Source organism: Lactuca saligna, chromosome 7, assembly GCF_052625555.1.
Source record: "Lactuca saligna cultivar CGN05327 chromosome 7, ASM5262555v1, whole genome shotgun sequence".
In the NCBI taxonomy this organism is placed as follows: Eukaryota; Viridiplantae; Streptophyta; class Magnoliopsida; order Asterales; family Asteraceae; genus Lactuca; species Lactuca saligna.
Window position 1 is genome coordinate 6,592,402 of NC_136423.1, and position 143,759 is coordinate 6,736,160.

General features: G+C 35.3%; 11 protein-coding genes, 2 long non-coding RNA genes, 2 other non-coding genes and 1 pseudogene across 30 annotated transcripts; 10 read left to right on the plus strand and 6 right to left on the minus strand.

The window, feature by feature from the left end:
• Positions 1 to 10,964: 10,964 nt before the first annotated feature.
• On the minus strand, positions 10,965 to 12,469 carry LOC145005659 (uncharacterized). 3 transcript variants are annotated; one of them, XR_013662648.1, is made up of 6 exons: positions 12,221 to 12,468; positions 11,952 to 12,111; positions 11,719 to 11,831; positions 11,492 to 11,640; positions 11,290 to 11,413; positions 10,965 to 11,198 (listed from the first exon to the last, which is right to left on the minus strand). It is a non-coding gene; the product is annotated as an uncharacterized LOC145005659 (long non-coding RNA). The 3 variants fall into 3 exon arrangements; XR_013662647.1 differs by having other exon boundaries at positions 11,492 to 11,654; XR_013662646.1 differs by having other exon boundaries at positions 11,492 to 11,831; positions 12,221 to 12,469.
• Positions 12,470 to 12,747: 278 nt separating this feature from the next.
• On the plus strand, positions 12,748 to 14,901 carry LOC145005233 (cytochrome P450 76T24-like). The gene is made up of 3 exons (XM_078964295.1): positions 12,748 to 13,353; positions 13,438 to 13,872; positions 14,049 to 14,901. The coding sequence occupies exons 1-3, from the start codon at positions 12,781 to 12,783 to the stop codon at positions 14,655 to 14,657; spliced, it is 1,617 nt and encodes a 538-aa protein (XP_078820421.1). The 5' UTR covers positions 12,748 to 12,780; the 3' UTR covers positions 14,658 to 14,901.
• Positions 14,902 to 20,567: 5,666 nt separating this feature from the next.
• On the plus strand, positions 20,568 to 21,251 carry LOC145006627 (secreted RxLR effector protein 161 pseudogene; annotated as a pseudogene).
• A 6,589-nt stretch (positions 21,252 to 27,840) lies between these two features.
• LOC145004935 (BEACH domain-containing protein C2-like) lies at positions 27,841 to 47,924 on the plus strand. Of its 2 annotated transcripts, none has more exons than XM_078963965.1 (32): positions 27,841 to 27,935; positions 28,517 to 30,540; positions 30,625 to 31,409; positions 31,700 to 32,347; positions 32,431 to 32,565; positions 32,640 to 32,744; positions 32,901 to 33,014; positions 33,363 to 33,439; positions 33,549 to 33,630; positions 33,993 to 34,304; positions 35,020 to 35,630; positions 36,129 to 36,213; positions 36,527 to 36,721; positions 37,565 to 38,140; positions 38,749 to 38,892; positions 38,975 to 39,427; positions 40,099 to 40,244; positions 40,390 to 40,459; positions 40,554 to 40,637; positions 41,143 to 41,199; positions 41,270 to 41,338; positions 41,424 to 41,510; positions 41,584 to 41,700; positions 42,548 to 42,697; positions 42,805 to 42,889; positions 42,987 to 43,107; positions 43,560 to 43,656; positions 43,742 to 43,855; positions 44,826 to 45,195; positions 45,942 to 46,735; positions 47,299 to 47,421; positions 47,518 to 47,924. In XM_078963965.1, exons 2-32 carry the CDS (start codon positions 28,563 to 28,565, stop codon positions 47,590 to 47,592), a joined length of 8,859 nt encoding a protein of 2,952 aa, XP_078820091.1. In that variant the 5' UTR covers positions 27,841 to 27,935; positions 28,517 to 28,562; the 3' UTR covers positions 47,593 to 47,924. The 2 variants fall into 2 exon arrangements, with proteins under 2 accessions (XP_078820091.1, XP_078820090.1); XM_078963964.1 differs by having other exon boundaries at positions 27,886 to 28,137.
• Positions 47,925 to 48,882: 958 nt separating this feature from the next.
• On the minus strand, positions 48,883 to 50,951 carry LOC145004936 (Tetratricopeptide repeat (TPR)-like superfamily protein). The gene has a single exon (XM_078963966.1). It carries the CDS (start codon positions 50,873 to 50,875, stop codon positions 49,088 to 49,090), a length of 1,788 nt encoding a protein of 595 aa, XP_078820092.1. The 5' UTR covers positions 50,876 to 50,951; the 3' UTR covers positions 48,883 to 49,087.
• Positions 50,952 to 55,117: 4,166 nt separating this feature from the next.
• LOC145004563 (vacuolar protein sorting-associated protein 53 A-like) lies at positions 55,118 to 62,921 on the plus strand. 2 transcript variants are annotated; one of them, XM_078963497.1, is made up of 25 exons: positions 55,118 to 55,323; positions 55,446 to 55,546; positions 56,112 to 56,206; positions 56,319 to 56,375; positions 56,492 to 56,642; positions 56,735 to 56,805; positions 56,964 to 57,088; positions 57,175 to 57,335; positions 57,421 to 57,562; positions 57,779 to 57,842; positions 57,944 to 58,147; positions 58,258 to 58,287; positions 58,625 to 58,729; positions 58,809 to 58,868; positions 59,009 to 59,086; positions 59,822 to 59,929; positions 60,021 to 60,086; positions 60,210 to 60,287; positions 60,707 to 60,843; positions 60,926 to 61,019; positions 61,101 to 61,178; positions 61,284 to 61,346; positions 62,067 to 62,144; positions 62,226 to 62,321; positions 62,446 to 62,921. In XM_078963497.1, exons 2-25 carry the CDS (start codon positions 55,498 to 55,500, stop codon positions 62,776 to 62,778), a joined length of 2,523 nt encoding a protein of 840 aa, XP_078819623.1. In that variant the 5' UTR covers positions 55,118 to 55,323; positions 55,446 to 55,497; the 3' UTR covers positions 62,779 to 62,921. The 2 variants fall into 2 exon arrangements, with proteins under 2 accessions (XP_078819623.1, XP_078819624.1); XM_078963498.1 differs by having other exon boundaries at positions 62,073 to 62,144.
• A 1,308-nt stretch (positions 62,922 to 64,229) lies between these two features.
• Positions 64,230 to 64,748, plus strand: LOC145003903 (uncharacterized). The gene has a single exon (XM_078962808.1). It carries the CDS (start codon positions 64,272 to 64,274, stop codon positions 64,479 to 64,481), a length of 210 nt encoding a protein of 69 aa, XP_078818934.1. The 5' UTR covers positions 64,230 to 64,271; the 3' UTR covers positions 64,482 to 64,748.
• Positions 64,749 to 66,536: 1,788 nt separating this feature from the next.
• Positions 66,537 to 66,642, minus strand: LOC145007662 (U6 spliceosomal RNA). Its single transcript, XR_013663035.1, has one exon. It is a non-coding gene; the product is annotated as a U6 spliceosomal RNA (small nuclear RNA).
• Positions 66,643 to 67,559: 917 nt separating this feature from the next.
• LOC145003818 (tobamovirus multiplication protein 1-like) lies at positions 67,560 to 72,385 on the plus strand. Its single transcript, XM_078962729.1, has 13 exons — positions 67,560 to 67,911; positions 68,562 to 68,612; positions 69,258 to 69,291; positions 69,462 to 69,548; positions 69,648 to 69,699; positions 69,851 to 70,034; positions 70,155 to 70,250; positions 70,441 to 70,501; positions 70,975 to 71,039; positions 71,397 to 71,471; positions 71,548 to 71,623; positions 71,835 to 72,001; positions 72,156 to 72,385. Exons 1-13 carry the CDS (start codon positions 67,747 to 67,749, stop codon positions 72,177 to 72,179), a joined length of 1,137 nt encoding a protein of 378 aa, XP_078818855.1. The 5' UTR covers positions 67,560 to 67,746; the 3' UTR covers positions 72,180 to 72,385.
• A 1,297-nt stretch (positions 72,386 to 73,682) lies between these two features.
• Positions 73,683 to 77,441, plus strand: LOC145005867 (zinc finger protein-like protein). Its single transcript, XM_078964983.1, has 7 exons — positions 73,683 to 74,095; positions 74,568 to 75,016; positions 75,367 to 75,481; positions 75,617 to 76,261; positions 76,592 to 76,669; positions 76,811 to 76,882; positions 77,000 to 77,441. Exons 1-7 carry the CDS (start codon positions 73,745 to 73,747, stop codon positions 77,234 to 77,236), a joined length of 1,947 nt encoding a protein of 648 aa, XP_078821109.1. The 5' UTR covers positions 73,683 to 73,744; the 3' UTR covers positions 77,237 to 77,441.
• A 3,698-nt stretch (positions 77,442 to 81,139) lies between these two features.
• Positions 81,140 to 89,975, minus strand: LOC145004658 (brefeldin A-inhibited guanine nucleotide-exchange protein 3-like). Its single transcript, XM_078963621.1, has 11 exons — positions 88,539 to 89,975; positions 87,546 to 87,863; positions 86,925 to 87,282; positions 86,406 to 86,828; positions 85,996 to 86,282; positions 85,646 to 85,919; positions 84,361 to 84,860; positions 83,896 to 84,217; positions 82,843 to 83,197; positions 82,074 to 82,753; positions 81,140 to 81,972 (listed from the first exon to the last, which is right to left on the minus strand). The coding sequence occupies exons 1-11, from the start codon at positions 89,765 to 89,767 to the stop codon at positions 81,364 to 81,366; spliced, it is 5,355 nt and encodes a 1,784-aa protein (XP_078819747.1). The 5' UTR covers positions 89,768 to 89,975; the 3' UTR covers positions 81,140 to 81,363.
• A 6,646-nt stretch (positions 89,976 to 96,621) lies between these two features.
• Positions 96,622 to 96,725, minus strand: LOC145007668 (U6 spliceosomal RNA). Its single transcript, XR_013663041.1, has one exon. It is a non-coding gene; the product is annotated as a U6 spliceosomal RNA (small nuclear RNA).
• A 4,733-nt stretch (positions 96,726 to 101,458) lies between these two features.
• Positions 101,459 to 103,133, plus strand: LOC145006452 (Tetratricopeptide repeat (TPR)-like superfamily protein). Its single transcript, XM_078965538.1, has 2 exons — positions 101,459 to 102,121; positions 102,309 to 103,133. Exons 1-2 carry the CDS (start codon positions 101,684 to 101,686, stop codon positions 103,077 to 103,079), a joined length of 1,209 nt encoding a protein of 402 aa, XP_078821664.1. The 5' UTR covers positions 101,459 to 101,683; the 3' UTR covers positions 103,080 to 103,133.
• Positions 103,134 to 106,671: 3,538 nt separating this feature from the next.
• Positions 106,672 to 108,016, plus strand: LOC145006628 (uncharacterized). Its single transcript, XM_078965708.1, has 2 exons — positions 106,672 to 107,368; positions 107,688 to 108,016. The coding sequence occupies exons 1-2, from the start codon at positions 106,672 to 106,674 to the stop codon at positions 108,014 to 108,016; spliced, it is 1,026 nt and encodes a 341-aa protein (XP_078821834.1).
• Positions 108,017 to 120,845: 12,829 nt separating this feature from the next.
• LOC145004383 (serine/threonine-protein kinase WNK8-like) lies at positions 120,846 to 127,131 on the plus strand. Of its 12 annotated transcripts, none has more exons than XM_078963294.1 (14): positions 120,846 to 121,962; positions 122,363 to 122,428; positions 123,120 to 124,005; positions 124,092 to 124,201; positions 124,284 to 124,371; positions 124,603 to 124,789; positions 124,927 to 125,154; positions 125,334 to 125,554; positions 125,624 to 125,781; positions 125,857 to 126,157; positions 126,240 to 126,266; positions 126,347 to 126,482; positions 126,636 to 126,691; positions 126,834 to 127,131. In XM_078963294.1, the coding sequence occupies exons 7-11, from the start codon at positions 124,976 to 124,978 to the stop codon at positions 126,245 to 126,247; spliced, it is 867 nt and encodes a 288-aa protein (XP_078819420.1). In that variant the 5' UTR covers positions 120,846 to 121,962; positions 122,363 to 122,428; positions 123,120 to 124,005; positions 124,092 to 124,201; positions 124,284 to 124,371; positions 124,603 to 124,789; positions 124,927 to 124,975; the 3' UTR covers positions 126,248 to 126,266; positions 126,347 to 126,482; positions 126,636 to 126,691; positions 126,834 to 127,131. The 12 variants fall into 12 exon arrangements, with proteins under 12 accessions (XP_078819420.1, XP_078819414.1, XP_078819418.1 ...); XM_078963288.1 differs by lacking the exon at positions 126,240 to 126,266 and having other exon boundaries at positions 123,120 to 123,519; positions 123,628 to 124,005; XM_078963292.1 differs by lacking the exon at positions 126,240 to 126,266 and having other exon boundaries at positions 123,120 to 123,519; positions 123,803 to 124,005.
• A 9,708-nt stretch (positions 127,132 to 136,839) lies between these two features.
• LOC145006302 (uncharacterized) lies at positions 136,840 to 137,659 on the minus strand. Its single transcript, XR_013662855.1, has 3 exons — positions 137,435 to 137,659; positions 137,206 to 137,305; positions 136,840 to 137,117 (listed from the first exon to the last, which is right to left on the minus strand). It is a non-coding gene; the product is annotated as an uncharacterized LOC145006302 (long non-coding RNA).
• Positions 137,660 to 143,759: the final 6,100 nt, after the last annotated feature.

Genomic DNA, 143,759 nt, shown 5'->3' on the forward strand with positions numbered 1-143,759 from the left:
TATGTTTACTCTCTGGATCTTTGGTGAGCTTCCTGGTTCCATTCTTAATAGTGTTATCTTCATAGATGTATAGGTTTTGGCACATTATGGACTATTTTTTTTTTTTTGTGTCTGGTATGTTAGAAGATATAGAGTTAGCAACTTTATGACTCCTCATGCCCATTGAGTATTATATCTTATAGATCTAGAGCCTTGTGGTAATTTATGAATTGTGATTGGGTTTTAGGTCATATTTCTCCATATCTGACTTAACTTGGGAAAGGACATGAATGAGGCATGCATATCCATAAAGTTTGGATTTTTATGGACCCTTAGGGGACTTAAAAGCATTACAGGGAAGATGGGTTAATGGCTTAATGGATCAAGGACTGAATGGCTTAAGAACGTCATTTCAGTGTCACCATGGTGTGGCAGGTGGCTGCACGACATGGGAACTGAAGGAGAGCCATGATTTATTTTGTCTGATAGCTACCACAATGTGGAGATCGGCTGAGGCCATATTGACTTGTTTGACTTGGATTTTGATTCGGTTTAGACCTGTGAGCCACGACGTGGAGGCCGACCATTATGACTTTGATTTTGACTTTGACCTTGTTGACTTTTGACCAAATTTCTAAATTTTGAAGGTGGATTAAGGGTTCATCTTGTGTGGTTGATTAGGTTGTGTTTAGCACCCGTACTTCTGCTGTGAGAGTTGTTGTTGATTTCGTTTGTGAGGTCAGTCTCCTCACAATACTCGTGGGTTGAAGGCACCAATGTCGGCCCATTGGATTATGTTTGTAGGATGCTAGTTGTCTTTGTAACTCTTGCATGTGTATGTATGTTTTATATGGGCAGGGCCCGATTATGTATGTTTTATATGGGTGTGGCCCGATTATATGGATGGGGCTAGAATGATATGGGAAGGGCCCGAATCATGTTTGTTGGGCGAGACCCGTTCTTGTTTGATATATAGTATTTTGAGGGAACTCACTAAGTTTCGTACTTACTGTTTGTGTTTATATTGTTTTGAGGTATTTCCGGTTCAAAAGGAAAAAGCTTGGAATGATCGTATTGCACACCCGGAGTTTATTTATTCATTACCTTTTGATTTGTTATTGTTGAGGATACATTATCATACTATGACTATCTTTTTATTGGAAACCAATGAATGTTGGTTTTGGGTTAGTCTAAAAATAAAATTTTTACCATGAACTTTTGGGACATTACAATTTAATTTTAAATCAGAAAAATAATAAAATTTTAAAAAATATATAGAAAAAAATTAATAAGGGTAAATCTATCCTTTTAAATATTTTCAAAAATATTTGGACCAAAATATGTTTTAAACTCGATAGTTCGATTTCAAAACCTTTTAGAAAAAATATAATAATTTTCGACAAATCACATGGATCAATTTTTTCAATTTTGTCTTTACTAAGATAAGGTTGTGGTTTAACTTTAATAATAATTGGGCAAATAACAAAAAAAGAAAACATTATATTAGAGGGTGCGGAGCTTTTATGCCTTGTAGCCTCACGATGAAAATTAACTATATATGATTCTAAATTAAGTTCTTGTAAAGTATTACGCTTATAATAGTTAATATCTACCAATATTAGATGATATTTAAGTTGTAGGATATTTCGAAAAATAACCTTAAAAAATTAACGTTTTTGTCTTGAATGTATTAATTTAGAATAACGGTCATGTGGTATCACGAGACCATATTTTGGATAATCGAAGAACACTTTATTTGGATTTCATGTAAAATCTAAAACATTATAAACACAAAGTACCTTATTTGTTTGATGTTCTTGGAGACAATATTTTTTGCAAAGTAACATTAAGTGAAGAAGGAATGTATTTGCATGAACCAAAGCGATAGTTGGGATGTTAGTGAAACCCTTGGAACCCGTCAGGGGAGATGCCAATTGGAACCACACCGGAGACACAACCTTCGTACCCTCATTTTCTTAAGATCACATTAGTTTATCTGAATTTTCACTTCGCACCTCTAATATCATATTAGATTGTGTATTTAAAGAAAAACATGTTTAAAATATCAATAATACATATTTATACATAACATTATGATTTAAATGTAAAAAATGTTTATTTATACATTTTCAAATGGAAATGATAAATAATGATCTTCTATTGGAAACAAATGGAGTGTTAAAACTATATATATATATATATATATATATATATATATAAAGTGAAACTAAGTGTCAAAATTGGAAGAAAAAAAAACTTAGTGTTTTTTGTATGATTTTTTAAATTTTGATAAGTCAATATTAACGCCACATAATTAAATAGTTGAAAGATCTTTATGCTCAAGAAACATTATAAAATGATATTACTAGATAATATATTTTTTTTAAATGTCACACTAACAAGAACTTGATGTTAATATATTATTTATAAGAATTTAATCATTGATAAATATTTATATTTCTAGTATTTAATTGGAAAAATTATAATTTTATGGAAATAATATTTTACTAACATAAAAGGAATTACTATTTATAGGAAATAATAATTATTTATGTGATATGAATTTATAAGTTGTGTACATTTATTTGACACTTTGAGTGATTATCTAGTTACTACATCTAACTAGCTACTTTGAGTGAAAGAAAAATCAAAACCCCACCTCCCTCACCATAATTGTAGGTTGCTTCATGAGGTGAGGAGGTTTACTTGTTTGATTTTTGTTACACTCATGCTTTTTTACAAGAAGTTAGTTACACATTAAATGGAAGAATGGTCTTTCATATGTCCATGTAAGTATATAAAGAATAGGTTAGACAAAAACTAGACTATTTTTTTTCTTACACTTCTTCTCCTATTTTCTCTCATAAATTTGTGGGGTTTCCAAGGCTCCTCCCCTTCCATCTCTTGCAAATTGTTGTGTAGAGTTTGAGTGCTCGTTAGTTGCTTCTCCTTAAGACTTATTTAGTATATGTCTTTAAGGATTAAGAAAAACTAAAATATACAAGAAGGACTAGCATCCAAATCAAGTTGAAGAATTGTTGATGTTTCTAACTAAGGCGGTTTTCTAACTCTACATTCCTCATCAACTTCCAACCTCCCAAGAGGATCAAAGTCTTCAAAGGTTGTAGTTACTTTCTTCTTATGGTTGTATTGTTTTTTTTCCATGCTTTGTAAAATGATCATTGGTGGGTTAAAATGGTTTTAAGTTTATTCACAATTTTAAAGCTTTTGTTGTCATTTCTAGTGTTTTTTAGAAACCGATGTTTGAATAAAACTCAATAATTTGTATCAGAGCCATTTTGCAAACTTGGTTATATTATTAGATTATTTGGTATAATCTTTGTTTTTGTAAAACATTGAAGGTTTTCTTTTTTGTAAGAAAATCCATACATATTTTCTATGACAATTTTAAAATATTTATAATTGTTATTTTTATGACTTGAAGATTACATGCATCTTTTTAATCATAAAATTTGTCTTAGAAAAACAAAGTGTTGTTTTGTGCATAAACTATCCATGGACCTTTTGTGTTGTTGTATGTGTTGATTTATCAAAATGGTTGTAATAATTATTTATTCATATGGTATGTAATAATTAAATAGATAGTTTTCATTTTGTTTATTTTTGTAAATAATAGATTAATTGTTAGAATAGTTTATTTATATAAAATGTAAAAATATGAAGATGAAGACCATTTTGGAGGATCGAGTGTCACCCTATGATTTTATAAAGTTTATAACTTTTATAATTGTGAAGTTTGCTACTTGGAGTTACCAAATCATATGGAGGACAAAACTGAGAGAAGTTGAATATCCGGTCCATTTATGTCCCTTAAGAATGGACTTGATATTTTTTGATGATTCATACAATTGTCACTAGATGTGCCTGGTTTATGCACATATGTTTTGATGTTTTATGATGCTTGCTTTATGTTTATATATTATGTATGTTTGTAAAACTAGATTTTAAAATGCCAGATAATTTTTTAAACATAAAAATAATCACAAGGAGTTCGGTTTTAATTAAATTTATTTTTTAACATAAGATGATAAAAAGGTTTTACTAATAAAATGTGTTTTATCGTATAAAAATATCAAACGGTAACTTCCCGATTAAAATTATATAAGATTAAAATTGAGATTTTAGAGACTTATCAAACTTTAAACCTTATTTTATAAAAGTAAGTTTTATTAAAAGGTTAATAAATGTTTGTTAGCGCTCAAACGTCAAAAGTTAATGTTAGATATTAAATTTAAAATTTGATCACGTCAATAAGATAAAAATGGGTTTTATAAAACAATATTGCTAAAATGTGAATTAAATAAAAGTATACCATGACTTATTGGATACATGTAATAACCAGGATATTAAATGTTTTTTAAACGAGAATTATAAAAACATAAAAGACCCCTTATTAAACTCAAATATGTGTAGTTCAATTTGAATAACACTCACATGTCACTTGTATAAGCTAGTGGGATAAAGGATACCTAACCACTAGTGTTTTCTTTTGATGGATGAGGTGTGTATTAACAATTTCTATGACCAAGTTATAGGCCAGTTACAGTTGTTCCTCAAACTGGATGATTTGATCGGAAATATGTTGTGATAAAGGTTACCTGAACAATAGAAATCTGAGGCATAGATGTGATCAAATATGTCTAGTAAACTTCGTTATTAGCGATCCCATAACACTAGGAATTATACATTAGAATATAATTGATACTTGATATCTACCTTGTTGGATTCAATGAACGAGATAAATGATACCTAACCATTTATTTGTTTTGCAACTTGGATCCTAGACTTTGATAATTAACGGTTTTAGAAACTTAAAGGTTATTAATTATTAAAATTTTAATATTAAAAATACTAAACGAATTCTATTAAAATTTTGTAGATGAAAACAAAATCTGATCTCATAACCATGCATCATCTTTCTCTTGATGATCTACGAGAGTATATTGTAACATCCCAATTTTTGAGTCCAAAAATTTCATTTTTAGTTAAGTGGTTTATAAATTAGTTTATCAAAACATTGCCAAGATCATGTAAATACATAAAACCATAATATCATGTCTCAAAACCAAATCATCTTGAAGTACAAAATAACATAGTACAGTCCCAGAAAACTCTAAGCGGAAATCATGTGTGTGTGATGCGCTGCTACACCGCCAGCTCCTTCCCCTTAGACGAAGAGGTACCTGAAACCAAAACTAAAACTGTAAGCACAAAGCTTAGTGAGTTCCCCCATCATACCACATACCATAGAGTCACATAGCATACATACTACCGGGCAATTCTGGGGCGCCCGTCCTGCCCATGTCAAGCCATTATGGGGTGTTGACCTACCCATGTCAAGCTATTCTGGGATGCTGACCTACCCTCTAGTCTATCTCAACCGAACACTGGGACTATTTCACCCCTACTACTAACACATAATATCATATCATAAACATGATGTCAAACATATCTGGGGTGTCCAACCTACCCATTGGTCCTAACGACCGAATCGGGGACTAGTCCCCTTCTACTGATACTATCTCATATAACCTGGCAACTAGAAAACTAGCATACACACATATCTAGCAGTCTAGCATAGTCACATATCCAACAATAACAGACCAGACAATTATCACAAAGATAACCATCCCAACTAACAATTACTAGTGGACTGGACTTGGTGCCTTAGACCTACTTCTATTGGAAGGTAACTCACATCTATGTCGTGTAGTTTCTGAACTGTCCTCGGTGCGAAGGTCGGCTCTCCTCGACTCCTTAATCCCTACACGACAACCCTCAAGTCATTAAGCAGAACATACAACCCTAACTTGGGTCAATACCAAAACCAGGCAAAGTCAACATTGGTCAAAGTCAACACTCAGTTGACCTGACTCGCTGAGTTGGTCTACCAACTCGTCAAGTCCATACTCCATTAACCCGATCCAACCCCGACTCCACTCGTCGAGTCTAGCCAGAACTCGACGGATTCTCCTTCATTCAAACCATTGGGACCATCTTCATCCGACTCGCCGAGTTCATCCTTGAACTTGGTGAGTTCATCTCCCTCATAAGAATGTGTCCGGTCTACGACTCGCCGAGTTGTATGAGCAACTCGTCGAGTCCATCTTCAAAGATTGGTAGATTGCCTTGGACTCGCCAAATCTGTTCATATACTCATCGAGTCCCGTGATTCCCAGATCCCTTTTCGCATCTAAACACCTATGGGACTTTCCTCCCTAACAACCGGTGCATCCACAGAATGGATTTGGTGGTTCTTACACTCACACTCACTGAGTCCCAATAACAACTCGCCGAGTCCATCCTTGGCCAACACTATTCAGTCGATTTAAATGGGTCTTAACACCCCAAAACCATAGATTTGGCCTCCTAATGTCCATTTTACACGTAAAGTTCCAAACTTGGTACACATGCAAGGGGTCTTTGGCCCAAAAAACCATAAAATATGGCCTCTAAGGTGCATGGAGTGTTCATGGCAGCAAAATGGGCACCTTTGTGCCATAAAACCCCACAATAGACCTGGATCTCAAGCATACACTGACTTCTAACACTTAATCCCGAATACAACCTCTTTAGGGCTTAGAAAGATGAATGAAAAGGCCCACAAATCAAGATCTATAGATAAAGGTTCAACTTCATACCTCCAATAAGTTGTAAATGAGCTCCAAACGCTGGATCTTCTTGTTTCCCCTTGGTCTCACAAGCTCCTTTACTCTTCTCAACCTTCACAACCCACCAAAAAGCACCAAAATGGCCTTAGAACACACAAAAATGGCTAGGGTTTCGATATGATGTCTTCTGGGAGTATAAGGGATGATGGAGGCTGAGATAAGGTGTTTAAATAGGGTGCAAACCCTCAATTTAGGGTTTTACCCAAACAGCACCTACTCGCCGAGTCAATCTTCCGACTTGTCAAGTAGGTCACTTAAATTGTCCGCGGATCTCGACTCTACTCGACGAGTTGGGCCTCCAACTCGTCGAGTCCCAGAGAAAACACAAGAAATGCTTGAATTAACTGCATACCAGGAATCAGGTGTTACATATATAACATCTGATGGAAGAGAGATCATAAATTATACATTCTTAAAGGTCTTATTCCTAAACATCCTGCACTTACCAATAGAACTGAAGATTATGCGTTTTGGAAGCATTCTTATGATGTTGAAGATGTTTTTAACATAATACTAAGAACTGTAATTCTAGACCATGATGTCTTGTTGAATTTAGAATCATAACGTGTTTCGTCAGGTGGAGTGGAAATTCCTAAAATACAGTGATATTTTGTATGAACCAATTCAAATAGAGGAAGAATACAAGGCTGACAAGGGTCACCTTATGTGATCTAATAGGCCATTAGTTTGAGGAAAGAACATCTATAATCCCAAGAAATCTAAGAATATCATAGAGATGGATCTTGTATCTTCTGTAGAGAAACTGGACATTAGAAGAGGAAATTTCTCTTTTATCTGAAAAGAACTGGCCACCTGTCATTCATGTATTTATTAAATAGAGCTTATACTTTTCATTAAACACTCAAGCACTTGGATTTATAGAGATAGAACTTATACTCATTCGTGTATTTATTAGAATATCATAGAGATGGATCTTGTTTCTTCTGTAGAGAAACAAGAAATTGGAAAAGGAAATGCCTCTCTTATATGAAAAGAAATGGTCAGACCTATCATTCATGTATTTATTAGATAGAACTTATACTTTTCATTAAACACTCGAGCACTTGGTACTTAATATTAATATAATATTTGTAAATAACATGCAGATAATTAAGAAGAGTAAGTAGTTGAGCACAAGCAAGTTACTTCACTAGTGGAGTTTATTTAAACTTAGAACATAAAATACTTGTATTGTAAAACAATGTTTGTTTTGGACCAATGTATGTTTTAATTTAGCCTGACTAAATATATATCTCATTTAATTGATTAGATAATTGATTATTTACTTAATTGTTTTTCATAATGATCAACTTCATATTTTGAAATGATTAAATTATGTTTTGAGAATTAGATCTCTTAATAGAATAATAAAGTAAATATCAATGTTTTTTAAATAATAAATTCTATATGCACACACTTTCCACACAAACATGGTTTGAATCAAACTTATCTATGACATTGTTATATTTATTATATAAATAAAATACACATATTTCAACTTCATAAAATAGATTTTTGAAGGCAAATAATTTACTTTATTTCACATATGTGAATCGTATTTGTATATAAAAGTTTACAAATTATATTTTCACTAAACTGTAGGGAAATTAATTATTAAAGAATTGTACATTATGATGCATAACTTCCTTTCTAAATAATGTTTATATTTAGTATAAGATATCTAATTAACTTTATCAAAAACTATAGTCGTTGTAATTATATTTTAAATGTTAAAAGATAATTGTAAAACCTTTGTTGAAGTTTTAAAATATAAAGTTGAGATACAAACCAGTAGAACCATCTATATCCTTAGAGATGATAAAGGATGAAATGAACCTTACTAGATACGGTTTACTTACTAATCGGTGGAAATAATATTTCTCTATCCTTTTGGGATTATGCCTTAATCACTATCACTTATACTGCAAATACAAACACCAACTAATACGTAGATAAAACACTTTGAATGATTTAGTATGGAGGCTTCATTCATATCTTACTTAATGTTTTGAGGATTTGAAGCTTATGTTAGACTAAATTTTCTAAACCCAAATCCATATTTGTAGAATACTCTAAAATATTTTAGATTGTATTGTTAGGCCCTCCAGAGTACTCTCTACGAAGGGCTCTCATTGTCCACCTAGCGCGAACCACAAACACGAACACCACCCCGACCATCCTTTGTTGGTCATTGTCATGGATGATTGTTATTGAGAGGATGATGGACCACAACTAATGGGCTTAATTTAACCTTTAAACTGTAAAAAATGTATTTTTGTTTAAATTAGCTATAAATACAACCACCTACACCATATTTCCAAACCATTCTTCTCTTTATTACTCTATAAAATATCACATATATGGGTTTTTTTGAAAATTTTGATTCAGTTGATGATGGGGAGTTTATCTCGATATTCTTTAATGTTGTGCAACACATAGACGATGAAGAACATACATATGTTATACATATAATAACAGTTGTCAATTGAGACCGCCAAGCCGCACATGAACTTTTGGTACGTGATTATATTGTCGATAATTGTCTTTATAATGATAACACATTCAAACATCATTTTCGTCTTAATAAGGAATTATTTTTACATATTAGTAATGTTTTAGAGGCATGATATGAATATTTATTATAATTAAAAAAAAAAAGAAAAAAGAAAAAAAAAACTAGATGCTAGAGATAGAATGGGCTTTAGTGTTATACAGAAATGTACGACTGCACTTAAATATTTAGGATACGATATAGTCTTTGATGCAACAGACGAGTAATTGAATGTATTTGAGATGACCGTAAATTAGTGTGTAGATCATTTTTATGCATGTGTTTATGAGTTTTTTCATAAAGAATATTTATGCAAACCTATTGAATGTGATATTAGGAGATTGTATTTGGCACATGAAGAGAGACATGGATTTCCAGGAATGATCTTGGGTCGTCCTCCATTTTCAACAATATATGGACCAGAAAGCACCTTATATTTCATTTATGGAGAACGAGCATTCGTACAAACAAGGTTACTACCTTTGTAATGGGATATACTCATATTACTCACCTTTATGAAGGCATACGCGTTACATCGCACTGGAAAAACAAAGATGTTCACAAAAAGACAAGAATCTGTTAGAAATGATATAAAGACGACATCTGGAGTCCTCAATGAGACATGTTATGTAGTGAAATATATTTCATGACTCTAGGATATGGAAAAGTTAAAACATATAATGTATGCATGTATTATAATGCATAATATGATTATTGAACATGAAGGTAGAACGATTTTCACGTACGTCGAGAACGATATAAGTAGCCCGACTCAAGAGTTTATAGTTGGTTCGACTTAATTTTTAGCAAGAGTAATTGAAATTCAAAACACTGAAACGCGTTTCAATCTTCTGGAAGATCTAGGGCGTGTTCGATAAAACTAGATAGTAGCGAGTAGCTGGTAGCGTTTTGTTAAACGCTACATGAAGTAGCTTCTGGATTTTGAGCATTTTGTTTAAACTAAATGCTAGAAGTTTGTAGTGGCAACGAAGCCTTCAGTTCAAAACGGAACGTTTTGTCAAACGTTAGAAGTTAGAAGCTCTCAAACGCTCTTAAACGTTTTATGCCGAACACACCCTTGGCAAAGCATCCGTACCAAAACAACATGAACGAAGAATAGTAATATCTTTGAATTATGTTTTATGGAAACTTTTATTTTATGCAATATTAGGATTATTTTTGAATGTTTGTTATTTTTTTTTCCTATGCTTTTATTAAAATGTAATTGCTTGTTTTTTCTGCCGTTCAAAAAAAAAAAAAAAAGAGTTATTTGGTCTTTTTTTTTTAATTGTAATGTTTTTATTTTAATTGAAAATCTAGCATTTTATTATATTTGTAATTTAATTATAATTAAAAAGATGATGAGTAGTGATGGGTAGTGATGTTTATACGGAACTTTAGTGGTTGTTAGTGATGATTAGGTGACAGTAATAGATTATGCATATATGGTTAGTGATAGATACTCTTGATCACCTTATATATCTTATATATTTCTAGTAATGTAAACTAATGCATTAAAATCATGTTTGTATAAATTATTAGGTTAATACCCGTGGTAACCACGGTTAAAAAAATAAGCATTGTTTATAATTTAAAATCGTAATGACTAATCAACGATTTGTACACCTTCATTAGTTTACAAAGGTAGAAATTTTGTTTGTTATAGTAAGTAGTCAAAACACCCCTCCCACAGCTACACACAAATTAACAGATACAATCACATGCACATCAATTCACACTACTTCAAATAGACCAATATACACTTCCACCTACCGGTGACCAATTTATTGAATTTATAATAGTTTCTTACCCATTAGTAAACATTAATCCAAAAAGAATTTGCAAAATCAGCATCATAATATAATCATCAAACAAAAAGTAGAGCATTAAAAAGATCAGTTTGTGATGCCTTGTGCTTCTTCCACAATCTGAGAAATAAAGTGCCTAGTAGAATCTGAATACTCCAAAAACTACACCTAAAGAAAATATATTTATATATATTTCACTTGTATCCACTGTTAATCAAAATAAGATATCATTTTGGTTATTTAAAAAAAAAACACTCACCTCTTTAGTGATCTCTTCAGATTTATGGTGTAATATTTGTATACTGTAGTGTAGATGCTAATATTTGTTGTGTAGATGCTGCTGAATCATTCTCCATGTTAATCTTTTTATTTATAGCTGCCCCCTAACAAGTTTTAAAAAAGTATATATCTATAATTTATGAACAATATCCAATATGAGAATTTATAAAAATAATACGTACCTCAACAACCAAAAGCTTCTATATTCATTTGCCTTTGTTCCAAACAATGCCTACTATACTCCACTTGTGACGTCACATTATTAACTTTAGAAGTCTCTTCACACTGGAGTTCCTTCTCTTTTTCTATTTGTTGTAGTAAATAGTAATTCCTATAATTGGTCCACTATAAAATGAAAACTTTTATAATTTTTATAAAGATATATACTTTGATAAAGAAACATAAGCACCTCTGGCTTGTTGTTTAAATAGGTTAACTTCAAGTGATTTATCCAAGACCCTATCATTACTATTCTTAACTTTCAAAACCTTCAAATCTTTCTCAACCTGTTTGCCATAGTTTCTGTTCAACAACCAATATAGCTCTTAATTAATAACAATCATGGCTTTTTTTTTTCTTTTTTTGTATTTTTTCCTAACTGAAACATGAAAAACATGTAAAATATAGAAAATGACAGAGAACCTGATCTTGTAATGTCTGCATCTTCTTCAGATATTTGGTCATTTTCTTGCTAGAGGGGCACACAAGTACTTCCAGACTATATTGCAATAGATCATAATTCAAGAACTTTGAAATCCATTTCATACTTCGCAAATCAACACGGTTTGTTGACAATTTTAATCTAATGAAGTAAAAACATTTGTAACTTGTAAACTCTAGAGATTCAAAAGTGGATACTGAAATTAAACAACTAAAGTTTAAAATGAGAAAAGATCTAGCGAGTACAAAACCTGCAGAAGGTGTGATTCCCTTTCTCGTTTTTAAGCATGTCTGATTATTACATAACAAAAACGAATTACAAGCGAATGGACTGCAACTATTGTGAAGAAAGATGGATATGGATTATGAAGCTTTGGAATGAGTGAGTGAGATTGAGCTTTCTTTAAATCTCTTGAATATGAGCATGATTTACGTCCTTATTATTTTTTTGAGATTTCTTTGCTGATTTGATGGGGTGAGGGGTTTTCAAAAAGATATTGAATAGAGATTGATACAGAAGATAGTACACGTACAGAATGACAGTTTGAAGGGTATTTTAGGAATTTGACTTTACAGAATTATGGGCTGTGGAATTGACATATCGCATAAAAGGTACTTTTTTATTAGGAAGAGGATAAACTAAAAAAATAATTGACCTATTTCAAAGAAAGAATTTTATATGAAAATCCAAATTATTTCTATTAACAGTACTACCCATTTTTCAGATATAAGGACAAAATTAGTTGGCATTGTCAACAGGACAACTCCAATAAGATTGAGCATTCCACACCACGTCCACACACATAACCCTATGGACTATCCAATCTTATTTCTCTTACTCTCTAGCCTTTCCCTTTTCACATTCATCTACGCCCTCACCACAACTCCAATAAGATTGAGCATTCCACACCACGTACACACACATAACCCTATGGACTATCCAATCTTATTTCTCTTACTCTCTAGCCTTTCCCTTTTCACATTCATCTACGCCCTCACCATCACCGGCCGCCGCAACTCGCGGCTTCCGCCGGGACCTTACCCTTTTCCGGTCATCGGAAACTTGTTAAAACTCAGCGACAAACCCCACCGCTCTATCGCCACACTCTCAAAACGCTATGGTCCTTTGATGTCTCTTAAGCTCGGAAGCAGAACAACGATAGTTGTTTCATCACCTGATTTGGCCAAAGAGTTCTTTCACACTCATGATATATCCTTCTCTAGCCGGACTATTCCGTACACCGCCAGAATACTGGACCACGATAAGTACTCCATAGTTTGGCTGCCCACTGGAGATGAATGGCGCAGACTACGAAGAATAACCAGAGAGTTATTCTTCTCTGTGCAATGTTTAGATGCTAGTCAACTCCTCCGTGGGGAGAAGGTAAATGTTTTCAATTATGTGTTTGATTTTGAATCTTTTTAATCAAGTATATATTATCAATTTCAATTGATTATGCATGCTTAGGTACAAGAACTTGTTGATCATGTGCATGAATGCTGTAGAAATGAAAAGGCTGTAAACATTGGTGAAGCTTTCTTTACAACAACTCTTAACATTCTCTCCAAATTAATATTCTCTGTGGATTTTGCTGAATATGATACTGAATCATCACAAGAGTTCAAGGAAGCAGTGATGGCGTTATTAAACTTCGGAGGAAGGCCAAATCTAGCTGACTTTTTTCCGATCCTTAAACCGTTTGATCCACAAGGATTTGTAAGACAAGGAAATGTTTATGGTAAAAAGTTGTTGACTATTATTGATAGGATAGTTGACCAACGTTTGCAATCAAGATTAAGTTCATCATCGTTAACAAACAATGATGTTTTGGACTCGTTGCTCAACCTCGTACACAAAGAAGAATCTATGTTTAGTCGAGAAGACATGAGGCATCTGTTCCTTGTAAGTAAATCCTTTTACAACTACAACTTAAGTGTATTTTACTGTATTTTATGTTGATAAAAATAAAGTTTAGTGGTTAGATTGATACATTAAAAGTATCTAGTTAATTTTTATATATTACTATTATATACTGATATTAACTTTTTGAGGATTAATCATCTCATAAGTTGTTGTAGGCTTTGTTTATCGCGGGAACCGATACAACATCGAGTACATTGGAATGGGCAATGACCGAGCTTATCCGTAACCCAGAAAAAATGAATTCGGCTCGTTTAGAAATTACTAAACTCATGCAAAACAAAAAGGAAAATATACAAGAAAAAGATATCTCCCAACTCCCTTACTTACAAGCTGTGATAAAAGAAACTCTTAGACTTCATCCACCGGCCCCTTTTCTTGTCCCACACCAAGCCATAGACACTGTAGAAGTACAAGGTTACATCGTGCCTAAAAATGCACAAATCTTTTGTAATGTTTGGGCTATGGGGCGTAACCCTAACATTTGGCCAGACCCAGAAACGTTCATGCCAAAAAGATTTTTGGAAGTCAAGATTGACTATAAAGGCCAAAATTATGAGTTCATTCCATTTGGTTCGGGCAGGAGGATTTGCCCGGGATTAAATATTGCTCATAGAATGTTGCATATAATGTTGGGGTCTTTGATTCATAAGTTTGATTGGAAACTTGATGGAAATATAAGAGCACAAGATATGGATATGGAGGAGAAGTTTGGACTCACATTGCCAAGAAAAGTACCACTCATGGCCATTCCGATTAAACTTTGATGGTTTTTATATTATTGTATTAATTTGTTGTTTTAGCTCTTATTGTGATCATGGCATTGGTGTGTATATATATATATATATATATATATATATATATATATATATATATATATATATATATATATATATATATATATATATATATATATATATATATATGATTAGCGACCAGTTGGGTCACTTCATAAGTAAATGTATAAAATAAGAAAATGATAACTATTGATGGTTTTATGTTGCTATTTAAGTTTAGTCGCCGATATGAATTATTATTGATTTTTTTTCATGAAAAGCAATATTTGTATTGATGAATACTTGAAAAGCAGATCTGTTCTTCGAGTTAATTTGTTGTAGACACTAAAATAATCAGATCATATTATAATGCTACTTTACCAATCCAATTTAAATGAATAAATCTAGAAAATAATCAAGTTTTCCTTTATAGTAATTATAAGCAAAGTAGAAATTTCAACATGTCCAATTACATGCTATATCCATATCTTACAATCAATAATATATACATATTTCTTCTAATTTTAGTAGTGGGATGCAAAAATAAAAAAGCCTTCTTTTATCTTTGTAAGTAGGCTAACTATCAAATTTAGTAGAGAGCCTATTGTTTAGAAATAAAGTGTTGCTCGTTATTAACCGTATCTTTTATCTAATGTGTTAGAAAATCAGAGTTTTGATTGTTTGGAACATTGAGTGTTGTGATTACATTATTAAATTGAAATATTTCGATGATATTTTCGAAATCCCAATTGGATAAAACTCAGTAGTAATCAAGAATAGAGAATGAAGAAGTATAGTTTTCTTGTATACCAGAGAAAAACGAGAATGACTAATTAATAAGAAAATAACTCTCTTGTCTGAAAACTGTCAAAAACTACCATACGACAGTTTCATAACCATAAAAATTTGTCTCCAAAACCAAATTTATAATTACAGTCAAAACCGGGTTAAAATTCATAAATGCGGGTTTTCGTGCATTTTCTATAAATCGGTATTAACTTAAATAAACCTTCAAAATATCATATTTGCCCAAATCTTTTTTTTATAATATCTTGAATATTTTATAATCATTTTTTATACATTAGAATTATTATAATAATTAAAAAATTTAACCATATTATCCTTACGTCTATGATAATCGAATGTAAACTTCTAAATCGTTGGAATGCCACCCTATTGACTAACAAAAATATTTATCTTCAACCATCTCTATGGAATGTATATTTTGATCGTTTAGTTTTTTTTTTTTTTTATCATGTTGTAGATAACGGATATTTTAGATATTACCATTGATATTTTGATGTTTTAAAAGTGTATATATAATATTTTGATATTTAAGAATGATATATATGATATTTTGATGTTAAAAAATGACATATATGATATTTAGAAATTTTATGAAAGGGTAAATATGATATTTAGAAATTTTATGAAGTATAAATTTGATATTTAGATATTAAGTTGGGTAATATCATATTTTTGATGTTTAAGAATGGCGTATATGAAATTTTTCATAAATTATATATATATATATATATATATATATATATATATATATATATATATATATATATATATATATATATATATGTCATTTGTGATTTTTTTTTTTTCGATTTTATTAAATTTCATATAATACTTAAACGTAATAAATGTATATCTATTTCATTAATGCAATTTTCCTTGTAATTTTAAAATTTCTAAATTGAATTCCATTATTTTAGTTGTTGTTTATTTAAACTAGATTATGATCCGCGTTAAACGCAGTGAAATACATATAAAAACATACAAATATCTACAAAACACTTAAAATGAATTTATTAAATTTTTTAATGCATATATTAAAAAAATATATCATAAAACAAAATAAAACATGACTTGAAGATTAAAACTATAAATAAAGAAAAAAACAAAATATTCAATCTTAAACTAATATAAAATATTAAAATATCTTCACGAAGCATGTGACGAAGGAACGGATCTTCTAAGAAAGGAATGGATTATCAGACAAAGGAATTGATCAAGTGCCAAAGCAATGGATCGTGTATAAGGGGGTTTGGAGCACCTGGAAGGAGTTTGGAGCACTTGGAAGAGGTTCCGAGCACTTAGAAGGGATATGGAGCAACAATGGGTCCTTGTTGCGCCATGTGATGAAGAGATGGGTCAAGATGGATGTTCTTACACATCTTATTCTCCTCTTGTGCCATCCTATTCTACTCTTGCGCCATCTTGTTTTCTTGTTGAGCTATGCATGGCCTTGTTGAGCCATGCATGTGCTTGTTACTCATGGTGATGTTGTTGCTCCAAGATTGATGTTGTGTGCCATACTTGATGCTCTTACGCCATTAAATCCCTGTTACGCCAACTAGGATTGTTGTTGTGCCATGAAGAAGCTATTGTGCCATCATGGACCATCTTGGTACATGATGTGCCATATTGATTCATTTGTTGTGCCATGTTGATCCAAGTATGCCTAGAAGGTGATAATGCTCAAGAATGTTTCGGAAGATGTTGCATGGCAGATTGTGATTAGTTGACACCCTTTATCGACCTATGGGCCACTGGGCTTGGCCCATTAGGGTTTTAGGTTTGATCCCTCAAGTATAAATAAGGATGCATGCTATGTCATTTTGTATCTTGAATTCTAGAGTAATTTGTGAATCTCTGTGTAATTGTACTTGTAACCTTTGTGTTGAGAGCTCTGAAATAAAGAATACTCCCTTCCTGCCCGTGGACGTTGGTCAACTTGACCGAACCACGTAAATATTGTGTCTTGTGTGCTTTTGGTTTTGCTAGTTATCCACTTTACTTCCTAACAAGTGATACCAGAGTTGCAGTTTGTATTCCTGTGATTGAAGACGTCTACCCATAAGTTTGATTTGGAGAAGTTTAATGGCTCAAATGACTTCACTTTGTGGAAGATGAATATGAGGGCTCTTCTAGTTCAACAAGGATGTGCGGCGGCACTAGAAGGAGAGGCAAAACTACCAAAGGACATGGTGACTTATAAGAAGGTGGATATTCTAACGGAGGTACATAGTGTCATTCTATTGAGCTTGACAGATGAAGTACTAAGGGAGGTTATGGATTAAACAACTGCTTTTGGGCTCTGGGATAAACTTTGTGACAAGTACAAGAACAACTCACTAACGAATAGGTTGTATCAGAAGCAAAGGTTGTACACTCTCAGAATGTCTGAAAGTACCCAATTAAAAGTTCATATGGATAACTTCAATCGTATTATCTTAGATCTATAAGGTGTTGATGTGAAGATTGAAGATGAAGATCAAGCGCTCATTCTCTTGTGTTCTCTTCCTAACTCATATGAGAATTTCATTGATACCATGATTTATGGTAGGACATTGATCACTATGAATGATGCGAATAACTCTATGATGTCCAAGGAACTAAAAACAAAAAGTTTCAGGAAGAGAGGAGGTGTCCAGTTCTAGTTTGTTTGTATGGAGAGTGAGGACAGAAGAAAGGAAAGGGGGGAAATAGAAGGAGATCACGTTCAAAATCGAAGTCTAAAGGTTCATCAAACATGAAATGTTATAACTATAAGGAGAAGGGGCACTTCAAGCAAAATTGTCCACAACTGAGGAATGGAAAATCCAAGAGTGAATCAAGCAGCAATAACACTGCTACTGTGGTCCAGGAAAGTTCTGATGAAGGGGACAATGGTGATGTACTGACTGTGTGTGCATCACGTTTTGTTGATGCTTGGGTCTTGGATTCTGGAGCATCCTATCACATGATGTACAAGCGTGACTAGTTCGACTACTTCAAAGAGTGGGATGGAACAGTCAAGATGGATGATGATTGGGTGAGCAGTATCAAAGGTAATGGCATGGTGCAGATCAAGATGCATGATGGCATGGTCATGAAGTTAGATTGTTGGTATATTTCAGAACTTTGGAAGAATCTAATTTCTCTTGGCACATTGGCTAAGAATGGGATGAGGTACGCTAGTGATGGAAACCAGGTCAAAGTGACCAAAGGCTCTTTGGTTATAATGAAAGGGAAAATGGATCGTGGAAGGATCTATATCCTAGAAGGCAGTACGATTATAGGAACGGTGGCTATCTCCTAATCCTTGAATGAAGGTGATGACAAGACAGAGTTGTGGCATCGTAGGTTGGGGGACATGAGTGAGAAGGGCATGTTAGTTCTAAGTAAACAATGACTTCTTGGTGGAGAGGCTACTAGAAAGATAAAGTTTTGTGAAGCTTGTGTCAAGGGAAACGCAAAGTAAAGTTCGGTACTGGTCAACACACAAGCAAGGAAATTCTGGAGTATGTCCACTCAAATATATGGGGTCCTGCAACAGTAGAGTCTCAAGGAGGATGCTCATACTTCATAACGTTCATTGTTGACTATTCAATGAAGGTTTGGTTGTACTTTCTGAAGATGAAGGATGAGGTGTTTTGAAAGTTCAAGGAGTGGAATACCATGGTTGAGAAAAGGAATGGAAAACAATTCAAGATTTTGAGGACTAACAATGGGTTGGAGTTCTACAATGCTCCATTTGATAATTTCTGCAAGGCAGAAGGTATAGTGAGGCATCGTACTATATGGAACACACCACAGTAAAATGGAGTGGCAGGATGTATGAACCAAACACTCGTGCAGCGTGCAAGGTACATGTGGATATTTGCTAACTTATCCAAGCAATTCTGGGAGGAAGCAGTTAACACTACATGTTATCCGGAGAACATATTACCATCAATTGCAATAGACTTGAAGAATCCTCAAGAGGTATGGTCCGGAAAACCAGCTGACTAATATATTTTACGTATATTTGGATGCCCTACATATGCTCATATGAATGATGGTAAACTTGAGTCAAGGGAAATGAAGTGCATATTTCTATGATATATGACAAGAGTAAAAGGTTATTGACTGTGGTGTACAGAAGAAGGAAGAACTCCTAAATTTATCATGAGCAGAGATGTGACCTTTGATGAATCTGCCATAGGTTACCATGGAGGAGGTGAAACAAGTCAAGCAGGGAACAAAGATCAGGGTGCTAGCCAGAAGGTGGAGTTTGCATCTCAAACTCCATACAGGGTTGTGATAAGTGACAAAGAGCAAGGCGGCAGTGAACATCCTGGAGAAAATGAAATCCAAGAGCAACACATGGGATCTTCGTCTAGAGGTGATGATGTCGGGAAAAATGATGGGTCTGAATCTATAGAAAAAAGAAGATCGAAGAGGGTTATTCGACAACCTGACAGATATGTGGGATGTGTGAATTCAGGTGAACTCGACTCCATTGCTTTTACCTTAGCAACTGGAGAAGACATTGACACTGGTGAGCCTCAATCATATAAAGAGGCTGTAGCGAGTAAAAAAGCAAATGGCTGGTTGATTGCCATGAATGAAGAAATGCAATCGTTAGATAAGATTGAAGCATGGGATCTTGTTCCATTACTAAAGGTAGCAAAGCCAATGGGATGCAAGTGGATCTTTAAGAATAAGGAAGGGATACAAGGAGTTGAACCTGCTAGGTTCAAGGAAAGTTTGGTGGCAAAAGGGTTCTCTCAAAAAGAAGGAAGTGATTATCACAAAGTGTTCTCACCGGTCTTGAAGCACAAGACAATTTGGGTTCTTTTGGCCATGGTGAGTGCATTTGACCTGGATATTGAACAGCTTGATGTGAAAACTGCATTTCTTCATGGAAATTTAGAAGATAAGATTTATATGTCCCAATAAAAAGGGTTCCTTGATGCTAAGAAGGACCATGTATGTTTGCTGAAGAAATCCATGTATGGTTTGAAGCAGTCTCCATGACAATGGTATAAGAGATTTGATTCATTCTTGATCTTGAATGGCTACACTCGGAACCAGTTTGATAATTGTACTTACTCAAAGGAATTGTCACCAGATTCCTACATATATATGTTGTTGTATGTTGATGATATGCTCATCGCAGCCAAAGACATGGTTGGAATAAATGACTTGAAGGAAACCCTAAAGAATGAGTTTAAGATGAAGGATTTGGGAGTAGCAAAGAATATACTGGTGATGGAGATACAAAGGGATGGAAAATAAGGGAGGTTGTGTATTTCTCAATAGAAGTACATTGAGAAATTTTTATAATCCTTCAATTGTGGTCAGTCCAAGCCAGTTGGAATTCCTTTGGCGGCTCACTTTAAACTTGGTCCAAGAACTATACCCACTACTAATGAAGAAAGGAAGTACATGAGCAGGGTTCCATACTCTAGTGTTATTGGAAGTATCATGTATGTTATGGTCTATACCATACCTGATTTGGCTCATGTAGTTAGTCTAGTTAGCAGGTTTACGAGTAATCCATGGAAGACTCATTGGGAAGCTGTAAAGTGGATCTTGCGATACTTGAAGGGTTATGGAGCAAATACGAAGAATGACTTGGTGGGATATGCTGACTCTGATTATGGTGGCGACTTGTTGAAGCGTAGGTCGCAGACGTGCTACATATTCACTTTATTCGGAGGTGCCATCAGTTGGAAGTCAACGTTACAAGATACCGTTGCTTTGTCTACAACTGAATCCGAGTACATATCCGTGACAGAAGGAATAAAGGAGGAGATATGGTTGTAAGGGCTTATTCAGAGTCTTGGTTTGAAGGTGGAGAAACTTGTCTTGTATTGTGACAGTCAAAGTGCTTTGAGTCTTGCAAAGAATCATGTATATCATCAGAAGACAAAACACATTGATGTGACAAAGGAGCACTTGAGTTTCATGGAGCATGTGACAAAGTAACAGATCTTCTAAGAGAGGAATGGATCATCAGACAAAGGAACTGATCATGTGCCAAAGGAACGGATCATGTACAGGGGGGTTTGGAGCACCTGGAAGGAATTTGGAGCACTTGGAAGAGGTTTGGAGCCCTTGGAAGCGATATGGAGAAACAAGGGTTCCTTGTTGTGCCACATGATGAAGAGATGGGCCAAAAGGGATGCTCTTGCGCCATCTTGTTTTCTTGTTGAGCCATCCATGGCCTTGTTGATCCATACATGTACCTGTTGCTCACGGTGATGTTGTTTCTCCAAGATTGATGTTGTGTGCCATACTTGATGCTCTTGCGCCATTTAGATTTATGTTACGCCAACTAGAGTTGTTGTTGCTCCATGAAGAAACTATTTCACCATTGTGGATCATCTCGGTACATGATGCGCCATATTGATTCCTTTGATGTGCCATGTTGATCCAAGTATGCCTAGAAGATGATAATGCTCAAGAATGTTCTAGAAGATGTTGCATGGCGGATTGTGATTGGTTGAAATCCTTCATGGGCCTATAGGTGAATGGTTTGGTGGTGTTTTTAGTGATGTAGTGGAAGAAGAAGAACACTTGGATGTTGCTTGGGAGTAGCTTGAGCTTGTAGATCTAGAGTCATCTACATCTTAGCAAGTTATTTGAGGTAAAAAGCTCCCATATTTATGATTCTATGCGCTAGATCTAACTTAGGGTGTTATTTATGCATTTTTCGGTCATTCAAGCTAAAAATGAGTTTATGGTCTACTCTAGAAGTATAGCACTCAGTTCCCGGTACGTATTTAAAATCATGAAATGTTCCAATTTACTCTGAAACTCGGCGAGTTGGAGGCCCAACTCGTCGAGTAGACTCGACTTTGATAGAGGGTTTAAGTGACCTACTCGACGAGTCGAGAGACCGACTCGACGAGTAGGAGGTGTCTGGATAAAACCCTAATATTTAGGGTTTGCACCCTATTTAAACAACTTAACTCGTCCCAAACCAGCCTCGATCACTCTCCCAACTCAAAGAAGCCCTAGATTGAAACCCTAAACCCTTGTTGTGTATTCTTAAGCATTTGGTGACCTTTTGTGTGTATTTGAAGTGGAAGAAGAAGAAGAAGGAAGCTTAGGGATTCTAGGGGAAATCAGTAGATCTAGGAAGTGAGGTGCATTTCCAGTTTGTTTGAGGTAAACATCTCCTACCTTGACTTCTTGCTTGTTAGATCTATTTTAGGGCTTGAATCTTGCCATTTTTGGGGAATTTCCAAGTTACCTTCGGTTTTCGGTCATTATGTAGAGAAATAACTTCGGATATGGAACCTCGGAGGGTTCTCATGGCATAAAGGTACCAACTTTACTGCAATGAGAGCCCCATGCACCTTAGTAGGTTAGATCTATGTTGTGAATGCGTTAAGACCCCTTATGATCGACTGTATAGCTTTGGACATAGAGGGACTCGACAAGTCGTTCTTGGGACTCGGCGAGTCGAGGTGCATTTTCCACCAAATCCTTCTGTTTTTGGACCAGTTGTTAAGATCGAAGGTTTCCCCAGTTGTTTAGGTTCACTAGGAACCTGGAAATCATAGGACTCAGTGAGTGGATGAACAGAATCGACTAGTTCAAGGCGATGTCCTAGCCACATGAAGACGGACTCGACGAATTCAAAAGGAACTCGGCGAGTCATAGACTGAACATCTTCTTATGGATGAAGATGAACTCGGCGAGTCGGTTGAAGATTTTCCGATGTGTCTAGACTCGACGAGTAAGGACGGGATTATGGCATTTTGTGGATATGGGGACTCGACAAGTTGACGGGTTCACTCGGCGAGTCGATTCAACTAGATATTGACTTTGACCAAGGACTTGACTTTGAATTTGACTTGGACTGGGTGACTCTTATAAGGGTTACGAGTATGAGTTGATAACTTAGAAGAGTTGTCGTGTAGGAATTAAGGAGGCGGGGAGAGTCGATTTCCTCACCGAGAACAGTGCAAATACTACACGACTTCGAGGTGAGTTTCCTCCTATTAGGGGTAGATCTACGGCCACAATGTCGGCTGTGACATCCCCAAAATCATGGCTAGAAAAGACCGATTTCATTTATGCTTTTTAAAATAATTTCAGAGTAAATCCTTTTGATTTAAAAGTGTTGCGAAATTTGTTCCCAAAACAAAACATGATAAAATAATATTTATCAAAGCATTTCATCAAGAGATGCATTTTCATTATATAATCAAAACTCGGGGTGTCATGTTCCGATACATACCATAAAGTATAAACGATAACATTACAAGTCATTCAACAAATATATACATATACAGACTTGTAAACAAAACAACTCGATGATTCATCCATCTTACGCCCTTGCGCCACTTCCTGTAATACAAATAAAACCGAGTGGGTCAGGCTTGGGAGCCTGGTGAGCATATAGGGTTTTCAACCCACAATAAAGAAATCATATTTAATTTCACCAACCAACAATAACCCGATTACCCATTCCCGTTATCGTCACTTTACGTCCCTAAAACAACATCTATCTCAAGGGACCTAATCTAGGATTTTCATCGGGATGGACATTACTGCTAAGGGGTTTCCTCAACAATAGATATCCTAAAGGCAACCATGAGGGGGATAGAGTACACCGGTGAACACATCGTTCACAACACCTACAGGTTATGAACCTGCTAGCGTTCCACAAGACTGTCTAGAAGGAGTCTGTGGTCGTTATCCATACTCCACTGAATAACTAGGTCAACAACAACAACATCGAGGCCTCTCATCTGTTTACTACACACCAATTATCTACCCATGTTCTACCCAACATATTAGTAGATAAAAATATACATTTTTATACATAATTTAAAACCTGTATAACATTTTCATTCAATATATATTCCACATAACAGATGAGGCACACCCACATAACACGTATTTCATAGAAAATAAATCAGATCTATGAGATAGAAGCTAAATGAATATACATTCACACATATAACAACAAAATTATACACATAACACGTATTTCGTATAAAATACTTCATAATTATGCGTTAGAAGAAAGTAACTACACACTCACTTGATCAGAAGATGATCGGACAACACTATGGCTTGTAGAAGTAGTAATCCTCAGCAGATCTGGAAGATCTCTAAAAAAATTGAACTTCTCGCGGGCAGAGCTTCGGGTCGGGAATCGCACTTATCGGGATCTCCGGGGCTTCGAAACTTTCTTCGGGGCTCGGGAATATTACCGGGGCTTCGGGGTACTTCTGGTACGCAAATCGAGGTAAAACGGGAGAGAGAAGAAAGAAAAAGAGCAAATGAGTCGGCTGCCCTCGCATCCTATTTATAGGAGGCTGGAGCCTCGCCGTACGCTGGGCGTACGCGTCCGAAGTCATCATGGCGTTCGTCATCCGAAGAACTCGAGTGTGAGGGACGTCACGCTTTGCTGTACGCTGGGCGTACCTCGGATAAGCTCGGTGACTCATCTTCGGATAACACCGGATTTTATAATTAAATTTTAATATTAATTATTTAATAAATTTTGAAAATTCACATCTTCTTCATACGAACTCCGTTTTCGACGTTCTTTATATCCACGCGTAAGTGAGACTACTCTCTACAACTTTCGTTTAGACTCCGTCGGCTAATTTTGACTTTATTTATATTAATTATTTTTAATAGGCCGGGACAGAAAATTTTTGTTATAAATTCATAACTTCTTCATCCGACGTCCGTTCTCGCCTAACTTTTCATCGCTTTGCTACCAACAACGAGATCTTCGATTATCGTTTAGATTGTTTCGGCTAAAAACCGCTCGATCTCAAATCGAGTATTTCGGGTTGCATACTGCTAAGTCGAAACTTCAATAAATCATAACTTCCTCATACGAAGTCAGATTTGGGCGTTCTATATATATTCGGAAACCTCGTTTCAACTACTACAACACTATCCAAAGATATCACGTTTATTTTACACTTAAATTTTAACGCTTCTTTTTATTCTTAATTAATCAAACCACATAATTAAGCAATTAAGCACAAAACATATAATACTCAAACAATACACTTCTATTATTTCAAAACGGGTTACAAAGGTTAACCTAGACTATTATATCAACATTAATGACAGGCCCAGAAACACAGATGTTACATCGGCCCACAAGTGAGAGTGTTGGATAGATGATTGTCTTTGTGATAATTATTTAGGTTGATATGTTATATGCTTACTGTGTTTGATAGGATTAACGTGCTTGATATGATTACTGTGCTTAATGTGTGTTAGCAGTAGTAGGGGTGAAATAGTCCCCGATTATTGGTTGAAAGGTATCGAAGGGGAGGTTAGCTCCCAGCTACCGGTTGAAAGGTACCGAAAGGGAGGTTAGTTCCCAGTTACCGGTTGAAAGATACCAAGGGGGAGTCAAGCTCCCGGCTATGCCTGACGGTTACCGGTTGAAAGATACCGAGGATTATGCATTATTTGGTATGGGTATGATGGGGGAACTCACTAAGCTTCGTGTTTACAATTTTATATTTGGTTTCAGGTACCTCTTCATCTAAGGTGAAGGAGTCGGCGGTGTAGCAGCGCATCACACACATGGTTTCCGCATTGAGTTTCTGGGATTGTACTCTGATTTTCATTACTTCTTATGACATGGTTTTGAGACACGACATTATGTTTTTATAAGTTGATGTAATATTGACAATGTTTTGGTGAATTGTTTTACGAATTACTTAATTAAAAATGAAAAAATTTGGCCTCGAAATTTGGGATGTTACAAGTTGGTATCATAGCCTTGGTTTGAGGGATTCGGACACACCCTCGGGGGTGCCTGGACTCAAACCGAGGGATTAAAAGATTTTTCACAAAGAAAACAGTTTTCTAAAATTTAAGTTAAAGAATTTTGAGAAAGGACAAGGTGTGTGATGCGTGCGACCGATCGAGCTCAAGTAAGTTTTCCCCAAGGTACATATACTTGTTATGTTATGTTATATGATGTATGATTCTGAGAACTGCATGTTAGATTAGGGCTAAGGATATAGGAGGATGCCTTGTATGCCTGATTCTGATAACTATTGCTAGAATAGGGCTAAGGATCTAGGAAGGATGCCTTGAATGCATATTGTATGAGCTTTATGCTATGACTGTTTAGTCAGCGGTAGGATATCCTGATTAGGTTATGCTTGATGTGGTTACTCGATGTACAAATGTTGCTTGCTTTATGCTATAGGGGTCCTGGCTAACTTTAAATAACTACTGAGCGGATATGTAACAGTATTCGCAAGCTAGTTAGGGGAAGGTGGTAGGGACTCATAGTGTAGCTGATGGCGGAGAGTACGTCGGAGGGTGCCCTAGGAAAGCCTAGGATGAGATTAGTGGAAGGGTGTAACGACCCAAAATTCAAGACTAGAAATTTCTTTTAATAAAACATTACTTAAAGCAAAATCATCAATCCAAAACATAAACAGAGTATTAATTTCCAAAACACATGTTCGTTATCAGAGTAAAACATTCCCAGACTGTCAAATCTATGGTGTGTGCCATGCAATCATCCCGAGCTCTTCCCTCCGCTACTGGAAGTACCTGAAACCAAAACTGAAAACCGTAAGCACGAAGCTTAGTTATTTCTTTTGTCAAGGGGTAGATACCGGAGCTGGTTGAATATGTCAAGGCCATTATGATGGAGTATTTTGATGACCGATATGCTACACTTTTTGAGGTTGCTATTGTTGCAGCCACCGCACCTGTTGCTGCCATTAGGGCTTGAAGAGAGAGAGAGAGAGAGAGATTTACAGTATCGGGACTTCGATCGTACGAATCCCCCAACGTTTGATGGGGTCTCGGACCTGATTGTGGCGATGAAATGGCTGTCTGACGTGGAGGGTTGTTTCTTCACGTGTTCTTGTCCAGAAGGCCAAGTGCGCCCTGAACATTCTCAGTTGGGGGCAAGGGATTGGTGGGAAACTAGTGACTAGTTCTTATACTCCTGAGCAGAGGGCCACGGTGACTTGGGAACAGTTCTCGGAGATGTTCCGTGCAAGGTATGTTCCCCTGGTAGAGAGGGAGAGCCTGGCCCAGGAGTACCTGGATCTGAGACAGACGACCCTCATACCTTGATCGTCACCTTAATCGTATTTCTTTCCACCAGAATCACACAACCTGAAACATGTTATGTAAGGTCTTATTCAATGTAGAGACACCGAAGCGGGTGGAGCGGAGCAAGGAGACGATAAAAGACGAGAGAGTCCATTGTTGTATGTTTGAGAGAGGAGAAATAACGATGGGAGGTACTCGAATGATAAAAGGATCAATCAAGACTATGTCCCTGATGGACTAACTAACCCATGAACAATACTAGGTTAGATATTCTTCATAGGGACTTCTTTATATGTATATATTAATAAAAAATGACCCAAATAAACACCCAAGCATAGTACAGGGGCCAAAATACATATTGCAGCCCCAAACACAAACGCAGGCTGGTCGACAATCCTCTAAACTCGGTCGTATTAACATCGCCGGAATCAGGTTATTCTTCCTCCTCTATTTCATCCAGTGTTCTTCCGTATCTCCGTGGAAGTGATATTTTGAAGTAGAAAAACCCTCGAAATATTCACGATTTATACCAATCGTCAGCATTAAAACACTGTATAGATCTACACAGTCATTATTGCTCAACATTGATAGCGATCTCACTGCAAAACACTTGATCAGCTTTTAAGAAAATTAGGTAATTTTTTTGGTTTCTACTCTTCTTTTTTCCAGTAGTCTATGCGAAAATTCGAAGAGACTCATGTGCCAATGTAAATCTCAAATGCGTATTTAGTGCCATGGCTGAAACTTGAAAATGCTTTTTGATATCGTCATTGTTTTTAGTTCATTTGATGGTTTTAAGATGAGAAGTTCTGATTTTCTAAAATGTGTATGAATTAGTGTCTGTATCGCTTTAGATCTCGAATTAGAACATTTATAACTAGTCTTTGGACTTTATTCAGATCACATGTGTGAATTTCACTTGCAAATAACCTGGATTGAAGTGATTACTGGAGTTCGTTATTTGAAATGTCTTTTCGATCCCTGTAAGTGACTGTGATCGACTCTTCTTTCAGGTGACTGATAAGGATTTGTTAATTGACAACTAATAGCCGTAATATTATGGAAGAAGAAGAAGAAAAACCAGAACACGTAGAAATTTCTGGTGGTGATTCACTTCCTGAAGTAGGTGGAGGCAGTGGGGCGGATTTAAGAGTGGAGACATCTGATTCAGAAATCGGCACTGTTAATATAAACATTGCAGATGTTGTGGGAAGGGTTGATTCTGAAAGTGGATATGTAGATGAGGGCATGTTTGAGCAGGTATCATTAGATAAAGAGAAGATTGTTGCGGATCTGGATAATCTAAGGACCTCATCTGGTGGAAACGAGGAGACATCTGGAGTTTCCATTAAAGGGGGAACAATGGAGGATGATTCTTCACTGGCTGTTGTTCAAGTACACCAGGATAGTAATGTCTCAAGCCGTGGATCAGGGGGAAAATCACCTCATCTCTCTGAGCAATCATCTGCTCGAACCAGTTATGATTCCCCTTTATATGCATATGGGGATCATGGGCACTCACCTCCAAAACCTAAACCAAAACCCATGCCAAATGTTTCACCTGAGCTTTTGCATTTGGTGGATTCTGTTATCATGGGGAAGGCAGAAAGCATGGAGAGCTTGAAGAACATAGTAAGCGGTCTAGAAAGCTTTGGGGATGGGGAAGAGGCAGAAAGCATCGCGTTATTAGTGGTTGATTCACTTCTTGCCACAATGGGTGGTGTTGAATCTTTTGAGGAAGATGAGGATAATAACCCACCTAGTGTCATGTTGAACTCCAGGGCTGCTGTGGTATCAGGCGAGCTTATTCCTTGGCTTCCATGGTTATCAGATACTGTCGGTTTCATGTCCCCAAGAACACGTATGGTTCGTGGATTGCTTGCTATTCTGCAAGCTTGTACAAGAAACAGAGCTATGTGTTGTTCATCAGGTTTGCTAGGTGTCCTTTTGCAGTCAGCTGAGAAGATTTTTCTTGATGATTCAAGTAAGCAATTGAAATGGGATGGAACTCCGTTATGTTCCTGTATCCAATACTTAGCTGGACATTCCCTTAGTGTAACGGATCTGAACAAGTGGTTTTCCACAATTACAAGAACAATCAACACTCCGTGGGCAGCTCGATTGATGCTTTGTATGGAGAGGGCTTTGGGCAGCAAAGAGTCAAGGGGTCCAATGTCTTCATTTGAGTTTGATGGTGAAAGCTCTGGTTTACTTGGTCCAGGAGAGAGCCGTTGGCCTTTCCCTAATGGGTATGCATTCGCGACTTGGATTTATATCGAATCATTTGCAGACACTTTAAACACAGCTACTGCTGCTGCAGCCATTGCTGCAGCAGCAGCAGCTAAATCAGGGAAATCATCAGCTGTGTCTGCAGCTGCTGCAGCCAGTGCACTAGCGGGTGAAGGCATGGCACACATGCCTCGGCTTTTCAGTTTCTTATCTGCTGATAATCAGGGAATGGAAGCGTATTTTCATGCTCAGTTTTTGGTGGTTGAAAGTGGTAGTGGGAAGGGTAGGAAGGCCTCTTTACATTTTACCCATGCATTTAAGCCACAATGTTGGTATTTTATTGGTCTTGAGCATACTTCCAAACAAGGGTTACTTGGTAAGGCAGAAAGTGAACTGAGATTGTACATTGATGGAACCTTGTATGAAAGTCGTCCTTTTGAGTTCCCTCGAATCTCTAAGCCACTTGCGTTTTGCTGCATTGGGACAAATCCACCACCAACAATGGCTGGTTTGCAGAGACGAAGGCGTCAATGCCCTTTGTTTGCTGAGATGGGACCCGTGTATATCTTTAAAGAACCAATTGGGCCAGAGAGGATGGGCCAGTTGGCTTCTAGAGGTGGAGATGCACTTCCATCATTTGGTAATGCTGCAGGTTCACCATGGTTATCAACATTTTCTCATGTGCAAAAGGTTTCAGAAGAAAGTGCGCGTTTAGATGCGGACATTGCAGGCTGCCTGCACCTTCTATACCATCCTAGTCTACTAAGTGGTCGTTTCTGTCCTGATGCTTCACCTTCTGGCGCTGCAGGTTTATAAATTTCTTATATTGTAACGATTACTAAGGGCAAAAAGGTAATTTTGGTGCCTGAAAAGATACTTGTTTTTGTTTCAGGAATGCTCAGACGACCTGCTGAAGTGCTTGGGCAAGTACATGTAGCTACAAGGATGAGGCCTGCAGAAGCTTTATGGGCTTTAGCATATGGGGGTCCAATGTCTTTACTTCCATTTGTAGTAAGCAAAGTTGATAATAAAAGTTTGGAGTTACAAAAGGGCGATCTTGCTTTGTCAGTAGCCACAACTGCTCTTGCTGCACCAATATTTAGGATTATGTCACTTGCAATTCAACATCCAGGTAACAATAACGAGTTGTGTCGTACTAAAGGGCCAGAGGTTTTGTCAGTTATCTTAACCTATCTTCTACAAACTTTATCTTCACTTGATTGTTCCAAGCATGGAGTGGGTGATGAGGAAATCGTTGCAGCAATTGTTTCTTTATGCCAATCTCAGAAGAATAATCATGCACTTAAAGTGCAGCTTTTCAGTACGCTTTTACTGGATTTGAAAATCTGGAGTTTATGTAGCTACGGGTTACAGAAGAAGCTTTTGTCTTCTTTAGCTGACATGGCATTCACAGAGGCTTCTGTGATGCGTGATGCAAAAGCTATTCAGACTCTTCTCGATGGATGCAGGAGATGTTATTGGACAATTCGTGAAAAGGATTCTGTAAATACTATATCTATTAATGGAGCCACACGTCCGGTTGGTGAAGTGAATGCTTTAGTTGATGAGCTTTTAGTGCTTATTGAACTTCTTGTGGGGGCCGCTCCTCCTTCAATGGCTGTGGATGATATTCGTTGTCTACTCGGCTTCTTGGTTGATTCTCCACAACCAAATCAGGTAATATGATATTGTACAATACAATTTTAAGAGGATATTACAAAATGGTTCCTGTGTTTTCTATTTTTACCATGCTTAGTCAAAGATTGAATTCTTTTTCAGTTTCAGTCCTTGGAACCTTGAAATAAAGACTAAAATCGATATGAAAATTAGGACCAAAACTGAAAAATGCACCAACTTTGGACTAAACACGGTAAACATCAGAAAGCACATGGACCATTTTTGTATTGCACTCTAATTTTGAAGAGAATAATACCAAGTGAAAAACATTCTGATATTTGTTTTTTTAGGTTGCAAGGGCATTGCACTTGATATACAGGTTGGTAGTACAACCAAAAGTTTCTAGAGCTCAAACATTTGCAGAAGCATTTTTATCATGTGGTGGCATAGAAACACTTCTTGTCCTATTGCAACGGGAAGCAAAAGCTGGAGATTATGATGTACCATTACCAGACCCTTTGGTCAATAATGAAGAATCTAAAGCCAATGGTGGTGATGGTTTGGAAAGTAGCAATAATGATGAGTTGTCATCTAATGAACCTCAGACTCATACCAGTGTCAATACCATTCTCATAGGGTCTAGAATTGAAAGCAAGTCCTCGGTCTCTGAGAGTCAGTTAAAAAAGATTTTAGGTGGTATAAATTTTTCCATCAGTGCTGACAATGCAAGGAACAATGTGTACAATGTTGACAAAAGTGATGGTATTGTCGTTGCAATAATTGGGCTATTTGGTGCTTTAGTTATTTCTGGGCATCTGAAGTCCGGATCTCAAGCTTCTAACGATATGACACGTGGCATGCATCGGTTGCTTGAGGGAGGGGGTAGCATGTTTGAAGATAAAGTTTCACTTCTACGTTATGCTTTGCAAAGGGCTTTTCAGGCAGCGCCTAACAGGCTTATGACTAACAATGCCTACCTGGCTTTATTGGGCGCCTCAGTATGACTTCATATTCAGTATTGTATCTATGAATTTTTTTCCCCTTTTAACAAACTAAAAAAAGAATCATCTTTTTGTACCAGTTAAATGCATCCACAACAGATGAGGGACTAAACTTCTATGACTCGCAACATCGCTTTGAGCACTCACAGCTTCTGTTGGTTCTTTTGACTTCACTACCACATGCACCAAAGTCTTTTCAGTGTCGCGCATTACAGGTACTGCTGTTTCCATTTATACCCTTGTCCCTGAAAAATCTATTTTGTATATTTACTTCTCCTTTTGATTTCAGGATCTTCTGATTTTGGCTTGCAGTCATGCTGAAAATAGAAACAGGCTCACTAAGATGGATGAATGGCCTGAATGGATCTTGGAAATTCTTATTTCCAATTACGAGGTGATGTTATATTAAATATTAACTATCACCACCCGGATTTATTTTTTCTTTCAACTGATACAAGTATAGTAAATATGGAAGTTGTTCCTCTAATAGATTATGCACTTCATTTTTCATTTCATTTTAAATGATATATATGCATGCTTGTTCCTACAGACGTCTGGGAAGAATGCTTCAATGTCTTCAAGCTTCAGAGATGTTGAAGACCTTGTACACAGTTTCCTTGTTATCATGTTAGAGCATTGCATGCGTCAGAAGGATGGATGGAAGGTAGATATCAGTGATATTGATTGTGGTCCATAAGTTTTCTTTTATAAGCTTTCTTTGATACCTTTCTGAATTTACATAAATTTTCTCTTATCCATTCCCAAATTTACATCTTTTCACGTTAACAATTATTACAAGATGTTCATGATGATATTGTTTTTGGTCCATATGTATTCTCCATTTTGTCTTCTCAAGGAGTATTTTTGGTATTTGGCTTTTAGTTAAATATTTTTATTAAATTATGGTCCCTCATTTCCCTTTATTGTCAAAGTTGATTGAAGCATGTGTAGTCTGAACTTTCAAGCACTATCAGTTCATTTATATTGTTTGGTCATACTTCCCTTTTGACAGGATATTGAAGCTACAATTCATTGTGCAGAGTGGCTTTCTATGGTAGGTGGATCTAGCACAGGAGAACAGCGCAAAAGGTATACCATTCCATTCACTACAAACACACACATACACTTTTACATATGACTGACTATATGTAATGCTGCTTCATGTAATTAACTTCTCTAATATTGGTTAATTGAACAGACGTGAGGAATCATTGCCCATCTTTAAAAGAAGGCTCTTATGTGGGTTGTTGGACTTTGCCGCTAGGGAGCTGCAGACTCAGGTTGGAATTCTACATCTTAACATTTAGAGTAAATTACAGACTTGGTCCTTATGCTTTACCCAAAATTGCAAAATTTTGAAGTTGTCCCAATCCCGTCCTTAAGTTTGCATTTCGTTGCGGATATGGTCCCTGACACATATAAAATGACTTCAAAATTTAGACTGAACTTGTGATTTTGTGTAAAGCACAAGGACCATATCCACAATGCAATGCAAGTTAAAGGACCACATTGAGACGATTTCAAAACTTGGACTGAACTTGTGATTTTGAGTAAAACACAGGGACTAAGTTTGTAATTGTCTCTAATATTTATATTTTCCTTCCTCCCTCCCTCATTTTCTACCCTTTTCTTCTTGCTGCAGACTCAAGTGATTGCTGCAGCAGCTGCTGGTGTTGCTGCTTATGGATTACCACCAGAGGTTTCTAAGGCAGAAGCAGAGAATGCTGCTCAACTTTCTGTGGCTTTGGTTGAGAATGCAATTGTGGTGTTAATGCTTGTTGAAGATCATTTACGCCTACAAAGCAAGCTTTTTAGTTTCTCCCTTGTTCAAGGGGGTTCTGGTTCTTCTCTTCCATCTGTGGTTCGTGTTGGTAACAGCACAAATCTCCCCACAATCCCAGAACCACTTGAAGCACGGGCGTCTTCTAATGACTCTAGAACTCTTCCCCTTGATGTACGTTTGCACTTACTTCCATGCTTACCATGCTGATGTGTCATTCCATTTTCGTTAACATGTTACCCCTTAGGCAGTGTTTGGTATGCTGTAAATGTAATCACAGGGGAATGGAATGGAAAAAAACATGTTTGTTTGCCACAAAGGAATGGAATGGAACGGAACATTCCTCACAGAATGTGATTCCTTATCATGAGCTGATTTTCGTTCCATGGGGGAAGGATGTTATTTATTTATTTTTGGAATGGAGTGATATATTAATTAATAATTAATTTTATTTATATATCTTCAATAACAATTATATGTTTTAAAAATTTCAAAACTTCAATTTAATCATTTTTGATAAATATATATACTTTTTTATTATCATTCTATTTTAAGATTTCATGGTATTTAATTTATTTTTTTTTTTAAAATTTTTGTAAACAATTTTTCAAAGTTATAAATAAAGTGACCATTCGATGCATATAGTATATATTTCAAACGACAAGACATGAAATATGTTTATATAGAAAAAATAACATTTTCCTTTATTTATCATTTTACTTCCATGTAGTTTTCAAATTACATATAAGTATATAACAAACATGTTTGTTCCTTACACCCAACCAAACATGATAATGGAGTGTAATATTCCATTCTTTTGTGATTCCATTCCATTATACCAGACAAACCCTTAGTTCTAAATCAGTGTTGTTATTCATATTCTGAAAAGGTGCTTGCGTCTATGGCCGACACCAAGGGGCAAATCTCCGCAACAGTGATGGAACGGCTTACAGCTGCAGCAGCAGCTGAACCCTATGACTCGGTTTCCTGTGCCTTTGTATCATATGGAAGCTGTGCTGTAGACTTAGCAGAAGGTTGGAAATACAGAAGTAGATTATGGTATGGAGTCGGTCTTCCTTCAAAAGCTTCCGACTTTGGTGGTGGTGGCAGTGGGTGGGACGCCTGGAATTCTTCTTTGGAAAAAGATTCAAATGGTAACTGGATTGAACTCCCTTTAATAAATAAGTGTGTTTCCATGCTACAAGCTTTGTTGTTGGATGAGTCTGGACTTGGTGGTGGTCTTGGTATTGGAGGAGGTTCTGGTACAGGGATGGGAGGCATGGCGGCTCTTTATCAGTTGTTGGATAGTGACCAGCCTTTCTTGTGTATGCTTCGGATGATACTTGTTTCCATGAGGGAAGAAGATGATGGTGAAAGTAATATGCTTACAAGGAATCTTAGTGTCGGTGAAGGGTCGTTTGAAGATAATATTGTTCCATCATCATTAGAAAATAGTCCACGGACATCAATGAGGCAGCCCCGCTCTGTATTATTGTGGAGGTATGCCTATTTTATAAAGGGAAAATTGCTGAGCATAGCAACTTACTTTACTATTGCTATATCAATATGGGCTATATAATGTTGTAATTACATTTCTTTACCAATAATAGCAATGTACTTACATTTTGCTGCCAATATGGGTATTATACTTTATTTATTATCCGTAAAAATAATGCAAATATGTTGCTATTACAAGTAAAGAGTTGTAAGTACGTTGCTAATATATGTAAAGAAAATGTAAGTACATTACTTTGATGAGTCACTATTGCTATTATCAGTACAAAATGTAAGTACATTGCCTATATTGGTAAAAAGAGTAAAGTACGTTGCTGTTTTTTGCAACTTGCTCTTTTATAAATCATCTTGATTTAATGAAGCTTCAATAAGTTCAATTTGCTCTTTGCTCAATGATCATTCTAGTTATTCTTTGTGTACATATTTTCGTAAGACATTTGAGGCTTCGATGGGTGAACTAACTTTTTCATTGATGATGAACAGCGTGCTTTCACCCCTCTTGAACATGCCAATTTCCGAGTCCAAGCGACAGAGAGTGTTGGTTGCATCCTCCGTCTTATATTCCGAGGTTTTTTCAAACATATAGAAATTCTTTTAACTTTTTTTTTTTCTCCTAAATGGTTCCTTATACGCACCCCTTCCTGTGAAAACCCCAATCATTGACTTGGCACATTGTTTAAGAAAACGTGTGACTAGTTATCAAATATCTCAAGCACCTTTCGCGAACGAGAAAATAAGAACTTTTAGTGGACCAAAATCAACAGCACCATTTCCTTGTAATGATTGGGGAGGGGTAAATAAGTAATTTTAACTTGGTTTTCATGGGACAGAGGGAGCAATCTTTTATCCTTGTCTTGTTATCTTATGAAATGCATTCGTAGGTGTGGCATGCGGTTAGCAGGGACAGGGTCCCTCTCAGAAAACAGTATCTAGAAGCTATTTTGCCTCCCTTTGTTTCTATTTTAAGGAGATGGCGACCTTATTTAGCTGGAATTCATGAGCTTGTTGCCACCGATGGTTTGAATCCTCTGGCTGTCGATGACCCAGCCTTAGCTGCTGATGCACTGCCTATAGAGGTGAAATTTACTAAATTGGCTGATTATAAACTTTTGTTATTAATACTAGGGGTTTTAAATTCCATGGCTTCATTAAACAATTGCCATATCAACAACATGTAGTTGGTCTCTTGGTTTTCTCTGTTCGATACCTAAATGCAAATTGCAATAAATAGTAACACACTCTCATTTCATTTAATTTGGTCACTGGACTTAAAAAATAGTTTCTGAAACCATCCACTTTTAGATAAATGTTGTAAAAATAACGCAACTCTGCGAAACTGTTATAAATACCGTTGAACTTGTCAGCATGTTACATGGTTCTTTTTCTAAATGATCCAAAATATTCAAGGGTAAATTACAGAAGAATCATTGTATTTTGGGTTCCAGACATTTTTCCAAATCAACCATTTTGATATGATATAACAGGACAAAATTGTTACTTTAGAAATTACCAACAAAATACTGGTGAAAGCTGATATAGCTGCTCAAAATGGTTAGTTTGGAAATATGTTTGAAACTTATATGGTTTGATTGGAAAAAATAAAGTATACCGGTTAAACAGCAAAACTACCCAAGATATATATATATATATATATATATATATATATATATATATATATATATTGTAATTTCCCCAATAACCAATTTGGAAAAGTTTTTTTTTTTTTTTTTGTTTTTTGTTTTGAAAGAGACCAATTTGGAAAAGTTAAGTGGTTTAATCAATAGTTTTCAAAGTCCAATGGCCAAATCAGAAGCAAAGTGAAATCATCTTGTTAATTTTCTTGATAATGAATAAATGTATATTTACTTTGACATCGTCATATTTGCCAAAACTTTTGACACTTGAAGTCATGCAATCAGGGTGCTCTTGCTATGATCTCACCTGGATGGGCTGCTGCTTTTGCATCTCCACCTGCGGCATTGGCTCTAGCAATGATTGCTGCAGGTGCTGGTGGAGGTGAAGCTGCTACTCCTGCAACAGCCGTGCATCATCTAAAACGTGACTCTTCTGTAGTGGATAGGAAGCCAGTTAGACTTCAATCTTTTTCTAGCTTTCGAGAACCAATGGAGGCACCTAACAAGTCATCATCATCATCATCATCATCATCATCATCATCATCTGTAAAAGACAAGGCTGCTGCAAAAGCAGCAGCACTAGCTGCTGCTCGTGATCTTGAACGCAATGCAAAGATTGGTTCTGGAAGAGGTTTGAGTGCTGTTGCAATGGCTACAGCTGCACAAAGACGGAATAGAAGTGATATGGATCGTGTAAAGAGATGGAATGTTTCTGAAGCAATGGGAACTGCTTGGATGGAATGTTTGCCATCTGCTGACAACAAACCAGTTTATAAGAAAGATTTAAATGCTCTTTCGTATAAGTTTATTGCAGTTTTAGTCGGAAGCTTAGCTCTAGCAAGAAACTTGCAACGATCAGAGGTAAAGTTTTCAAAGCACAATATCCGCATAAGAAAACCATTGAAAGTACAATGCCTCAATAAGAAAAAGGTTGTAATAGAAAAAAAAAATGAAACTAATTGATAGTACGTTGCTGTTTTTTGCTTTGAACCCTAAAAAATATGATGCACCCCATTACTTGTAAGAAACATATATATATATATATATATATATATCTATATATATCTATATATATATATATATATATATATATATATATATATATATATATATAGTTGAGCACTGAGCACAATGATCTTTGAAACATACAGCTACCACCAATGTTCTTGGATGAGTACTTCAAAATTGGAACCAAAATAGATTACAACATAAGGCTAAATGCAACAATATTATACTTTCAGTCTTTTTGTTATCAAGGCATTGTATTTTACAAATCTTTAAATTATAGCATTGTACATCATTTTTTTTTTAGGACATCTACCTGATTATAGCAGTGAAAATTGTTTTCTGTTTGGATGACATTGCTATAATTGATTAAAATTTCAAAGTAGGATGTTGTAACAGGAAGAAATGAAAGTAGGATACTATAATGAACAGCTTAGGAATCTAATTTGAATCATATTTTTCAGGTTGATAGACGCACTCAAGTTGATTCCATTGCTAGGCATCGTGCACTCACTGGTATACGTGCTTGGAGGAAACTCATCCATTACTTGATAGAAACAAAATGTCTCTTTGGGCCCATCAGTGAAAATCTTTACAATCCTGAGCGAGTATGTTCATGGCCATGGCCTTAATCATGTTTCTATTTGCTTTCTCATGTAAGTTTCACATATCTAAAACTATATTTTATAGATTTTTTGGAAGCTAGATCACATGGAAAGTTCTACAAGGATGCGGACATGTCTGAGGAGGGATTTTGAGGGATCAGATCATTTTGGTGCTGCTGCAGATTTTGAAGATCATGTGGAACCAAAACATGATAAAGAGAATGTAGTCAGTCCTAAAGCTTCTATTTTGCCTTCAGAAGCTATTTCAATAGAATTAGTCAATGAGGATGATGAACAAGAAGATTTTGGTAATGTGGAGGGAAAGACGGATGATATTCAAACAAGGCAATCTGGGAATGCAGAGCAGCCATTGCAAGTGCCAGACTCTACAGCGTCTCAAGTTGGGAATGATGAAGATTTTGGGAGTTCATCATCAGTTGGCCCTGGTTATATTCCAAGTGAGGATGACGAAAGAGTTATTCTTGAGATTTCAGCATCTATGGTCCGGCCATTAAAGGTTTGGCAAGGAACATTTCAGGTAAGCTTTAATTGTCATTTCACTCATTTGCAAATTGTAATATGCTTCAAGAATATATATGGTACTTCCTTTGGCTCATGCAAATTGCTACACTTACCTTTTCTGTGGTGTCCCATGACAATGACAGTAGTTTCTTAATTTATATTTTATTGAAGGGTATTCTAGCTATTTTCTTGGGACGAAATGGGTATTTTAGTATTTTACGCCTTTCATTCTCAAAATAACTAACTGCAAAACTTTTTAATGTGTAGCAGTAAGTTATGAGCTCTCGACCTTTGGCCTATGACCATAAAGTGGATCATCCAAAAATGGAAAAGTGAACAAGTAGTTAGTATTGGCTTTGAGTAAATTGTTTGTTTCTGTATTTGCCTTTTCAGACAATGATTGAAATTCCTTGCTATTTATAATTAACCATGAAATAAACATATGCTAATTTCATATAGTAAAAAAAGAGAACTTAGGTCTAATTTTCTTTTGGCCAGTCAACATTTTCGTTTTATGGGTCCTATGATATTGTGTTATAAGAGATAACGGATAGAAATGGTATAAACAAACAGAACCTTAGATTGCTGGTTAATATTTAAACTTTTATTCTCAGGCATCTTTTATGCATGTGGTATTCTCTTACTATCTGAACTTTTATAAAACATATGTGTGATGTTTGTTTCCAGATAACAACGAAAAAGATCAACTTTCTTCTTAACAAATCTGAGGGCAATGTCCTTGAGGATGGATTGGATAATAAAACTGAAAGCAAAGTTGAAGATAAGGATCGGAGTTGGTTAATGTCTTCTCTTCATCAAGTATACAGCAGGAGGTCAGATGAACAGCTTATTATTTTCACTTTTATCTAATGATTATTTTAAGATAAAATGATGGTTCATCTGTCGCAATCTTTGTGTTTTATTATAGTACTTCCTTGTTTGATTGTTACTCACCTCACATTTATACCGCTATGGCAGATATCTCCTAAGAAGAAGTGCTCTGGAATTATTTATGGTTGACCGGTCAAATTTCTTCTTTGATTTTGGGGTATTTACGATCACAATTCCATCTCTATATGCTCCTTGGTCAACTATATTGGTGACTTTCTACTTATAAAGTGGTTTAATGTTTCTTGCTTCAGACTATGGAGGGTAGGAGGAGTGCATATCGAGCCATCGTTCAAGCACATCCTTCTCATTTGAACAATATATACTTGGCTACCCAGGTTTTTATGTTTTTTCCTTTCTGTGACTTGGACCATATATGTCAATTTGTTAACCAAATCGAGAAAAATTATATTAGCTTTATGAATCATTAGTCATGAACTGAATCATACATAACGTTTCTAAAAATAAGCATTCTACTAAATTTTAAACAGAATATACTGATGAGGATGATACCGTTGTCTTGTCATATTAATTGCTTACTATGACTTCACAAGATACTTCCTATTTTGGCATTGTACTTTGAGAAATCTACCTGATTATAGCAATGCCATCCAAATACTGAGCAAAATTTCATTGCCAAGCTGGCTAGATTTTTCAAAGTACAAAGTCCTAATAAGAAAGAAATTGAGTACAATGCCTTAATAAGAAAAAAAATTGAAAGTAATAGAAAGAAATGCGAGTAGGATGGTATAATAAGCATATAAATGAAAGTACGTTGCTATTTCTCACCCAAACTTACTTTATTTGAGGACTCATATCACTTTGCTTTAATCTTTTCCTTAGAGACCGGATCAACTTCTCAAAAGGACTCAACTTATGGAACGTTGGGCAAGATGGGAGGTACAATAAAGAATACAATATGTCTTTTGTCCATTTATAAAAATTCAGCTTCTCATTTCAAATTTTGCAGATCAGCAACTTCGAATATCTAATGCAACTCAACACACTGGCTGGGCGTAGTTATAATGACATCACTCAGGTGAAAATAATAAAATAACAAACGTTCCTGGTTATCTATCCAAATGCCTGGACTTCATTTATTATAACTTTTCTTTTTCATGCAGTACCCTGTTTTCCCATGGATTCTTTCGGATTACAAATCAACGCATTTGGATCTTGCAAATCCCTCATCTTACCGAGATCTATCCAAGGTCACAACGCTTTGCTTTTTCTTTTTAAACAGATTTTAGGATGAGATGTTGATTATCGACTTATTTTTTGCAGCCTGTTGGAGCACTAAATGATGATCGGTTGAAAAAGATTCAGGAGAGATACTACAGTTTCAACGATACTGTCATACCCAAGTTCCATTACGGTTCCCATTATTCAAGTGCCGGGACAGTAGGTTTTCTAATCATTTTCTTATTGATTTACGGGATGGTTTATATACGGGGTTAAGTGCATGAAATAGCAATGTACTTTCATTGATTTGTTTATTATGGTATCTACTATCTTATCATTTCTTTCTGTTTCAACATGTACTTTGAAAAGTCTATGCAATGATAGCAATGTCATACGAACACAACAATTTTCACTGCTATACTTGGGCAAGTTTTTTGCGAAATACAGTGCCTTAATAAGACAAAAAAATCCGGAAGTACAATGCTGTAATAGAAGAAATGAAAGTAGGATGCTATGATACATAAATAAAGTTGGTTGCTAGTCCTTATATATATGGAATAAGATGCAGTACTTCAGATATTATCATCACAAATCTTGGCTCTATTCCTTTTGTATCATTTACTTCCATTCTCCATAACGAAGGTCTCCTCGCATCAAGTTAATGGGACCCACAAATACATATTCATTTCTCCTCATGTCATATAATTAAATATGCTATTGAAGGAAAAATATTTTTTCTGCCATTGTAGTCAACAAACATATATATATATATATATATATATATATATATATATATATTTGCCACTAGTCAGTTTGCTAGGATATATATTTTATTTGGTTATCATGCCTCATAGTCCAATCACTTTTTGTTCTTCATTCTTGTTTCTGATAAAATCTCACTTTAAGAGATATTTGACCTTAATGAGCCTTGACTATAACATCATATTGATAAAAGCGTAAACTAGCCAAATTACTCTAGTTTTCCCAGAGTCTTTTTTAATGACATTATGACCCTTTCAGTCGACAGTGTGCAAGTGTAAAACTAAAATTTGCTTCTTTGTGACAGGTCTTGTATTACCTCATGCGAGTGGAGCCATTTACCACTCTCTCAATTCAATTACAAGGTGGAAAGTTTGATCATGCAGACAGAATGTTTTTAGATATTCCTGCTACTTGGAATGGTGTTATGGAGGACATGAGTGACGTGAAAGAATTGGTACAAATACATAACAAAACTACAAAATTGATCTTTTGTTTGTTGTAGAAAAGGTTTTAGCTTCTTAGGTCAAAATGTAGAATAAAACCTGCTTTTCTTTGTCTTAGGTTCCTGAGCTGTTTTACCTTCCAGAGATATTATTAAATGAGAACTCGATTGATTTTGGTACCACACAACTTGGAGATAAGCTAGGTATGGACTATGAGCTTTAATTGATCACTTTTTATTTTTATTTTTTTATTCTTCTGTTTTAAGGGTTGTAATTTGATTCTATTGTTTTACTGTTCAGATTGCGTTAAGCTTCCTCCTTGGGCTGAAAACCCTGTTGATTTTGTGCATAAGCATCGCATGGCTCTTGAGAGTGAGCATGTCTCTGCACATTTACATGAATGGATAGATCTCATATTCGGGTGAGCTCTACTTCATTCATATTCTAATAGTGCTGGGTTTTATTTTGTTTTGATGCTTTGACTCTGTAAAAGGTTTAAGTAAATCAATTTGGATGCTAGTCTAATAGTCTTGTATGCCATATCTTCATTTCTCCTTGCACCATATAAACATGCAAAGAATTTTAAGGTGTTTGGATGTGCGTTACGTAAGAAATTATTGCAACTCAAAAGAAATAAATCATAATCAAATAATCAGCTGATTAAAGCTGGAGATAGGTCATTTTTATGTGGAACTTAACAATTGGTTTCCTTGAGCAATTTGTGTTTTAGATTTCCCAATCTGATTATTTTGACTTTAATAATCAGAATTTTTCCTGAAACATCATAACTGATTATTTAGTTTAAATGCACATCCAAACACCCTGAAAATACTGTAAGACAACATGACATTTACTCAATTTTTTGTATGTCAGGTATAAGCAGCGAGGAAAAGAAGCTATTTCAGCAAACAATGTATTCTTTTACATCACATATGAAGGGACTGTAGATATAGACAAAATCACGGATCCAGTAAGTCTAATTGTTAGTCGATTAATTAAGTTTTTTTTTTTTATATGTTGGTTTTTTTATTTCTTTTATTTTTGATCATGAAAAGGTCCAACAACGCGCTATGCAAGATCAAATTGCTTACTTTGGACAAACCCCGTCACAACTCTTAACTACTCCTCACATAAAAAAGATGCCACTTCCAGATGTTCTTCAAATGCAGGTAAAGTTATTAATGTTGTCACTAATATAATTTCCATGCCCTTTGTATAGTCCCAAGGACATGCATTTATTTATTGCACCCTCCTACTTCTACTTTTTCCTATTACAGTACTGTAGAAAAATCTACAAGATTATTTAATCTCATATATATGCAAAGAAATTTTCAATGCTATAATTTGGTAGAATTTTCAAAAGACAATGCCCTAAAGAGAAAAGTCGAAAGTACAAATCTATAATTAGGTAGATCTTTCAAAGTGCAATGCCATAAAAAAAAGTGAAGTACATTGCTGTAATAGTAAGAAATGAATGTTCAATATTGTACTCTGAAAAATCTACCCGATCTATAGCAATGCCCTGTATATATATATATAAAGCAATTTTCACTGCTATAATTGGGTAAAAATTTGCATAGTACAAAACTACAAATGTACAATGCCCTAATAAGAAAAAAGTTGAAGGGACAATGCTATAATTGTGTAAGTCGCTCATATGCAAAACAATTTTCATTGCTTTAATTGGGTGTATCTTTCAAACTACAATGCCTTAATATATATATATATATATATATATATATATATATATATATATATATATATATATATATATATATATATATATATTCTCTAAAGTAAAATGTTGTATCAGAAGTAAATGGAAGTACATTGCTATAATTGGGTAGAACTTTCAAAGTACAATGCCTTACTAAGAAAAAAATGGACATACAATTCAATGTCATCCATATACAAAGCAATTTTCACTGCTATAATTTGGCAGATCTCTCAAAGTACAATGCTCTAATAAGAAAACAAAAAAGTTGAAAGTAGAATGCTATAATTTGGTAGACCTTTCAAAGTACAGTGCCACAAAAGAAAAAAAAAACGGAAAGTAAAATGCTGTAACAGAAAGAAATGAAAGTAGGATGCTATAATACTCAAACAAAAGAAAGTAAGTTGATATTTCTTGCATTTCAGACCATCTTTCGAAATCCAAAAGAAGTGAAACCATACAAGGTTTCATCCCCAGAGCGATGCAATCTACCTGCTTCTGCTATTCGGGCATTTTCAGATTCTCTTGTGATTGTTGATACGGATGCTCCAGCAGCTCATATAGCACAGCACAGGTGGCAACCAAATACGCCAGATGGGCAAGGAACACCATTCCTATTTCAACATGCCAAGGCTACTGCAAGCTCAAGTGGTGGAAGTTTCATGCGTATGTTTAAAGGACCATCGGTGTCTGGATCAGAGGAGTGGCTATATCCACAGGCTCTTGCGTATGCAGCACCAGGTCTTAGAAGCTCTTCCATTGTCTGCATCACACATGACAATGAAATTATCACAGGTAAACAACTTTTCACTTTGATCACTATATTAAATTTTATTAAGGTCAAACGGTAAGGCTAAAATATAGAAAAGCTTGATTGAAAAATAATCCACATCAGGTACATGTAACGTGAGAACAAATTACAGAAAAACACTTTTACTTTCATCATGTAGTTTTAAGCGGTCAAAAAAGTATGATGGTTTAAATGTTTAGTCACTACCGAAAATAGTTAAGTGGCTAAATCGATACAATGTGAAAGTCCAAGTGCTTTTCTGTATTTTGCCAGATATGTAACAGATTCTTTTGTGGAATCGCTGAAATAAATGCAATATCTCTCTCTTGGAGAAGTTTCAAGTTAGTAATCATTATAAAATATTGACAGCCTCGATTGTATGGATGATTACTTGCTTTTGTCACTGTTATAGGATATTTTCATGATTACTTTAACCTCCTTAAATACAAGTAGGTTGTGCGTGGTTCAGTTAATCTCATTTATATGTGTATTATAGCATCCTACTTTTATTCCTTTCTATTATAGCGTTGTACTTGCAATGTTCTTATCAAAGCATTGTACTTCATTTTTTTTTCTTATTATGACATTATACTTTGAAAAATCTACCCAAAAATTACTTTGCGTTTGGATGACATTTTCAAAGTACAAAGCAGTAATAAAAAGAAATGAAATTACATTGTTGTTTCTTCCGTTTAACCCTTTTATGTAAGAAGTCCAACACCTCACTTTAAGTTTTCTGGATTCCAACCAGGTGGACACGTGGACAACAGTGTGAGACTAATATCATCAGATGCTGCAAAAACCCTAGAAATAGCCCGAGGCCATTCCGCACCCGTAACATGCATGTCTCTCTCACCCGACAGCAACTACCTCGTCACCGGTTCCCGAGACACAATGGTCCTCGTATGGCGGATCCACCAATCCACCGACCCTCAAAAAACCAGCATCTCCGAATCACCACCCACCTCCACCACACCAACTTCTGCTAAATCCACAAACAACAACCTACTTTCATCAGACAAAAACCGCAAACGCCGCATCGAGGGTCCCGTCCAGGTCATCCGGGGGCATTTTGGGGAAGTGGTTTGTTGCTGTGTTGATGCCGATCTTGGAGTCGTTGCTTCGTGTTCTGATTCATCGGATGTTTTGCTTCATTCGGTGAGTCGGGGTCGGTTGCTTAGGAGGCTTGATGGTGTGAAGGCACACATGGTTTGCCTTTCACCAGCTGGCGTTGTGGTGACTTGGAATCGGTTGTCCTGTACTCTCTCGACTCATACGCTTAATGGGAAGATGATTGCTCGAACCTGGATTCCGGGATCATGCACCGTTAGTTGTATGGAGGTTTCTTCTGATGGACAAAGTCTTTTGATTGGGTTGAATTCGTCTTCTGCAAATCATGATGTCAGCAGAATCCAGTCCAAAGGGGAAGAAACTGAAGGTGGTGCTGATGGCGATGGTGATAGTGAATTGAATGAAGATGGTGAAACTGAAAGATTGGAGTTTACATCCCCTTCGGTTTGCTTCCTTAATCTTCATACGCTTAAGGTATTATTAATTTGCAAGTTGTGATTACTGATTTGAATCTGATGAGGTCAAAAAGATTAGGGTTAAATGCAAGAAATAGGAATGTGCTTTTGTTCATTATCTTTATAGCATCATACTTTGAAAAATCTTACCAATTATAGCATTGGCATACCGTAATTGGGTAGATTTTTCAAAGTACAATGCTCTATAAAGAAAAATCCGAAAGTAGAATGCTGTGATAGAAAGAAATAAAAGTAGAATGCTATATATAATAAAAAAACATAAACGCACGTATGTTACTACTGCTTCTTTCACCCAAACCAAAAAACAATATTTGGAGTTGAAAAACAAAACAGGGTGTGAGTCTTTGGAATAAAGAAATGGGTTAAATGCAAAGAATTTTTATTGATTCATTTATTAGGGCATCGTATGATGCTTTTATTACAAACAAACATTATAATCTAAAAGATAAAGCTAAATCTGATTATAGCAAATGTCATCCAATCCAAATAGAAAGCAATTTTCATGGTGGATTTTTCTGTAATAAGAAAATAATTGCTGACAAGCATAAAAAACTGTGGCAGGTATTTCACAGTTTGCAGCTGAAAGAAGGGCAAGATATAACAGCAATTGCAATGAATAAGGACAACACAAATCTCTTGGTTTCAACAGCGGACAAGCAATTGATTGTCTTCACAGATCCTGCTGTAAGTTGACAAGCCTAGCCTTTCTAGAATTCTTATATTGTTAATTTTGATATGGTGACTTACTTTTTGGTTGGTTGGATGATAATTGTATTGTAGTTGAGCTTGAAGGTGGTAGATCAGATGTTGAAGCTTGGTTGGGAGGGTGATGGGCTTAGTCCATTCATGAAATAACCATTTTGCGTATGATGGATCCATTACAACTCTTTGATCCTGCTACTACTACTACTAGTTGAGTAATGAGGTTGAGTCAACACATTATTTTCTTCAATGATTTTCTTTGTGGTGTAACATAAACATATAATAGGTGAGGTGAGATGAGGCGACAAGTTGTTGGTATATAAACTAGAAAACTATACATCTAGATGTACAATAGACTGACTTACACGTTATATTATGTGGTATTTGAGTTTGGTGTTGTAAATTTTGAGGTTGTGCACTTTTTGATGTAAAACTATATGATGGATGATGTTTTGCTATTTGTGAAAGAAAGCTGATTCCTTCCATCTCAATACCTTTTTCATCGCCATTGCAATGCAGCCAGTATAATTGGATATTATTAGAGTTTAGTTTACCTTCCTCTCTTTCTCCTTCGCCGTCTATTGTTTCTCCTCCCACCGCCTACAGCTCGTCCCTAACTCTCAGCAGTTTGATTTTGGTTCTAAGTTTTGTCCTTCCTATTTGTGATTTTGATTGTGATTACATTTGTACTTCTCATTTGTGATTATTATTTCATTTTTAAGCTAGGATTTTAATTTGGTTTAATTTTAAGTTTGGGGATTTCAATTCAATGGTGATGATTGGTGATTGGTGATTGGTGGAGAGTGGCTGGTTCAGGTTGGGGATTCTGAGTGGAAGGGTAGGTGGGCCTCTTTTATTTAAACATTAAAATAAATATAATAAGAAAATGAAAAAAAACAAAAGCAATCTTTGACATTTTACATGTACTTAACAGAGGGTTATTGACAAATAGGAACCAACCGTGAAAGATTTTGCAGCCATACAAAACAACCTTATCATTTTTTGAAAACTTGGACTCAAATTGCAGATAGGTGTAAGCCATAGGGACCAAAACTTTAATTTACTCTTGACAATAACAACTTTAGGTTCGATCCACAAGAGAAAACTGGATTCTAAATCTCAAGTCTCAACACTAGTTTTATAATTATATCCATGGAATATATTAATGATGTATGTAACAAAAAAAAAATACAGGTAGCAAGATAATATGGGTTTTGGACTTTATATTTTTGCCCATAATAGCAATGTGCTTCCATTTTTTTTTATCGATAATAGCAATATACTTTGTAATGATACTTTTACCCACAAATTATATAAGTAGTATCCAAATAGTGATGAGACTTGTTCAACAACTTTTGACTTTTTCAATAACAAGTCAACAAATAGAACAAGAAAAAGACTTATGCTAAAGTCGATCATCAAAAAACAAACCAAAGAAGTCACTTAACATACCAACCAACTGCCCTTGTTATTCTTTTGATGGTTAAAATGCTAAAAGCTACATGAAAAGGTCTTCAACAAATCATGTTTGTATAGTTTTCTCTTCGATCTATAGCATGGAAAAACAACAAAAAAAGGCCTAACTTCAAATACGAATCTTTGTTTCAAGAAAAACAAATATCTTCTTCATAACCACCTACCAAAAACCTCATGTTTCAACACTCACATTTTCAGTCCCTTTTGCCTCTTCTTCCAGTTCTTTAACAGCTCTCACAAGTGATTTAGTAATCCCATTAAGATGTAAACCTTTCGTTTCCATTTCCTCCATTAACTTCTCACCCATTCTCCAATTAGCAGCCTTCAAACAAACAGACTGAATCAACTTACCATACTCATCACTATTAGCCCTAACCCCATAACTCTCCATCTCATTCAACAACTTCACAGCCTTTCCAAACTTCTCAAGCTTACAATACCCACGAATCATTGTATGATATGTGACAGGTGTCAGCTTACAGTGGCTCTTCTTTGCCTCCACCAACATTTTCTCAGCTGCCTCCATTTCACCACCTTTTGCATACCCACTCATGATCACACTGTAAGCAAACACATCAGGCTTTAATCCCCTACCTTCCATTATCCTCATTGTCTTTATAGCTTCTTCCATATTTCCCGATTTAGAAAGCCCATTGATGATAGTATTGAACACTGCATTTCCAGGAGGTGGACCTTCATCAATCATTTTGGACAACAAAGTTTTTGCCCCTTCAAAATCGTTAACTCTACACAGCCCTTGAATCACACAAGAAAACTGTTTGATTGCGTGTTTCTGTTTTTCTCCATTGAAATCATCCAACATCTTTAAAGCTAAGTGGACAGAATCCGAATCTACTTTCTTTCGATCACAGAGAGAAGTGATTAAAAAGTTAACAGATGGTTGAGGTGGGAATTTTTGTTTTTCTTTTGCTGATAAATAAACAGAATGAGCTTCTTTCACCATTCCAGCTTTGCATAAATAAGATATGATACTTCCAAGTTTTCCTGCTTCAGGTAGTTTATCTTCACTGAGCATTCTCTCACAAACTAGACCAACTCTGTCGAAAATGGATCGCCTACAAAGCGCTTCAATGGTGAAATAATATGAATCTGCATTTGTTGGACATGAGAAATCTTCAAACTTGTTGAAAACTTCAAACCCAGCCATTCCTTTACCCAATCTTGAAAACACAGAGATTAGAGAATTAAGCATCTCTGTGGTCAAAACATTGTTTTCTTTGACACCCAGATCCTTAATCAAATCCCACAAACTATAAGCAACCTTCTTTTTGAGCTCTTTGCAAACAGCCTTCACAAGTGCATCGAGAGACCTTGTTGTAACAGAGAACACTTCTCCATTGTTCACTCCAGTAGCCCACTTGAAGAAAGCAATCAAATTCTCCCCATGAATATGTGGAGTTTCTATAACTCTCACCACAAACTCTTCGTTCAGATTCAAATTCATATCATTTAGTTCCGATTCTAAGGACGCAGTAATAACATCAGAATCACCATCTCTGGTTTTAAGAAGAGATAGCACTCTCTGTAATTCATTTATATCAACCTCGTGCGTTTCTTCATTAACTACTTCAATCGATTCCTTATTTTCTGAATCAGAAACATCCATTTCTAACACGCTATTAGCCTCGTTAATACCATCCTTCCACATTTCGCCAAAACTGAAGCTATCATTGTTTTCGTTTTCAGCCCCAATTACATCACCGTTGTTACCGGTACTCACTTCAGCATCCGTAGCTGAATCTGTCGAACTGGAACTAAAGAATCTAATGGCGTTTGACTGTGGAAAAAGATCTTTTGATCTGAAATTCTCCAGGTGGCGATATGATGCTAGGGTTTGAAGGTTGTGTACCTGAGAATGCAATTGTGGAAAATCGGATTTGGAATGCGAGAATCCTCTGATAGATCGAACTCTTCGTGCTATTACTCTAGATCGCCACATTTTTCCTGTGTGTGATGTTTGGAGCAGTATCCAAAAAGGCAAAACCCTCGGCGTGTTTTAGGTTTAGGATTTGGGTGTTTGAATTTGGTGGGTCGGGCCGTTGGAATAAATTGTCATATTTCTTTTTTTTAATAAATTATAGGGAAAAGGTTGCGCTTGTTTTCATTTGGTTATTTTTTTTTTTTGTACTTAGGCCCCGTTTGTTTATCTCTTAATTGTAAAATTAAGAGGTAATATCTTAAAAATTCAGATTCAGATCATTTGTTTACATCTTATTTTTTACCTCTTAAAATTGTAAATGCCTCTTAATTTTTCAGATATTGAACATAGTCTGAATTTTAAAAAAAGAACGCGTTCCTATTTTGCCCTATACCACGAGCGAACAAAACACGCCTCCCACCCTCCTCTTCTCCTCTTCCGTGCGTCTCCTCTTCCGTGCGTCTGCTTCCCTTCACCATCAAATCTCCGATGAAGCCGCCTGAAATGACGCCGCCCACCCCAACGTCGACGCCGCTGCACCGCCGATGCCACCGCACCCGCTCCGTCTCCAACTCGTTTTTTGAGTTTGTGCCCTAAAGCAGGTTCGTTTCTCTTCTTTTGAAAATCGAAAATCAAAATCAAAATGTGTACGTTGCTCTTCTTCTGTTTCTTCCTTCTTTTCCCCCAAGTGACGATGTTCCTCTGGATCCTGATGCACTAGCGCTTGTGTTGGTTCCTAAAGAAGATGGACTTTCAATCGTCGATTAAAGATGATGTGTTGATTTTTCCAAAAAGAAGTAAATATACAAATGGTCATTGCACTGCACATGAGGTTCTTTACATTTTTTGAACTTAAATTTTTTTAATGTCCATGGTCAATTCTGGACCCAATGGTAATCGTGGTCAGCTTTTATCCCGTCTGCCACCGTCGGTTTGCTTGTGCTGCCTTCCATTTAATCAATTGTATACTACGCAGTCAACTTCTTATGAGAGCCGATTTATATGTTTTCTACTCGTTACTGCAGGTTTATCTTTATAGGTATAACGTGAAGAGATAAAGGTACATGAGTTCACTCATTGAACTCTTATGCACACCAACTGTTTGTGAAAAGTTCTATGAGCTTCAATGGATATACTTTTTCACAATGGCTTTATAATCAAATCATAAATGCCCAGTAGTTTCGGTGTGCAGGAAGTAGGTCTTTGGTTCAGAAATTGGGTAAAATACGTATAAGATTGGTGGTGGTGTTTTTTTTTCTCCCATAGATTGAAAGAAGTGGATTTGAAAGAATTTATGTTTAATTTGGTAATATTGTATGATGTTTATGTTTCCATGGATTGAAAGAAGTGAATTTGGAAGAGTTTATGTTTAAATAGGTTATTGTATGATTATTTGTAACCTTTATCAATTATCATTTAGCACAAAACAAAACCATACAAGGGTAAAATAGTCATTTTTATCATTCAGATAACAATTCAGATGTTTAAACCAAACAGCATGTTAAAAATTCAGATCTTAAATATTCAGACCCTCTTATTTGTGTACATCATAACCCTTTTGACCGCCTTTTGATCTGTGATAGTCGGTCAAATGGTTATGATGAACACAAACAACAAATTCGATGGTATATTGAATACAAAAAAAGGATCAAATGAGAACAAACTCAACAGTTGGTTACTCTTTTGAGTCATTTCCCCCGAAAAAGGTAAATGAAATTAAAGTTGCAAAATTATCAAAGATCGTAACCTTCTTTGACCATAACGTATATGAAGAGCGTCTCAGAGGGTAACTTCGTTAAAACATGGTCTATGCTATGCTTACTGCGGTTAACTGTTAACACCTCTTTGCAAAAGGATATAACTGTGTATGAGAGGTATATTTATCAACATAAACGTTTACCTCAAGGCATATTATTAGAGATGTCAACGGGGGCAAACGGGGCGGGGAGTGCATATCCCGCCCCCGCCCCCGAAATTTCCCTGTTCCCCCGCCCCCGGAATGTTCAATGTTCCTACCCCGCCCCCGCCCCCGAAATTTCCCTATGCCCCCGTTCCCCCACCCCCGATTGATTTTGGGCTACTTTTTTTTTGGGTTAAAAGAAGTTGTTATTTAGATTAAAATAAATTATTTTTTAGGTAACAAATAATTTAATAATTATTTATAGTAGAATTTTATATGTTAAAAATAAAAAAGTTATGGCATTTTAAAAAATTATACTAACAACTTAAACACATGTTTTTTGATGAATTTTGAAAGCTCAAAATCATGTTATTTTTTATTATATTTATATAATTAATATATGTAAATATATGTGTAATTTATTAACGGGGTCCCCATGGGGATTTCAGGACGGGATTGCCTACCCCCGCCCCCGCCCCCGAAATTAAAACGGGGGTTAACCTTGCCCCCGCCCCCGTCCCCGCTCCCGATTTAAAAAAAAAAGATCCCCCAAACGGGAGGGGGCCCCTACGGGAACGGGGTCCCACTGGACTTTTTGACATCCCTACATATTATGGTGATGTGTCTGCAAAAGTTGTATGATATTGTACATATTGATGTTGTATCTTATCCCATGAATTTGATCTTAAAGCCAAGTAAACTAAAAAATCACAACACTTTTGATTCCAATCGTTTGTAGAATTGTCTAGAATCCATGATATGATAAATCATTTGACTGGAAATGTAAATGTAGTCATGAAATGCACCTGCTTAGTCAATATTCCCCTAATAAATATTAAAGTGCATTACAGAGTTGTACATGTATAAATAATGTTCTTTCGTGGGTTATATTTTTAAAATAAGCAAGAATATCATAAAGTCATTAATAGCAGCAAGAGATGACGTGAGATCTGCTGTAAATGAGTAAAAGGAAAATGAATCACTAGGGTAACAAACTGTTGCATTTGTTCTCATTTGGTCCCCTTTATGTACTTAATATACCATCGAATTTGTTTGTGTTCACCATAACTCTTTGACCGACTATCACAGGTCAAAAGTCAGTCAAAAGTGCTATGTCGACTACCCAAATCTGCACTCTTTCTCTTCTAATTTTCTCTCATGCTAGATTCAAACCCGCAAATCGACGTTAGTATCCCCTGAAGCACTTTCCCCTTCTTCCCTTCTTTACCCTAAAGCTTTTCTACTTCCCTGTTCACCCGATGAACAAATGGGTGTCACTATAAGATTTTCGTGAAGCTTGGGCACGAATTACCTGCTTCTTCACCACTGACACGATTTATTGCTTGTCGGAATATGCCTTATGTATATTCGATTTTGAATCAATGAAGTAGCTAATGATCTAGAGTAATAGACAAGTGATATACCGAGTGTTCTAGGTTTTTAGATTGTTGATTTCCTAATGCAAATTCTTCATCAATGAGGTGTGATTTCGCTTGATGGGTCCCGTCGTGTGTGATTTTGGTTGATTAACAAATTTGAAACCTACACTAGGAAAAAACTGATTTACCCATTTTTGGGAACGGTCCGGAAATTGATTTGGAAAGGACTTGAGGGAATTAAAAAAAACCAAGATCCATTCCGCGGAGCTATCTCTGAGGAATGAACTCATTCCGCGGAGGTAGCTCCGAGTAATGAATCTTCAGGAAAAAAAAAAAAAAAACACCTCCAATGATTCTTTTATGTAAAGATCTCCAATTAAAAGACCAAATGTTTTCCACCTTACATTAATTCTAAACATGTTCAAGAAAAATTCATACAATCATAATCTTTTCTTAAAAATAATGAGTTCATTCTTCAGAGGTAGTTCCGCGGAATGGATCTTGAGTTTTTTTTTTTTTTTTTTTTTTTTTTTTTTTTTTTTGTTTTTCTGGTTCATTTATTTGCGATGTTGCCATTCCACAGAGCTACCTTCACAGAATCCATGTCTATAACATAAATTCAATTTTTAGTCTCTATATTCTGAAATTCAACCCAAAAAATGTTTATATTATTTTCCCTTTTTTATACCACCTCCTAATTAATCTCTTTAAATGTCAAATCTACTCTTGTGTCCCTTCTTTTGAACCAAAAACGTATATGATACCCAATTTTTAACATATTAAGGAGAAAATTATATAATAATAACATACTTATAGATTTTTTGCATACCTTAGTAAAAACAAACGGAAGTCGTTAATTTGCGTTTTCAATGGTCATGAAGAAGTTGCATAAAACACAAGTACAAGTGTGAAATTCGCATAATTTAACAGTTTAGGGTTCTTTTTGAAACTTAGCCGAGCACCGTCATTATAGGATTCTTGACTGAAGTGAATGAATGCAAGAAATAGTCAAAATCCTCTAAAAAAACCCCAAGTTAACTATCACCGTTACCGGCCACCGGGCGTCACCGTATTCCGCCGTTATTCTACCGTTATCCCCCTCATTCATCAGAGATTCAGAATATTTCGAGGGATTAGCTATACATATTTCCATAGAATTCGATGATCTACGGGCACCCCAGGCGAATTAGGTGATCCGGATCTCTATGTTTGTTATGTCTGGTTGTGCTTGATGTTGCTCACAGTGATTAACACCTGATATGATGATCAATTTAGCTATTTCTTCATTATGGAGTATTTTTGGTTTGATTAGGTATTGGCTATAAGAAGATTTGGAGGAGTGGTGAGCTTTCAGTAGAAAGAGAATGGAGAAGTCGAGTACTTTGGACTACATCAACCAGATGTTCCCTACAGGTCAGTTTATCTCACTTTCTCTGGATTTAAGATCAGATCATAGTGAGATACTGTCTTCTTAAAAGTTCCGACAGCAGAGAACTATTGCTTGTTGCACACCTAACAATTTTGAATTTTGATTGGATGATACTTTCTTATTAGTGCCACTTTCATTTTAGCAAGTAGACAGAAAATTTGATATCAATGATGGATGAACTAGATACTTGCCTACTCGGTGGCATGAATTGCACAGTTGAAGAGTAAAGCTGTTTATATGTCCACATTCAAGAAATGGAATGTCAATTTAGACCTTGAGTGATTGTACTGCATATGTCTAGGAAAGAGTAATCAGTAATGTACTTAAAAATAGTTAAGATTCCTTTAGGAGTTTAGAAATTATAAAAGTTGAATGCTTCATCATTTTGTAGGCACACCTACACCTACAAAGCAATGTCTATCATATAAAACTACTTGATGTCCAATTATACAATAACCCCAAGTTACATATATATGTTGATCTTTATGATGAATCTTCTTTTAGTAAGCTTTTCTCTTAGTTTCACATTATGGAACATCCACTATGCAGAAGCATCTTTATCGGGTGTGGAGCCACTGATGCAAAAAGTACACAATGAGATACGTGTTGTAGATACAGAAATTCTAGCTGCTGTCCGTCAACAGGTGATTATCTTTATAATATTCCCCCTTCAAATGATTGTGTGATTTGGTAATGTAGTCATTCATTGATTTGAGGGTAACTCAGCACTTTATTGATGAATATTGTTATATCCAGAGTAATTCAGGTACAAAGGCAAAGGAGGATTTGGCTGCAGCTACACGTGCTGTTCAGGTCTGTATTGAATCTTGTTGTCAATTATGTCTCTTTTATACTAAAAATCAATAAATATATTTTTTTTCCATGAATCAAACTCATTATGTTGCCTCTATTGCTATCATTAATTGCAGGAACTCATGTATAAAGTCAGAGAAATTAAAACCAAAGCTGAACAAAGTGAAACAATGGTTCAGGAAATATGTCGTGACATCAAAAAGCTGGATTTTGCAAAAAAACACATAACAACTACAATCACCGCCCTCCATCGTCTTAATATGCTTGGTTAGTCTTCTTCTTCTTCTTTTTTTTTGTTCAAAAAATATGTCATGTTTTAAATAATGCATTAATTTTTTTTCCCTATTTTAATTTGACAGTGTCTGCCATCGAACAACTTCAAGTAATGGCTTCAAAACGACAATATAAAGAGGCTTCTGCACAGTTAGAGGTATGTAAGATGTTTTGTATATTGGTAGTTGTTAACAAGTTAATAACAAAAACATGTATTCAATGAAAGTTATAATATCCAAACACATTTAAATTATACAGCTAAGTGAAATTGTTTTCAATGAAGTGTCTTAATATACATGATTTTTCGTGTTTTAGGCTGTCAGCCAGTTATGTAGTCATTTTGATGGCTACAGAGATAACCCAAAGATCACTGAGCTAAGAGATAAGTTCAAGAACATCAAACAAATTCTCAAGTCTCATGTGTATTCTGATTTCTCCAGGTGTGTAAAATTGATGTTATTTTTACAACTTATTTTTATCTTGGCAAGTCTAATTTCCATTTTTACCCTTCTTTCTTTTATCCCAGCTTAGGCACGGGGAAAGAGACAGAGGAAAGCAGTTTGTTGCAGCATTTAACAGATGCTTGTTTAGTTGTTGATGCACTTGAGCCATCAGTGAGAGAAGAGTTAGTGAAGAACTTTTGTGATAGGGAACTTATTTCTTATCAGCAGATATTTGAAGGAGCTGGTTTGTTTCTTATAACTACTTTCCAGATATATATAAAAAAAAAACTTATTTATTTCATTTCTAAAAAGTTGTTGCTTCCTCTCAGAGCTAGCAAAGTTGGATAAAACAGAGAGGAGATATGCTTGGGTGAAACGCCGTTTAAGAACAAATGAAGAGATATGGAAAATCTTTCCAACTTCATGGCATGTTGATTATCTGCTCTGTATCCAGTTCTGTAAATTGACCAGGTTCGTTATATTCCAGTTCCTTTGATAGATTCCATTCCTTTTTAAAAAACATTCTACAAACCAAACGCTCCCTTACTTCCTTATGTTATACTTGATATGAGATTGAAAAACCACCTTGCATGTTTGAGTTTGAAATGATACAAATCCTGGTAAATACTATTACTTTTCTGGATTAAATTCTCTACCCTACTCACGGGGCTAAATTGGTAATCTTAGGTCACAACTTGAGGACATACTTGAAAACCTGAAAGAGAAGCCAGATGTGGGAACACTACTGATGGTAATTTCTGAAGTAGTATTGTTCGACACTTATATTTATTATTATTATTATTATTTTTTATTTTTATTTTTTTTAAATTCGGGACTTATTCATGTGTGTAGGCATTGCAACGGACAATAGAATTTGAGGAAGAGTTGGCAGAGAAATTTGGTGGTAGTGGTAGCACTAGAAATGTAACAAATGACTTTGAGGAAACAGATAAAGATAAAGCAGAAAGTAATAATAGTAATAATAATAATAATAATCAGATTGTACTCGACATTCGTAAGAAGTATGAGAAAAAGCTTGCTGCACATCAGGATGATGTAAGTGATACTGATTGCTTCTTTAAGTTATTCATACTTTATATTTATTTTAAAATTCCTGAAAATCTTCTGCTTCTGGTTGGGGTAACATTTGAATTTTCTGTTGTCAGGATAAAGATTTAGCTGTGCCTGGAGCAGGGGTATGTTTTGACTTTTCCATTGTTATATATATATATATATATATATATATATATATATATATATATATATATATATATATATATATATATATATATATATATATATATATATATATATGTCCAGATTAAGTTTTGTTCCCATCAACTGAAAAACAAACAGCACATAAGACATCTATCCTTATTCTTAGTGTGAATCATATAACCCATGATTATAATCTCCCTCTAAATATGTAGGCTAAGCACTAGGGTTTATATTGTATTTTATGCAATATATATTGTTCCAATTAGAATTTGATGGTAAGTATGACTTTGTTTCCATTGTTATATGTTATGGCAGTTTAATTTTCGTGGAATCATATCATCTTGCTTTGAACCACACCTGATGGTATATGTGGATTTTGAAGAGAAGACACTTATGGACAATTTGGAGAAGCTTGTTCAGGTTTTCATCAGCCTTTATGTCAAATGACTTTTTTGTCCTTGACTCTTATTTCCATATGCATATATGTTTGATATTACAGGAAGAAACATGGGATATGGATGATGGAGGTCAGACCAATATTTTATCCAGTAGCATGCAGGTAACTTTTTCTAGCCAAACAGCTGGAAAATATTTACCGAAACGAAAATAAAATCATATTTTGTGTCATTTCCCACAATAAAGAATGTCTTCTTCTATTACTCAACCTTAAACAACTTTTTTTTTTTCTTTCTATAAAAGGTATTTTTGATTATCAGAAGGAGCTTGAAAAGGTGCTCAGCCTTGACTAAGAACCAAACTCTGCTAAACTTGTTCAAGGTTAGTTTTGGAATAAATTATTTGTATGTTCTCGTTCTTAATACATTGTCTACTACTACAATTGAGTAGACTTTTAATAAGGTGAGTACTTCCATTGATTTGTTTATTATATCATCCTACTCTTTTTTTTTTCCAATTACAAGTTACAACAACATTGTACTTTGAAAAACCTACCCCCATAAAGCTATTTTCACCACTATAATCGGGTAGATTTTTCAAAGCACAGTGATAAGCTCACACAAATAATCAAAACCAACACTGCAATATGGATTCAATAGACTAGGAAACTGGAATAATATTCGTAGAACTGTAAGATAAATCTCACTTTCGAGAGGTGAGTTCTCTCCAAGTTGCATAAGCCAATACAAAATCAACATAAATCCCAAAAGATACCACTACCAGCTATATATACTAATAAAAAGACAAAAAAGGACTGCCCTGCTAAAAGATGTTAAACATTCCTCCTCCACTACCGGTGTCTCCTGCTCCACAGCTGCTGGGTACACCAAAAGGACTAAATTACCCCTGATCTGTCCCCTGAGGAAAACTGGAATGGCCATGATTCATTGGGCTGCCCACTTTGGGCCATTTCTTCTTACGAGTGTAGACCTGATGGACCTGGGCTTATCACACAGTAGCTTGATAAGAAAAGTTGCTGAAAGTAGAATGGTGTAATAGAAAAAAGTGAAAGTAGGATGGTATTATTTATGATTGGTTGGTTGATTTGGGTGATAGGTGTTTCAAAGGGTTCTTAAAGCCTATGCTACAAAGCTATTCATGAAGTTGCCTAAAGGTGGCACAGGGATTGTTGCAGCTGCCACTGGGATGGATGGACATATTAAGGTATCTTCCAGTAGTTTACACACACACACACACACACCTTATTTTTACTATTTTTGTTTTTATTTTGTTGTGTGAATCTTTATTAATGCAGACATCTGATAAAGACGAAAGGATGATATGCTATATTGTGAATACAGCAGAATATTGCCATAAAACGGTTAGCCTTTCACCTATCATATTGTTGTATTTGTTATGTGGCAATTTAAAAATAAAAAGGATACAACTGGTTTAGGTTTATTAGAAAGAGTTGGTTAATTTTTTAAGTTGATTGGTTTTACAGGCTGGTGAGTTGGCTGAGAATGTCTCTAAAATTATAGATCCTCAATTGGCTGATGGTGTAGACATGTCAGAAGTGGAGGTAAATACATATATATTTTAGAGTAATTCACACTTTTGGTCCTTGAGAGTATAAGTTATTTTTGCATTTTTGGTCCCAAACCAAAACGTTTTCTCTTGCAGTTTTGATTCTTATATAAGGTTCTTGTAACATTTTCGGTCCTTGTTCCAAGTAAGTTGACTATCTAGGTCCCCAAGAACAGTCATTTTGATTTTGAATAGGAACCAAAAATGTTCAAAAAACCTCAAATAAGGGCCGAAACTGTAAGAGCAACTTTTTGAGACCAAAAACATTATAAAAATCTCAAAGGACCAAAATTGCAAGAGAACACTTTTTGGGACCAAAAATGGCAAGAGAAAACCACATATACTAAGGGGCAAAAAATGTATCATTTGTGTTTGATTGATAGTTATATCTCCATACATGGTTTTATTATATAGGATGAGTACTCGGCAGTTATAACAAAAGCATTAGTAACATTGGTGAATGGGTTGGAAACCAAGTTTGACATTGAAATGGTTGCAATGACCACACGTGTCCCATGGGCTACACTTGAAAGTGTTGGCGACCAATCAGAGTAAGATTAGATTATATAGATACATATATCAATGAAACTATGATTATTTACTTACTTTACTACATACAAACATACAATACAGGTATGTGAATAACATAAAAATGATCCTTAATGGTAGCATCCCTGTACTTGGAACACTTCTTTCTCCTGTTTACTTTCAGTTCTTTTTAGACAAGGTCAGTCTTCCTTCCTACTGTTTATAATTTATAATTTATAATTTAGGTGTATTCATATTGTTTTTGTGCTTCATTGTGCAGCTTGCATCGTCCCTGGGCCCACGCTTCTATCTCAACATCTTCAAATGCAAGCAGATCTCAGAGACTGGAGCTCAACAAGTGCATTACTGTTTTTTTTTCACTTACTTTCTTTTTTAATATTAAAATGTAGAATAGCAGCAGCTTACAGTTTGACATTTAAAAAAAAAAACAAAAAATTTGCAGATGCTGTTAGATACTCAGGCTGTAAAGACGATACTTTTAGATATTCCATCCCTTGGAAAACAGGTAATAATTGCAACTACATAACCTACTTTCATCATTTTTTTTTATCGATTTAACCATTCATTTTCTCTAGTCTGGTGATAAGGTAGGAAAAACATTTTCCCAGTTACCTACCTGGTTTTCACATAATGTACCTTCACCACTTTATTATTGATTAAGCCATTCGACCATTTTCTTTGGCTGATGATTAACCATGGTTTTCATTTTTTATATCAATAATAAGTATAAAATACAACCAACTTTCACAATTTTATCAATTATTAATATTATTATTATTATTATTATAGTAAAAGTAAATTACATTTTTGGTCCCTACATGCAACCATTTTTTGCAATTTTGGTCCTTATTTGAGGTTCCTGTAACGTTTTGTTTTTGGTCTTTGTTCCAAGTACAACTAATATTTTTTGTTCCTAAGTATAGCTAAAAAATTTCTGCAATTTTGGTCCCTCAGTATAGCTGATTTTTGCAATTTTGGTCCCAAAAATATTGTCATTTTACTTGGGAAAGGGGGCAAAACCTTAGATAAGGACCAAAATTAAAAAAAAAAAACCCAGCTCTACTGAGGGGTGAAACAGTAATTTACTCTGACCATTATTAATACAAAAAAGCACAATTTAGTTTTGGACTGAAACTGCAACATCATAGATTAAGCATGTCAGTCAAACTTTTATTTTACTAAAAAATTGATTGGTTTGAATTTGATTAAAAAACTTAATCCAAAGCAACAGGCATCAGGAGCTGCTGCTAGTTACTCCAAATTTGTGAGTCGTGAGATGAGCAAAGCCGAAGCACTTTTAAAGGTGAATTGAATTTAAATAATCTAGAACCAACCATTTTTGTAATGAGAATATGTTAGAGTTATGAGTTATTTTGTATTGTAGGTTATTCTGTCCCCGGTCGACTCGGTGGCAGATACATACAGTGCACTACTACCCGAGGGAACCCATTCTGAGTTTCAGCGAATCCTAGACCTCAAGGTTACCTTCTAATCAAATTACAAGTGTCACATCACATCATGTGTTTCTTTTTCTTTTCTTATTAGCTGATAATGTCTAGATACATTACAATTACATGATGTTATCATTTAATTATCTCGTACAGGGGCTGAAAAAAGCAGACCAACAAACAATATTAGAAGATTTCAGCAAACGTGGATCCGGGATCCCAATTGCCACATCAGCAGTCCAGGTGGTCCCCTCTGCCACAGCAGCAGGTCCTCCTCCTCCGGTGGCGGTGGCAGTGGTGAGTCAGCAAGGTGGTGGTTCTTCTTATGGTGCAGCAATGATGAGTAGTGCATCAAGAGAAGATGTGCTGACAAGAGCAGCAGCACTGGGTAGAGGTGCCGCCACTACTGGTTTTAAACGCTTCCTTGCTCTCACTGAAGCCGCAAAAGACCGAACCGATGGTCCTTTCAGAAAACTCTTCAATGCATGACCATTCATTCCCCATATCATAAACCTTTCAACTCCATGCATGTATTTTCTACCATATCATAACCAATCAATCAAATGACATGTATTATTATTTTTTTTATTACTATTTTTGACATGATAATCAAAACTTACTTTTATTTTTGATGTGTGGACTGGACTTTTTGTTAGGTTATATAAAATTTACTACATTTGGATATGTTTGCATACACGATATGAGACATACTTTGCTTAAACAACGTTTTATGATTATTTTTTGTTGGATTGACTTTTTTTCACTTACAATTTTTTAATTAAAACTGAATGAAGATCTTGACAGTTATTATTACAACAATCATCCAAAAATAACCCTTTCTTAATTGGAACGTGTGCCTGTTTCTATGTCTATTGTCAATGTAACCTCTATATGTTTCACTGGTCTATTCATCTCCACGTAAAACTAAAATATATATACCGTATTTGTACACTTGTTAAAAAAACATCTTCTCATTGCCACTCTTGCACTTTTCTTCCTTAACCAATAAAACAAACAAAGCATGATCCAGGGATACAATGATTAAAAAATAAATGCTAAAACTTAAGTAAAATGATCATATCAGATTTGAAGCAAACATTCAACAACAATATCTTCTAAAAAAACAGAAGGAGAAAGTCAAAATTACATCTGAAGCATTATATCCCATCATAAATATATTGGACAAATCGAATGAGAATGAACCTAGGGGGAAATTTTCTAATTTCCTAAAATAAAAAATACGTGTTACTTCTGAAGCACACTATAGAACTTGCTAACCAAAAATAATTATTTGTACAAATAGAATTTTAGGTTAATGTCTTCTAATCTAACACAAAATAAACTTAACCATTGGTGAAATGTCTCCTAACGCAAAGTAAAGAAAAAGACACTTGCGAACAAAATTCAAATTCACAAACAACAGTGTGCAAAATTAAATTTACATAAAAACTTACAAATATATTTTTTTAAAAGATACGGTGAATGGCGATATTTGAGGCAAAAATCTTGGTGTTGCAAATAATTTTCCTTGATTTTAGGATGATTGATATTTCTTATAAATAAATTTTGAATATATCATGATTCATCAATAAATAAGGCATGTTAGTGATAAGCATAAGTAATTAATAAGAAAATGTCATGGTTTTTCAGTAATTAATTCAAGAAGAAAAATATTTATTCTTTTAAAAACCATAGAACAATGATGGTCAACTTTAGCAACCTAAAATTTAGGACTAGATCAACAAAACATGCCATGACATCTCACAAACGTATGCTTAAGGACCATAACCATAACATAACCAAAACCCAAGGTGCATAATCATCAATTCATTCGTTTTTGTAACCTTCAACGGCTGTTTCTTCGAGTTATGATACCCTCACAAACCAATATAAATACCTCTAAAGTCTAAAGTGCATACACTTCCGAAACATTATATAGCAATATAAAGGCTAAAAAAAAGGAAGAAAAAAAGCCTTTATTTATGTTTGGTTTCAAGAGGTTGCAAGGGAAGAACCGAAAGGGAATATGGAAGAGATTAGGATTGGGGAACCATAGGCTTCGATGGAAGACCAAGTTCAATGTGCATCGATGGTTTGTTGATCGGTTTCTCTTCAAGATTCTTTCGGGTGTAGAAGCAGTTTTGGTATCCACACTTTGTTTCTTCTACCTTTGTTGTGGTTGCCATATCTGAATTGTTAAGCATATGTGATCGACTTAATTGACTCGATACGGATATACTAATACTGATTGAGGAAAGGATGACCTGTATCCATGACAGGTTTCACGATGCACAAGACTAGATGATTATGGTTTTTGAGGAACATGAATATTACCTTCTTATTTATTTATTCTTTTGGAAATATAAATGTATAGGATTCAATTTGTTTTTTTTTTCTTGCGCCTTCTTTGATGTTACAATGTTGAATATCGTAAAGATATTTGATTATTTTCTCAGTTTAGTGGCTAAACGATACAATTATCTTTATCAAGTATAACTTACGCTTATAGTTTTGTTTTACCAATGGTTATGTTTATTCTCACATTTTTCTGCATTTTGCACAATCAACCAAGTATTCTTTTAATATTTACGCTGTGACTTTCATAAAGTTGAAGATGTGAGAATACGACTTCAAGAGTCCAAAGGAACCCAGAGAGAAGAAAGTCAATAGGAAAGTTTAAATGGCCTTTATGATTGAATTTATGATTTTCTTAGGTTATGAAATTAAGATATTTCGTTTAACAAAAGAGATATCTTCTAATCGATTGTGAATGGCAAGACATTCGACTTTGTTGATTAATGGTGCTCAAAACTTCTAGTAACTTCTATCTCACTGCTTGACATTTAAGTAGTCAATTTTTTTAGTGGCTGTTACTTTATTTCAATTAAGTTTAATTGGTCAATGATTGCATATAAATAAGTAGGGATTGGCATTTTCTTATTTTTGGTATTTAAATGGGTGTGTACTCTTACAAATTTGAACAGAAGAAATTCCTTTACAGCAAATTTTTCCTCAGTTTTGTACCAATTCTTTTTTTGCCTTTCCCTAACCATGACAACTAGCAATGATACAAGTTCTACAACACAACCTTTAATCCTAGTTTTTTAGCAGGGGGGGGGGGGGGGTATCGAAGGCAATGTTGAAGTCCCAAGAGCTATGAGATTTGGTGGAGAGTGGTTATGTAGATCCAGATCCGAAAGGATGTGAATGCTCTATTTTTCATCGAATCATCATTGGATGATGAGTTTTTCCATGTATTGCAGCAACAACGACCTCGAAGCAGGCATGAGCGATTTTGAAACAATCAACATTTCCGAATCGTTCATTGTTTACAATCAACGTTTCAATTATTATAATGGGATAATAACTTAGGAGGGTAATTAGGTTTCCAGTTTGTCCATATTAGGTCACTAAGGATTTTTTTTTTTTTTTTTTTTTTTTTTTTTTTTGCGTATTAGACAAATATGGTTGTTATTACCGTTTAGAAATAATCATTTTACCAGTTTCTTCCTGTTTAACCGGTAAAAATGACTATTTCTAAACGGTAATAACAACCATATTTGTCTAATACGCAAAAAAAAAAAAAACCTTAATGATCTAATACGGACAAACTGGAAACCTAATTATCATCCTAAGTCATTAACCATAGTTATTTAGAAAACATGTTTACTAATCAATGTGACTAACTTGTTTGACTGAAAATAGTTGTTTCCATTTAAACTTATCACACAACCCTTCCATAATTTCCAAGTCCAAAAACCCATATGATTGATGATCTTCATTACATAAATATGCAACATTTTATCAATAACTTCTTTTTTGTCATTTAAATGTTTACATCAACACATCCATATGTACAAAAACAATCTCACTTTGATACCTCCCATCAATGTCTACATTTGATAACGAATGGAAATGTAAAACCAACAGGGACTTGTAAACAACAAAACCACAACATGAACTAAGAAACTGAAGTTGCAAAATGAATAAAAAATCAGCACATAAACAAACACATACATATTATATATACAACACATAAACGGAAGTTTATAAAGCATGAAATATCACCCTTACTTGCTACAAATTGTTGAAGACATCAACAAAAAGATCAATCTGACCATGGAATCCACATATTGTCTGATCATAACTTCAGTAGTTCATCTACTGAAACGTATGAATTGCAATTGAATTCTATTAGCATTTGAAAAGGGAATTAGGGTTTCAGAGAAGACGACGAAGGGTTTAAAAAATTTTTGGACCATTTCTCAATTTGTGCGTGTCATCCCTGCGCAGGGGCCATACTAATCTTCTCTGTATCGTTCCAATTTTATGGGATGTCCCCGAAAGAATGACTATAGATAAAGAGTTTCGTCATATAAAGGAGTAGCATGTTCTTCTTTTGGTTGATATGGGACGACGCGAGTTTTAAACGAACTAGTTTAATGTTGATGGTCATATATTCTCAATGTCTTTAAAATTAGGGTTAATGACTTAGGAGGGTAATTAGGTTTCCAATTTGTCCGTATTAGGTCACTACGGGTTTTTTTTTTTTTTTTTGGTGCGCATTAGATAAATATGGTTGTTATTACCGTTTAGAAATAGTCATTTTTACCGGTTAAACAATAAGAAACCGGTAAAAATGACTATCTCTAAACAGTAATAACAACCATATTAGTCTAATACGCACAAAAAAAAACATTAATGATCTAATACGGACAAACTATAAATCTAATTAACCTCCTAAGTCATTATCCTTTATTATAATATTACAAAGTATGCAAGCTTATATAATCATACAGTTCGAAAAAAATGAGTTATTATATGATTCAAGATATTAACTTTATGAAACATAATATGTATAACTAAACGAACATTATTTTGTGTTTGAGTTCAAACCAAATGATCTTGAGCATGAGTAGCATGCTTCCTCTAGGCCTAAGCAAGTGAAAAAAATCGATTTAAGTGTAAATATGACTTATTTATTCACCGGAAGTTATGATTTAACTTTTTTTATATTGGTTGCGAGACCAGTGAGCATAGATATTTAACAATAATATATATCTTTCTGATCCCTCAATCTTTTCATAGTAATAGAATTATAGAAACCCCTAAAAAATATCTCATAATATAATCATTATATAAACAAGATAACCGGGTTGGACCGAAAACCGGGTACCAAAAGTCAAAGGGTGTTGGTAAAAAACCAAACGGTTCAAAAAGTGACGAGGGACAACGCCACGTCATTACATACGTGTGCAAATATAAGGAAGAACGGAAGATGCACTACCAAGTCCAAAGACATTTCATTTTATAGTAAGTAGTGGTATATAAAGCCAATTATCAATTAGCAGATCCGCCATTGATAGATACCTCAACAGCAGCAACAAGGTTTTGTTTTCCAAATTCCAACCCTACACTCTCTAGCTATCGACCCAAGCCCTCAGGCTCCAATTCTTCATGTATGAAATCAGAAAAGACACACGAATGGGGCCCGCATGCTTGAGGAGCGAGATGATGGTTGGGGAGTTAACAGAGCCTGGTTGTTATTCAAAGGCCTTAGTGGCTGTCAATATTGCTCTTGCTTTTGTCGATATCGCTATTGCCGTCCTTGCATTTTATCAGGTCTCTTCTATTTTAAGTCAATCTCCACATTTTGACTTTTCAAATTGGGTTATTAGGTTTGCTATAACACTCCATTTCTCAAAAGGTTTGTTGTTTGGATTGAAGAAATCGAAAATTCACTTCGAATATGTCAAACGTATTGCCAAATGCCAATTTTAGCGTAGGGTAAATTGCTTTTAGTTGCCTCCGAGTTAACGAGTTCTTTTCTCGTGAGTTCATGTAGTAATTTGGTCGACAATGGGATTTGTTTGTTGACCCTAAATGAAGAATTAGTTTCGCTTCATAATGCTGTAGGATGTAGTTCCTAAATATCCATGCTGTAGGATTCATTCCTCTATAACTATTTAGTACATTAAGCTGCTGATTCTTCAGGAGTTAATGGGAGTGTTTCTTTTTGATACGATGCTTAATGCAGAAAAATTTGAGAATCAGAATCAGAAATGAGAATATGCATTTCTGTAGAATCTAAATCAGAAACGGAATATGCTTTTTTTTTTATAGCTTTTTCTAATTCAAAGATCAGAACTTTAACATGCTGCATAGTACTAAATCACAACGTTTCTGATTGATGTTAAATTTCAATACTTCAATTCTAAGTAAGATTTATTGTTTAATACTGACAACTGATATTTTGCACTTTCTTGTGTCAGTTGATGAGAATTCATTCTAGGAATCCACAGAGGGGTTGGACTCGACAGAAAGTAAGTAACTAATACCCCTTAAATATCTTTTATTTTTCATAACTTGCATGAAGTAATACTTCTACCCTTTTTTTTGGCTTAATGGGCGACTTAATCCACTAAACTATAAATGAGTGCTCTTTTTGACTTAATGCCGAAAGAATGATTTAACTAAAAAAGTTAGGAAAATGAGGCTTTCCCCATTAAGTCCTAACTTTTTGACAAAATTTTCTCATACATTATTTGTCAATATCCTTTTTATCTTTACACTAGTATGTAAGCATCACTTTCTTCACATACTTATATTATTATCCATAATAGCAACATACTTACATTTTTCACTGATAATGGCAATGTACTTTGACTTTTACCTATAATAGCAACACCTTTTTAAATTTGTACTCATAAGATCAAACATATTTACATTTTTCTACCAATATGGGAAATATATTAATTTTGTTACATATTATTGTTCTTGGTAAAGAAATGTAAGTAATTTGCTTTTATAGGTAAGGAATTGTAAGTATTTGCTATTATATGTATAGAAATGTAAGTACATTATTATTGTCATATTAAGGGTTACATATTATGATTTCTACTTTACAACCATGTTTAGTTGTCATCAAATGCAACTTGTAATAACTCATTTAAAAAATCTAATTGCAGGTGTTTCATCTAATGATTGGTTTTGCCAACACGGGTAGGATACTTATTACTTAGACTTTTTTTTTTTTTGTATTAATTTTGAGACATTAAATTTCCTTATGCTATTATAATAAACTTTGTTGACATGGTTTTCAAGTTAAAATCTATTTCCAACAAACATGGTTTTTTCTCTTCACTTTTTAAATATATATTTTTTGGTGGCAGGTTATGGTCTTTATTTTATATTAACTCTTGTTGCTGCTTGTAAGAAGTGGGTATGCTGGTCAAGTTCTTGTGGTTTTGTTGTTATGGGTATGTTGTTAATTATATATATTTACAGCAAATTCTTATAGTATTACAATTACACTCTTTTGGATAATTATAAAAACTAAAAAGTATTTTGTTTTGCAGCATTGCCCAAGATTCTATTTCTTGCAGCTTTTCTTCTTCTTCTATCTTTCTGGTACGTTTCATTTGGTGTCTGGAATTTTAAGAAGATCTTGATATATTTATGAGCCTGTTAAAGTAATGCAACTGTAATTTGAATTACGTGTGCTTCTAGTTAAAAAAAAAAGAAGAACGAGGTTAAATTTATCCTTTTTATAAATTGATAGGGTTGACCTTTGCCATCAAGCAAATGATGAAGATGAGGATGAATCAGAAGGTAGTCCTTATGAAGCTTTGGTAGAGAAAGTAAATAAGCCAAATCCAAATCTGAAGGTTATTAATTATACCCGCAGAAGATGTTGCAATATTCGAATCTTCCCTGGTGGCAGCCGCCAACAAGTTGTCATATTGGTATGTATGCATTGCATAATTTTATAAATTCTCAAATTTTGCCCCTATTGACTATTTGATTTTTTTACTCATGTTTTAATGATATGTATGAAATGTTGACTGATATAATTGAGTTAACAGGTGACGTTGTTAATACTTGTGTTAATGCTGGCATCTGCTGTGCTTATATGGATTGGCCTTGGAAAAAACCCTATTGATTCCTCAGTTGTGGCACGGGTAAATGCAACAAATAGCAACATACTTTCATTTCTTTCTACCACACTATTCTACTTTCAAAAATCTACTCAGTTATAGCATTGTGCTTCCGTTTTTTTTTTTTCCTTTAAGACATTATTATACTTTGAAAAATCTATTTATTGGAATGAAAGTAATAAGGTTACATATGATATGATATGATATGATGCAGGTGTATGTAGATACTTTTGCTGTTGCAATGTTTTTCCTAGGAGGCGCATTAGCATGCTACGGTCAGCATCTTCGGTATCTGCTACTATTATTATTATTATTATTATTATTATTATTATTATTATTATTGTTTAATTTTTTAAATATTAATGCTGCAAATTTCTTCTGTTTATGCAAGAAATGGCTACGTTTTTTTTTTGCACTTATTTGTGTATTATATTTTCATTTCTTTCTAATTTCTATTACAACACAGCATTGTAGTTTCATTTTTATTTTTTCTTATTATAACATTGTACTTTGAAAATCTACCCAATTATATTTTTGAGGACATTCCCCTTTGAAAAGGTTGTCTAGGTATATCAGTGAAAACTTCATTGTATTTTGATGAGATTGGTATAATTGGGTTGATATAAACTACAATGTTGTAATAGGAAAAATGAAAGTAGGATGCTGTTAATAATATATTATAAACAAATCAATAGAAGTAGTTTTCCATTTTTCCTTTTTTGCATTTAACCCTTGATTGATTGTACAGGATATGTGCTGGTATCAAAAATGAGTAAAGTTCGATCTGAGAGGACTTCTTGCGAAATGTGGAAGGTATCCCAATTATTATTATTATTATTATTTTTTGTTACATTTTTCATCCATGGGTTCGTTAGTTTTATGAAAATGACCATTTTGCCCCTCATATTTTTCATCTCCCTCTCCAAATCCCTAAACAAGAACCTCAAAAAGTCCTTCGCTCCACCAAAATAATAAAATAAAAATTTGGAGGGCAAATAGGTAAAATTTACATGGGCTTAACACCCATTTCTAAACATTGTGCAAGTCACGGACCTAAAACCTATATAGGGAATAAAAATGCAAAAAATTAAAATAAAAAGTCAGAGGGACCAAAAGTGTAATTAGGTCTTTCTTTACTATACTACCAAACAAATTTGTTTCTGTTTTCAGGTTGCTGGACTTGCTATAGTTTCTGTTGTTTGTTTCACCTCAAGTTCAGTTGTTGCTATATTTACAAATATACCCGTATGTATTTTTGTGCTTAATTCATTCAGTCATTTTCCTCAACCTCTTAATTTAATGCATTCATTCATTTTCACAGGTTCTGTATCATTGTGAGTGGCGGGGAATTGGAGGGCTCTATGCCTCTCTTTTACTCCTTGTCTACTACTTCATAGGTAAATTAAATTAAATAAATCAATCACACCATTTTTTCTTCTGTTTTTTTTTTTTTTTTTTTTTTTTTTTCTGAAATGAATTGCTTTGTATTTGGATGACATTGCTAAATTGGGTGGAATTTTGTAATAATAAACAAATGAATGAAAGCACATTGCTATTTCTTGGATATTTGACCCTAATCCATAGTTTCATCATGCCATGTTTGTCCAGGTTCATCCATACCTTCAGGTTTTGTGTTATGGGTAATGAGAGAATTGCCACCTTCGGTTGCGGTTAATGTTCCGGAAGAATCTAGAACACTTGCTTTTGTAAGTGACTATTCAACTACTACAACACAACCACAACATTGGACTACTATTACAACTGCACAAAATCAGGTTCAAATGCTTTCTATATCTTAATCTATATATTAATCATTAATGTTCTGGAAGAATCTACAGCACTTGGATTTTTATTTACCTGGTACAAATCATCTTGATTTGTGTAAAAGAAAAAAAAAATGAGAACGTTGACTTTGACTTTTAAGTGCAGGGATCAAGGGCAAGTCCAATATGACCGAAGTTGACCAAACCATATTTAACAACCTAAAGGACGGAGGGATTTTGATAGTTTATTAGGTTCTTTTGTGTATATAAATTATATATCAGCAATCTTTTTTTTTTTTTTTTTTCCTTTGATATGTTTTTCTATCACAACATTGTACTTTTAATGTTTTAATTAAATTATTATATTTTATAACAGTATACATTAATTTGTTTTCTTATTGGAGTATTATACTTGGAAAAGTCTATCTAGTTATAGCTATGAAAGTTGCTTATGTGGATTACTTTGCAATTTAGATATATCCTTCACATCTTTCTCTCTAGTAACTTCAGCCTCATCATCATCGGACATTTGTACATAATCACCAGTGCTAGTTTTCACTTCTTGTTTCTTCAATGGCACAAAGGGATTCCAATTACAATACCTAATCCCTAGCAGAGAAATCTGACACATGTGCACCTCCCTCGACCAAAACCTCGAGCACGATCAATATATGTAATGATTTCAAACATTTCTCATTTTGACACATCAAAAACTGCTCCAAAAAACCCTAGGAAACTTATACACATAATAACAGTAAGGGCAAACAGTTCAAAAGGCGATAACAGAACCATCCTTGAATTCTACATCATTCAATAGATCTCTTAAGCAAATCATCAAATTCTAATCAATTTTTAGGGTTTGACAGACATACCAAGCTTCGCAAACGAGGTCGATAGGATTATCGTTGAAGGGGGACCTATTATGGAAAGGATCTAGAAGCTTGTACAAGTGATTGAATCGTCGTCTGATGGATTCGACATCAACAGTGCGGTGGTCCGACGGTTTCTGTGGTGGTCTGAAAGTCTCCATGGTGGTCTAGCTTCAAACGGAATGAAAGTGGGTAGATTTTTTGCTTAGGAAATCATAGATTACAAAAATAAATAAATACCAAATAATCCTTTTAAATTTATGGTCGGAATTGTTCTCAGTTGTTCTCAATATAGGAAATGTTCTCATTTGAACATATATATATATATATATATATATATATATATATATATATATATATATATATATATATAGTGTGTGTGTGTGTGTGTGTGTGTGTGTGAAGATGGTGTATATGTGGTTTTAAATTCTTGTGATAGGTCATTATGGTTTGGTACCAGAACTAAACCGAAACCGTAAACAACACTGTCAAATTCTAATTTGGTCCAAAACCCAAAACCGGACCCGATAACCCCAAACCGGTCCGGTTTTTGGATTATATAATTCACGGTTTCCGGTCTTTGGGTTTTTGGTCTTCGGGTCAGTTCGGTCCAGATCTGACCCATTGCTTATCCCTAAGTGGTAACTCATGTGGTAACTAACTCGGATATGATAAAAATAATAAATGAGTCGGACGCCTGGACTTAGCCTTAAAAGATTTGGCCTCCTTTCAGCCATTTTCCAGCTTTTTTAACAGCTTGGGCCTGACCCGATCCCTTTTACCTTTTAAGGGTTCAACTAAACCCAATCGCATCTGGCATAATCAAAAAGAGTTCCAAATTCTTTCCGCTATTCGCGAAGCGTACGTCAAAATCCGACTAAGACCGATGGATACGGGAACGGAGTTTACTTCCGGCCACCGTGTCGCCGCCGTCAATCTAGAACAACATAATCAATCTAAAAGTCACCGTTCGATCTTCGAAGTTCCATCGGATTTCTTCAATTCCTGCGGCCTCCTTGAATATCCGTCAACCTCATCAACTGCCTTCATCCCTGAATTCGCCGCAACCTGGACTACTGGTACCAGCAGCAAGGAAAATACTGTATTAGAAACAAAGTCGGAGAAAGATAATAATGTTAGTTCTAGTGAGAGATTGACGTGTAATACTTGTAAATCCACTTTCGAGTCGCTTCAAGATCAACGGTATCACTTCAAGTCCGATTTTCATCGATTCAATGTAAGTTCTCTTACATTAAATATCTTGTTATGTCTTTTCCTTGCAACTTTGCGTCTGCTCGTCTGATTGTATTTTGTAACTTCAACAGACGCGAAGCTTTCATGAATTGGAACTTTAACATACGTTCTATACACTAACTACTGCAGCGCTGAAAAGTGTTTAACTTTACTATAAGTGTAGTACTCCTAACAAGGAGTTAGGTAATAGTAATATGTCTCTGTTAAAAGATAATGGACTCCAATTGTGGAATCTGAGCATTCACGCCTGTTTTGTTTTGTTTCTTTCTAAGCATGAATATACATACTACTAGAAATCACTATGAAATAAGTACGCAAGTCAGACGCATATATACCTAGATTCACTATGAAATCACTAATCCAGACCTTACTTTGAAACTTAGTCGGCTAATATTAATGGCATATGTTGATGATTGTAGTTCATTGTCTTCTGACTTATCAATTTATATCATCAGCTAAAGCTTGCGGTTGCTGGAAAGGATATTGTGAAAGAGGATGATTTTGATGAATGGACATCTAATTCGTTAGTTCAAGATTATGATGTATCAAGTATATCAGGCTCAGATGAGGAAGATGACAGAGAATCCAGCCTCAGAAATGATATGAACAAGGGCTTACTGGGAAGTACTAAAAGCAAAATCTTTGTACGTTTAGCAAATGGAGAAATGGTTTCATTCTGGAAGTGCTTGCTTCTGGAAGACAATGTGAAGATTCTTTTTGAATCTATGGAGGATGGTGGTATGCCTTGTGTAACAAAGAAGGAAGTGATTGAGAGACTGCATGATGTGATCCATGAAAGTAGGGACAACACCAGTTTTAGGGTTATGTTGCTTGCTAGTGGTGGCCATTTTGCTGGTTGTGTCTTTGATGGAAACTCTGTTGTTGTCCACAAAACATTTCACAGGTTAGTAGTTAGTACTTATCTCATCCTTCAAATTTAATCATGTTTTAAAGTGGCATTATGATTATCCAAAAGTTACAAATTCACAAATACACCATTCATCCTTGTTCCTGACATCCGAAAGTAATATTTGACCTTCTTTAATGTCATGATTATAAATGTACTTGAGTAGCATACTAGCATATATCATTCTTCTTTTTGCGAATCAATTTATATGCTAATTGCTTTTGTTATATTCAATTGTAATTGAAGTTCTCTATTAGATGTTATCAATGTCCTGTTGTTATTCAGAGTGCATTATCAGGTGCCTTGATTGAAATGCTAAAAAGCCACCCCACCTATTTGATATGTAGATATGTGATAAGGGCAAAGTCTGGTAAAAAGCAGTCATCAAAAGATGCCAGTGGCAAAATTGCACATTCTGCAGGAGCTTCAATACGTCGCCACAATGAACTTGCCTTGAAGAAGGTATTTTACATAATTGATTTAATTTTGTATAATCGTATATACTAAATTACTAATCTTTTTTCTCTTTTAGAAAAGAGAGTCTCCAATGTCTTTTTCATCCTTATAATCACTCAACTAACTATAATTTCCAATTAGGAAATTCGAGAGCTACTCACATCCTGGAAGCCATATTTTGAAGCTTCCTCTTGTATATTCATTCACGCCCCTTCAGACAATCGGCAGCTGTTATTTGAAGGTGAAACTCCGTATTTCAGTGGTAACAAAAGTGGCATCAGACGAATCCCATTGACTGTTAGAAGACCAACATTCAAAGAGGCTCGCAGACTATACGCCATTTTAACTCAAATTTCCACTGAAGCTGAAGAACAAGCAGCAGCTCCAATTATTATTAATAAAGATAAAGAAGTTTCTAGAAATGATAAGTTGGAAAATCCACACAAGGGTGTGGCTGATTGTAGCAAAAAGGATGATAATAATGTGGAAGATCTGTGTGTGTCAACTTCAAGTGATAAGGAGAGTGTTGTTTTGATTGAGACTCCTTTACATGAAGCAGCAAAGGCTGGGGATGTTGAGAAGGTTCTGGAGTTGTTAGAACAAGGTTGTGATCCTTGTGTTATGGATGAAAGAGGGAGGACTGCTTATATGGTTGCAACTGAAAAGGAAGTAAGGAATACGTTTAGAAGGTTTATGGCTTTGAATCTTGATAAGTGGGATTGGCATGCTGCTAAAGTTCCTAGTCCTTTGACCAAGGAAATGGAGGAATCTCAGAATGCTAAGCAGGTAAACCTTTTTTTTTTTTTTTTTTTTACCCCTTTTGTTTTGGCTGGATAAATGATGTTCAAAAAATAGGGCTAAATGCAAGAAACAGCAATGAAGTTTCATTTCTTTCTATTACAATTTTGTAACTTTGGTTTTTTATTTACATTAAGGCGTTGTATTCTGATAAGTTTTAGGTAATTCTAGCATTGTGTTGTGTGTTGTGATTTCACTTTTGCACCTGGTAGTGATTTCTTTGATATCCAGATGTATTAGTAATTTGTTATGTTTTAATGAAAATTGAAAAATGATGATGAATGGTATTTGATTGGTTGTTTGAGTTTTGACACTCAGGCAGAGAAAGATGCTAAGAAGAAAGCAAGAGCAAAAGAGATGAAGAAGCAACGCAAAGCTAAAGAAAAGAAGGCTCAGGTCAGCTGTTTATTATTTTATCTTATTAGTAAGTAGACAGTGTTGTTATAAAATAAAATGCAACTAAAGATAGACTTGAATCGAAGTTCTTGATTATACATATCTCAAATAAATGATAAAAAAAACATTTACAAAATGCAGGCGGAAGCTGCTGAATTACAGAAAGCTTCATCGTCTCATTCTCAATCACAAAGACCAAAGCTGACTAAAGAGGTACCTACCATCCTTCCTTTTTTATTGAAGGTGGCACTTTAGTAATTTAATGTAGGTGCGGAAGGGTAAATCCGTAAATGTAAAATGATTATTATTGACATTGTATCGTAATTGTAGGAAGAAGCAAAACGAGCACAGGATGTAGAGAGAGAGAAGAGAGCTGCTGCAGCCGAGAGGAGAATAGCAGCCCTTGCCCTTCAATCCACCTCATCTTCAACTCCATCAGAGTCAGACATGTTATGTTCCTGTTGCCAGGTGTCATTAGCTGGTAAAGTTCCATTTCATAGGTATAATTATAAATACTGCACCACAACATGCATGCATCTTCACAAAGACATTCTCGAGGATCAATAAATGAATTAATCATTCTGATTTTGTACCTTGTAACAATGTATTTTTCTACCCCTTTAATAATGATTGAAAAAGGAGGAAGTTTCATATTGTTTTTTTTTTCGTACCAAAGATGAGTGGAATGGGAAATTGAGTTGTTTATGTTTATGGATGCTTTTGTTTTGGTTACTTTGAATGGTCCGTGAAATGGAAAGTAAATATTCTCTTATAGGAGTTGAGTTTGGCTGACAAATGACAAGTAATATATTCTTTTATTATTATTTATTTTAAAATTATAATTATAAATACTTGACATATGCATTTCTAGTCAAGTAGATGGAAAGCATAATCATATGTTACTGTTTTTTCAGTTATGAATAAAAAGCTTTGTTTAATCACAAGCATATATGTTAAAGGTTTGTTTAATCACAAGCATATATGTTTTGTATAATGGTTCTGTATTTTTTTTTCTTTCTAAATTTAATCAAATTAGCTAGTCTAATGTTACGCACTTGATATGATGCAGGAATTTCAATATGATATAGAACCATTATACAAAATATAAATGCTTGTGATTAAACAAACCTTTTTATTCATAACTGAAAAAACAGTAACATATGATTATACTTTCCATCTATTTGACTAGAAATGCATATCTCTAAGCATTGTGAAATTTGTAGTAATCCAGAAATATTTATTGGTTGGTAAAACACAATAATTATTTTGATTTGGATGATTTTACAATAATATAGATTGATTTTTATAAAATACTTGAAAAGAGAACCGGTTTGGAAAAATCGCTTTAAACTAATGATGAGTAAAACTAAAATTTATCTTGAAAAGTTGGAAATTTGGTTAATCTCATAAGAGTAGAAAATCTGTTTAAAAGAAGCAAGTACAAATGGTTTGAAAAGATTGAAGATGTTTGTGGTATTGTAATACTCACATCAGTTGTGTGTGTGTGTGTGTGTGAGAGAGAGAGAGAGAGAGAGAGAGAGAGAGAGAGAGAGAGAGAGAGAGAGATGTCTTTGCTAAATAATAATAGTGGTACGGGTCTTCATACAATAACGACCTTAGTAAATAGTAAGTTGACTATTTAATACATGAACCTCCTCTCAGTAAATAGTGATAGTGATACGAATGTCCATACATCAAAGCCCATAAATTGAATTTCTAACAATGTAATATCGATGTCTTTATATCGGTTACATTAAAATCGTATATTGTTTACATTGAAATCATATATATCATATCCATGTCACTTCAACAAACACAACATTTTCCGTAGCTTTCGTGCTTGTCAACGAAGAAAAGGAATCAAATTATACTTGGACATTAAATTATCTTAAGTCCACATTGGGTGGATATGATGAGCCACATGTAATCGTGGCAGATAGAGAATTAGCCTTGATGAATGCATATGCAAATGTATTCCTAACACATAACCGGTTACTCTGTAGATAACACATATTCATGAATATAGAGAAGCACTACAAGATAATCTTAAAGTCTATGTGGCCATTTAAGCAAACACGGGATAATTTGCTTGGGTCATCTTTAATGACAACATATTTGAATAATTAAGCTTACATTGAACCAATATTGTTCGTTATCAATATATTATTTACTTACAAATAGAAATATTTATAATAGTAATTATATTGTTCGATGTTAGCATAGTACTTGTTTTATTTTGGAGTTGTTCTAAACTATCTCAATCAAACTTGGTTGGATAAATACAAGGAAATGTGTGTATCATTATGGACGAACTTTACACTTCCACAACCAAACTAATAACAGGGTTGAGAGTCAACATTTCAAGCTTAAAAAATACTTTGATTCAACTCACTCCATGTTAGACTTTTTTTACTATATCAGACAAATAGTTGAGTCACAATACAGCGCTATAAAAGCAAATGTAGAAGAAAAAAATAATAGAAAGCATCACTACACGGATGTATACCTTTTCAAATAGTTGTTGGATAAAGTTTCACATCATGCTTTACACAAAATAAGAGAAGAACTTGATCAACCTGACACCCAATGAATTGTTGAGGTCGCCATAATTGTACCTTGTGCAGATGAAATTGTAATATATTCTAATACAGGCGAATGGATACCTTTGGAGTCAATTGAACCATTTTGGAGGAAGCTTAATTTAAACTCGGTATTGCCAAGCAATGAAGATGATGAACCGCGTTGTGAAGAAGTTGTAATGTATAAAAAGGCTTCGCGAAGCAATCTAAAGATGGGAAGTTCAGTTATGTGCGAAAACTAAGGGATATTTTCATGTCATAATCAATTACGGTTGTTGATCCGGTTATTCGTAAAAATACCCGTGGACGTCCATGAGGGAGCACAAAACTTGCAAAACCTCCGGTTCTACCAATTCAAGATCCAACAACTGAAGATCCTCATAGTCATATATAGTTTTTCTATATATAGTCAGATTATATATGGACTAATATTTTTGATTTAAACCAGGAACCAAATATGCACACCGTGTATTGTCCATGGGAAACATCAATGTTCAACCAGAAACAAAAGAGGCACAACATGTATTTGCCACGGGAAACTTCAATGTTCAACCAGGGACCGGGAGACATATCACATATTTACCCCGTGAATCTTCAATTTTCAACCAGGAATCCGAGAGGCACGTCACGTATTTTCCCCGTGAACCTTCAATGTTCAATCAGGAAGAAACGCGTTATAGATCCCACTGCAACCATCTTATGAATGAAATTACACATTTGAATGTCAGCCATATGTGTCACATATAGAAAATATGGATGGAGAGGGAAATTGTGAAATTACACTTCATTAGACATGTTATGTTCGTGTTGCCAAGTGTCGTTAGCGGGTAAAGTTCCATTTCATAGGTATAAATATAATTATAAATATTGCACCACAACATGCATGCATCTTCACAAAGAGATCCTCGGGTTGAATAATTAATTAATGATTCTGATGTCGTAACTTGTAACAATTTATTCTTCTACTAAAATTATGATCGAAAATTAATTATTTTCATACTGTTTTTTGTACCAAAGATGAGTGGAATGGGAAATTGAGATAATTATGGATGCTATTGGTTTGATTACTTTGAATGGTAAGTATTCTCTAATAGGGGTCGAGTGTGGTTGACAAATGACAAGTAATTTTTATTCTTTTTTTTTTCAATTATAAATAATTGATATGTATTTCTAGTCAAATAGATGGAAAGTATTATCATACATTGATTTTTTTTCATTTACATGCTTAAATGAAAAGATTTATTTAATCACAAGCATATATATTTTGTATAATGGTTCTATATTTTAATTTTTTTTACTAATTTTAATCAAATTAGCTGGTCTAATGTTACACACTGGATTCTTCAAGCTATGGTACATAATACTGTATAGTTTTTTTTTTTTTTTTTTTTTACTGTTGGGGGCAGTTGCTCTGCATGTTTGACAATCATGTTTGCTTTGATGGTTGACAGTTTTTTTTGCTACCCAACTATTTTGTTTGTTTTTGTAAGAAAATATTTTTATAAAATAATAATAGGACAACTAAATCATGTGTAAAACACATTAATTTTATTGATTTGTGATTTGGATGATTTTATAATATCATAGATTGATTTTTATAAAAATACTTGAAAAGAAAAACGGTTTGGAAAAATCTGTTGATAGTGATGACGGGAAAAACCAAAAATTATTTTGAAAAGTTTGAGATTTGGTTAATCTGATATGAGTAGAAAACCTGTTTGAAAGAAGCAACCAGGTAGAAAAGATTTGAGAGTGAATCATATCTCACCTTGTCCTACCTTCTTAGGTCCCGACAAGCCACATATTACAGTCTCATTCCAATACAAGTTAGTTCTGTCATGTCGTGCTTATATAAACTCTCTTACGAATAGTCTTCGTTTCTATATCAAACTAAAAAAAAAATGCAATATACGCACGTTACAACATGGTGGAATCCATAGCCAAGAAAGATACAACAAAATTCCTTTCCTTATAAGACAGACAAATAGACGAATTAATTCCTAAAAGGAGCCAACTTCCCTGACTACAACTAATAATAATAATAAAACAAGTGGCATGAAGAATCAGAATATTACACACAAATTGAACTTTGAAAATATCATATATGAGATACTATCAACAGGAACGCATCAAAACAGGCCCAACCGAAGACCTCAACATCTCACTCAGAGCCACCTGAACATCAGTCGACCCATGCTCACATTTTATCAAGCTGGAAATCAAAGGAAAATATCCCCCAAGATGTTTCTCAAATGCCGAATCACCCAAACTACAAATAGTCTTCAAAGTCACCACAATCAGAGGCCCACGAGCCGCAAGCTCTCGTTTTTTACCAGACCCCAACGGAATCAACCACCTAGGGGTGGTCGGGGACGAATCCGTCATTTGTCTAGGAAGTGCTAACTCGATATAGAATTGAAGCACTTCTTGGCAAAGGGAAACGAGAGACGACTCAACTTTTGATTCATTGTAAAAGGGTGGTTTATCGAGCGTGAGATTTTGGATTAGATTTAAGCAGATTTGGTAGGATTCGTTTTCCAGACGGAGTAACGGAGGGTCTTGCATTTGGGTTATGTGGGCCAGGTCTTGTAAACTTGATCGTAATGCGGTGTTGGTGTTTATGGTGTGGGCGTGTGTTGCTACTTTGTGGACTGCATCAAACAGGGTTATGGTGTTGCTTGTTGACAGGTGATGTCTATACATGTTGTAGATCTCTGTTATTGCCTGTCGTTTGTCATTTGTCAAGTCAAATACATTTATATATTATACACAAACAAACAAAAACTTGTAAATATTCAAAACTATATAAAAATACAAGTACATACCTGGATTAATAGAAGTTGAACGGCAGCATGACACTTGGCATCAGAAATAGCAGCATAAAGGCGATCCTTGTGGAGGTGGTCGTCATCCTGAGTTTCTCCCATTGAAACATCATCTTGTTTATATTTCAACTCCAATCCATCTTTGTCAAGAATAATGAAGAAATCAGGAAGTGTTTGATTAGCAGCTTCTTCAAGAGCCAAAACCACTTCGACCCATTTATCATCAGTGAAAAACTCCCCAGCACTACTCATCAAACGGACAAAAGCAGCAATACCAATACCCGCAAGGCTTTGGTGGGGCCGCTTGATGAAACTCACCAACAACGAAAGAATCTTTTCCAAAAGGGGATTCACGGTGTCGTAGAAATTGACAAAAAGATCCATCACCAATTGGAGGGCGAGTGTGCATGTTTCGTATAGCCATGAGTCTTGATCGAGTTCATATTCATCCACGTCAGCAGCACCCGCACTGGCAGGTGGTGGGTGGAGTGAGGAATGATCATGATCATGATCGGAAGCATGACGGACATAGTCAAAGATGGGGAAGAGGGCGGAGTCAAAGACACGTTCCCATAATGGTAGAGAGAAGTGATGGCCGTAGTTTCGTAAGGTGTCGAAGAGTACTTGGAGTGCACTTTTTCTGATCTCGGGTCGAGGGTCGAAGCTTAGCTCGGATAATCCTGATAAAATTATTTAAAAAAAAAAAATGTATTAAAATCAAATAAGTCAAAACACCCACACCAAACCAATTATTAATTAATCTTCTCACCAGCCAATAACGGAAACCAGAAGTAAAGATGATCGTCCTTATCTGGCAATTCTTTTCCTTGCTGACGTGGCGAAGGGGCAAGGGGAATCTTTTCCTCCTCATACGCTGAAGAGGATCCGAGATCTCCTTCAGCAAGTTTAGCAGCACAGAAGCGCAAGAAACTTATAGCACTCAGACTGATATCTTTATCGGATCGATTGTTTGTGAATGCAATTAAACAATTTACACAATCTGTGAAAGTTGTTGTTTCAGTCTCCGTGATATACGGGAAATAATCTCGCACTATCTTCTCGATTATTTCAAACGCCAAAAGTACAATGCTTTTATGCTCATCAGAAGCCGCTGCTGTAAACACCTGGTAAATGTTTTACAAAATTAGAAACCAAATCAAAGATGTTATTCCATAAGTCTAGAGTAAACTACACTTTTGAACCCTAAGTATGGCTTTTTTTTTTTTTTTTTGCAATTTTGATATCAAAAAGGTTTCTCTTGCAATTTTGGTCCTCATTTGTATTTTCGGTCCTTGTTCCAAGTAAAATGACTAGTTATGGTCCTTGACTATAGCTGATTTTTGCACTTTTGATCCCACAAATAGTCATTTCCTGGGAACAGGGGTTATAAAATCCTCAGATAAGCACCAAATTTGCAAAAAGCAGCAATAATCATTAGTCAGGAACCAAAATGCACTTTACTCTAAAGTCTATTTAGAAACAAAGGGAAAATTACATTTTTGGCCCCGAAGTATAACTATTTTTTCAATTTTGGTCCAAAAAACTTCTCTTGCAATTTTGATCCTTATTTGAGGTTTTTGGTCCTTGTTCGAAGTAAAATGACAATAATTTGGGGGCCAAAATAGCAGAAATCAGATAACACTTAAGGACCAAAAATAGTCATTTTACTTGGAACATGAACCACAAAGTTAAAAGGACCTCAATTAAGCACCAAAATTACAAGAGAACTCTCTGGGATCAAAACTGCAAAGATTAGCTACATATAGGGACTAACAAGGTAATTTACTATATTCGGAAAAGATAAAGGAGAACTTTTTGTTACCATAAACATGCTTTTCCATCCAGATTTGACATTGTTGACACGTGATAAGACCATCTGAGAGACACACCGGATTATTAATTCTCTAATTTCAACAGCACTGCTTTTGCGCATGACAATCACAAAAGGCTTCATGAAATCATTCTGGAAATTGTAATTGGTCAACTCTTCCCGCTCTAGAAACTTCATGGATAACTGCCGTAAGGAATCCATTGCAAATATTGCAATTGACAAATTCTCAGAACAGCCTATGGTCACGAAAAAATCAGACAGCACATTCCAGATGCTTGTCCACACAAGCCTGATTCGATTCATATTGTAGTGTCTGCAGACCAAAGAAAAAAATATATATCAGATTATATACAAGAAATAGCAACATACTTTCATTTACTTGTTTATTATAGCATCCTACTTTAGTTTTTTTCCATCAAGTAAAAAAGTGAGAGAGAAAAGGGATTAGATTCATACGCAATCTCAATTATCTTTGTGAGGCTGAAGACTCTGGGATCAGAAGTAGACCGCAACTCCTCCATAGACACCTTACAAAGTGCCTTGACAAAGTCAATTATAGCCTCACTGTTTAATTTCTGACTCCTTGTGAATATACGATTCATCTCTCCAACTTGTTCCAACATGCTTAAGTTAGAGACCAAATTATTGACTTGTTCAGGCGTGATCCCTACAGAAGCATTGCCACCAATGCCAGCAGCACTGTCATATGTACCTCTTCTCATGGCTGCAGCCACCTGCTGAATCCTACCAGCTCCCTTTTTTTTAAGAACAGGAAGGATGTTTGACTTTGACTGTGATTTGTTGTTTTCATTTGGATTAGCAGCAAAGAAAGTGGCATCGGGAGGCGCCCCTTCACCTAATAAATGTAAGTGCTCGAATCGAGAAACACATGTTAGAATATGCTCCCAGGCTTCTTGCAGGTAATTCCCATCCTCATACGCAATTGTAACCATTGCCTGTGATTGTGAAGAAAAAAAAAATAAACAAATTACCTAATGTTTAATCTTTCAGCATACAAAAAATTTTCTCTATTTAATCATCAACAATTATGCAAGGGTATTGGCTTTGCAGGAACTTCTTCTTCACAAACAATATATAACAAGGGTTTGTAGCCAATCATTGCATTCCTTCAGGCTTTCGTTTGTAGATCTAGCTTTTTAATTTATAGAAAAAGTATAAATTTGTAATTTGTTAGATAATGCAAAGTTACAAAAATAATTATGCTTTTTTATAATTAAATTTCTTTAATACATAATATTTTATTTAAAAAAGTACATTCAAAATCTGAAGAATACGAAGATAAATCTGTATGTATCAAGTAAATTAAATAACTTTTCAAATCCAAAAAATTAATATAACTGTCTACATTTCATAACAATGATATGATTCTGAAACTAGGTTACCAGTTAGTGTTTCAACAAACTGAAACTTGATTATTTTAATGAAACCGGTTCAACAAGTCTGCCATGTCATAAGTCAACATCAGCATGATTCAGCAACACGTTGACCCATGTCATCACTAAAGGGTAAAAAATCTCATAAGAACAGAAGAGAAAATTTTCACAAAAATGGAACAAAATTGAAAGTTAAGTGGTTAAACCTATTAAAAATAAGTTTTGAGGTACCTAAGTTTCTATTTAGAGACATTATCCCTAAACAGTTAACAGACAAAGTCAGTCAAAGGTAAATAAAAAAATGACATCGATACTTGAAACACTGTAGCTTAAAAAATGAGAAGAACCTTGATGGCCTCTATATTCTTTTGTTTAATATCTGCTGGTGAATGAAGGCAAGTAAACTTTGCGAGTGATGTCACATAAGCATCTCGATGAGTCTTCATTGACATTGCTGATGTCACATGTATTGCATACCGAAAGCCTTCCAAACATTGACCAATCACTATTTCATCATCACTTTGATCAAGTGGAACACTAAAAGCAGCCAGCATAGGAGCCCAGCATACCTCCACCATGAATCTCAGTATAAACACATCTGTTGCAGCATAATAAACTGACCTGAAAAAAACACACATCGTAAAAGGTCACAACATTTTTTATAACAAATACCAGATGTTTATTCAATTATTCTTACTCTGATTTTTGTGCTTTTTCTTTAAACTGTTCTTGCATGTGTTGCATGAGATCATCGCTTGTATTATTCTCATCACCTCTCTTACGCACCACAATATTCAGTATGCTGTCTAAACCCAAAATCCTGTTTGAATTTACAGCCTGCTTCTTTTGAAGGGCTAAATCGTCTTCCTTCATTTTAATTTCATTTTTTGAAATCCGTTCATACAAAGATTTCAGGTACTCTGGAGGCAAATCTTTTCCATCATCTATGCCACGATTATTTTTTATAAAATCATCCACTGACATCTGCATAGCCAAGCATATAATCAGTCAATGCCATATATATAAGGGGATGTTTCTTTTTTTTCCCCCATGTATGGGTAAAAGTAAACTCTTATGTATGTATGAAACTATGAATTGGATTGATACCTTATTTTTAACCATTGGATTATGAGCGTCAGTGTTGAGAAGTATAACAGAATAGGCAAGAACATAGGCTGTGTCAGCACTAATGAATGCCTTTGGATTACATTTGCAGTAACGTTCAGCAAACTTTTCCATAATTCTATCAATCTTTTGTGCCTCACCAGGCAATCTGAATCCACGTAGAAAAGATCTGATTGCTTCATCAAAATCCATATTTTCAAAGTCAAAGGAGTCAACGTATGCATGCATGACTTTCAGGGACAGATCTTCTCTTTCCCCAAGGTAATCCCCAATCAAAGTCTTGTTCAAACCAGAAGCTTGCTTTAAGAAATCTGCTATTTCTTCAGGTGAATTCCCCACTTTGTTCACTTTGATCAAGAACTCAATCCCCTTTTTAGGTTTCCTATTAAATAGAGATATACCCTCCTGCCAATGCCATTATGTTTAACATTAGATCTTTGAAAATTTGTCATCTGATATCGGATGACTGTTTAAATAATATAATATAATATAATAAATAACCTGAAGTTCAAGTTTGTAAGCCCGGCGTTGCTCAATTGTTGAAGCATCTGAAACTTCATTAGAAGCTTCTGGATGAGAATCCAATCCATCAACAGGCTGAGGCTCACTTTCATTTGCATTCCCATTTTCTGTTGGAGAATCTCCAGTTTCATGATTGTTCTCAACAACCTCAAATTTTTTATCTGAGTAAGGATCGGGAATGTGCAGTTGCTTGTTCATCCAGTCCCCCATTGATTTTAAAATAGCCACTAAGCACTTCATTGCTTCATGTTTCAAGGCCGCATCTTGAGGTGGTAAAAGAGTAGTTGCAGCACCAGGTTGGACGCCTTGAGCAGTTTTAAGAAGCCCATTTACCGTCCTATTAAAGAAATAGCAACCTACTTTATTTTATCTCTATATTAACCATTTTATTTTCATTTCTTTCTGTCTAATTGTATTCATATGATTAGATCAGTGTGCTTTCAATGTTTTCTTATTAGGACATTGTACTTTGAAAAATCTACCCAATTATAATGGTGAAGCTTACTTTGTATTTGGATGACATTGCTATAACTGGATACATTTTTCAAAGGATGATGTTGTAGTTGAAGAAATTAAAGTAGGAATTAGAAAAGAGCATACCTCTCAAATATGTTTGATGAATTGACATCACAATCATAGTTGATAAATATATCTACCAAGATCTGTGAATCGACACAAAGTCTTTCAAAAAATCGAAGTACGATCATCTTCTGCTGGAAATTAGGTTGGGCAACATTTTCTAGAACCCTAAGAACTATCATTGGAAAGAATACTCCAATTTCTGCTTTCAATCCAGCTCTGAATCTTGAAATCAAGCTAAAGAAAATTGAACAGGAGAGCTGGAAGATAATCACGAGGGTTGATGCACTGTTCTTCAACAAAGACAGGCATAGGTACTGCCTAATGGCACCCAAAAATCTGTTCCAACAAGAAAAGAAAGTAAGGGGGAGTAAAATGTGTAAGTATAAATAATCCGAACTCTGAAGTTGAACCAGAACAACAAAAATAACAATCTTTTAACACAAACAAATGCATAATTTAGTATTCATTTTGTAAAGAGGATGGTTATTGTAAATGAACATAGTCCTCCTATACCATGAATTCCTACATTAACCAATACGCAAAAATGTTCTTTAACTTGTAAGATCTACCATAAGTAAATGATAAGTGTGATTCAACATGGACTTTCTAACTACAGTATTGTCCAGGCAAAGTTTTTTTAAAAACCCTATTTGTAATTTGATTAAAAATGAGCTAAAACGAATCACAAGAAAACTCTTTCAGTGGCAGAAGGTGTTTACTGTGTGATTACAATGATGCATTGAACAAATTTGGCTATCATAAAGAGATTACTTAGTCACATATACAGCTTTTTGGCTTCAAGATGGAATTATTAACAGGGAAAGCTCTGACCACTTTACACCACTTAATTCTCTGTGTAGGTGTCGATGCAAAAAGTACAGGCATTATCATCAATATAAGATCCACAAAAAGGATCAGACCCGAATTTTCCTCATGAAATAAAGGCCCCATAAGCACTCTCACAGGGGAAAATGTGACTGGGTTTTTAATATCTCCAAAGGAAAAACATACCTTTCACTAGTTCTAAAAATGGCCCCAGCATTCTCCAGCAAAATCTTAAGTAACTCCAATGCAACAATTTTCCCCCGCATCAACTGAGGGTCTGCCAGTGCCTCTTTCGGAGGAGTCTTCATTGATAGCTTACATAGAGCCCTAAACACCAAAAACGCATCCCTTCTGAGCTTATTCCCAATCTGCACATCCTGATCATCCTCCCTCTCCCCCTCCCCATCTGCCAACTCCCCTTTCCGTCCCTCCAAAGCTGTTTTATACATGCTCATCTCCCAATACTTGGCATCCAACATATCCTTATCAGTAGAATCCAACAAATCAGCAGGATTTGTTGACTCTGTAGTCGATGTCTTGGTCTCAAATGCCCCATCATGCACGCCACCATTTGATGCTACCGGAGTTCCCTGATTCAAAACCCCATCTATTTCATGCATAACCTTGCTAATAAACCCTTGAACAAACATTGCCATTGATGCATCATCATCTCCCCCCTTTTCCGGCGGGTCCATCAACTCGGCAACCACTATCGGCTGCACTGGCACTGTAGAAGAATCCGCCTCCATCCTCCTAAAAACAATCACAAGCATCTGGATCAAGGAAGCCTTTGCCGTCGTCTGATTGACCACATTCTTACTGCTGAGATAAATATCGTAACTAGTTCTCACAATCTGCAGTAAACTATCACCATGTATCCTCAGCTGTATAGACGTCACAGCTGATAAAATTGTCTTCAAAACCAACAACTCCACTCCCTCATCTCCTAAATCACAACACTTACAAACCGATTCGATCAATCTGGACAACAGCTTCGCGTCGGATCCACCGGCAGGATCCGATTCGCCATGTAGATATCCATGAGCTATCAATTTCTGTATACAATCTAAAGCTGGCTCAGCGATCTTCGGATCTCCCGAAGAGCAAGCCTTGATAATAGGACTTAAAATAAGTTCCGATTCAGCTAGGCTTAGTTCGAAGGCGCCAGAACCGTGCAGCACGCCGGAAAGTTGTGAATGTGATAACGACTCGGCATCTGATTGATTTTCCTCTGACGAAGGGGAAGTAGGGGATAGCGGAGGAGGTTTTTCAGGAGATGTAATGCGTTCGAGTACAGATTTGCATTCGTTACCAAGTTTAGAGTGTTTGCGCCACGAACTGTTCTTGATTATCTTCTCTAGGGCTGGAACTAGAACGCTGTTGATAAGGCGGGAATCGACTTCCGGAGAAGCCATCCCCTTAGTCTCTCGGGTTAGATCTGGCCACGATACGGTCAACTATGATGATCTAGTTGAAGTGAAGTACGGTGGCTCCGATGTCGACGATGGTGATCTGAGTGGCGATTGCGTCTGAGTAAAGTGTTTGTGTGTAGCCTGATATGGAGTTGGATCACGCAGTACTTTTTTCTGGTCTTCCGAGTTCTGATGCGAAGTCTACAATATGTTCGAATATAGCCTACACTACTAAAACCCTTTTCTTGATAGTTTATTTCATTTTTTTAAATAACTGTAAAAAACTAAAAATTGGCCACTTATAAATTAAATAAACCAATTGAGACAGAAATTCCTAACTGGGGACGAGTGGAGTAAGGTAAATGCAAATCACAACCAGTCAACCACAAATACACGATATCAAAAATAAAAAATACATTATATCAAGAAACCCAATATCAAAAATCAAAAATACACTATATCAAGAAATCCAATATCAAATTCGCCCTAGTATCAAAAATACACTATATCAAGAAATCCAATATCAAAATACACTAATATCAACACCATCTACGAGTACTAGTGGAAACCCAAAATCAAGAAAACCATTATAAAACGCTAATATCAAAAATATCATTGATAGCTGTCAAGAACGGTATAATAAAAACACGATCTAATACCCTTATGTATAAGAAACTAAATAAGTTTCTTAATAAAATTCGAACGGTCGGACAGAAAACCTAAAAAACATTGCACAAAAAAAATGACAATTGTAGCAACACTCCTCTATCAACATTTTTCGAAAGTTATTTAACTTCACTTTGAGACGAAACCTATCTTTAGCAAAGTAACATTCAAAGTCCCTAATGACTTAATTTAGAATATAACTAAATACGAACAAAGTTCAAATTTGATGGCCGGGACCAACTTTCTCATCATATCCATGGGGTTGTTGGTGGCAATCTTGTTCACCTTAATATTGTTTGACAATCATGTTCACCTTGAAATTGTCTTGGGGAATGACAATCATATTCACCTTGAAATTGTCTTGGGGAATGACATCTCTGATGTAACAATGTTGTATGGCAATATGTTTTGTTTGCTCATGGAACATCGAATCATTCGTGAGTCGTGTCGCATTTTGATTATCGTAATAAGTTATAGTACACGACAGATCACCACATAGTTCACCTTCTTCATAGAACACACAGATTTAAGTCTAAACACTTGGCTAGATATCTAGTTTACTTAAACTAGTGATCTGTTACTGTAATGTCCCAAAATTAAGACCAAAATTTTTGATTTTTATATTAATAAAACCATTATCCAAAACAATATCATGAAACCATAGTGAAATCAGAGTATGCCAATAAACATCCAAATGCATCATAGTTATGTAAAATACATAACAATGTGGTGTGTGGATGCAGTCATCCCAAGCTCTTCCCCTTCGAACCAGAAGTACCTGAAACATAAACTAAAAATTGTAAGTACAAAACTTAATGAGTTTCCAAAAATACCACATACCATACATATCAAACATATAATAGGCCCCGTCCGTCATCGGGCCCCGCTTGGAATCAGATAAGTCGGTCATCAGGCCCCGCCTGGCATCAGGGCCTCGCCCGGTATACATACAAACACATAAACACATGCAAGAATCACAAAGATAAATAGCTTGCAATATAATCATCAGGCAACGCCCGACATACATACCAGATATCATACATGCAAGAGTCACGTAGACAACTAGTATCCTAATCATAATAAACTATGGGTCGGTATTGGTGCTTTCGACCCGCCAAGCATAGTGAGGAAACTCACCTCAAGCTGCTAAATCTCTGTAACGACCCAATTTTTCAAAAGAAAATTTTCATTTTTGATTAACCAAAATACTTTCCAAACACCATGAAATCCTAATTACAATTGTTTTCAAAATTCGTATCAAATACAATTTTATTTTAAATCATCAAAGTGTCCCATAAAAATGTATGTGAGAGAGTGCACGTCGCGCCATCATACCTTGCCCTGGCGGGCCCTTGGGCTCAGATGTACCTGAAACAAATCCACAAATTGTAAGTTAATGCTTAGTGAGTTCCCCATAGCATACCCCACGCACATATCACATTAGCAATAAAGTTATATATCACATAAGCCATGCATACTAACATATAAGGATGATGTGGGCTCCTCTCAGGGTCTTATACCTTCATGCCATGGGATCCCCCCATGGTCTTTACCTAGGAATTCCACGAGCTCCCCCCACATGGTCTCATATCCAAGTGTCACAAGCTCTACCCGGGGTCTTCCATGCAATAACATACATAATTAACTAGCATATCACATATCACAGAAGTATCTATCATGCTACATAACTCATACATAAACATATATGTAGCACCTGGTTCTTGGTACGTATTCTGTTATTAAATCTTCATTTATTTTTTCATTTTTAGTCTTGGACTCGGCGAGTCGAAGGACAGACTCGCCGAGTAGAAGCGGGATGAGGTGCAGAGTTTAAGTTGCCGACTCGGCGAGTCGGGTCCTGGACTCGGCGAGTAGCCGCTGTCTGGACAAAAACCCTAATCCAGGGGTTTGCACCCTATTTAAACGACCTTATGCATCCTCCTTTCCCCCTTTATGCTCCCAAACACTTCTCATAGCAAACCCTAGCCGTTTTTGAGAAAATCCAAGGCTTTTGAGTGATTCTTGTGAGTTTTGACCTCAAGGAAGAAGCAAGAGCATAGAAGGATCAAGAGGAGACTAAAGGATTCGAGTTTGGTTCACCATTTGCAGTCTACAGAATGTATAAAGTTTGAACCTTGCTCATTCATTTGTTAGATCGCTCTTTGGGGTGATTTAGGGCTTTTATAAGCCATTTTTGGTGGCTAACCATGTTTGCAAACATGGTTGGGGGTTTGAGCTTCTGGATCATGCCATTATTGGAGTCACAAGACATATTTGGGTTGCTTTTGCACTCAAGGAAAGCCCCATGCAACAAAAGAACCATTTTAAAGCCTTTTAAGCTCAAAAGTCCCATGCATGCACGTAAAGTTTGTAACTTTACGTGCTAGATCAAGTTTAGGGGCCTGGATCTATCTTTTGGTCAAGTGTTGTACATCAGAAATCGAATTTTTAAGGAAGGGATGTGATCGACTCGGCGAGTCCAGTCCTGGACTCGGTGAGTCCAAGGGTTCTGTCCCATATCAGTGAGGGTCAAAAAGGACTAGATGAGTGTGGAAAGGTTTTAGGGAGTCCGGGGGAGTGACCCAACGTTATGAACTAAGGAAATTATTCTGGAAATTCATGGTTCTCGGCGAGTGCATGAACGAACCCAGCAAGTCCAAGGCAATCTTCATAGAACTCAACGAGTTGTTCATCAACTCGGAGAGTCGAGGACAGAACATGTTCATAGGATGAAGAGTAACTCGACGAGTTGTTCATATAACTCGACGAGTCAGAGGCAGGACATGAGTATCAGTTGATAATGAATTCGACGAGTTGTTCATACAACTCGGCGAGTCGAATGGGGATTTAGTCGGTGTTCATTTATAAGGAAAACTCGTCGAGTCATCGCCTAACTCGACGAGTAGATACGAGTATGAGGCCTAATGGAAGGATAGGGACTCGGCGAGTTGTCGAGCCAACTCGACGAGTCAGGTCAACTAGAAGTTGACATTGACTTTGACTTGGTCAAGGGGTAAAATGATCATTTTGCCCTAAGAGTAGATGTCAGTTTCTGACTAAGTGTTTTGTGGGAATTTTAGCCGGAGGATTTCTGGAGTAGCAGCAGCAACAGTCGGAGGATTCCCGCATAGTTAAGCAGCTACTACGAGGTGAGTTACCTTCCAGTAGCGGTGGGTCTAAGGCCACAATGCCGGTCCACCAGTAGGAGACGTATGATAGATGATTGTCTTTGTGATATCATCTAGGTTTGCTGCTAGGGATGAGCAAAAGAACCAAACCGGGAACCGGCTTCGGCCAAAATCAAGAACCGAACCGGCCCGACGGTTCTACCGGTTCCCGGTTCCTACCGGTTCTTGTCGTGTCTTCAAATGTTGGAACCGGTCTTCAAAAAATAGCATCATACGGTTCCGATTTTTACCGGTTCTACCGGTTTTTGCCGGTTCTACTGGTTCCGATTATATCGGTTCCGGTTCCTGGTTCCAAAAATCCACAAAAATAACGTTCCGGTTCTGGCCCGACCGGTTCCATCGGGTTCCGGTTCCGGTACCAGTTCCCCGGTCCATATGCTCATCCCTATTTGCTGCTACCTGATATGTTATATGCTAGCATTATATGTTGTATGTGATAGTTGTAGAGTTCGGTTGTTAGGACCGAAGGGTAATCAGACACCCTATATACGGCTGACAGTATGTGATGATATGTTTACATGTTGGCTTGTTATGTTATATGCGATAGAGGTAGTAGGAGGGGACCATTCCCCGAGTTCGGTTGTTAGGACCGAAGGGTAGTTCAGGCACCCCAGATATGTCTGATAATATGTTTATGTTATGTTATATGTGATAGTAGTAGTAGGGGTGAAATAGTCCCCGAGGTTCGGTTGTTAGGATTGAAGGGTAGTCAGCACCCTAGAATGGCTCGACATGGGTAGGTCAGCACCCCAGAATGGCTTGACATGGGAAGGACGGCACCCCAGAATGGCCGCATGGGTAGGTCGGCACCCCAGAATGGCCGTACCGGGTAGGTCGGGCACCCCATAAATGTCTGGCAGTATGTATGTGATATGATTGTATGGTATGTGGTACGATGGGGGAACTCACTAAGCTTAGTGCTTACAGTTTTGAGTTTTGGTTTCAGGTACCTCTTCAGCGAAGGGGAAGGAGCTGGCGAGGTAGCGATACATCATACACACACACATTGGTTTTCCGCATGATGGGATGTTCTGGGATTGTACTCTGACATTATTATTATTTTCATGTTTTGGGTTTCAGACACGAGATATGTTTTATGAAATGATATGATCGGATGATGTTTTACTACAAATGTTTTACAAACCACTTATTTTAAATGAAATTTTGGGCGTGAAAATTGGGTCGTTACAATATAAGTAGGTCGTGGGCTCCTCCCAAGGTCTTATACCATCGTGCCATGAGTTGTTAGTCATGGAGATCGTTGTAGCCAGTGGTCCCTTTCGGGAAGGAAGATGAACTATTCAATAGGTGGTTAGGTCACTCGGGTTGAGCATTGGTTGTTGAAGGATTTATCAGCTTGATGTATAAATTACTACCTATAAGTCTAAGATAAGCAGTGGTTGATCTTCCAATCAACTTCATTGTTGGGTATATGTAGTTCTGCATGAGTTTAGTTCAGTGGAAAGCTTCGGATTATCGGGTTGTTGTCAATGTATTCTCGATCGTTGTCTGTTCTCATTCATCGTCAATGGGTGGGGATGCTTCGAAGGTTTTGAGTTGTATAATTGGAGGTCGATGATCGTGACAACCAATCATCATGTTCTGTTATGCTATATCATGGCTTACAGATATGTTTCCCTAAATTGTTGGATTATGGAATTATGGTTTATAACAGACTTGGATTTGTTTTGGTAGTAGGAAGAACATTGAAGTGATTATCTATCTATTTCAATTGTCGGTCTTTTGGGTTCCTTGTCATCAGTTGGGATTATAGAAGGATGTGGAATTGTATCAAGGGAAGGTACTCTGGATACGACAATCTTTGTCGAGAGTAGTAAAGTGCTTCATCTGGTTTGGGGTGTGAGCACCCACTATCGTTTGATCATGGGATCTTAGTCCAATAAGCTAAATATGGCGGTGATTGGGTAGGAAAATTATGGGATGGCTAGGTAATCCGGTGATTATGAAGTTATCAGAATGTAGATGAATCCAATTGAGAGATTGTCACTTGGGGCTACCGGGGATAGTTCCAAGTGTGAGCCACTTTAGAATTTGTGCCCATGTTAGAGTTTTGGACCGGTATATCTGATGGGAATGCCAGACTTTCTCGAGGTTAGGAAGAATCCAAGATAGGCCAGGATTGTGAGTGTGGAGCAGACTACCGTGTGGTTGGAGGGGCCTTGAATGGCTAATCGGGTGGTGCTGATAAGATATTGTTTAATTAAGGATTAACAAGGAAGGCTAATCAACACAATATCATCGTAAGTCGACTAGAGATCCAATTAAGGTTGCGAGAGGGTTTAGGTTTAAGCAAGGAATAATGTTCTTTAGTTAGTGATGTAAGACTGCGGAGCAGCCGTAGCATTCTCCAAGTTGGTGTGTAGTTATAGGAGTGATGTAAGACTGTGCAGCAACCGAAGCATTCACCAGGTTGGTGTGTTGTTGTGGAAGTGATGTAAGACTACAAAGCATCCGTAGCATTCACCAGGATAGGATGCGATTGTGGAAGTGTTATAAGACTGTGGAGCCGCTGTAACATTCACTAGGTTGGTAGGCGGTGGTAATAGTGATGGAAATCTATGACTTGGCTTGTGGCATTCTATAGGATGATTTAGATCATCATATGATTAAGTGAAGGGTTGTGAGTGGGCCTCAACATCTGTAATACATAGGAAATCATAGGCTAGGTTGGGGCCAAATGTAATGTGAGAACTCGGTTCGGTTTGTAGTCATCATTGGGGCTAAGCAGACTTGGTGATCGTTTGAGCATTGGTTGGTTGAGTTGTCCTTATTTGGGAGTGAATGACTGATGGAGTCGTTTTAGCGGATAGACTAGGACCACTTGTGCTTTTTTAGTTTTTGAGTTTGGATCTAATTTTGTTTTTGATAAGGATTTTTTGGTATCGGTAAGTGGTCGAGGTGTATATGTTTTAGGTATTTGTAAATTTGTTCAGGAAAGATAGGTTTGTGCGGTTTGGGTTATGAAGTTGAGTCATTGTGGGAATGGTTTTGGAATGGTTCTATGTTCTTGGGAGTCATCCTTGTGCATGGGCCATGCTAATATTCTCTATATCGTTTCAGTTTTATTAGATGTCACCGAAGGCGGGAAAGTTAGTTGTACCTGATCCCACATCGGCTGGGAAAGAGAACTAAGCATTCCTTAAAAGGGGTTTGGATACCTTCTTTGTCACAACACGGTTTAAATTCGTGAGGGAAACAGATCCCATAAGAACTTTGTAATTAAGCATGTCTGAGCGAAAGAAATTCAGGGACGGGTGACCCCATGGGAAGTTTTTGTGCCAGGAGCCCAAAGCGGACAATATTGTGATATGTGCCTGGGGGATGTTAATTATCTTTTTTCTAACCTAACCCATCTTGAAGAAACCCAAATCGGTGTTTAAGAGTTTCTCGACGCCTTCTTCCTGCATTAAGAAATTCACATGATTTTAGTTCAAAAAAATTTGAAAAGATAGTTATACCCTTTTATTTAGTTATTTTTTTAAATAATTTTTATAAGTATTCTAATACCATTTTAACTTAAAAATAAAAAGAAAATAAAATATTTATCCCCGACCTCCCCCCCCCCCCCCTTATAGTTTTATTTCTCTCTCTTTCTGTTTTTCTCTCACTCTCACTCTCTCTCACACACACACACACAAAGAGTACAAACAATTACCATCTTTATCTTTTCTGATCATCCCTTCCCAGACACCTTAAATCCATAATCAAACCCACACATGAAAACTTAAAATAAAAAACAAAAATTTGTCTATCCAAAAATACTTAAAATAAAAAACTTAAGAAATCCAAAAATAAAATTAAAACGGTAAGAAAGTCTTTTCAAGTATTTTAGGGACCAAAATCATGAGAATTTTCAGGTTTTGGATCTTTCATGCAAGTTGACAACTTTTTGGACTATATCCATAGTTTTTTGAAAACCACCAGGACCAATTTTGTAGTTTTGTCTATTTTTTAAATTAAAATAAAAAACATATCTCCACACTGTATCTCCGTGCACGACCCTACACTAGATCCCCATAAACACCACCACCAAATTCGTCGGCCACAGCTCCGCCCCACCCATTATAATCATTCTCACTTCTCGACGCAAACACATACATACACAAATACCTACAAATTAAACACAAACAAAAAAAAAAATGAGATTTACAAACATACATAGAAGAGATTTAAACACACAACTAACAAAATCAAAACTTTGTGTTTAGGGAACAATAAGTATAAAATCATGGAGAAAACTAGCAAAAACAAAAATTCCAATCATTTACGCAACATGTTACAAAAAACTATGATTGGATTATTGAACCTAAACCAACAAAATTCCTACATTGTAACACCCGGAATCTAGAAGACTAATTTGGAAATAAATCCCCTTTCCTAGGACCAACACGACGAGTTGATGGTGGGAAACTCGACGTGTTGGATGCTTTTGAGACGCGCGTTTTTATGAACCAACTCGGCGAGTTGGACCCTGATTAGGAAACCCTAATTTTTAGGGTGTTGCAACCTACTTAAAGGCCTTAAGTTCTTTGGCCGGCCTCTTTACCAGCCTCCTCTGTCAAGAAACCCTAAAATCGGGCCTTATCTTCCATTATTGAGTGTGTGAGCTTGGGGAGAGCCTTGAGTATTCGTTTTTGGTGCATGTTAAAGGAGCTAAGGAATTAGGAGTTGCTTGGCTTGAAGAAGAAGTCTTGGATCCATAATCCTTATCTTATTTGCCAAGTTTTTGAGGTATCAAGTTCTCACATTGCTTATTAGTTTCTTAGATCTCTTCTTGGGTTAGAGTTTATGCTTCTTATCTATGGTTGGGTGGATATTGGGGATTAGGATGCCCTAAATGATTATTCTTTCAGATATAAGGTCTACATGAGCTCTTTTAGCATAAAGGTGCCAACTTTATGGATTTAAGAGCTTCATGCATTCATTAAGTCTTTCATTTATCCCTTTTTGAGCTCCTCCTAGTCATGCTTAAGCGTAAAGTTGGAAACTTTACGTGTCCATCTAGCCTTATGGAGTCAGATATGTATTTTGGGGTTTTGTCTTTGATGATTAAGTGCTTAATGATTAAGCCCTCACTCTTTTATATCTAGAATTTGGGTTTGAACCCATTTAGTTGGTTCCTATGGGTAAAGTTGGAAACTTTACCCTTCTTGATCTCATTTTGGTCGAGATCTGAGCTTTGGAGCTATTGGATTTGATGAAGGTAGCTTAATGCATTAAGCTATTGGTTCTTGGGAAAACTCGGCGAGTTTGTTGGTCAACTCGACGAGTTGAATTGGTTTTTCCTGATATGTGCAGTTAATGGAGAAACTCAACGAGTTGAAGGACAACTCAGCGAGTTGGGTCAACTTGGACCGTTGACTTTGACTTTCGATTTGTCTTTGATCAAGTTTTTCCCAAGGGCTACTTGAGGTAATCTGAATTGTAATTAAGGGAATTATGGGCTTAGGATAAGGCCCATATGGGGTTGGGCCCAATTTGAAAAATTGGGCCATTGGTTGATTAATGGGCCTTTAGGCCTTTTAGATTGTAGTTTGAGTCATGGATTTGGATAAGGCTAGGTTAGGGGTAAAATGGTCTTTTTACCATGGGTATGAAGTTGTGGTTATGGATTGGAATCCAATTGCTAATTGGGTGTTATTTTTTATCTGATAGTTCGGAGGTGCCGCCAGGGCAACAGTTAAGGAATTCTTTCAGTGAGCTTCTGCATTCGAGGTGAGTTTCTTTACCGGGTTTAGCGGGTTGAAAGCACCAATGCCAGCCGATGTTTATGTTGTGTTGTTAGTGTGGTAGTTGTTTTTGTGACTCTTGCATATGCCGGTGTTTATATGTTTTCCGGGCTAAGGCCCGATGCCGGGCGGGGCCTGATGAATATTTGTATGCTGTGTATCTATGTGATTGATTATTGCATGTGTATGTTTTTATTTGATATATGTTACTGTATGTTGGGCAGGGACCGTTTTACCGAGCTCAGCTCGATGTCGGGTGGGGCCTGATGACAAGGCAAGGCCCACTATGTGTTTACTATATGTTTATTGTATGTATGGTATGAGGTATTTGGGAACTTACTAAGCTTCGTGCTTATAGTTTGTGGTTTTTTGTTTCACGTATCTCCGGTTCAAAAGGGAAGGACCCGACTTGATCGCAACGCATACACCCGTGTTTTCCGCAATATGTGATTTTGAGATTTTAACTCTGATAATTGTTTTGTTTTGAAACTCTTCTAGATGTTGGATTAAAGGTTAATGAATGTTTTGGGCATAATAAAAACGAAATTTTTACCATTGATTTTTAGAATATTACACAAATAACACAAATCCACAAAAACTTGTTCGAAAATCATGTTCTAATTGATAACACATTGTTTGGTGAAGAAGGCTTAGGTGATTCAAGGACCTAGAAAAGAAACATCGATATTCATGTCACTATGTACCTTTTTTCAAGCACCAAGTCACTAATAAATAAGGATCAATTAATCGAGCACCTCACATGCAGTATTTGAAAAAGAATTCTATTGTGCTTCAACACCGAATCTTACCACCATTCACCACCCCAATACAGTCACAACACACCACATCTTCGTCCCACGTATGGGCACTTACATTTCTTCTTATTTTTTTCTTATTTTTTTTTCCGTCTTTGATCTTGCGGTTTCTCTCTTGACCAAGACCACAAAAAAGTTTTTAGGGAATATGACTTATCAAGGTAATTAACTTTTCGGTATGTTCACATCTGGGTAACTATCTTTTTTTTGTATATATCTAGGTAACAAACTTTTTGGAAGTGTTCACATATGACCATTATGACCTGCTACAGCAGGTTAAATCCTAGATGTGAACGCTTTCAACAAGTTTGTTACCTAGATGTGTACAAAAAAAAAATAGTTACCCAAATATGAACAAAACGGAAAGTAAAAATTAAATTACATGAATGGTCCCTGTGGTTTGGGGGAATTTGTAGTTTTGATCGCTAACTTATTTTTTTTACTTAAATGGTCCCTACTATTTATTTTTGTTGCGCGTTTGGTCCCCGTCTTACCTAAAAATACTATTGTGCCCTTATTAATTTATTTTTTTAATTAATTTTCTTATCTATGTATTTATTTTTTACATATTTTTAAAAATTAATAGACCACACATATTTGTATCTCCTCGGATGATCCCTACTATTTATTTTTTAATTAATTTATTTTTTTTTAACTCGGATGGTCCTTACTATTTAATTTTGTTACGAACTTGGTCTCTGTCTTACCTAAAAAAGACTATTGTCCCCTTATTAATTTTTTTTAATTAGTTTTCTTGTTTGTGTACTTATGCTTTATATGTTTAAGAAAAATTAGTAGACCTCACATATCTGTATCTCCTCATCATCCCATCTTTCATCATTCTCAACTTCTATTTATTTTTCATCTTTAGTGATATCGACGTCTTCATGTAATTTAATTGTACCTTGTGCACAGGGACCATTCATGTAATTTAATTTTTAATTTTCGTTTTGTTCATATTTGGGTAACTATTTTTTTTGTACACATCTAGGTAACAAACTTGTTGAAAGCGTTCACATCTAGGATTTAACCTGCTGTAGCAGGTCATAATGGTCATATGTGAACACTTCCAAAAAGTTTGTTACCTAGATATATATAAAAAAAAGATAGTTACCCAGATGTGAACATACCGAAAAGTTAATTACCTTGATAAGTCATATTTCTAAGTTTTTATTTTGGACTTGATTGGTATAAGTAGAAAACTTTTGGACATTATAGACACTCTTTGTAAACAAGGGACCAAATTTCTTTCTAACATATGTTAAAAAACCAAAGTTAACCTTCATCCTATCTGATTCATCCTTCAGTTTGCACTCTCGCCTGCAGCAAACTCATCCCCTCTTTTTTGTGTGCTCTGGCTATCATGAATTCCGGCTGATTTTAGAACTAAAAATCAGCCAGGTTTGCGATATGATTCTGTTTTCATGACCTGATTTTTCGTCAATGCTCTTCAGTTTCATGAATTTTGTCTAGGTTTACCCGTTCCCTTTCCTTGTAATCATGTTAGCTTTCTCCAACCATAACTGTACTCTAATATGCAAAATTCAAGCGTCACATTGCTCGCATTCATGGAAACAATCTTCTTTTACAAAACTAACAAATTTAAACCTTCTAAAACCCCAAAATTTCCGGTTAGTATGTGCCGTTGGCGACCTAGGGCAAATGCAGAAAGTTGAAGATGAGAGACCGCGGATTAGATGGGCAGAAATCAACCTTGATGAAATCAATGACGCGCAAAGGAACCATATATCTCGATTGCCGAAAAACATGACCAATCGATGCAGAGCCTTGATGAAACAATTGATTTGTTTTTCGCCTGAAAAAACTAACCTATCGATATTGTTGGCTACGTGGGTAAGGAGTATGAAGCCTGTTCGAGCTGATTGGCTTGTTGTTCTCAAAGAAATGGGAAACATGAATCATCCATTGCGTTTCGAAGTATAGTTTTCTTAAATTTTCTACTCATTGATAAAATTTTCGCGAACCTGGTCAACCTTCCTTTGCATTTTTCTGCATAAATGTGTCGATTTCTTTATTCATGTTTAGATGATTGACATACCAATGTGTTAATTAGTATTAACAACACAATGTGTTAATTTTCCTGATTTCTGAAATCTTGATATAGGTGGCGGAATTTGCCCTTCTTGAAGAATCATTTGAACCCAATATCCGTGACTATACAAAGATCATTCATGGTTATGCTAAGCAAAGTCGATTACAAGATGCTGAAAACACATTACAAGCCATGAGAAATGAAGGTCTTGAATGCGATCAAGTAATTTTAACATCTTTAATTCACATGTATAGTAAATCTGGAAATTTTAATCTTGCAAAAGATACATTCGAAAAAATGAAGCTTCTGAGTCTTCCTCTAGATAACCGAGCTTACGGGTCAATGGTTATGGCATACATTAGAGCCGGGATGTTAAAAGAAGGAGAAATTCTACTTAAAGAAATGGAATCTCAACAAGTTTATGCCAAAAGTGAAGTTTACAAGGCAATGTTAAGAGCATACTCCATGAGTGGCGATAGTGTGGGATCTCAAAGAATCTTTGATGCAATTCAAATTGCGGGTATTATTCCTGATGATAAAATATGCACGCTTTTAATTAACGCATATGTAACTTCAGGTCAAAATCGAGAAGCTTATGTTGCATTTGAGAATATGAGGAGAGCGGGTATTAGGCCCAATGATAAGTGTGTGGCTTTGATGTTGGATGTTTATGAGAAGGAGAAGAAGCTTAAGGAAGTGTTGGATTTTTTGATGGATTTGGAGAGTGATGGGATTATGATCGGGAAAGAAGCTTCCGAGAAATTGGCTCGTTGGTTTCGGGAATTGGGAGTTGTAGAAGAAGTTGAGCTTGTCCTAAGAGATTATGGTTCAATAGAGGTGTAATATAACATGAATTTACTCGAGTTAAATGCAAGAATCGGTAAACGTACTTTCTTATATTTGCCCCTTCTTTTTGTTTCTTTTGATTATAACATTGTACATATAGGACCGGACAAACTATTTTTTTTATTATCAGGAGGGCGTTTACGTCTTTTGCATAGATGAGAGATCTAGAGTGAGTTTCTATCCCACATTGTTCCATCTTTTTAGATGGGATAGAGATTGCACTTTTGTCTCATTGGCATCTCAGATGCATGCATGACATGCGTTACGCAGTCTGGTATGCTCTATACTGCATTAATGCATATGAAACTAAGACGGGACCCACACTAAGTAGTAGATAAAGAAGAAAAATGATATAAACAAATGAAAATTATAATTTAACTTGATACTTAGTTACCGAGTAACTGCTATTTTTTAAGGTAAAAATAATAACAAAAATAAAAAATAAAAAAATTCAATTTTAGTGGCCAAAACTATGAATTTCGAGGCAAGAGAATTAGAACTTCTATAACTATATTCCCCTCCAATCGAGGCGATATTAAAGAAGCAATGTTCTTTTCCAATGTATAGATAGTCAAACTTTCTTTATTTAGATTTTATTTAGATTTTAACTTATTAATGTCGATGAAAATGGCTAGGAAATATTGTTAGAATTAATTGCGGGTTGATACTAGATTATAAATATGTCAAAACAGATTCAACGAATTATATCCGAGTGATCGAGACAAAAAATGTTAAGGAAGTATTAAATGATGGATGAAGTAGAAAGTATGAAAAAATGGCGTGTCTTTGTGTGCGTGCATGTGTTTAGTGATCGTCATTAGAAAAGAACTTAAATCAATAAAAATTACATGTAGTTACATCGTAGTTGCCACTGTGTCTTTCAAATTCCTCCAAATGTGTGTACTCGTAACCACCATTACCAACATGAAATCCATAGGTTAGTCGTATTATGACAACTTTATGTAAGGCAGGGTTTGTTTTTTTTTTTTTTTGGCTAATAGTAGAAAAGTTGACAAATAAGTCATCTTTACTGCCACTCTACTTAACCGTACATGAGATTTTCACCTCATACGACTCCTCGTGCAATTCTTTCAAAGTTATTGAATCATTTTCCGCGTTCGAGAATCCCCTACCTTCTTCCACTCCGTCCCGAAGAGTAACTAGGATCAATTTAGTCACGTTTCCATGCTTCTGTAGTAGTACTACTTCACTTTGATCTGTCGCGACCCGAACATAGTTACACCAAAATTTAACTTGTTATAAACAACCTACTTTCATTGCTTGTTTAGTATATCATCATATTTTTGAAACATTTTATAATCTCCCTCCTTTATTTTAAACATATATTATATTTGGAGTTTATTTATTTATTTATTTATTTTTTATAAACTATGTAGCTATAAAAATACTCATTTTCATTATAATTATTTATAAATTTGATTAATTAGTTAAAATAAAAATATTATTGATTAGAAAGATAAAATGTGATACCATAATTGATAATTTAGTGATCGAAGAATATTAAATGGTTGATTAATGGTAACAAAGTCAGTTATATGCTCCAATGTTTTAAATATTTAATATGTAACGCCCCAAAAATTCATAGAAAAATTTTCATTTTTAAAACAATAATCCATACAACAATTTGTTCACAAACCATTCTAGGTGAAATATAATATTTAAAAATCAGAGTAAAAATTATCAACGCAAAGTAAACTCTGGGGGATGCTGTGCAGTCACGCCGGACCCTTCCCTTTCGTACTAGAAGTATCGAAACCATAAACATGAAACCGTAAGCACAAAGTTTAATGAGTTCCCCAAAATACCACATACAATACATATTATTAGGCCTAGCCTGCCCATTAGGCCCAATCCATAATAATGGGCCTAGCCCTTCCTAATCAAAGAGCCCAGCCCAACATACAGTTGGGCCTAACCTGTTATATAATGGGCCTATCTTGATATACTATGGGCCCAACCCACTCATGCAAATGGTCCCAACCCTACATGCACGCCATTAGGCCCAATCCAACATACAATGTAAGAGTCACACAGACAACTAACATCCTACATTACATATTCCAATGGGCCGACATTGGTGCCTTCTACCCCCAAATATAATGAGGAGACTCACCTGAATCATGAATCAACTAAAAGCCTCACAAAAGCTGTTACAACACTCTTATCACATCATACAAGGTCCAATCTTAGACTACACACTAAAATCAACAATCTTGACCAAAAGTCAACCGATGTTAAAAGTCAATGGTCAAAGTCAACATCCCATAATGATGTCAACTATTCAGCCTCACGTCGTGACCAGCCCGTGGTCAGGTCGTGAGAGCCAACTCGGTCCGATTCCAACTTGACTTAACTTAACCTAGCCAACTCAGACAAAGAAAATCACATGAGCTGACCTCATGATGTCCAACCTTTTATCACGTCATGAACCCTAGATAAGCCACTAGATAACGGGATTTTCTAATCTCACGTCGTGAGACCTCATGTCTCACGTTGTGAGCACAACCTGAAGCTAAAATCCAAAGATTTAAGTCCTTAATCCATTAAGCCTTTTACTAAAACTTACCAGAATGTCTTATAACTCCATAATACACTTGAAAGTAAATGATTTTAAGACATGTATGTCCAATACATGTCTAGACCTCATTTGTGTCAAAATTTGAAGAAAAAGGTCATCCAACTTTCATGCAAGGTTCAACAACCCAACCATTCACTATATCTGAACTTCATGACACTCTAAAGACCCTTATAACCCATAAAGTTGCCAACTTTATGGTTTCCATTCATTCAACTTGATCAATCAAAGAAAAAGTTGGGACAAAATTTAGATCTAGCCACAAACAACAATAAATATGGAAGCTTTGACACCTACAAGGGTCCAATAACAATGTGAAGTGAAGATGATGATGATTCCTTACAAGCCTCACCAAATGATCGCCTTTTTTTTCTTCTTCAAACAAAGAAATGATCCAAAAAGGCCAAGATTAAAACAAGGAATGAATGCTAGGGTTTTCTGAGGTGAAAGGGGTTTGGAGGAAACCCTAAAAGACCATGGGCTTGGGCTGCATCAGCTCTCACGCCGTGAGCCTCTATGTCTCAAGTCATGAGATCGGTCTGAAACACTATTTACATAACAACCTTTCTCACATCGTGACCACTAAAAGGTCACGTCGTAAGGCCCTATTTCTTCCAAAATTCCACCTTTTGACTCTCTGAAACCCTAAATCGATCCATCCTGGATGTTAGACTAGGTTTAGTTTAGCATAATACATTGTTTATATTAGAGGGTACCTAATTGTATTTATCTAATAGTATCTTTCTATATATATATATATATATATATATATATATATATATATATATATATATATATATATATATATATATATATATATATATATATATATATATATATATATATATATATATATATATATATAAGGATCGTGTAATCTTTGATCAATAACAATAATACACGGTTTTACTTGGTATCATAGCCAAGTTATCCCTCACGCCTGCAACCTTTTTCATGACCTAAACGCTAATTGCCGATTAATCAAGAAGCTTCATGGAGACCATAACTGCCTTTACTACACAAGATAAAAAGTCTCATAACTCTCACAAGTTTGCTTTTACCCTCTCACACACGAACTATGGGTATTGGAAGGCTATGATCGAACCTTTCCTTGTCTCCCTGTTCGGTTATGTCGATGGTACAATAACATGCCTGAAGCCCAAAGTTGGCACAAGAGATGCAATCATAGACAACCCTAGTTACCCTTGTTGGATCTGTAACGATGCTCATGTTCGTATGATCTTTATCTCCACCATTTCAGAGTCTTCCTTCCAACACGTCCAAGGCACTACCTCACGAGATCTCTTGTTACAATTAGAACGTGTTTATGCTCCACACAACTCTTCAAGAGAGTATACACTGAAAACTCAGTTGCTAAAACTTGCCATGAAAGGCGATGAAACTCCTCTTAGCTACCTTGCACATGCACAAGAATATGCTACTGCACTTGCAAACATTGGTGAACATGTTAAAGACAAGGATCTTGTCCTTCTTGTTATATCCGGGCTACGTGAAGAATACAATGGACTTAAGTCCACCCTCCTAGCCCATCACCCACCTATTACCTTCATCGAGTTGCATGCCTTGCTTAGTGATCACGACTACTTGATTAACAAAAATCTTCCTGCTATCCCTACATCACAACCACATGTGTTTACCGCTTCAACAAGAACATCATCACCCAACATCAGTAACCTTCAAATCCAACTTCAATCTCTACATAATATGGTGTCCCAACTTGGCTTCCAAATTAACCCAATTGACCCACAGAGCGCAAAACATTGTGTTTGGTCATTGCAACCGATGTGGCATTGGCCATCTACTATCTCAGTGTCCAAATAACCAAGGTGCTAACAACTCTACAAGACCGAACCTACAATCCAATTTCACAACTTATGCTGACAACGTCTCCACTTCAAACACTACTTGGTTCCCTAATACAGGTGCAAACTCTCATACCACACTAGACTTGTCTAATATTGACACCTCTAAGTTTTATCGTGGTTCAGACTCTCTTCATGTTGGTGATGGTAATTCTCTCCCTATTCTTCATATTGGATCTTCAAAAATTTATTCTTCCAATCAAACCTTTAATCTTTCCAACATCCTTTATGTTCCTGAAGTTAAGAAAAATCTTTTATTTGTCCAGCAATTTTGTAACGACAACAATGTTTTCTTTGAATTTCATTCTTCTTTCTTTGTTGTGAAGGACGAACTTACTCGCACCACTCTTCTCACTGGACCAAGTAATAATGGTCTCTACTCACTCTGTCTTCCCAGTCTCAAGTCAATACCAAAGATTGCTCTCACAGTAGTAAAGGCTTCTTCAAGTGTCTAGCATCACCCACTTGGTCACCCACATCAACGAGTTTTTAATACTATTGTTTCTAGTTGTTCTCTTCCTATTTCCACAAAACAATGTTTAGATTTATGTTCTTCTTGTCAATTAGGGAAATCTTCAAAACTTTCATTACCTTGTTCATGTTTTCAAAGCAATAACATTTTAGATTTAATTTATTGTGATGTTTGGGGTCCTGCACCAACTTTATCTTTTGACGGTTGTCGTTTCTTTATGCTTTGTGTTGATCATCACTCTCGTTATATGTGGTTTTACCTGTTACCACATAAATATGATGTTTTTCAAGCCTTCATCAACGTTGTTAAAATGGTAAAACGAAAATTCAATTCCAAAGTCAAAATTATTCAAACTGATTGGGGAGGGGAATTTCGCAATCTCTCTTCGTTTTTCTCATCCCTTGGAATCATTCATTTTCGGTCATGCCCTCATACTAGTGAGCAAAATGGTTTTGTTGAGAGATGTCATCGTTATGTGGTTGAAATCGGTCTCACACTTCTTGCTCACACCAATCTTCCCCAACGATTTTAGCAGTTTGCCTTTGAGACAACAATATACCTCATAGATTGCTAGCATCTCGAACCTCGTCAAACAGATCACCTTATCAACATATATTCAATCAAAATCCAAAATACACCTTCTTTCAGGTGTTTTCTCTCTTGCTCTAACTAACAAATGGTCGCTCTGGCAATTAGATGTTCATAACGCATTTTTGCATGGGGATTTACAAGAAACTGTCTACATTCGGCAACCACAAGGATTTGTTGATCCTTTTAAACCAGGTCATGTGTGCCTCCCTCATAAATCTTTATATGCCCTCAAGCAAGCTCCATGGGTCTGGTTCCAACGTTTGTTCGTTGCATCGTTTTGGTTTTTTAGGTTCTTGTACAAATCTGTCTTTATTTATTTTGAGAACAGGTCGAACTCTAATCGATATTATTGTATACGTCGATGATATTATTATTACATGTAATGATGATGTAATGATTTCTCACATCATTCGTCAGTTGAGCTCCACTTTTTCCATTACAGATCTTGGCCACTTACATTTCTTCTTGGGCACTGAAGTTGTTTCTCGTGATTCTGATCTCATACTATCCCAAAGGAAGTATATTCTGGACATCCTTCATCGTTCAGTTCTTAAGGATTGCAAACCGGTGAGCTCCCAAATGACCACCACTTAGGTCTTATCTCTTCATGACAATCCTTTTCTGCCGGATCCGACTATCTACAAACAATTGGTTGGAGCTCTTCAGTACACTAGTATTTCTCACCATGATATTGCTTATATTGTCAACAAAGTGTGTCAATTCATGCATGTACCTATCGAAAACCATTGGTCTGCAGTCAAACGCATCTTGCGTTATTTACAGGGCACAATTGATTTTGGACTTCTTCTTCAACACAATTCAGGCTCCTCTTTACAAGCATTTACAGATGTTCATTGGCACCACTCTACACATGCTTCCCTTCGTGCCTTCTCGGATTCGACTTGGGTTGGTTGTCCTGATGATCGACATTTCATGGGAGGAATTGTTATATATTTGGGTTCGAACTTGATCTCATGGACTGCACGCAAAAAGCGTACTGTATCAAGATCCTCAACTGAGTCGGAATACAAGGCCCTTGGAGATATGACTGCTGAATTAATCTGGCTGAAAGCTCTTCTTCAACGAACTAGGAGTCTTAGAGAAACATCCACCTAATCTTTGGTGTGACAATCTTGGTGCTACTTACCTCTCTGCTAATCCGATATTTAACGCACACACTAAACATGTTGACGTGGATTTTAATTTCGTTCGTGAATGGGTTGCTTCTGGTAAGCTACGTGTTCAGTTCATTTCCACTGCTGATCAGACCGCTGAAGCCATTGTCTTCTAAAAGATTTATGCTCTTATGATCCAAGCTGCAGGTCGTTCCCCGCCCTTAGCTTGAAGGGGAATGTTAGACTAAGTTTAATTTAGCATAATACATTGTTTACATTAGAGGGTGCCTAATTGTATTTATCTAATACTATATTCTAATATATATATATATATATATATATATATATATATATATATATATATATATGGATCGTGTAATCTTTGATCAATAATAATAATCTCTGGAAGACGGATGTTACATAATGAGTAATAAGTCCACGAAATTAAATTCATTAGAGATGCTATAAATATGTCACATGATTTGGAATATAAATAAACAAAATATAAATCTTCCTTTATTAGATCTTTACACAAAAGTTACACCATAACGAAGGTGTTATTGTTTCACAATCATGACAAATAAAAACAAGTCGTATTCCGACGCAATATTCCTCACTCAAAACTTATTTTTAGGCAATATTAAGGGTAGTTTCTTCCAGTGCTCCAGCACTCCTTGCTCCTTTGTATTGGATAAGTTCTTTTGTCTTATCTGTACCAAATTGTAAAATATATGGGAAATGTGGTACCTTATACTTACCACATAATTCCTGAAAAATTGCAATCGATTAGTTACAATATGGATTATTAATACTAGTTAAAATTAAAAAATAGAAAAAAAAATCGAGGACTATTATATTTACAAGGCAATTCTGATAGTTCACTTCACCAAACTTGACCTTTCCACACATATTAATTGAAGCTTTGTCCCATTCAGGTTTAAGGTCTTTAACGGCTCCTCCCATTCTTATACTTGTTTAATTTTAATGTTTTTATTTAAATATCTTGAAACAACTAAGTGTTCACCTTTCTCAGGTTACACAACACAACAGTGAGAATCGTTATGTAATGATGTCATGGTAAAAGGTCTTTGTGTTGGTATAAGTGGAATCAGTTGATTTCTCGGTTGTGTATATGGATTCCAAAATACAATTTGATAATGATGGGCTTCCTTGGTTAAGTCACTACTGACTAATGAGTTAGTCTCTATGGATTCCAAAATAAAGTGTGAGGACACTTTGTGATAACCTATCCTGTTTTGTGCAATTTACTTGCTATGAACATTGTCCTTCTATTTTTTTTAACACTCACGACAGGTTATTCTTCCAAAGAAGTCGGTAGTCGTTACACGGATTAGGCATGAAAGTATAAAGGCAAATAGGCAATATCTCAATAATTGTGTGTATATACTATACCTGGCTTTGCTTGCTTTCCTATAACTATAAATTAACATCTACGAATCCTAACATCGGACATGGGATCTTTAAACAGTTAAACTATCTCTTTTGTTGTTGAGACTCGATCCCATTCTGAATGAGCTCTCTGCATCATTGCATTATGTTTGACCTAACAATATGCATTTTTTCACTTTAAAATATATAAAAATCTATTATATGGATGTCTTTAACCCAAAAAGTTAATGAAATCTCTACTATTTTTAAGGACTTTATGTTTAGGAACTATTATGTGTGTTTCGAATAATATAAATTTACCATGTGGAGGTGTATTTATTTATGATTACTTGAGAATCGCTGCAATCCACTAACATATTTTTGGTTGCCATCAAGATTTTAAGGTGGCAAGAAAGTTATGAAATTTATTTACAACTTATTCAACATTCAAGATCAAGATTTTAAGGTGGCAAGAAAGTTATGAAATTTATTTACAACTTATTCAACATTCAAGATACTAATTGGTCCAATGTATTATTGTCACAATTCAAATTCTTTCTTCTTTTTTTTTTTTTTTTTTTTTTTTTTTTTTTTTTTAAACTTCCTTTTGGCCTTGGGAAATGTTTGGCACACTTAATGTTTTTACACCTCCAGTTTGAATTTGTTAGAGGCGTCGGGTAAGTCTTTGTCTCATCTTTTCTATGTTTTGTGAATCTTTGAAGAAAAATTGACACATTTCCATTTTCTAGATATGTTGCTATTAATAATCCCATATCATTGGAAAGGTACCAAATGGCAAGAACTAGTCAAAGTGCCTTTCCATTTTCTAAATATGTTGTTATTTCTTGCATTCAAACCATACACAAAAAACAACATTGCTCTTATAGGCTGGGATCTATAACTATTAAATGCTAAAATGGAAAAATGCTTTGGTTGGTTCGATTATTATAATATTCTACAATCATTTTACCATTATGGCATTAGTGCTTGGTCAAAGTTGAAAAAAATATTTAATTTAATAGGAAAGAGCTTTCAAAGTACATGAACATGGAAAGGTACTTTGATGTAAGTGAAAATAAAAAGTTTAAATGCAAAAAATGACAATGTACTTTGATTAGGGTTTTCAAAAAATGGCAACTTAGTTTCACTACATATGCATAAATGTGGATCAGTTTAAACTAGAGTTGCACATATGGACCAAGCTTAGTAAAACGAACTATAATCATATTAGAATGTGACGTTTTAGACTCAAAGGCCCCAAAGACAATTCTGGCTTTTTGGACTATTTAATAGAATTTCAATGATTTGATATATATATATATATATTAGAGGTTTATAATGCTTCTATCAGACTAGTGATTTATTATACTCTGTTTTTTTTGTAATTATGGTATATTATGAGGTGGTCAACTGTAATGTTGTTTTGTGTGTGTGTGTATATATATATATATAGAAGTAGGTTCAAATAAAAACAGTAAATAGTGTGAGAACGTAAAAACACTATGGTTATGTTATTATTCTGTAATAAATTTTGTATATGTGTTGTTGAAGTAATTTTAATATGAATATTAAACGTTTGATTATTCATATATTCATTAGAATGTTATTATTCTACAAAAAAATTATGCATGTGTCTTTTTGTAGTAAATTAAAATTTTAGTTTTAACCTTTGATTATTCATTTATTCATTGTTAAATAATGACATAAAACTGTTGATACAAAATTCATTGTAGAATAATAATATAAAAGTAGTATTTTTACGTTTTCACACTATTTACAGTTTTTATTTGAATATGTATATATATATATATATATATATATATATATATATATATATATATATCGGTATTAATGAGAGGTGGATTGATTTTGGCCATATCACATATTCTATTTGATGGGTTTTAGTCATAAGAACATCCTATGTGCTCATACAAACCCTAATGCTTGGATCTAGGTTTCTCTATTGTACATGCAAGTTATCTAAGACTATAAACCCTAATTCTAGCATACAAGTAATTGTATTAACATAAGAATGAGTTTAAGACATTACCTTGATTGTTATGTAGCAATAACAATCCAATTCCTCCTTGTATTGACTATAGAAAGCTTAGAGTCACAAATGTCACTCCTTTAATGGTTCACAAACACCAAGAGCAAGAGGATGAAGAGGAGAGAGGATGTAGGTTACCCTAAAACGTGTGAAACCCTAGAAGGATGCTTAGCCACGTTTTAGGTCATAAGGGATGTATATATAGTTAGGCTATTAGGGTTATCTAACAAGGAAACCCTAAATTGGATGCTTAAGCCCTAAGCAACCCATAGATTCCTTTCCTTAAGGCCTTGGACGATTTCCTCATGGGCTTTCCCATAGAATTCATCCACTCCTTAATATAAGGCAATCCATAGCCCAAATTGCAATTATCTTATAATTACAATTCCAGTCCCTTAAGTTCAATTAATCTATTTTAGTCACAAAACTAATTACCAATTAATTCTTGACTAATATTAATTAAACAATATGATTTCTCCTTTAATATATTATTCTCATAATATATTAATAAATCATATTTAATCCTTTCTCTCTATAATTCATCCTATCAAGTTGCTTTGGTGAAGGCAACCCAAAAGGACCATGCACCATCGGGTCAAGTACATACCAAAATAGTTATGGACTTAGACACTAATCCAACACTATTATGGTATAGAGACATATTACATCCCTTCATAATTGGTGCTACCCCTAATCGCCCCTCTTCCTCTCTTCTGGTTCTTATTCTTCTTATTCTTCCAATCATTCTCATTTCACAACTCCTAATCCATTTTATAAATGTAAGAATATCAATTCTTGCCACTTATAGAATATGCTAGATTCTAACATTTTATGCAACGATCCTTTTGTAATATCACTGCACCAAAGTCACAAAGACTATTGCCAATGAAATTACAAAGTCCTCTATCGGAGATTGTTACAAGACAATTCCATAGATGTGATGTCTCTCACTCAAAGTACATTCCTTTGAACATCCTTTTGCATAAAAAAAAAGTTTCTAATCTAGACATAGATTTTCAATATTCAATTCCCAATATGGAAAACTTTATATACTTAACATATGACAACTCATTCTCAATAGAATATTATCTATATAATAATGTCGATATGGTCCATCCAATACTATACTTCCAACTACTCACAAGCAACCAATCCTAGGCGAACTTTGGATTGTCCTTTGATAGTTGTTTAATTATTTTGGTCAAAAACCGCGTCTAGTCCTTTTTCCCTCTAAATGCGCTAAACATTTGGAAATTTTTAGAATGGTCAAATATTATAGCATTTGCAATCGATCCTATATCCGAAGCGTATGGGACACGATGCAAAATGTCTTACTTAAAGATTTGATACTTTATCAATCTTTTGCCATAATGTTTTATTTGCTATGTTCTCAAAATTCGAATTGTGAAGAGGAATTCCGTAATCATAATCGAAATTTTAAGAACACACTATGTACTTTTGACTAAATTTATTAATATTCCACAACCTAAGCCTTTAGATTTAAAATGAAGCATAATATTCTCTCTCTTAATTATAGCAAAACAACTATTCCATCCTTACAACTTTGCAAAGAATGACTCTTGTTTTCTATAATTAATATTGCCAACTTGCAATACTTTCCTTAATAATCATACAATCATAACATTTATGCTCCCACTATCATGATGATTATAATAAAACATAACACTTATGCTCCCACTAGCTTCGACATGTATTCATAAACATCTTAACTTTCATAAAAACAATACCTATTGAATTTCTTAAGTCCATGTTTCTAATACTTAGTACTTTGATAATCTTTTATCAAAGCTTATTGAACTTATACACCTTTGCCTTAGATAGTTCATATGTGTGTCTAAACAATTAAGACTAATTGCCAAACCTCACAACTCAAATCATGGAAAGGGATACCGTAACCATAATCGAATTTGAGAATGCAATTTTACAATCACTATCTTTTTAAAATCTTTCATAGTGAAAGCATTTCCTCACAATCATTTTCATGAAGGAGGAAATCTTATGACACTTAGATTTACATGGTGTATGTGTTCCTATCCATGTGAATTTGTTAAAACCAAAGTTTACGACAAATTCAAACTCATATGGACCGAACTTTCTTAATCTTGATTTCTTGCCTTATGGTAGCACAGCTTCCCACCATGTCTTCCAAATAGTTAAGCAGTTCACCTTTTTCCTATCAAAATACTTTCCATTGATCAAGGTCCTTGCCTTTTATGCATTCAAACGAGAACTCATAGGACTCATATGCACAATTAACTCAATTGGAATGGCATAGAAAACAAAATAGTGTCAACACGATAGGTTGTAAACCTCAACCCGTGTGCTAGTGATGATCGATAAGGTTTATTTGATTTGTTCTTGAAACCTTTCAAGACCATTAAGACTCCCACTAACTCCTTGACATATAAGATTCTCTTATCAATAAACATTTCTTGACAACCAAATATTCAAGAGTTAGTGTAGTTTTTATCATAACACTTCATAAAACGGTCCTAGTTGGTCTTTGTCTTGTCCAAGACATCACAACTTTCCACATTTGATGAATGTTAAAAACCTTCTTAATACTTGTCACTTATTGCCACAATCTTAACTTTAAGACTTGTTATTGGAACGAAGTATGATTGACTTTTTGATTTAACCATTTCTTCAATTCTTGATTCCTCTTCTTAGACATACAATTGTACTAAGACTCACTTAGAGGATCAATTGAGATATGGTTCTTAATCATTAAGAACTATCATAAAGCATAAAAGGTACTCTCCCTTCTTCTTAGAATGGAGAAACTTTTATCTTTCTGCCTACTTGATTCTTCTTATTCGTTTTGCTATTGATTTAAACTTTTTCAATCAATTCAGAATTACACTTAATCTTATGAGTATAATCATATTACTAAACTTTTAGTAAACCATGACGAATATCTTGTTACTCTTATGGTGGAGTTTGACCAACACACAACTTTGTGTACTCGATCTCCTAGTTCCTCACTCAACACTTTGTCAATGAATTAGTCTAATTTCCAAATATGAAATTTCTCATTCTTCGTGCAACCAAGTTGCATGATTCCAAATTTCTGTCCAATTGAAACTTGAGCGATGAGAAACTCTCCCTATTTGGTAAATTCTCGACTTTTTCATAAACACCATAAATAAGAATCATATCCATTTGTTGTAGAAATATGCAAACACCAATTTTCATAACGATTTCATTGCAAGGAAATAAACAAATAAATAAATAAGTCAAACGAAAATTTATTTTATTTATAAAAGCAGCGGAAAACATTTGTCCTTACAGTGCAAAATCCATTGAAAACTATGTATTTCAAAAGGAAAATTTCTAACAACTCTATCATAACTATCTAAGCTCAAAATCTAATCTTCAAGTCCATGCGATCAAGATCCATTCCTCGTGATTAGATTCATCTTGCTCTTTCACCAAGCTTCCTTTCTTTTCACCGATCCTGCAGAACATTCAAATGCAATCTTATCCCATCATGTATTAAGAATCAATGAATAGGAATTTAACGGAGTTAGATAGTGGATTTTACCTGAAGCGCAACCATACACTTTGACTCTCCTATCTTCTAGACTCTTCAGGCTCTTTGGGCAGACTTGTATCTAACGCCCTTTCTTTTGGCAGCAAATGCAGGTCGGTTCTCTTAGAATGTCCTCAGAAGCATGGTTGGTTGACTTTCCCAACAAATACGCTCCATTGCTTCGCCAAATCATTTCTGATTCAACAGCAATGAGCATGTAAGTTAGGTCAATGAGGTTGTCGTCATGATCCATCATATAATACTTTCTTTTGAACTCATTATATGATTCAGGAAGTGACTGCAAAACCCAATTCACAGCCAACTCATCTAGGAATGACACACCCAACATTATCAACCTCTCAATGTGTGATTTCATTCCTAGAACGTAGGCACACACGAGTTTACCATCTTCATGTTTCATTTCCAATAGGGCTTTAAAGATATTGAACCTTTCAATTCTTCGATCTTGTGGGTTAGGGAGAACAATTGGAGGAGGTGGAGGAAGTGAAGCATGATTTCTTGTTCCTCGATCGAATCGTGGAATACCATCTTCATGTGGAATGCTTGTTCCACGGGATTTGGGAAGACCATAGTTGTCGAACTTAGACATCTACAAACCGGGAGAAACAAATTCAAGTTAGTTGATTGATTGAGTCCTTAGTAAATCACCCAAATGAGATACTAAGGTTAGGACCCAACACAATATTCCACAACTCGGGAGAGGGATGCCGTAACCCTAATTGCAGAATATTTGAAGGTAAGTGAATGACGATTCACTAATTTCCACCATGAAAACGAAAAAGAAATTTAAGTTTTAAACATGTGAAAACTGCTAGATCCTTTGGGATTCATTGAACATTTCAATGGCATGTTTAATTCTCGATATGCCCCTCTTGTTTGTGACTGGGATGCCGAGGATCACAAAGCGGGTGTGAATAACCATGCAAACTTACATGGTGCCTTCACATGTTACAGTCACCTATTCGATGTGCCGGTAAACCACACACGCTCCACCGAACTATGAAAAACATTGAGTCACCCTTTGCTACCTTTGCTTAGAACCATTTAGTGTGCCGGTAAACCACACAAGCTCCACTAACGTCTTCGCAAGGGCACAAAGTGTAATTTCATGGAATTGCATCAATTCACTTTGCCTAAATAACTAAGATTGGGAATTTGTAAAAACATTTAGTTACTTTTGTATTTCATTATACTTATAATGGAAGGTTTCGTCCTATCCTACCCGTTCGGCTAACAACCCTCCACTAGTCAAGAGTGCGGTGGGTAAGAGTGGATACCCATTCAATCGCCATTTTATAGGCAATTTCCTTAAACACCCCTTATAGACCAGGTTTGTGAATGAGGCCTACTAACAGTAAGCCTGACTTTTACTCATACATATATATATATATATATATATATATATATATATATATATATATATATATATATATATATATATATAATGTTAGACTTTTAATGTTATATATAGTATAGGGTGTATTTTACACTTTGAAAATACTAGGTGGTCAAATTTAATAATTATACCTTTAATTCAATTAAATTGTATACCTAAACTTTTATGGATTTATTAAACCTCTTTTAATTATACACCTTAATTAATTAATAAACCATAACGGTGTGATTTGAACTTTTCAAAACATTACTAGGGTTTTAGAATTTAACATTCCTAATGAAACCTTTTAATCAACTTTTAAATTCCAAAACTTGAGGGCAAGTTTTGAAACATTTCAAAACATTAGGGTTTAGAATTTAAATATACATCAAAAATAAATTATTAATCAAAATTTAAATTCCAAAACTTGAGGGCAAGTTTTGAAACCTTTTTCAAAACATTAGGGTTTCAACTATTTAAATTTCAAAACAACAAAACTTTTGGGTTCAAATTTAAACTATAAAACCTAAAGGGGAAAATATGAAACTTTTCATAACAACAAGGATCAAATAACAAATAATCTTAATTAACATTTAATCACATAATTATTCATATTTGATTTATTTAATGATTTCTTGCAAAACAATTTACCAATTTAATCAAAATAATTAATCAATTATCACATAAGGAAACAAATATTTTATTAATTGATAAATATCTTCAATTAGATCAAGAATATACTCAAATATATCAAAAAAACGGATTTATATTGATCTAATATGATAAGGCAAGTATCCTCAAGCAAAAACAGCAAGAAATCTCGTTTTTCCCTCTTTCTGACCGACTGAGTCGTCGAGTTCATCTATAGACTTGGCGAGTTCAGCCCCAGAATCCCAAAATTTCGATTTTTAAGCTTGAACAAACAAACAAAGCATCAATACAATAGAAACCAATCATGGCTCTGATACCACTGATGGGTTTTAGGCATAAGAACATCCTATGTAGGGCTGTAAACGAACCAAACGAACACGGACAAGGTCTTGTTCATGTTCGTTCGTTTAAGTTAGCCGAACAACAAACGAACACGAACGGATAAACGAACGAGATTTTCTTGTTCATTTCGTTCGTTTAACAAATTACTTTGTTCATGTTCGTTCATTTATGTTCGTGAACATGCTAAACTAACATAAACGAACAAAAAGATAAAAAAACACAATGAAACATATATGAACATAAACGAACATATAATATTGCAATATAATAAAAAACAATTGAATATAGATGAATATAAATAAACTTAAACGAACGAACATCAACGAACTTAAATGAACATCGTAAACGAACGTTCACGAACATAAATGAACGAACGAGACCATTGTTCATGTTTGTTCATTTAACTAAACGAACGATAATTTTTGTTCATGTTCGTTCATTTATTAAATAAACGAACATAAACGAACTTCCCACCGAACCGTTCACGAACGGTTCGCCAAACGTTCAGTTCGTTTACAGCCCTAATCCTATGTGCTCATACAAACCCTAATGCTTTGATCTAGGTTTCTCTATTGTACATGTAAGTTATCCAAGACTATAAACCCTAATTCTAGCATACAAGTAATCATATTAACATAAGAATGGGTTTAAGACATTACCTTGATTTTTATGTAGCAATAACAATCCAATTCCTCCTTGTATTGACTTTAGAAAGCTTAGAGTCACAAATGTCACTCCTCTAATGGTTCACAAACACCAAGAGCAAGAGGATGAAGAGGAGAGAGGATGGAGGCTGCCCTAAAACGTGTGAAACCCTAGAAGGATGCTTAGCCACGTTTTAGGTCATAAGGGATGTATATATAGTTAGGCTATTAGGGTTATCTAATAAGGAAACCCTAAATTGGATGCTTAAGCCCTAAGCAACCCATAGATTCCTTTCCTTAAGGCCTTGGACGATTTCCTCATGGGCTTTCCCATAGAATTCGTCCACTCCTTAATATAAGGCAATCCATAGCCCAAATTGCAATTATCTTATAATTACAATTCCAGTCCCTTAAGTTTAATTAATCTATTTTAGTCACAAAACTAATTACCAATTAATTCTTGACTAATATTAATTAAACAATATTAATAAATCATATTTAATCCTTTCTCTCTATAATTCATCCTATCAAGTTGCTTTGGTGAAGGCAACCCAAAAGGACCATGCACCATCGGGTCAAGTACATACCAAAATAGTTATGGACTTAGACACTAATCCAACACTGTTATGGTATAGAGACATATTACATCCCTTCATAATTGGTGCTACCCCTAATCGCCCCTCTTCCTCTCTTCTGGTTCTTATTCTTCTTATCACCTCTACCACTCTCTAATGACAGGCCCGACCCCCATTCACCCCGTAGTCATTGTCATGAATATCAAGAATTACATACCAATCCTCCATGCACTACTAGAAAAACAGCGTTTTACGACGCGCAATCAATGACACTCGCTAATAGAGGGCACATATTTGTGTGTGCCCTAAAAATTGGTGTCAGTTTTTCAAAATATGAAGATTAGAGGACACGCATTTATGTGTGCCCTAAAATTAGTTTCCAACAAAAAAATTAAAAACACGAAGGGCAGCTGCCATAAAAAAGTGTGTCATGCAGAACTGTCGGTTTATAATTTTTTCATCAACACGCGTTCTTCAACTTTTTAATTGCCAAGGGGGTAATGAAATACCAAAAAATTGAAAACCTCGCCTGATACTCTCCTCCTTCTTCTTCGTATTGTGAAATCCTCTTCGGTCAAAAGAAACCTTAAAAGCATTGTGTGGGTTCCTGATATGCGATTTTTAGTAAATCGATGATTGTCGTCCGCTCACAGGGCCAAGAAATTGAAATCAAAGGGTTAGGGTTGGTTTGTCTTCATCTCTCGTTCACTTCCATCTCCACTTTCTCTCACTTCCATCACCCACCAAAAATATCTCTTCGAATATTAGTCAGTAGTGGGAAAACCCTAGGTCCATTCTGACGGTTACGCTTCGCATACGATTATGGCGCCGCCACAGGAGGATTTCTGCAGATACGGTATGGTTTCCGCCCCGCCGTTCGATCTGCTCTTTTTGGTGGTGTTCTGTTAGCCATTATTGAATGGGCTAGGAGCATGCTTAGTATGTTTATGAGCACTCAACAGCAGATTCCTGTGCTGCTCGAAGAGGCGGCGCAATCAGCTCCAAATATGAGTCCATGATTTGATTTTCCTAATCGAGCCTCGCAACCTGAGATAACGCCTTTATATTGGTATGGTCGCCTATTTCTGAATTACGCTGTTTCTAAATCTTTTAAATCTTCTAAACACAATTGATGCTTTATTTCTCTACACTACTCCTTGTGATTTTTGGTTGCTCTGTTACTACATAAGACAGCAACCTGGTAATCTTTGAATGATTAATCACTGCCTGTTTAGGGATACTTTTTGGTGAACACCAACTGTTTGATAAAATGCCCCAATGACCGACTCTTGTGTTTGTATGCTATATTATATATTTTGAGCAAGGAACTACACATGTTTTCATTAAACCTGAGATAAAATGAATTATTCTTATCTGTGAAAACACACACATACCTGTATATGTTGTATATAATCATATAAAAAGCATTGTAGCTTAAAGAGGAAGTTTCTTGAAAATCTTTGTTTGGTTCACACAGTATTGTTTATTGTTGATACATGTTTGGGTATGATTACCTTGGTGGCTATGAGCATGATATGGGCGGCAGGCCTGGCTATCCTGATGATAGGCCCCATGGTAGGTATGGTGGGCGCTCATCTGGTGGGTACCAAGGTGGTCCATCAGGTAAGCACCAGTTGATCATCAAATATAATTGCTCAACAAAACATGTAGTTTGTTTTTGGGGAGAGGCTAAGTTAGATGACAACATTTAAGTTAAATACAGAAGTATTATACATAACATTGCCCTAAACTAAATAATACATTCTGACAGTCTGACTCTGTCTGAAGGCATAGAAACACTAGAATGGGACATATACTTGTTGAAGACTTCTTTTTCTGTAGGTATCAAGAATACAAATCAGAATATATATATATATATATATATATATATATATATATATATATATATATATATATATATATATATATATCAACTCTGAATATCCAACACAGGTTTGAATCTTGATCTTATTGTTTTATCCTATCTATATTGACAAATCTAGATTATATGTTCTTGTTGCAGGGACCACTGGCTCAACATACTACTGTTCACAGTCAAACTCTTCCCTCAACAGTTTCGTCTAATCAGGTTTAAAACATTTTATATTATCTCATTTTTAGTATCTCTAAGGGGCTTGAAAATGGTAATCCACTAATTTTCTGAAATTTAGAAAAATAAAAATGAAATTTTTTTGAATCACCTTAACATTAGTTAAAGGTGGGAGCCAATCGGGATTTCACAAATTATTTTTGACAAAATGGTAGGTTACTTATTTTTATCAGTTGTTTATTAAACAACACAAATACTTTCAAAAAAAGTGCATTTTTTTTTTCATTTATCATATATACATTCGATATCCCTTGACAAAATGGTGACTCAAGGTTGAAAGACAAGTATCACCCCACAAATTTGCTTGTTACTATTGAAAGGTGCCCCTTTTTGACTTTTGACTGATGGAATGGAATGGACCATTCTTGATGGAATGGGATTCCTTCCATTTTGCTAATTTTATTCCATAGTCATGGGATATCTTTTTTTCATTCCATCACGGAATGGAATGAAAATCAGTATAAGCAACTTTTATGACACAATATTATTATATTACACATATATTTTTGAAAATAACGAACAAATATTAATCTTACTTTAACTTATATGGGTTTTAACGAGTTTTATTATCTTTAAATAAAATTACTAAAGTTAAAATGAGTTTTATTATGTTTAATTTTCTTTATATGGGTTTTAACGAGTATAAACGACTTTTATCACACCTTTGAAGCAACCGCATGGAAGAAGAAAGAGCCACCAAAGATTTGATGCTGAATTCTTTGTTTTATGTATTATCATTTTGCATGAAGTGCTTCAGACTTGGAATTTTGCTTTCTATAATGTCTCCAAGGTTAATAGACTATAAAATATCACCTGTAATACTAATGTTAGATATAAATCAGGGGAAAAATGTTCATTTTAAAAATCAAATGATTACCTCCAAATAACTTCTCGATTGATGTAGCAACAACTTTGGTCACTCGGGTAGTTGGAATTCCCATGATGCTTGTAATCGTTATTTAATTCTCTTCTTTTTTGTTTTCAATAAAATCAGTGAAAAAAATGGGTTTGATCCTGTTGAAAGCAAGGAAGATGTAACAAATGGACACAAAGAAAGCCTTCCCAATCAGGTATCTATTGACTAGAAGGTCAACGACACCCAAAAAACACGACAAAATCTTAATAACAAAACACAAATCTTGCCCCACGTCAAAATTCTCATCTTTTGTCCCTGACAGATGTGGGAAAGATGGGATAGACACAAATTCTTGATCTCTCTCTCTTATGCGTTCTTGATCTCTTATGTGTGTAAATTACCATAAGGCCCCTGGTAAAAATAAAATTATACCTTTAAATAAGGTGTAAATGACCATAATGCCCTTGGTCAAAATTCTCCTTTTTTGTCACTGCCAGACATGGGAAAGATGGGATATGGTTGGAAGGATTCATGGGTAAGGAAACCAATGGTTTAACGAGGTCCCACAGTGTAGATCATGAATTAAGTAAGTCCTGCAAATTTGATTTGATGAAATTAAAGGCGTGTAGTTGGGGTAGATGAGCAGTGGCAGCTGCTGCTAGGTTCTCCTAATGAGGTTGATGGCAAGAAGTTTAAATCCGTAAGTTCTATTGCTATAAAATATCATCTGTCATTTGTAAACGTTTACAGATGAGATTCTGTTAAAAGGTTTTGATGCATGTTTAGGTATTATTCAAATCCATGTACCAAGGGCCTAAAATTGACATATGGTCTGCTGGAGTTACTTTGCTTTATTTGATCATTGGAAGAACTCCGTTTGGTGGTGACCCTGATTAGTGAGTATCTTGATCTTCATTCTCTGCAAAACTTTATGTTTTCTTTTTGTTAAGTTTGTAAATTTGGAATTTTTTTAAGCAGGAATATAAAAGAGATTGCAAAGTAAAGGGGAAGTGAAGATTTGTGGGAAGTGGCGAAGTTGCATGACCGTGAATCATCATTTCCACCGGTATGATATGAGGGATTTTTTCAATTTTGAATCAAACTCAATGACCAAATATGTAATATAGTCTAAACGTTGTAATATTGAATTCCTTTCTATTTCATTTAAAGTAAAGTGTAACTTGTTTATAACAACTAGTGTTGCTTCTTGTCATGTGTCTGAAAATCACACAGAGGCTAGGGATTATCATCTAATTTGGAGCTTAACTTGAGCTCTGCACTTGATGAACTGTTACAGATGGATGCATCAAGTTCTCCATGTTCTAAATTTGTGAAATCTACTGCAATGGACAAGTTACATGTATGGAAAGCAGAGCTGACAAAGACACTTGAAATCACAGAAACTGAAATTGATTCTCTTGAGCATGAATTGAAGTCATTGGTTTCTCTAGAAGAAGTTAATGGAGCAGAAGATTCAGATGTTGGTAATGATGATGCTTAATAGGATATTATTCGCTACAGTTTCAGACTGTGTATGGTTTCATGACGTTTAGTAGAAGAAGCTCTTGTTTTTCATTCGGTTTATAAGATTTTGTTAATAAAGGATTTTGATTTTGAATAGGTACAAGGGATTCGACTAGCTTGAAGGAATTGAAGTTGCCTGGAATCATATGAGGATTGATGCTGTGATGCAGTCACCACAAGACTTGGAAAAATTATATTCAGAAGTTCATTTTCTTAGATCATTAAAACACAATAACATCATCAAGTTCTTTGATTCATGGGTTGATCATAAGAAGAAAAATGTATATATGATAACTGAGCTCTTCACATTCGGAAGCCTTAGACAGTAAGAAATAATAGATTTGATATCATATATATATATATATATATATATATATATATATATATATATATATATATATATATATATATATATATATATATATATATATATATATATATATATATATATATATAAGGTAATAAATGATGTATTTTACTCGACTCTTAATTTGCATTTATTAGATATCGGAAGAAACATAAAACGGTTGATTTGAAAGCGATCAAGAAGTGGGCAAGACAAATTCTAAATGGTCTTCACTACCTTCACAGTCAAAATCCACCTGTGATTCACAGGGATTTGAAATGTGACAACATATTTGTGAATGGGAACAATGGAGAAATCAAGATTGGTGATCTTGGATTGGCAACTGTCATGCAGCAACCAACTGCCAAGAGTGTTATTGGTAAGACTAACTAAAAACAAAACATGTTCTTCAAGTTTAGTATGAATTTAATGTTGTTTTTTTCACTAGGAACACCTGAATTCATGGCACCGGAGCTTTATGATGAGGAATACAATGAACTTGTTGACATATATTCTTTTGGGATGTGTTTGTTGGAAATGGTGACATTTGAGTATCCTTATAGCGAATGCAAAAATCCAGCTCAAATCTATAAGAAAGTAACCTCAGTAAGTTTTGGAAATGGGAGCTTTATTAATGGAATCAAATAAGTTAAATGATTGTTTGTTTAAAGAAAACTACAGGGGATTAAGCCGGGTTCTCTTAGCAAAGTGGGTGATTCTGAACTGAAGGCATTCATAGAAAAATGTCTGGTTCCAGCAACTGAAAGATCGTTTGCTGGAAAGCTTCTAGAAGATCCTTTTCTGAAAGAGGCATCACCAAGATCATTGAATTTCATGGAGATTGATCAATCTGTATGTTTAAACACCAAAAATGGAGTTGCTGAATTCAAGAGGATTCATCAACAAAACGAGTTCAGGTTGAAAAGGATAAAGAATGATGACAATTCGGTTTCTTTGACCTTGCGGTTTGCTGACCCATGTGGTGAGAAGCTTTTTAATTAACATTTTTTTTCTAATAAATTATTAAGATAAAAAAAGAAATTAAGCGATTGGACTTGCAACAGGACCATAACTGATTACAGTAAGACAAGGTTTGAAACTCATCTCTTGAATTTTATAAATATGTAAATGTGGTGCAAGGGTAGTTCTAAATATTTGCATCTGGTTTCAGGAGTTACTCCAGGAAAATGCAAATGGTAGCAAATACTGGGCATATGGAGGTGACTGTGGAGATACACCAAATGACTTAAATTTCTGCTTTAATGGTCTTATATGGCCTGATCGGACTCCTCATCCTGCTCTAAATGGTGATTACTATAATATTTTTGCTTAGTATTTAGGTTTTTGTTTAGTTATTTCCAACAAAAATGTTTCCATGATGAATCTTTTGGTAGAGACAATGTATAAGAATTACTTTGTTGAGCTAATTATGATGCGATCCTTTGTTTATTTGTTTTCAGAGGTCAAGTATTGCTATCAACCAATTAAAATTTTGTTCACCAATGGCGTAATTAAGGTATCAATATCAGCACTCTTACTTATTGGTCTATATCATTTTCATGAAAATGTTTATGTTGTGTATTATATATATTCATATGTCTAGTTGTGCTTTCTATATAGCAAATGTTAACCTTGGTCTTTGTGTTTTTTGTTCATAGATTACAAACACCAATTTCTTTCAAACAACAGAATATATAGAGTTTAATTGGGTGATTGAAGGTGATTTTGGTTCTTGAAACGAGACTCAAGATATCATATTTTGGCATGGCTAGAAGCTTTGGAGGAAACGAGACTCAAGCAAAAGTAAACACACAGAGATTTATTGGCACATAGTAAGCTAGATGATGCAATTGTATATAAATGAGTTCATTTTTTTTTATAACATTTATTCATTTTTGGAATAATTATTTGTATTTGACATATTAGTAAAATAAATTATCTTTGTTATTTATGGTATTTTATTTTGAATTATGAGATTTTTAATGTATTATTTAATTTGAAAATTAGTAACTCTATAAATAATATTTTTTTTAAACATTTAAAATTATGATACGCAAAAATGTGTCATCTTCATTTATGACATGGCCTTTCTTGACAAGGGTTTTCTTGATACGCATTACGCGTCATTAACACGCGCGTCGTAAGGTTACGGCACGCGAATACGTGTCGTCTTCCTTTATGACAGGGCCTTCCTTGATACACATGAAGTGTCGTAAACGCGCGTCGTAATGAGCATTGTAAATGCGCGTAGTCTATAGATGACGCGCAAAAGCGCGTCGTCTCTCTTTATGACAGAGCCTTCCTTGACGCGCATTTGCGCGTCATCTGAATCTTTTACGACGCGCAATGAGCGTCGTAAAAGGCTGTTTTTCTAGTAGTGATGATACGGTTGATAGCCAATACACATATTGGTCCGAACTTTTCAAGATACATTGTCGTGCGTTTAAGGTCCTTGATCATATTATTCCACCTGCTTCATCTACTTCAGCCAAAGAAAAAGATCTTAAAGCTGATGAACAGTGGTCAGATCTGGATGCCATTGTGTTACAACGGATATTCGAGATAATTTCTAAATATCTCTTCGTAACCATTCTCTCGCCAGGAACCACCGTTGCGGCCGCCTAGAAGGCCATTGAAAACATCTTTATAGACTGAAAACCGGCCCATGATCTCTACCTTCACTAGAAATTCGCAAATGTCAAGCTTGAAAACTTTCCTAACATGGCGGTATATTACCAAGAAGTCAAAAATCTCTCTGATTAGCTAACTAATGTCGAGGCTCCTGTAGACAATCAACGGCTTGTTCTATAGCTTATCTCTGGTCTCTCGGATTAATACGACAACATCACCACTCTTCTCCAACAATCCACTACGCTACTTGACTTCTACACCGCCCGCTCTAAACTTTGTCTCGAGGAAACCAGAGAATCACTGTATAACCCACCCGTCACCGCCCTCACTACCTCCATCACCGCACCAGCAGCGAACGTTGTCGACACAACCACCACTGATTAGCAGGACAACGGACCATATTCTCAGTCGCAACAATCTCGGTCCCCAAGTCAGGGCCATTCAGATGGATCTTATCGTGGGAGGGGTCGAGGTGGACGGGGCAGAGGTTAGGGACGCGAACGTGAGTTTAACGCTCTTATCGATAATAATACTTGGGATCTGGTACCTCATCGTCCAAATATGAATATTATTTGCTGCATGTGGATTTTTAAGCACAAAACTAAAGCTGATGGGTTACTAGAGCGCTACTAGGCACGCTTGGTTTGTGATGGTAGGTCAAAACAAGTAGAGATTGACTGCGATGAAACTCTTAGTCCAATAGTAAAACTGGATTCCATTCGCACGGTGCTTAGCATTGCTTTACATAAATGGTGGGTCATAAACCAACTGGATGTAAAGAACACATTTCTTCACGGGCACCTTTCCTGGACAATTTTCATGCACCAACCTCTTGGGTTTCGGGACTCTACACACCCTAATCATGTTTGCAGGTTGAAGCTCTCACTTTACAGTCTAAAACAAGCACCCCGTGCGCGGTACCAATGCTTCGCTAACTATGTTACCACCATTGGTTTTCAGCATAACATATGTGATCACTCCCTCTTTATTTACTTCCACGACTTGAATACAACAAACCTCCTCCTTTATGTGGATGATATCATCTTCACTGCCTCTTCTACGTCACTGTACACCCGACTATTTTCATGACTATCATTTGAGCTCACAATGAAAGACCTCGGACCATTACACTATTTTCTTGGCATTTCTGTTAAGTGAGATGTTACTGGCATGTTCGTCTCTCAGGAAAAAATGCGTCGAACATCATTTCCAGGGCAAAAAATGGAGAAATGCAATCCAGTACAAACCCCATCAATATAGCAGGAAAAATAAGCAGTGACGCATGCAGTCTTATCGATAAGCCCTCCACCTATCGTAGCCTTGCTGGGGCGCTTCAATACCTGACTTTCACCAGGCCCGACATTTCTTATGCTATCTAGCAGGTGTGCATGTACATACACGCCTCAAAAAATGCTCACTGGGATGCTCTTAAATGCATTATCCATTATGTTAAAGGCACGATTCGTATGGGATTGCACATGTCTACAAGCTCACCAGCCAACCTCGTCTCCTACACCAATGCAGACTAGGCAGGTTGCCCAGACACTAGGTAATCCACTTCTGGCTATTGCGTTTATTTTGGGGAAAACTTGGTCTCCAGGTCTTCTAAATGCCAAACAACTATCTCTTGATCCATCACCGAGGCAGAATACCGAGGGGTCGCTAATGTCGTAGCTGAAATTTGTTGGCCGCGTAACGTGATTGGTATGCCACCAAAACACACGTCACTGGTTTATTGTGACAATTTTAGTGTCCTTTACCTCTCTCAAAACCCGATTCAACATCAACGTACAAAGCACATTGAAATCAATATTCATTTCATTCATGAAATAGTGCAACATGGCCAGACTCGGGTGTTACATGTACCCTCCCAATACCAGTTCGCTGAAATCTTCATGAAGGGACTCCCATGAGTTTTGTTTAACGATTGCTAGTCCAGTCTAAGCATCTGTGAACCTCCACCTTAGACTGAGGGGGTATATTAGACTAGTGATTTATTATACTGTTTTTTTGTAAGTATGTTATATTACGATGTGGCCAACTGTAGTGTTGTTATATATATATATATATATATACACACACACACACACATACACACACACACACACATACACACACACACACCGATATCAATGAGTGGGAGAGCCGGCTATACTTGGGGGTATTTTGGGAATTTAATATTTTGAAGTTTTAGGCATAAATAGAAGGACTACTAGTTTCACCTTTATTTATCGAGGCATTTAACAAAAAATAGACTATCTGATTCACTTTTCTTTTTTGAAATTTAGTAGGTTGACTTACTTATTTTTGGAACACAAAGGTTGATATTAGTTTATATCGAATACTTATTTCTTTTTTAGGAAAAAAACGGACCATCCAAATAGAAGAAGTGTTTAGAACTTTCTATGTGAATGCTCAAGAAAGCAATAAGATCAAATGTAATGTACTTTTAGTTGGGGGGTACTAAAGTATGATTTTTATATTATCTGTGGTTTTCTAGCATTATATTGAAAGTTTGGTGCTTTTAGTTGAGGAGATATCGATTATAACATTATATTTTCATTGGTTTGTATATTTGACATCTAATTTATCGGAGTAACAAATAGTTAAATACAAGATATAACAATGTCTTTCTGTTGGTTTGTATACTTCAAAATCTATGCCAAATTACAACATTGTACTTTGAAAGTACAATGCTTCAACCGTGTATCTATTAGTATCATATGTGTAAATTTTGCATTCATTCATGTGGCGGTAGATAAGGCACTTTGGTACTAGAAAACACACCTTTAATAACATGCATCGCATGCCATTAAACCTGCAATCATAAATGAACATAACATCCATTTCTGTGTCATGTATTTACGACATACCACTTGTATGTCAAAAATAATTTACCTGTTTTTTATAAATTCTCGATAGACATTTGTATATCATGATTTTTGACAAAACTTTAAAACATATTTTATTTTTAAATTTACTAATATTCAAATTAAATCACACATTTAATGTTTCATAACATAAAATAAAATATTATACACAAAAAATACAATCCATTGCACAAAATATGTAACGATCGTTTTTCCCGAGGTATAAGTTTATTTAATTCTCGAGTTTTATTTTGGGCTATAATAGATTTAGTTATGAGAGTGGGCCTTTTGTTGGGCCAAGATGTAGTCTGCCGATAAGCCGTACGCGGGGCGTAACCCGTTGTACGCTGGGCGTAAGGGGTTAAATGAAACGCGTGGATGAGGGGCGTACGCGCAGCGTACCATAGTGTACGCCCAACGTACGCGGCAAGGGGAAAAACCCTAATTTTAGGGTTTGAGATGTATTTAAACCCCATTATAGTCTCCCATTTGGCCTCCTCACTTGTCATTCACCCCAAAGAAAGCCTAGTTCGTCCCCTTTGCTCCTTGCTTGTGTGTGTTTGATCTTTGAGCTTATTTTTGTGAAGAATAAGAAGAAGAGAAGTGGAAGAAGGAGAACTTGAGTGCCTTGAGCTCATAGATCTGGGATCATTCCTTCATTTGGCATTCAGAAGAGCTGGGAAGCAGCCGGAGCAGCCATCATGGATTTCTTATTCAGGATTTCAGTAGTCAGCGTCACGAGGTGAGTTTCCTTCCAGTAGGAACGGGTCTAAGGCCACAATGCCGACCCGTTTAGCTAGTAGTAGTTTCCGGAATTCGGTCCAATGCAGTTTTAGTATGTTTGATGCCTTCGTGGCTCAGACAGGAATTATGTGTTATGTATCCCGAGCTACAACCCGATGCAGTATGCAGTTTATGTGCTTATGCTAGTTGATTTGTTTATTCTATGCTATGATATGCTCAGTCAGATTCCGGATTTCGGTCCGATGCAGTTAGTTCCGGAATTCGGTCTGATGCAAGGGACAAGGTCCCAGTCATTTCCGGACTTCGGTCCGTTGCAGTTTCCGGACTTCTGTCCGATGCAGAGGGCAAGGCCCTGGTTAGTTCCGGACTTCGGTCCGATGCAGTGGGCAAGGTTATATGTTATTGTGTGGTATGTGGTAGTTTGGGGGAGCTCACTAAGCTCTATGCTTACAGTTTTAGTTTTGGTTTCAGGTACTTCCGCAAGTAAAGGGAAGAGCTTGGGTTGATGACATCGCACACACCACCGCTTCAATTGTCCTGAGAGTTGTTTTTTTTAGCTTTTCATGGATGTGATTTGATACAATCTTGATACAACTTCCTATTGTTTTGAGATATTGATGTACGAGTTTTACTTTATGATATTAACATGGTGTTTTTAGTAATTATTAAACAAAAATTTTTGGGTCGTATTTTGGGATGTTACAAGATAGAAAATATCAACCACAATAATCATTCTAATGGTAAATAAATGTAATGCATTGCTAATATACGTACATATTCCTATAATTTCTAGAGTAGGCAAGCACATTGAGAAAGTTCTTCATCTCTTGAAGTGTCGGATTATTCTGCATGTTCTCCCCAAAAGCTTTTTATACTAAAGAATGGTATTTCTACCTTTAAACTTGCTTCCGTGAAACCCTCACGTGTAGCCATCATCTGAAGCACCGCTTCTTCTTATTCGACTTCACCTAAATTGGAGGCTTCACCATAATCTTCGAATCAAAGTTCCACCCGCCTAATTGAAACCCTTCCCTTTGTTGACCGCCCACTGTCTGCTTCCTTTGATCTCACACCTTCAAGCTAACATCAAAAATGTATATATGGTGAAAATTAAGAAACTGTTTCAAAATAGGAAGAAAGCTTTTTTTGGATCTGATTGAATGTTTAAGTCCTAACCAAGAACTCAAATCTCTCTTTTTTAGATGATGTATATTGTTTTGGGTTTAAATGGTTTATTTGTAGTCTTAAATATGAGATCACTCATTTTACAATAATGTGTATTATTTTGGGTATAAATGGTTAATTTGTCCTTGAAAATATTTTGCTATCATAGGTATACTATTTTATGAGGATGAATATTTTGATAATATTTATTGTTATGCTAATCTTTATTATTATTTATCATATTTAGAAACATAAAATATAATTCACAATAATATAAATTATACAATATTATATAACACCCATAAAATTTAAGCCAAATTTAAACTTTCCAAGAACATTTAAAAACCAATAGTTACTACAAATTTGTTTCCAAAATAGTCTTTATCAGAGTTTTTCCCAGAATACATAACAAAATATGAGGAGCGGTACGATCACGCCTTTGCCTCGCCTCGATCCCCTGATGTACCTGAAACAATAAACGGAAACTGTAAGCCCGAAAGCTTAGTGAGTTCCCCCAAAATAACCATACTCACAAATATACATATTGTCATAAACGCAGTATACAATGGGTCCAGTCAACCATTGGGTTGGAATACCCCAGGCCCTCAACTAGCAGGTTGGAATGCCAACACTTTATGGGTCCAATCATCCTCGGGATGGAATACCCCAGGCCCTCAACCAACAGGTTGGAATGCCCCGGTCTATTGGCCTCCGCACGAAGCAGATAAACCTTAACCACCAAACAGACATGTGAACATATAACATATAATCACATAACAGTCTACAGACAACACTGATCTAACAGGTCCTACCACATAGCTCATCATATCATCCTATCTACCAGGATACCGATCTAAGAATTCAGACCACATATCATATAATATTATCCTACCCTCTAGGATACCGATCTAACAGATCATACTAGAATAACATAACCAAATAACAATCCAAAGGGTCGGACTTGGTGCCTTAGACCCTTGAGTATAGTGAGGAAAACTCACCTTGTAAAGACGGCTCGCAGGAATAAGCTCAAAGTCTCGGATCACTGACATGAACACCACCACTTATATTTATTACGAACCATACTCGTAAATCTCCAATATTTCCAAAACTGTCCTCAAAAGTGAACGAGTCAACTCATGGTCAAAGTCAAAGTCGTTAGTCAAGGTCAATAGTCCATGTTGACCTTAACTCGTCGAGTATCCTCAGCTGCTCGCCGAGTTTCTTTAATACTCACCCACTCGTCGAGTCACTAGAGTGACTCATCGAGTTCCTAAGGCTCGTGATCGAAACTCTGAGACCACTCGCCAAGGTTTCCCGCGTGCAACCCAATGAGTTTATACACATCTAACGATATGGGGAAACCTTAACCGACTCGCCGAGCCGCTCTTCAGGCTCACCGAGTCTAAGGCAATCTTCATCAGAGTCGCCGAGTTGTTCATCCAACCCGTCGATTCCATGAACAATTTCAAATGACTCGCCGAGCCGACCATGCGACTCACCGAGTACCTTAAATCGTTCATCCATACAGAAGCTTTTTAAGTCATACAAAGGCTCCAAACTACAGATCTAAGCTTCTAGGGCATGATTATCACATAAAGTTGCCAACTTTACGTGCATGCAAGATGATATGACCCAAAATAAGCTAAAAGGAGTGGCTTAAGGCAATGGGATAGGTCATAAATTGGCAAATACTGAACTTTATGATAAAGAGAGGCTAAAGGAGCCCAGATCTGAGGTTGCAACCCCATATCTTGACCCAACACAGAGAATCACCACAAAACCCTAAAAAGGGCTCTAAACCAACCATGAGGGGTTCTAATCAAAGGAGAATCAAGGTAACAACTTGTTACCTTCAAAATGATGCCAATCCAAGGAAGAATCTAGATCTACAATAGCCACTAGCTCCAACTTCTTGAAGTTGAAGCTCTTAATTCTAAAGGATCTTCTTTCAAGGTAAAAAGCACACACAAAAGAGGGTAAACACGAATTAGGGTTTCTGGATTCAAGAGAGGCAGTGAGAGAGGCTAAGTGGAATATATGATCCTTAAATAGGGTGCCAAAACCCCGGGATTTAGGGTTTCGTCAGCCAACTTCTACTCGTCGAGTCCCTATTTGGACTCATCGAGTAGATCACTAAACACGCGAGCCAATTCGCTGCTACTCGACGAGTAGGGCTACCAACTCGTCGAGTAGACCTTGAAATCAAGAAAGTTCTTATGTAATTCAATTACCTGAAGATTGGGGCATTACATATTAATAATATAGTGTGAAATAAATAACTCTGTTTATAAAAAGTCATACTATGAAATAGTGTTTTATTGTAAACTAGTTGTGAGACCCATGTAATACATGGGTTAATTTAAAAAAATAAATAAATATAAATGTCTAAATATTTGAGAACTTTGAATTTATAAGAAAAAAATAATGAATTATTATAATGAAAATATTTTTATCTTTTAAATTTAAACAAATAATTTAAATAAATAAACAAAAAAGTAATAAACTTTAATTTTGAGAATTTTGAAATTAAAAAATAAGTTCATTAATGATATTGATATTCATTTATTACTACATTTATTGTAATTATTACATTAAAATATTATGTGGAATAAAAAAAATAGAAAAACTTATACAATGACATGTGGAAAATAAATAATTCAAAATAACCATAAAATGATATTTGACAAATTAAATGAGAGTGTGACAAGTGACAAAAAAAACATTCATTTATTAGAGTATACTAGTTATGAGACCCATTTATTACATGAGTTTAAATCTAAAAGAAAAAACTAAATATAAAATTCTACACAGTTGAGAAGTTTGAATTTATAAAAAAAAAATATGAGAAAAATATTGAATTATAAAAATGAAAGTGTTTTTTACTCTAAATTTAAACAAATAATTTAGATAAATAAATAAAGAAAATTAACAAAACTTTAATATAGTAATTTTGAAATTAAAAGGAAAGTTCATTACGGAAATTAATATGCATTTATTATAGCATTTAAATAAATACTATGTGGAATTAATAAAATAGAAAAACCATAAAATGACACGTGGAATAAAAATTAATTCAAAATAACAACAAAATGATATTTGACAAATTGAATGAGAATATGACAAGTGGCAAAAAATACCTTCATTTATTAGAGTAGATGAAATTGTATCAATTTATGTTGCTATTTTTGTAATGCCAATGAGGAAATATTGTTTTTTAAGGAAAAAAAAAAATCAACCTTTGGGGCCAAAAATATGAATTTGGAGGCAAGAGAATTAGAACTTCCACAACTATATTTTACTCGAATCGACGTGATATTTAAAGAAACAATGTTATTTTCCAACGAATAAATGGTCAAACTTTCTTTATTTAGATTTTAACTTATTAATGTCAATGAAAATGGCTAGGAAATATTCTTAGAATTAGTTGTGGGTTGATTATTATAAATATGCCAAAATAGATTCAGCGAACTGTATCTAAGTGAGTGAGCCAAAAAATGTTAGGGAAGTATTAAATGATGGATGAAGTAGAAAGTATGAAAAATATGGTGTGTGTGTGTATGTGTTTAGTGATCGTCATTAGAAAAGAAGAATCTAAATCAATAAAAGTTACATGTAGTTACATCATAGTTGCCACTGTTACAAATCAAATTACTTAAAAATCTTTTTCAAGACAATCCGCTCACTGAAACACACAATTCATCTTTATCTCCACCCGTTCGCCCCCTTCACCGATGAATTTTGTCAAATCATAATGTGTCCTCCAAATTCCTCCAAATCTGTGTACCCATAACCAGCATCACCAACATGCTTCTGTAGTACTAAATCATTTATCTGTCGCGCCCCAAACGCAATTAAACCAAAATTGAACTTGTTATAAACAACCTACTTTCATTGCTTGTGTAGTATATCTTCTTATTTTTGAAACATTTTATAATCACCTCCATTTAATTTAAACATATATTATATTTGGAATTGATTTTTTTTAATAAATTATGTAGCTATAAAAATATTCATTTTCATTATAATTATTTATAAATTTGATTAACTAGTTAAAATAAAAATATTATTGATTAGAAAGATAAAATGTGATACCATAATTGATAAATTAAGGATTGAAGAATATTAAATGGTTGATGAATGGTAACAAAATCAGTTATATGCTCCAATGTTTATAAATATTTAATGAGTAGTGACAAGTCGATGAAAATAAATTCAGTAGATATGCCATAAATATGTTAGATGATTTGGAATATAAATAAACAAAATATAAATATTCATTTATTAGATTTTTACACAAAAGTTACACCATAAAAAAGGAGTCATTATTTGACAATTATGACAGATAAAAACAAGTCGTATTTCGACGTAATATTCCTCACTCAAAATTTTCTTTTAGGCAATTTTAAGGGCAGCTTCTTCCAGTGCGCTAGCACTCCTGTCTCCTTGGTATTGGATAGGTTCTTTTGTCTTGTCTGTACCAAATTGTAAAATATATGGGTAATATGGTACCTTATACTTACCACATAATTCCTGAAAAATTGCAATCGATTAATAACAATATGGATTATTAATATTAGTTTAAATTAAAAAATTGAAGAAAAAAATCGAGGAATATTACAGGGGAATTCTGACAGTTCACTTCACCAAACTTGACCTTTCCGCACATATTAGCTGAAGCTTTGTCCCATTCAGGTTTAAGGCCTTTAACGGCTCCACACCTATAAGAATACACATACACACATTATATATATATATATATATATATATATATATATATATATATATATATATATATATATATATATATAAAGTAAAAAAGAATAAGTATATGTGGAATAGTGAATTACTGAGGTATAAGGAATTGGACAATCCATTTGTCTTGGCTTTTCATAACCGCCTGATCAAAAGTACATTCAAACAATTCTTCAGCATGAACGAGATTGAAATTTGATATGACCGATAAAAAGAAGAAAGAAATCAAGATGAACACTTTTGTCGAACGATCCATGGTGGAATGGAAAACTATGAAATTGTTGTTGTGTTTGATTTTGATTGATAGGAACATAAATACGAGATACGTGTTTTAAATAGTGAAGTCTTCTTGTAATTTGCAGAAACATGGACGGATTACTTTTGCTTAGGAATTGATTGGGTCAAATTACTCCAAGATTAATGGTTTTCTTTTAAACTGGGGAGGTTTTACAGGGGAAAAGAATGGTTCATGTTTTTTTGTTAGTTTTTTATAATTAGAGTGTTGGATTTCATTAAATTATGAACATGATTAATAACTAAATAGAAGATAACAGAACGTAGTGCTACATTTGATTTGATTTAATGTATCTGATGTTTGTATTCTAAGAGCATCTCTAATAGGAGCTTTTTTTAGAGGTTATTAATATTGAGTTATGATTTATTTTCATTTAATAGCATTATAGTAGATAGCTTTTGTGTATTTATATTAACCACTCAATATATATATATTAAGTGGTTAATATACTATAACACTTTAACCACTTAACTCCTTTTACTTTTATCATATTTTATTTTTATCCCCTTAATTAAAATTTAGTTCTAAATATTTTCCATTTATTTAACTATTTAATTATTTATATCATAGTTTTTCTTTTATAAAATGTTTATATATTAATTTCTAATGATAACCTTAATTAAAATATTTAATATTAAAATATAATATGTTTAAAAAAACAAAAATAAATGATAAGATTTTATAGAACATTTTAGATAGATGAGGATTAATAAGTTAAATTCATAAAAAAAACTATAAAAAAGCTCAACCATTGGAGATGTTACTTATTTAGAGGTTAACATTTTTTTAAATAATGAGGTGTCAAAAGAAATAAGTGATAGCAAAGGTTTATCATTGGAGATGCTCTGACATTTATGAAATGTTATTACATTGTAGAAAGTGCTTGAAAGGGGGGCTTTTTTCTCTTAACTTCCAGACCTCACATCACTTACAACCATCCATCACTGCCACTTCTCTTCCAACCATCGCCGCTCATTGTATTTGTCTTCTACTACGCAAATCAAAAATTTGCATTGATTGATGAAGGTGATTGGAATCAAGAGAAAACATATATTGTTTCAATCGATTTTTTTGGGTTTGATTTAGATCCAGGTTAAAATAGATTTTTTTGGGCATGAAAGCAAGTGATATATAGGTATACTCATCGTAGTTTTTATCTCGATATTGATCTCTATTCTATTGAATGATGTTTCCTTTGATTTTTGTTGTTTGATTTTGTTATGAATGTCTGCCAATAATCATTTTTAGCGTTATAATTCGATCTTTAACTTTGGTTCTTTTGATTTTTGATGTCTGATTTTGTTATTAGTGTTTATTCTCTGACACTTCATCAATATGTACTCCTTAATTTATTTATGACATTTTTTGATGAAATAGAACTAAACACACATTTCCATTTTCTATATATGTTTGCTATTACAAAAGGTACCAAATGGCAAGAGCAAATCAAAGTGCCTTTCCATTTTCTAAATACGTTGTTATTTCTTGCATTCAAACCATATAAAAAACAATATTTCTCTTATAGGCTAGGATCTATAACGATTAAATACCAAAATGATAAAATGGCAAAAATGTTTGGTTGGTTTGCTTAATATAATATTCTACTATCATTTTCCCATTGTGACATTAGTGCTTGGTCAATGTTGAAAAAAATATTTAATTTAATAGGATATGAATTTCAAAGTACAAGAACACGACAAGGTACGTTGATGTAAGTGAAAAGAAAATGTTTAATGTACGTACTTTGATGTAATCAGATAGGGTTTTCAAAACATAAATGTTGATCAGTTTGTGTCACGTCCGTGTTTCGGGACTAAGCATTGGTAGATAATGTAATAGTTTAGGTCAACTATTGTAACTCTTTTTAAGTAATAAAGATGAAATATTTGAGCATCATGTGAATTATATGCATTTATGTGCTTATTACTTGTTTATAAATGTATAATAAATAAATGATAAAAATAAACATCAAAATTAAAGTGTTAGATAAACCCTATATCTTTACATAAAGTTGTAGTGGTCAAAACAAGGATTCCGGAGATATAAAGAACACTGAAATCCAAGTAATAATGAAAAAGTTATGACCCGTCGAAGTTTTGCAACAGAACCGACACGACACCGGGAAACGTAAATAGTGAATTTACGATACAACGATGTTTAGCATTAACAATCTAAATGAAAGTCGTAGAATACGTTAAACCGAGAGCGTCCATAAAAAGAACGCCAAAATCTAACTTCGTATGAGGAAGTTATGATTTTTCTAATTTTCGGATCGTCAATACAAACCTTGAGTTCGAATATTAGAACGAGCGGTATTTTAACCGAACCAACCTAAACGAGAATAGAAGATCTCGTTGCTAGTAGCGGAACAATAAAAAGACAGACGAAAACGGACGTCAGATGAAGAAGTTATGGATTTATAATGGACTAACCCTATCCCAGTATGTTAATAATATAACTTTAATAATAAAGTCAAAATTAGCTGACGTAGTCTAAATGAAAGTTATAGAGTATCTTCCCGCATATGCGTCGATATAAAGAACAACAAAAACGGAGCTCGTATGCGAAAGATACGAATTTTTGAAGTCGGAGTATGAAATTGCGAAGCTGATGCGAAATTGATGACGTGGCCGCATCACAGCCTTCCCTTGCTCCCCACGGTCTCGCATCCGATAAGGACAACTGGCCTCACATACACCCGACGTTCGCATCCCACACCTCGCGTATGAAGCTCGGAACGCCCAACATACTTCTATCTTCTGCGGTCCGAAGAAAAGCCACAATGACCCAACAGCCTTGCGACACGTGTCTCGTACGAAGCCACACTACGCCCAATGTAGGGCCTCGGTACGCCCAGCGTAGTCCGATGTCTCGTGGATATAAAAGGAGGCCGAGGCAGCCTTCATTTCCACACCATTTCAACATTTTCTTTCTCTCTCTAGGTTCTCTCTCTAGCCCTAACCCCCCCCCCCCCCCCTAAGCCTAGGTAAACCCCCTAGAACCCGAAGGAAGCCCCGAGGCTCCCAGAGTCTCGAGAAAAAGGATCTTTTAGTTCAGAAACAATTCTTCAAGCGAAACCCGATTTTCTATAAAACCCGCTGTAAGTGACATACGCCTACGCTATTTTTAATATAGCTTTTATTTAATTATAGTAACGTTATTAGGAACTTATAATAAGTACTTGGGCTATTATTATGAGTTATATAAGTGTCATTATAATATCTTTTTAACCACTTGCGGTACGGGGAATCTGGTTTAAAGAGCCGCATAGGGTTGTTGGATTTCAGAAGTGTTATACGCCAAAATGGTCCTACCCTCCAGTGTTTTATGTCCGGCCCCTGTCTGTACATAGTGGGCGAAGAGTATTGTTTAACGCTTATATAATAGTAATAATAGCTAGAATTTTAATTAGTCTCGGTGAATATTAGACTAAACCCTAGTGGTAATGATATTAGGTTTTTGCCGAAGGAAATTGTTTCAAGAGTAACGAAGCGCTGTCTAAGTTCGGAATCACCACCTTAACAAGTGAGTGCATATTTACTTTCATCTTACACATAGATATGAAGTATTTAATATAAACTACGTGCCATGTGTGCATATTGTCTGAATACTTTCTGTCTATACTGATGAAAGATTTTTATACATGTATTAAACGATTTAAATTGTTTATGTATTTTATATCTACAAAAATGTGGGGTAAAACATGGGTAGATCTAATAGACGATGTGTGATAAAATGATGAGAGGCATCGATTTTGTTGTTGTTGATTCTGTCATCTAGCGGAGTATAGATGACGACCACTCACTCTTCTAGACAGTGCAGTGGAATGCTAGCAGGCTCGCAACCTGTAGGTGTTTGTGAACGATGTGTTCACCGGTGTACTCCATCCCCCTCATGGTTGCCTTAAGGACATTTATTGTTGAAGAACCCTCTTAGCATTAGTGTCCATCCTGATGTTGATCCTTAGTCTAGGTCTCTTATGATAAGTGTTTTAGGGACCTAATGTGAGGATAACAGGAACGGGTAATCGGGTTATCGTTGGTTGATGAAATTAATAAAATTATTTATTGTGGGTTGAAAACCCTATGTGCTTACCAAGCTCCCAAGCTTGACCCACTCAGTTTCTTGTATTACAGGTAGTGGTGCACGAGCATAAATATGATGTTTGGGATGAGAGATTACGGATATAGGCCTGTAGATATGAATAAATGTAGTAAGGCTTATGCTGTACTGTTTATGCTTCTGATCTGTATCGAACATGACATCCCAAGGTTTTTAATGAAATACATTTCTACAAAAATGCTTTGATAAATCTTTATCATATTTTATTATAGGAACAAATTCCGTAACACTTTTATTAAAAATGTTACTCTGATTTCTAAACAAAGCATAAACAAAATTGGTCTTTTCTGGCCGTGAAAATGGGGATGTCACAGTTGGTATCAGAGCATTAGTTTAAGCGAAATAGGAATTCGTAGGATTTCTAGACTTAAACTTAGAATGCTAAGCGATGATTGTGAGATGAGTATCTAGTATATTTTAGACACAAGAACTAGTTTATTTTAGCAAAGATGCCTAAAATGTTTTTATGTGCTATGTGATATTATTTGTTCGGATCTATGGTGTGTTGCCGACCTGATCTGAAAACCTTATGTGTTTAGGATTATAAACGTATGACTATGATATTAGAACCATCATATAAATGTTTCGAAGAGATAAGGATGAATTAAACGTATATCCAAAATAAAGATCTAAAATTCACCTTATTCAGTGTATAGATCAAAATGGCAAGAACCCGCACTGAAGCTGGGAATGCGAATAGGAACAGAAATCAACCACTTGTGATTGATCAAACACTGGTTGTGTAATGGCCCAAAAATCACAACTGAAAATTTTCTTTAAACATTACTAAAACCATATTTATAAAATCCATGTGATAATTCATAACATAGATTCAGAGTATTAATTCAAAACATATTCTCATTATTAGAGTAAAACATCCCAGACTGTCTAATTAATGGTGTGTGTCATGCGATAACCCCGAGCTCTTCCCTTCGCTACCGGAAGTACCTGAAAACAAAAACTGAAAACCGTAAGCACATATCTTAGTGAGTTCCCCAACCTATCACATAGCCTGCACAAACACATATAACACATACTGGGCCACCCGCTATTTTGGGCCTCGCCCCCTACCTCGGGCCTTGCTCGCTACAACGACCCCGCCGCTCTAGGCCCCGCCTGGCTTCGAGCCCCGCTCGGATATAGATCTATTTCTTTTAGGCCTCACCTATCTTTGGCCCCGCCCGATAACCACATAATACACAATAGCATATAACACATAAGTGAACATACCCTGTTGTATTCCTGTCCTAAGGCCTTTCCTGTCTTGGGCCTCGCCCATATCCTGTTACTAGTGAGTCATGGAACCCTGTCCAAGCTCCTGTTGTAAGTGAGATACGGGCCCCCCGCCCACGCTCACTCCATACCTATCTCGGGCCTCACCCCTACTCTGCTAGTAATGAGATATGGAACACCATGCTATTAATAGATTCTATAGCAATAGTCCCTCGAACTTGGAAAGTAATAACAAAAATGGCTAACCCAATAGCAGATTCCGTAGCTGCCACCATTGGAACCAATGAAGCAAATGATTGACCCATCATATCATCCGAAGAAACGGAAAATACCAAAAAGTTCGAATTCACAGCTAATAACATTGATTCAATTGGCATTGACATAATAGGAATATTTCGTCTATTAAGGAGGATTCCCCGAATACCTGAAATAGAGATGATCATAGAAAATGTGAAATATTTGATAGGATCCATTTCGGGAACGTAGAATGTAAGAGAAATTCAAATGTTAGAACTCCAGAACCTCATTAGAAAACATAGTTGATTAAATCGAGGAGATTGTAAATCTCTTCCCATAACCAACTATGAGTTCCATTTGATTGTAAGTCATAAAAATCCCTGACTAGGCTAGTCTGCTATTGGTGAGATATGCGACCTTGCCCACACTCAACTCCCTACCAGGCATATACATGCATCACACAGACAACAAGTATACTCTATCTATTGGATTAGTGTCTATGTCGATAACTATTTTGGTATGTACTTAACCCG

Coding starts and splice junctions, on each gene's coding strand:
- LOC145004658 (XM_078963621.1), bottom strand. CDS start 89,767: ATGGCTTCTCCGGAAGTCGATTCCCGCCTTATCAACAGCGTTCTAGTT. Junction 84,861..85,645: donor AGAATATAGAGGCCATCAAG/GTTCTTCTCATT, acceptor TCACAATCACAG/GCAATGGTTACAATTGCGTA. Junction 84,218..84,360: donor ACAAAGATAATTGAGATTGC/GTATGAATCTAA, acceptor TTTGGTCTGCAG/ACACTACAATATGAATCGAA.
- LOC145004935 (XM_078963965.1), top strand. CDS start 28,563: ATGGAAGAAGAAGAAGAAAAACCAGAACACGTAGAAATTTCTGGTGGT. Junction 31,410..31,699: donor ATTCTCCACAACCAAATCAG/GTAATATGATAT, acceptor TTGTTTTTTTAG/GTTGCAAGGGCATTGCACTT. Junction 36,214..36,526: donor CCTCCGTCTTATATTCCGAG/GTTTTTTCAAAC, acceptor ATGCATTCGTAG/GTGTGGCATGCGGTTAGCAG.
- LOC145006452 (XM_078965538.1), top strand. CDS start 101,684: ATGTTAGCTTTCTCCAACCATAACTGTACTCTAATATGCAAAATTCAA. Junction 102,122..102,308: donor ATCATCCATTGCGTTTCGAA/GTATAGTTTTCT, acceptor ATCTTGATATAG/GTGGCGGAATTTGCCCTTCT.
- LOC145005867 (XM_078964983.1), top strand. CDS start 73,745: ATGGATACGGGAACGGAGTTTACTTCCGGCCACCGTGTCGCCGCCGTC. Junction 75,017..75,366: donor GTCCACAAAACATTTCACAG/GTTAGTAGTTAG, acceptor TTTGATATGTAG/ATATGTGATAAGGGCAAAGT. Junction 76,262..76,591: donor AATCTCAGAATGCTAAGCAG/GTAAACCTTTTT, acceptor TTTGACACTCAG/GCAGAGAAAGATGCTAAGAA.
- LOC145004383 (XM_078963291.1), top strand. CDS start 124,976: ATGAGGATTGATGCTGTGATGCAGTCACCACAAGACTTGGAAAAATTA. Junction 125,155..125,333: donor ACATTCGGAAGCCTTAGACA/GTAAGAAATAAT, acceptor TGCATTTATTAG/ATATCGGAAGAAACATAAAA. Junction 126,158..126,346: donor GCGGTTTGCTGACCCATGTG/GTGAGAAGCTTT, acceptor ATCTGGTTTCAG/GAGTTACTCCAGGAAAATGC.
- LOC145003903 (XM_078962808.1), top strand. CDS start 64,272: ATGTTTGGTTTCAAGAGGTTGCAAGGGAAGAACCGAAAGGGAATATGG.
- LOC145004936 (XM_078963966.1), bottom strand. CDS start 50,875: ATGTGGCGATCTAGAGTAATAGCACGAAGAGTTCGATCTATCAGAGGA.
- LOC145003818 (XM_078962729.1), top strand. CDS start 67,747: ATGTATGAAATCAGAAAAGACACACGAATGGGGCCCGCATGCTTGAGG. Junction 69,549..69,647: donor TTGTGGTTTTGTTGTTATGG/GTATGTTGTTAA, acceptor TTTGTTTTGCAG/CATTGCCCAAGATTCTATTT. Junction 69,700..69,850: donor CTTCTTCTTCTATCTTTCTG/GTACGTTTCATT, acceptor ATAAATTGATAG/GGTTGACCTTTGCCATCAAG.
- LOC145005233 (XM_078964295.1), top strand. CDS start 12,781: ATGGACTATCCAATCTTATTTCTCTTACTCTCTAGCCTTTCCCTTTTC. Junction 13,354..13,437: donor AACTCCTCCGTGGGGAGAAG/GTAAATGTTTTC, acceptor ATGCATGCTTAG/GTACAAGAACTTGTTGATCA. Junction 13,873..14,048: donor ACATGAGGCATCTGTTCCTT/GTAAGTAAATCC, acceptor AAGTTGTTGTAG/GCTTTGTTTATCGCGGGAAC.
- LOC145004563 (XM_078963497.1), top strand. CDS start 55,498: ATGGAGAAGTCGAGTACTTTGGACTACATCAACCAGATGTTCCCTACA. Junction 57,563..57,778: donor CAGTTCTGTAAATTGACCAG/GTTCGTTATATT, acceptor TGGTAATCTTAG/GTCACAACTTGAGGACATAC. Junction 62,145..62,225: donor AAGCCGAAGCACTTTTAAAG/GTGAATTGAATT, acceptor TTTGTATTGTAG/GTTATTCTGTCCCCGGTCGA.
- LOC145006628 (XM_078965708.1), top strand. CDS start 106,672: ATGGAGACCATAACTGCCTTTACTACACAAGATAAAAAGTCTCATAAC. Junction 107,369..107,687: donor AACATCATCACCCAACATCA/GTAACCTTCAAA, acceptor ATCGTGGTTCAG/ACTCTCTTCATGTTGGTGAT.